At 54.6% G+C, this 124,283-nt stretch overlaps 8 protein-coding genes across 18 annotated transcripts; 5 read left to right on the top strand and 3 right to left on the bottom strand.

Annotated features, from left to right (window-relative positions):
* Positions 1 to 647: 647 nt before the first annotated feature.
* TYK2 (tyrosine kinase 2) lies at positions 648 to 29,018 on the top strand. 5 transcript variants are annotated; one of them, XM_055238204.2, is made up of 24 exons: positions 744 to 909; positions 2,894 to 3,106; positions 11,568 to 11,691; positions 11,786 to 11,933; positions 13,106 to 13,269; positions 13,786 to 14,167; positions 14,636 to 14,833; positions 14,913 to 15,070; positions 17,014 to 17,122; positions 17,215 to 17,407; positions 17,490 to 17,593; positions 17,716 to 17,901; positions 18,042 to 18,129; positions 20,280 to 20,407; positions 21,457 to 21,592; positions 21,677 to 21,831; positions 22,876 to 23,026; positions 24,963 to 25,060; positions 25,338 to 25,530; positions 25,924 to 26,042; positions 26,472 to 26,644; positions 27,023 to 27,140; positions 28,384 to 28,494; positions 28,578 to 29,018. In XM_055238204.2, the coding sequence occupies exons 1-24, from the start codon at positions 903 to 905 to the stop codon at positions 28,710 to 28,712; spliced, it is 3,591 nt and encodes a 1,196-aa protein (XP_055094179.1). In that variant the 5' UTR covers positions 744 to 902; the 3' UTR covers positions 28,713 to 29,018. The 5 variants fall into 5 exon arrangements, with proteins under 5 accessions (XP_063472055.1, XP_055094179.1, XP_055094178.1 ...); XM_055238203.2 differs by having other exon boundaries at positions 752 to 909; positions 13,786 to 14,176; positions 24,954 to 25,060; XM_063615983.1 differs by having other exon boundaries at positions 753 to 909; positions 24,954 to 25,060.
* Positions 29,019 to 40,236: 11,218 nt separating this feature from the next.
* Positions 40,237 to 50,270, top strand: ICAM3 (intercellular adhesion molecule 3). Of its 2 annotated transcripts, XM_055238210.2 has the most exons (7): positions 40,237 to 42,186; positions 42,782 to 43,048; positions 48,067 to 48,372; positions 48,693 to 48,980; positions 49,265 to 49,519; positions 49,639 to 49,887; positions 49,987 to 50,270. In XM_055238210.2, the coding sequence occupies exons 1-7, from the start codon at positions 42,111 to 42,113 to the stop codon at positions 50,187 to 50,189; spliced, it is 1,644 nt and encodes a 547-aa protein (XP_055094185.1). In that variant the 5' UTR covers positions 40,237 to 42,110; the 3' UTR covers positions 50,190 to 50,270. The 2 variants fall into 2 exon arrangements, with proteins under 2 accessions (XP_055094185.1, XP_055094186.1); XM_055238211.2 differs by lacking the exon at positions 48,693 to 48,980.
* Positions 50,271 to 50,470: 200 nt separating this feature from the next.
* On the top strand, positions 50,471 to 68,543 carry RAVER1 (ribonucleoprotein, PTB binding 1). Of its 4 annotated transcripts, XM_055238209.2 has the most exons (14): positions 50,491 to 50,757; positions 53,163 to 53,229; positions 54,888 to 55,357; positions 61,047 to 61,238; positions 61,339 to 61,468; positions 61,870 to 61,964; positions 63,009 to 63,096; positions 63,368 to 63,579; positions 63,676 to 63,769; positions 63,845 to 63,972; positions 65,385 to 65,459; positions 66,389 to 66,532; positions 66,986 to 67,069; positions 67,159 to 68,543. In XM_055238209.2, the coding sequence occupies exons 1-14, from the start codon at positions 50,539 to 50,541 to the stop codon at positions 67,303 to 67,305; spliced, it is 2,145 nt and encodes a 714-aa protein (XP_055094184.1). In that variant the 5' UTR covers positions 50,491 to 50,538; the 3' UTR covers positions 67,306 to 68,543. The 4 variants fall into 4 exon arrangements, with proteins under 4 accessions (XP_055094183.2, XP_063472081.1, XP_063472080.1 ...); XM_055238208.2 differs by having other exon boundaries at positions 50,471 to 50,757; positions 63,676 to 63,972; XM_063616011.1 differs by having other exon boundaries at positions 50,475 to 50,757; positions 66,986 to 68,543.
* Positions 68,544 to 68,641: 98 nt separating this feature from the next.
* On the top strand, positions 68,642 to 76,945 carry FDX2 (ferredoxin 2). The gene is made up of 5 exons (XM_055238226.2): positions 68,642 to 68,903; positions 68,994 to 69,048; positions 69,261 to 69,367; positions 76,222 to 76,309; positions 76,520 to 76,945. The coding sequence occupies exons 1-5, from the start codon at positions 68,750 to 68,752 to the stop codon at positions 76,674 to 76,676; spliced, it is 561 nt and encodes a 186-aa protein (XP_055094201.1). The 5' UTR covers positions 68,642 to 68,749; the 3' UTR covers positions 76,677 to 76,945.
* A 134-nt stretch (positions 76,946 to 77,079) lies between these two features.
* Positions 77,080 to 82,649, top strand: ZGLP1 (zinc finger GATA like protein 1). The gene is made up of 5 exons (XM_055238224.2): positions 77,080 to 77,797; positions 78,598 to 78,966; positions 81,498 to 81,604; positions 81,967 to 82,060; positions 82,244 to 82,649. Exons 1-5 carry the CDS (start codon positions 77,661 to 77,663, stop codon positions 82,359 to 82,361), a joined length of 825 nt encoding a protein of 274 aa, XP_055094199.1. The 5' UTR covers positions 77,080 to 77,660; the 3' UTR covers positions 82,362 to 82,649.
* Positions 82,650 to 91,558: 8,909 nt separating this feature from the next.
* ICAM5 (intercellular adhesion molecule 5) lies at positions 91,559 to 98,643 on the bottom strand. Its single transcript, XM_055238207.2, has 11 exons — positions 98,219 to 98,643; positions 97,003 to 97,272; positions 96,536 to 96,856; positions 96,022 to 96,309; positions 95,468 to 95,722; positions 95,088 to 95,336; positions 94,393 to 94,638; positions 94,018 to 94,296; positions 93,696 to 93,935; positions 92,725 to 92,991; positions 91,559 to 91,998 (listed from the first exon to the last, which is right to left on the bottom strand). The coding sequence occupies exons 1-11, from the start codon at positions 98,298 to 98,300 to the stop codon at positions 91,721 to 91,723; spliced, it is 2,775 nt and encodes a 924-aa protein (XP_055094182.1). The 5' UTR covers positions 98,301 to 98,643; the 3' UTR covers positions 91,559 to 91,720.
* A 1,183-nt stretch (positions 98,644 to 99,826) lies between these two features.
* ICAM4 (intercellular adhesion molecule 4 (Landsteiner-Wiener blood group)) lies at positions 99,827 to 101,601 on the bottom strand. Of its 2 annotated transcripts, none has more exons than XM_055238225.2 (3): positions 100,940 to 101,601; positions 100,509 to 100,811; positions 99,827 to 100,361 (listed from the first exon to the last, which is right to left on the bottom strand). In XM_055238225.2, exons 1-3 carry the CDS (start codon positions 101,331 to 101,333, stop codon positions 100,243 to 100,245), a joined length of 816 nt encoding a protein of 271 aa, XP_055094200.1. In that variant the 5' UTR covers positions 101,334 to 101,601; the 3' UTR covers positions 99,827 to 100,242. The 2 variants fall into 2 exon arrangements, with proteins under 2 accessions (XP_055094200.1, XP_063472145.1); XM_063616075.1 differs by having other exon boundaries at positions 100,509 to 100,734.
* Positions 101,602 to 101,731: 130 nt separating this feature from the next.
* On the bottom strand, positions 101,732 to 117,478 carry ICAM1 (intercellular adhesion molecule 1). Of its 2 annotated transcripts, none has more exons than XM_055238212.2 (7): positions 116,357 to 117,478; positions 112,553 to 112,816; positions 104,572 to 104,874; positions 104,040 to 104,327; positions 103,703 to 103,957; positions 103,332 to 103,577; positions 101,732 to 103,245 (listed from the first exon to the last, which is right to left on the bottom strand). In XM_055238212.2, the coding sequence occupies exons 1-7, from the start codon at positions 116,421 to 116,423 to the stop codon at positions 103,073 to 103,075; spliced, it is 1,596 nt and encodes a 531-aa protein (XP_055094187.1). In that variant the 5' UTR covers positions 116,424 to 117,478; the 3' UTR covers positions 101,732 to 103,072. The 2 variants fall into 2 exon arrangements, with proteins under 2 accessions (XP_055094187.1, XP_063472103.1); XM_063616033.1 differs by having other exon boundaries at positions 103,351 to 103,577; positions 116,357 to 116,533.
* Positions 117,479 to 124,283: the final 6,805 nt, after the last annotated feature.

The raw sequence follows: 124,283 nt of genomic DNA, 5'->3' as shown, positions 1-124,283 counted from the left end.
TCAAATGAGATAATGTATGTGAAACGCTCTGGCTGTAGGCTTCTCAGCAAATGGGCACGACTTGCGGAGTGGAGATTTGAATTCACGTCTGGTGGGTTGTCCAAGCTGCTACCCTGACCGCTAGGGAGCTTCAGAGGACAGGGCTGCAGGTGATGAGGAAGAGGACAGGAGCAGGTGGGCGAGGAATGCCTCCCAGGAGTGAAAGAGGGGGAATTTCAGTCAGCAGGGTGGAGTCGGCCAGGTAGAAACGAGGGAAAGGAGACAGGACCAGATGGAACGGGGAAGCCACAGGGCAGAGCGTCGGAGGGTTGAATGGTGGCCGGTGCAGCTTTGAACACCGAGGTGAGGACATGCAGCTGTGTCCTAGGGTCAGGACCGTACACGCCTGACCCAATTCCACAGCACACAGGGGAACTCCAGGATCCGGCCGCGTTGCCCACATACTTCGCTCTCCAGCCCGCCTCTCGCAAGCCCCTCCCACGTCTCCGTCTACCGTCTGCTAGCCAATAGCAGAAGCGACAGCGCATCTGGGTGCCGACTCAGCCAATTGCGGCTGAGCGACGAGTGAGCCCCAGGACCAATCAGGGTGCCGCCACCATGGCAGGAAAAAAAAACAAAAAAACTTCCAATGGTGACGTGCGAGGAGAACAGAGCAGCTGCCAATGGGCGTGCGCGTTTCAGGCGGCCAATGGGAGGAGGCGTCTCGGCGGGGGACAAGTAGCAGCTGCCCGCGAGGCGGGGGGCGGGGTCCGGGTTCGAGCTTGTGTTCCCCCGGAAGGGTGAGTCTGGATGCGGGCGCGGAAGGGGCGCGGCCGGAGGTCCTCAGGAAGGAGGCTCGGGGACTGGCTGCGCTTGACAGGCTGCACTTGGATGGGAGCACCTGGTGCTTCGGGACTGCTCCGATGCCTGGTGGGTGCTCATCCCAGTTCCCGCCCTTGCCGGCCGGGTTTAGAGGTTTTGGGGGGAGGACATGGGGGCGTGCAGCCTTCCCAGTTGCAAACCTCACTCCGACCCCGTCTTCAAAGCTGGGTCCAGGTCCAGTGGGGACGAGAAAGGAGGAAGGAGGAAGTAGGCTCCGCGAAAGCCCCATCCCCAGGATCTCATCTATAACATGATTAGGTATTAATGGCAAACGCTAATTAAGCGCTTACCGTATACCAGGCACTTTCTCTGCCTCGCGTTGAATCCTCCCAGCAGCCCTTTGAGGTAGACACTGTTACATGCCCATTTTCCAGATGAGGAAACCAGCAACATGGGTGGAACTTACAGCCCCTCCACTTCCATACTGGCGCCCTCAGGAGGCTCAGGCCCTGGACTGGGGGGATGGAGCTGGACATAAACTCTCCTAGGCTTTGGAGAGTCAACAGGGACTGAGGTCACTCATGGGGGTACATGTGGGAGAGGAGAATTGTGGCCTGAAAGAGGCCATCACCACGATGAAACTAATAACAATTATGTTATTCTTGTTTTAGTCATATTTGTTCTTTTTGTGTGTGCCTGAATCAGGGTCTGTGCTGAATGTGTAATATACGGAACTATATTGAAACATTACAACCATCTTTTGATGGCAACACTCTGAGGACCTCCCTTTTCCAGATGGGGAAACTGAGGCCCAGAACTGCTAAGTGGCTTGCTTGAGTTGACACAGGGAGCTCCAGGACTCGCCCTCAGGTCTGTTTGACCACACCGGCCTGTCTGGTTATTTTGGGGAGGTGGGTTAAGAGCAGATTTTTTATTTTACTTTTTATTTATTTATTGTATTTTAGTAGAGATGGGGTTTCACCATGTTGGTCAAGATGGTCTCAATCTCCAGACCTCGTGATCTGCCCGCCTTGGCCTCCCAAAGTGCTGGGATTACAGGCATGAGCCACCGCGCCTGGCCCTTTTTATATATTTTATTTATTTATTTATTTATTTATTTATTTATTTATTTATTTATATTTTTAGAGTCAGGGTCGCACTCTGTCACCCAGGCTGGAATGCAGTGGTGCGATCACTGCTCACTGCAGCCTCCAACTCCTGGGCTCAGGAGATCCTCCTACTTCGGCCTCCTGAGTAGCTTGGACTACAGTTGTGCACCGCCACGCCTGGCTAAATTTTAAAAATTTCTTGTAGAGGCCGGGCACAGTGGCTCACGCCTGTAATCCCAGCACTTTGGGAGGCCAAGGCGGGTGGATCACCTGAGGTCAGAGGTTCAAGACCAGCCTGGCCAACATGGCAAAACCCCGTCTCTACTAAAAATACAAAAATTAGCCCGGTGTGGTGGCAAGCGCCAGCTACTCAGGAGGCTGAGGCAGGAGAATCACTTAAACCCAGGAGGCGGAGGTTGTGGTGAGCCGAGATCGCACCATTGCACTCCAGCCTGGGCAGCAAGAGTCAAACTCCGTCAATAAGATAAGATAAGATAAGATATAAGATAAGATAAGATAAAATAAAATAAAATATAAAATAAAATAAAATAAAACGTCTTGTAGAAACAGGGTCTTGTTCTATGGCCTAGGCTGGTCTCGAGCTCCTGGGCTCAAGAGATCCTCTTGCCTCAACATCCCAAAGTTTTGGGATTAGAGGCATAAGCCACTGTACCTGGCCAGAGCAGATTTTTATGTCTGTGTCAATTTGTGGAAAGAGAGGAGGGTTCAGTGGTATCGTTGATGACAGATCTAGGTGGGGATGCATACCCCAACCCTGTCCAACAAATGTGGAAAACGAGACTCAGAGAGGGAATCGGGTCTCTAATGTCATGTCAAGATGGGAGCCTAGGATCTTCCCCTCACACCAAGATGGGAGCCTAGAATCTTCCCCTTGGACCTCAGCTGGGGTGGGTGGAAGGTTGAGGAGCTAACAGGGGTCTCTGGGCTGGGACTTGGGAGCTGACAGATTGTCCCCTTTCCAGCTGAGCCGCCTGCCGGGAGCATGCCTCTGCGCCACTGGGGGACGGCCAGGGGCAGCAAGCCTGTTGGGGATGGAGCCCAGCCCATGGCTGCCATGGGGGGCCTGAAGGTGCTTCTGCACTGGGCTGGTCCAGGCGGTGGGGAGCCCTGGGTCACTTTCAGTGAGTCATCGCTGACAGCTGAGGAAGTCTGCATCCACATTGCACATAAAGTTGGTGAGTCTGGGGCGTTGGCACCATGGGGACTGGGGTGGGTGTGCAAGCAGCAACTGGGCCCCATCTATGTGTCCACCCACCCATCCACCCACCCATCCACCCATGCATCCACCCACCCACCCATCCACCCTCCTAATCACCCACCCATCCATCCACCCACCCACCCATTCAACCACCCACCCATTCATCCACCCACCCATTCATCCACCCACCCATTCATCCATCCACTCATCCACCCATCCATCCATCCATCCATCCATCCACACACCCACCCATCCATCCATCCATCTACCCATCCACCTACCCACCCATCCATCCACCCACCCACCCATCCATCCACCCACCCACCCATTCATCCACCCACCCATTCATCCATCTACCCATCCACCCACCCACCCATCCACCCACCCACCCATCCATCCACCCACCCACCCACCCATCCATCCACCCACCCACCCATCCATCCACCCACCCATTGATCCATCTATCCATCCATCCATCCCTCCATCTATCCATCCATCAATCCATCCATCTACCCGTTCATTCGGCGAACATTTTGTAAGCATCTACTGTGTGGCAGCTGCAAATCACTGCCTTTGTAGAGCTGAAATTTTAGTAGGGAAGACAGCAAGAAATATAATAAATCAGAAAACTTGGCCAGGTGCAGTAGCTGACACATGTAATCCCTGTATTTGAGGAGGCCCAGGCAGGAGGATTGCTTGAGGCCAGTAGCTGGAGACCAGCCTGGGCAACATAGGGAGACCTTGTCTCAACAAAATAATTTTTAGAAATTAGCCAGGCATGGGGTGCATGCCTGTAGTCCCAGCAACTTGAGAGCCTGAGGCAAGAGGATCGCTTGAGCCCAGGAGTTCAAGCCTGCAATGAGGTATGGTTGCATCACTGCACTCCAGCCTGGGTGACAGAGTGAGACCCAGTGTCATTAAAAAAGGAGTCAGGCCTGGGCACGGTGGCTCATGCCTGTAATCCCAGCACTTTGGGAGGCTGAGGCTGGTGGATCACTTGAGGTCAGAAGTTTGAGACCAGCCTGGCCAACATGGCAAAACTCCAGCTCTACTAAAAATACAAAAACTAGCCGGGCGTGGTGGTACGCACCTGTAATCCCAGCTACTCAGGCAGCTGAGGCAGGAGAATGGCTTGAACCTGGGACATGGAGGTTGCAGTGAGCTGAGATCACACCACTGCACTCCAGCCTGGGTGACCGAGTGAGACCCTGTGTCATTAAAAAAAGAAAATTGGGCCGGGCACGGTGGCTCACACCTGTAATCCCAGCAGTTTGGAAGGCCAGGGTGGGCAGATCACGAGGTCAGGAGATCGAGACCATCCTGGCTAACACGGTGAAACCCCGCCTCTACTAAAAATACAAAAAAAAAAAAAAAAAAAAAAATAGCCAGGCATGGTGGCACACGCCTGTAGTCCCAGCTACTCGGGAGGCTGAGACCGGAGAATCACTTGAACCTGGGAGGCGGAGGTTGCAGTGAGCTGAGATTGCGCCACTGCACTTCAGCCTGGGACAGAGCGAGACTCCATCTCAAAAAAAAGAAAAAAAGAAAGTCTGTAGTAGATATATCTGGAAGTGCAATTTCCTCTGCTGGAGAAGGGAAAGCCTTTCTTTTTTTTTTTTCTTTGAGATGGAGTTTCACTCTTGTTGCCCAGGCTGGAGTACAATGGCGCGATCTCAGCTCACTGCAGCCTCCACCTCCCAGGTTCAAGCAATTCTCCTGCCTCAGCCTCCTGAGTAGCTGGGATTGCAGGCACCTGCCACTATGCCTGGCTACATTTTGTATTTTTAGTAGAGACGGGGTTTCACTATGTTGGCCAGGCTGGTCTTGAACTCCTGACCTCAGGTGATCTGCCCACCTCAGCCTCTGAAAGTGTTGGGATTACAGGCATGAGCCACTGCACCTGGCCTTTTTTAATTTTTGAAACAGAGTCTCGCTCTGTCACCCAGCCTGGAGTGCAGGGTGTGATCTCGGCTCACTGCAACCTCCATGTCCCAGGTTCAAGCCATTCTCCTGCCTCAGCCGCCTGAGTAGCTGGGATTACAGGCATGCACCACCACTCCCAGCTAGTTTTTGTATTTTTAATAGAGCTGGACTTTTGCCATGTTGGCCAGGCTGGTCTCGAACTTCTGACCTCAAGTGATCCACCTGCCTCAGCCTCCTAAGTAGTTGGATTACAGGCGTGAGCCACCATGCCCAGCCAAGGGAAGGCCTTTCTAAGGCGGCTTTGGTTACATATACCTTCCTCCAGAAACTCCTCTTACCTCCTCCATTCCCAGCTTTCCATGACTGGATGGGGGCATTGTAAACAATTTTTATAACACTTCCTACTTCCCCATTGATGGCTGAGTCTTTTTTTTTTCTTTTGTGGAGACAAAGTCTCTCTCTGTTGCCCAGGCTGAAATGCAGTGGTGCAATCATGACGCATTGCAGCCTCTACCTGCCAGGCTCAAGTGATTCTCCTGCCTCAGTCTCCCAAATAGCTGGGGCTACAGGCACACGTCACCACACCCAGATCGTTTTTGTATTTTTTGTAGAGATGGGGCCTCACCATGTTGCCCCATGCTGGTCTCAAACTCCTGGGCTCAAGCCATCTGCCCGCCTTGGCTTCCCAAAGTGTTGGGAGGCACAAGCCATCGCCCCTGGCCATGACTGATTTTTTCTTTTTTTGAGACAAAGTCTCGCTCTGTCCCCCAAGCTGGAGCGCAATGGCGCAAACTCGGCTCACTGCAACCTCCACCTCCCGGGTTCTAGCGATCCTCCTGCCTCAGCCTCCTGAGTAGCTGGGATTACAGGCACCCGCCACCACGCCTGGCTAATTTTTGTATTTTTAGTAGAGACGGGGTTTCACCATGTTGGTCAGGCTGGTCTTGAACATGCATGCTGTTCCCCTGCCTCGGCCTCTCAAAGTGCTGGCATTACAGGTGTGAGCCACAGTGCCCGGCTCTTTTTTTTATTGAGATGGATTCTCGCTGTGTCACCCAGGCTGAAGTGCAGTGGTGCGATCTCGGCTCACTGCAACCTCCGCCTCCCAGGTTCAAGCGATTCTCCTGCCTCAGCCTCCTGAGTAGCTGGGATTACAGGTGCCCACCACCACACCTGGCTAATTTTTGTATTTTCAGTAGAGACGGGGGTTTCACCATGTTGGCCAGGCTGGTCTTGAACTCCTGACCTCAAGTGATCCGCCTGCCTCGGACTCCCAAAGTGTTGGGATTACAGGTGTGTGCCCTCGAGCCTGGCCGTGGCTGATTCTTTGTTTTGTTTTGTTTGAGACAGAGTCTCGCTCTGTTGCCCAGGCAGGAGTGCAGTGGTGTGATCTCAGCTCACCGCAAGCTCCGCTTCCCGGGTTCACGCCATTCTCCTGCCTCAGCCTCCCAAGCAGCTGGGACTATAGGCGCCTGCCACCATGCCTGGCTACTTTTTTGTATTTTTAGTAGAGACAGGGTTTCACTGTGCTAGCCAGGATGGTCTCGATCTCCTGACCTCGTGATCCACCCGCCTCAGCCTCCCAAAGTGCTGGGATTACAGGTGTGAGCCACTGTGCCTGCCCCCATGACTGTTCTTAAAGGACTCAGACAGGTGTGCGGGGTGATGTGAAACACGCTCAGCAGAGGGAACAGCATGCATGGAGGCCTGGAGAGCTTGATCTGTTTGAGGAAGCGAAAGACCTTCAGGGTGACTGGGGTATCAATTTTGAGAGTTTGGAAGGGGAAGTAACAATTGAAATTGGGGCATAGCAGGCAAAAGCCAGGGTGGGGGTACTCAGAATCAAGGGTCAAGGGGTTGGGCATTCTCTGGGAGCATGGGGAGCCATGAAAGGTTTAAGCCAGAGAGTGAAGCAGTCTAACTAGTTATTTTATTTTTTATTTTATTTTTATCTTTTATTTTTGATTCGTTCTTTAAGAAGTTGTCTCAGGCCAGGCACAGTGGGTCACGCCTGTAATCCCAGCACTTTGGGAGGCTGAGGCGGGCAGATCACTTGAGGTTAGGAGTTTGAAACCAGCCTGGCCAACATGGTGAAACCCTGTCTCTACTAAAAATACAAAAATTAGCTGGGCATGGTGACACACATCTGTAATCCCAGCTACTCAGGAGGCTGAGGCAGGAGAATCGCTTGAACCTGGGAGACGGAGGTTGCAGTGAGCCGAGATCGCACCACTACACTCCAGCCTGGGCGACAGAGTGAGACTCAGTCTCAAAAAACAAAAATACGAAACATTGGCCAGGTGTCGTAGCTCACACCTGTAATCCTTGCAACTGCCTAAGTAAACTGCACTCTGGTTGAATACTGGACTACTGTGCAGCCAGGAAAAGGAATTTAACCACAATTACTCATATCATTCTGTATGAAGCTTTATAACCTCTTGTAGCCTGAAAAGCACATTGCAGAGGGACATCTGCAGTATAATACCACACATTTACAGTTCATAACATTTTTTTTTTTTGAGACAGAGTTTCGCTCCTGTTGCCCGGGCTGGAGTGCAATAGCACGATCTCGGCTCACTGCAACCTCCACCTCCCAGGTTCAATTCTCCTGCCTCAGCCTTCCGAGTAGCTGGGATTACAGGCATGCGCCACCACGCCCGGCTAATTTTGTATTTTTAGTAGAGATGGGGTTTCTCCATGTTGGTCAGGCTGGTCTCGAACTCCCGACCTCAGGTGATCCACCTCCCTTGGCCTCCCAAAGTGCTGGGATTACAGGCATGAGCCACCACGCCCAGCCACATTTCATAACATTTAAGACTAGATTGTAGAGGATATGAAAATTATAAACACTACTTCAGGGCAGGGCACAGTGGCTTATGTCTGTAATCCCAGCACTTTGGAGGCTGAGCTACTCAGCCTCCCAGCTACTCAGGAGGCTGAGGTGGGAGGATCGCTTGAGCCCAGGAGTTTGAGACCAGCCTGGACAACAATGGTGAGAAACCCCTTCTCTACAAAAACTACAAAAATCAGCTGGGCATGGTGGCGTGCGCCTGTAGTCCCAGCTCCTTGGGAGGCTGAGGCAGGAGGATTGCTTTAGCCCAGTAAGTCGAGGGTGCAGTGAGCCATGATCGCACCACTGCACTCCAGCCACACCCGGCTAATTTATTTTATTTTTAGTTTTTTTAGAGATGAGGGGTCTCACTATGTTGCCTAGGCTGGTCTTGAACTCCTAGGTTCAAGTGATTCTCCCGCCTTAGCCTCCCAAAGTGCTGGGATTACAGATGTGAGCCACCATACCCAGCGTTAGATAAAATTATTTATATTATTTTATTTTATTTTATTATTTTTTTTTAGACAGAGCCTCACTCTTTCACCTGGGCTGGAGCGCAGTGGCGTGATCTTGGCTCACTGCAACCTCTGCCTCCGGGTTCAAGCAATTCTCTTGCCTCAGCCTCCTGAGTAGCTGCGATTACAGGTGCGCACCCGCACACCCAGCTAATTTTTGTATTTTTAGTAGAGACGAGGTTTTGCCATGGTGGCCAGGCTGGTCTCAAACTCCTGACCTCAAGTGCTTCACCTGCCTCAGCTTCCGAAAGCGCTGGGATTATAGGCATGGGCCACTGCACCCAGCCAGATATAATTTGTTTTTTGTTTTTTTTTTTTGAGACAGTCTTGCTGTGTCGCCAGGCTGGAGTGCAGTGGCACAATCTCGGCTCACTGCACCCTCCGCCTCCTGGGTTCAAGCGATTGTCCTACGTCAACCTCCGGAGTAGCTGGGACTAAAGGCGCACCCCACCATGGCCAGCCAATTTTTTTTTTTTAGATCTCACTCTGCCGCCCAGGCTGGAGCTCAGTGGCACTATCTTGGCTCACTGCAACCTCCGCCTCCCGGGTTCAAGCAATTCTCCTGCCTCAGCCTCCCCAGTAGCTGGGATTATAGGCGCATGCCACCAGGTCCAGCTATTTTTTTTTTTTTTTTAATAGAGACGGGATTTCACCATGCTGGCCAAACTGGTCTCGAACTCCTGACCTCAGATGATCTGTCCACCTCAGCCTCCCAAAGTGCTGGAATTACAGGCATGAGCCACTGCACTTGGCCTAATTTTTGTATTTTTAGTAGAGACGGGGGTTTCACCATATTGGCCAGGCTGTTCTTGAACTCCTGACCTCGGGTGATCTGTCCACCTCAGCCTCCCAAAGTGCTGGGATTACAGGCATGAGCCACCATGCCTGCCCTACAGATACAATTTTTTTTTCTTTTCTTTTTTTTTTTTTTGAGATGGAGTCTTACTCTGTTGCCCAGGCTGGAATGCAGTGGCATGATCTCAGCTCACTGCAACCTCTGCCTCCTGCGTTCAAGCGATTCTCCTGCCTCAGCCTCCTGAGTAGCTGGGACTACACGTGCGCGCCACCACGCTTGGCTAATTTTTGTATTTTTTAGTAGAGATGTGGTTTCACCATATTGGCCAGGCTGGTCTTTAAGTCCTGATCTCGTGATCCGCCTGCCTCAGCTTCCCAAAGTACTGGGATTACAGGCGTGAGCCACTGCACCCAGCTGACAGATACAATTTTTTTTTTTTTGAAACAGAGTCTCCCTCTGTCGCCCAGGCTGGACTGCAGTGGCGCAGTCTCCGCTCACTGCAAGCTCCACCTCCTGGATTCACGCCATTCTGTTGCCTCAGCCTCCCGAGTAGCTGGGACTACAGGCATCCGCCACCACGCCTGGCTAATTTTTTGTATTTCTTTTTTTTTTTTTTTTTTTTTTGAGACGGAGTCTTGCTCTGTCTCCCAGGTGGGAGTGCAATGGCACGATCTCGGCTCACTGCAAGCTCCGCCTCCCGGGTTCATGCCATTCTCCTGCCTCAGCCTCCCGAGTAGCTGGGACTACAGGCGCCCGCCAACACGTCCGGCTAATTTTTTGTATTTTTAGTAGAGATGGGGTTTCACTGTGTTAGCCAGGATGGTCTCGATCTCCTGACCTCGTGATCCACCCGCCTCGGCCTCCCAAAGTGCTGGGATTACAGGCTTGAGCCACTGCGCCCGGCCAATTTTTTGTATTTCTTAGTAGAGACGGGGTTTCACCGTGTTAGCCAAGATGGTCTCTATCTCCTGACCTCGTGGTCCGCCCACCTCAGCTTCCCAAAGTGCTGGGATTATAGGCATGAGACACTGCGCCCGGCCGACAGATACAATTTTTAAATGACATCAATAGAAAGAAAGATGCCCTGGGTAGCTGGTGTGGGAAATTACAGCAAGTCTGGAGACTGGATTGGGGTTGAGGTTTGCATTTGACAGTGGTGGATGGATCCCCAGGACATGGAGTGTGCAGGAAGAGCAGGTCTTGGTGACCGATCTGTTTTGGAGCGGGTGGGAGAGGTTGAAGATAAGGACCAAGTTCCTGGTTTGAAGAACTGGGCAGAAGCCACACACCCTGGCTCATACCCATAATCCCATCAACTCCAGAGACTGAGGTGGGAGGATCGCTTGAGCCCTGGAGGTTGAGGCTGCAGTGAGCTAGGATTGCAGCACTGCACTGCAACCTGGGTGGCAAAGAAAGACCCTGACCCTTAAAAAAAAAACGGGCAGAGGAAGGGAAGGTTGGAGTTTGCCGACCACAGATAAGATGTGTTGTTTGGAACAAGGCATATCTAAGGAGGGGGCTGTGATGTCCAGGGGGAGACAGCCAGGAGGTGACTGGATGTTTCTTTGGGGCTGGAGTTCAGGGAGATGCCGGACAATTGCAGCAGTTTGTAGAGTTATGTGGGTCAGGCTAGGATTAGTTTTGCTGCAGGAATAAGCAATCCCCCCAAATCTTAAGACAATCAAGGTTTACCTAAAATCGGCCGAGCACAGTGGCTCATGCCTGTTCCTAGCACTTTGGGAGGCCAAGGTGGGCGGATCACCTGAGGTCAGGAGTTTGAGACCAGCCTGGCCAACATGGCAAAATCTCGTCTTTTCTAAAAATACAAAAACTAGCCGGGGTGATGGCACACACCTATAATCCCAGCAACTCAGGAGGCTGAGACGGGAGAATCACTTGAACCCAGGAGGCGGAGGTTGCAGCGAGCCGAGATCGCGTCACTGCTCTCCAGCCTGGGCGACAGCAAGACTCCATCTCAAAAAACAAAAAAAAAAGGCTTACCTAAAATCAAGTACAGGTTGGATGGTTCACCTCTGTCTTATAGCTTCACCATCTGGCACAAGAAGCCTTCAACATACCTCGGATGGTGAAGGTGGCAAGAGGATTTATTTCCAGTCTTGGAAATGTGCCCAGCCCTTTGGCCAGAAACCAGTGCAATTGACCCCATCCTAGCTGCAAGGGAGGCTGGGAAATGTAGTCCTGTGAGGCCACAGCATGGGCAACATATACACTGTCCTCTGCCCAGGGGCAATGTGAGACTGAAGCTACAGGTCAGGGAGGGGGCCTCAGAGGGAGTGTAAAGGCAGACATGGGGTCTTTGGGGCTGACGGTAGCACATGATGTGACCCCTGACCTCGTTTCTCCCCTGATCCAGGTATCACTCCTCCTTGTTTCAATCTCTTCGCCCTCTTCGATGCTCAAGCCCAAGTCTGGTTGCCCCCAAACCACATCCTGGAGATCCCCAGAGACGCAAGTCTGATGCTATATTTCCGCATAAGGTGGGTGGAGACCCCTTTGCAAAGCTCGTCCCCTCCTGTGCTGAAGCTGGTCTGACTCTGTGCTAAGCCCCAGCTGCGTCCCTCCTTCCTGCAGGTTTTATTTCCGGAACTGGCATGGCATGAATCCTCAGGAACCGGCTGTGTACCGTTGTGGGCCCCCAGGAACCGAGGCATCTTCAGATCACACAGCACAGGGGATGCAACTCCTGGACCCAGCCTCATTTGAGTACCTCTTTGAGCAGGTATGAGCAGGGCTTGGGGGGCAAGACTATTTGTGGGAGACTTAGGGGCAGTTGAGGAGCCCCCATTTCCCTCCCTGATTCAATATAGCTAATAGGTTTCAACTCATGCCATCTGGGGATGTTTTTTGTTTGAAGTGGAGTCTTGCTCTGTGGCCCAGGCTGGAGTGCAGTGGCGTGATCTCAGCTCACTGCAACCTCCACCTCCCAGGTTGAAGCAATTCTCCCACCTCAGCCTCCCAAGTAGCTGAGATTACAGAAGCCCACCACCACCCCTGGCTAATTTTTCTATTTTTACTAAAGACAGCGTTTCACCATGTTGGCCACGCTGGTCTCAAACTCCTGACCTCAAGTGATTCACCTGCCTCAGCCTCCCAAAGTGTGGGATTACAGGTGTGGGCCACCATGCCCAGCCAAGAGTTCAGGTTGAAGGGGAAAGAGTGCTGTGATTGATTAGTAATATCTGCCACAGGCACAAGATTGACAAGAGGAGGGGTGTATGCTGTGTATTTGGCCTTTCCAGTAAATGGTGGTCTCTCCCCTCCTCAAGGTGGTGAGACGCAGGAAATTAGAGTTCTCTGGCTAGAGCAAGCTTGTCCAACCCCTGGCCTGCAGACTGCATGCTGCCCAGGACAGCTTTGAATGAAGCCCAACACAAATTCCTAAACTGTCTTAAAATATTCTGAGATTTTGCTGCGATTTTTTTTTTTTTTTTTTTTTTTGAGATGGAGTTTCATTCTTGTTGCTCAGGCTGGAGTGCAATGTCACGATCTCAGCTCACTGCAACCTCTGCCTCCCGGGTTCAAGTGATTCTCCTGCCTCAGCCTCCTGAGTAGCTGGGATTACAGGCATGCGCCACCACACCGGCTAATTTTGTATTTTTAGTATAGGCGAGTTTTCTCCATGTTGGTCAGGCTGGTCTCAAACTCCTGACCTCAGGTGACCCGCCCGCCTTGGCCTCCCAAAGTGCTGGGATTATAGGCGTGAGCTACCATGCCCGGCCTGCGATATTTTTTTTTTTTAGCTCATCAGCTATCATTAGTGTTAGTGTATTTTATGTAGGGCCCAAGACACTTCTTCCATTGTGGTCCAGGGTAGCCAGAAGATTGGATACCTCTGGGCTAGAGAGGAATGCATTCTCACACCTCCCTTGCTGCTCAATTTCCTGTTCCCAGGGCAAGCATGAGTTTGTGAATGACGTGGCATCACTGTGGGAGCTGTCGAGCGAGGAGGAGATCCACCACTTTAAGAATGAGAGCCTGGGCATGGCCTTTCTGCACCTCTGTCACCTCGCTCTCCGCCATGGCATCCCCCTGGAGGAGGTGGCCAAGAAGACCAGGTGTCTGGGAATGGGGTGGGGATGCTGTGTAGGCAGGGGGAAGTGTCCTGAGCATCTGGGAGCCAGGGTGGACTTCGCATATTGCCGTGCCTCTACTTTTTTTTTTTTTCTGAGCCGGAGTCTCTCTGTCACCTGGGCTAGAGTACAGTGGCGCAATCTCGGCTCACTGCAACCTCTGCGTCCCAGGTTCAAGAGATTCTTCTTCCTCAGCCTCCCGAATAGCTGGGATTACAGGTGCCCGCCATCACGCCCAGCTAATTTTTGTATTTTTAGTAGAGACGGACTAAGTTTCATCATGTTGGCCAGGCTGGTTTCGAACTCCTGACCTCAAGCGATCCTTCCGCCTTGGCCTCCCAAGTAGCTGAGACTACAGGCTCAAGTCACCACACCTGGCTAGTGTGCTTGTTTTCCAGATGAGGCAGCTGAGGCTCAAAGAGGTTAAGCCACTTGCCCTGTGTCACCCAGTTGGGCCTACAACCCAGGTCCCTGACCAGCCCCTCCCTGTGTTCCCCCCAGCTTCAAGGACTGCATCCCGCGCTCCTTCCGTCGGCATATCCGGCAGCACAGCGCCCTGACCCGGCTGCGCCTTCGGAACGTCTTCCGCAGGTTCCTGCGGGACTTCCAGCCGGGCCGACTCTCCCAGCAGATGGTCATGGTCAAATACCTAGCCACACTCGAGCGGCTGGCACCCCGCTTTGGCACAGAGCGTGTGCCCGTGTGCCACCTGAGGCTGCTGGCCCAGGCTGAGGGGGAGCCCTGCTACATCAGGGACAGTGGGGAGGCCCCTACAGACCCTGGCCCTGAGTCTGCTGCTGGGCCCCCAACCCACGAGGTGCTGGTGACAGGCACTGGTGGCATCCAGTGGTGGCCAGTACAGGAGGAGGTGAACAAGGAGGAGGTGAGTAAGGTACCTCTTCCACCCCGGGGGTTCAGGTTGGGCTGGGGTAGGGGTCTCTGTTCATCCTTGGCCCTAGCCTCTGAGGGTGGCTGACCTGAGCCCTCTCCCCACATGGCTCTGGGGCACCTGTCCGCTAGGGCCAGTTTCTTGGAGAAGGTCCTCCATCTGCTTACCCCCTGGGGACCTTATTTCTGGGGTCTGCACCTCCAAGGAACCCCTTCATCTGGGGACTGGCACCTGGGTGTGAGGGGGTCAGGATTCTGCTCTCTGCCCTCCCTAAGGGTACGGCTTCCAGCATGTGTATGTTTTTGGGGTGGGTCTCCATCCCACCTGTGACACTGGGACTTGGGAGGTCAACCCAGGTTGGTGCCTGGCCCTTCTGGCTCCAGTCTCTCCCCAGGGGAAAGTGCAGGAGGTATAAACGGGCATTGCCCTCTCCATCCTCTGCCCCACTTGCTGGGTGTTCAGGCTTCTAGTGGTAGCAGTGGCAGGAACCTCCAAGCCAGCCTGTCTGGGAGGAAGGCCAAGGCTCACAAGGCAGTTGGCCAGCCGGCGGACAGGCCCCAGGAGCCACTGTGGGCCTACTTCTGCGACTTCCGGGACATCACCCACGTGGTGCTGAAAGAGCGCAGTGTCAGCATCCACCGGCAGGACAACAAGTGCCTGGTGAGGCCCAGGGTGGGGACTGGGCTAGGGGCCGTCATGGGCTGGGAGGACACCCACCTGATGCGCCCCTGGCTGGCAGGAGCTGAGTCTGCCTTCCCGGGCTGCGGCGCTGTCCTTCGTGTCGCTGGTGGACGGCTATTTCCGCCTGACGGCCGACTCCAGCCACTACCTGTGCCATGAGGTGGCTCCCCCACGGCTGGTGATGAGCATCCGGGATGGGATCCACGGACCTCTGCTGTGAGTGCTGGGTTGGGGGCTCTGGGGGCCACCGCCAAGGGTGCCAACTAGACTGTGAGCCCTAGGGGCTGTGCAGGGTGTGTGTGTAGGTGGACGTCTTATTTTTTTTTTATTTTTTGTCGCCCAAACTGGAGTGCAGTGGCGTGATCTCAGCTCACTGCAGACTCCGCCTCCCAGGTTCAAGCGATTCTCCTGCCTCAGCCTCCCGACTGACTACCTGGGACTACAGGTGCTCGCCACCATGCCAGGCTAATTTTTGTATTTTTGTAGAGATGGGGTTTCATCAGATTGGCCAGGCTAGTCTCGAACTCCTGACCTCAGGTGATCCACCTGCCTCCGCCTCCCAAAGTGCTAGTATTACAGGCATGAGCCACCATGCCAGGCCATGACTGTCATTGTGTGTTGAGGTTGTCACTGCACAGAACTGGTGATTTTCATGGGACTGTGTGTTACCCTGACGCTGGTGACCATTCAGGGGTATGTTGGATGCTTCCACCTCTGCAGGCGGCTGCCTGTGCTGGTAACTTGTGGGTCACTGTCTCAGCAGTCCTGTGTGTGACTTGTGGGCCTGAGGGTGTGAAGTTGTCGGTACTTATGTCATCATCAGGTGCAGGGGTGTGTGTGGCTGTCCTGTGTGCTGCCAAGTCATGATTCGTGACTGTCTCCTTGTCTGGTCACTGCCCCTGTGACTCTCTGTCCCTTGTCCTACTTGTGATGCCAGGGGAGGGGGAAGTGGCCATTTCACCTTGTGAGGCCTGTGGCCGTGCCTGCTGTCAAGGCTATATGTGTGCTGCCCCCATACAGACAGGTGTTTGGGGACCATGTGTGTCAGCCACTGCACATGTAGGTGTCTGGACCTATGTGGCCATGACACCTTATAGTGCATGTTTGTGTCACCTCTGTGTCTGGGATGCCCCGGCCCCTATGTTACCCTGTCACACTGGGTGATTAGTTGTGTCTGGGATTGTTGTCCTTTGCTTGTGTGATTGGCCATCCACCGTGTGTCACCCTTGTGAGTGGCGGTGGCCGTGGCTGGGTGTGCGCCCATCCGGCTCCTGATGGCTGTTTCCTATCTTGGAGTGTGTGTCACCTTGTCAGGTCGTATCTGGCATCAAGTACAGGAGCAGGAGTAGGCTGGGTGTGGTGGCTCACGCCTGTAATCCCAGCGCTTTAGGAGGCCGAGGTGGGAGAATCACTTGAGCCCAGGAGTTCAAGAGCAGCCTGGGCAACGTAGCAAGGTCTCTTAACTACTGAAAACACAAAAATTAGCTGGACACACCTGTAATCCTGGCTCCTCAGGAGGCTGAGGTGGGAGAATCTCTTGAGCCTGGGAGGTCCAAGCTGAAGTGAGCCAAGATTGCACCACTGCACTCCAGCCTGGGCAACAGAGCAAGACCCTGTCTCAAAAAAAAAAAAAAAAGAGAGAGCAGGTAGCCGGGCACAGTGACTCATGCCTGTAATCCCAGCACTTTGGGAGGCTGAGGCTGGCAGATCAGCTGAGGTCAGGAGTTTGAGACCAGGCTGGCTAACATGGTGAAACCTCCTTTCTACTAAAAATATAAAAATTAGCTGGGCATAGTGGCAGGGACCTGTAATCGCAGCTACTCGGGAGGTTGAGGCAAGAGAATTGCTTGAACCCGGGTGGGCGGAGGTTGCAATAAGCTGAGATAGCGCCACTGCATTCCAGCCTGGGTGACGAGGGAAACTCCGTCTCAAAAAAACAAACAAATAAACAAAAAAGCAGGTGTGTGCCTGCTGCTGCATTGTGTCTCCATGTAAGTGGCTGTGTGTCCAGAATTAGTGTCCCCACAAGAGTGGCTGTGTCTGACACTTGTCCTAGCTGTGCGTGTGCCCTCTAAGCAGGTAATGAGTGTCATTGTTCCCGGGTATGGGTCCAGCAGGGGCCCCAGGTGGCCTGATAGTCCCCCTGGACCCCCTTCCAGGGAGCCATTTGTGCAGGCCAAGCTGCGGCCCGAGGACGGCCTGTATCTCATTCACTGGAGCACCAGCCACCCCTACCGCCTGATCCTCACAGTGGCCCAGCGTAGCCAGGTGAGCCCAGGGCTGGGGGCTGGGGCTAGGGCTGGATACGTTCCCTGCCTGGTCCCCTGCTCACTGCTCCCACCTCTGCCACCTCCTGCCAGGCACCAGACGGCATGCAGAGCTTGCGGCTCCGGAAGTTCCCCATAGAGCAGCAGAACGGGGCCTTCGTGCTGGAGGGCTGGGGCCGGTCCTTCCCCAGCGTTCGGGAACTTGGGGCTGCCTTGCAGGGCTGCTTGCTGAGGGCCGGGGATGACTGCTTCTCTCTGCGTCGCTGTTGCCTGCCCCAACCAGGAGGTTCGACGATAGGGGGACCTCTGGGTGGGATGTGGCATCTCTCCCCAAGGCCCGCCCTCCATGACTTGATGCCTGCCCCCAGAAACCTCCAATCTCATCATCATGCGGGGGGCTCGGGCCAGCAGCGGGACATTCAACCTCAGCCAGCTCAGCTTCCACCGGGTTGACCAGAAGGAGATCACCCAGGTGGGTGCAGGGAAGGGGCCCGGGGCAAGGGCAGGGCCCCTGGGGATGTGGGTGCTGGGGGCCTTGGGAGATCAGCTGCTAACTTTCACCATGGCGGTATTCTGTGCCACATGATCCCGCAGCTGTCCCACTTGGGCCAGGGCACAAGGACCAATGTGTATGAGGGCCGCCTGCGAGTGGAGGGCAGCGGGGACCCTGAGGAGGGCAAGATGGATGACGAGGACCCCCTCGTGCCTGGCAGGGACCGTGGGCAGGAGCTACGAGTGGTGCTCAAAGTGCTGGACCCTAGTCACCATGACATTGCCCTGGTGAGTGGGCAGGGCCAGGCCTGGGGGTGTGTCTGTGGAGGAGGTGGCCGGAGGAGGTGGGATGGGAGGGGTGTGTCTGTGGAGGAGGTGGGATGGGAGGAGTCGGCTTTGCAGCCACCTGACCTGCCCGGTCCCCACAGGCCTTCTACGAGACAGCCAGCCTCATGAGCCAGGTCTCCCACGCGCACCTGGCCTTCGTGCATGGCGTCTGTGTGCGTGGTCCTGAAAGTGAGTGGGTCCCGCCATACCCATCCCCCTTTGGCAGGCCATCCCAACTTATACCTACTCCCTGATCTGTACCCCAGCCCTCGACCTGCACCCCAACCTATGCCTATTTCTCGACTCTCACCTGTACTCTGATCCCGGGCTACAACTTGACCTTCAACCGAGACCCCAACCCCTAATAATATTCCAGCCCATAACTGACATCCCAACACCTCGACCCTCACCTGCCCTCAGTCTCAACCCCCACCCTGATTCCCAACTACATCCCCATTTCCATCAACCTCCCAAACAACCTGTACAGTCCAGCCCCCATCTGCCCCTGGCCCCATCAGCACTATGGCCTCAGGCAGACTCCAGCGCTGATGTGTGCTGATCGTCCTAGACCCCTGCACATCCAACCCTGCCTAACCCCACCTCTTCCTTTCCTCTGCAGGTAGCTCAAAACTCCTTGTATAGACTAGGTGTGGTGGCTCACACCTATCCCAGCACTTTGGGATTTAGAGGTGGGAGGATTGCTTAAACCCAGGAGTTCAAGACCAGCCTGGGTAACATGGCCAGACCTTATCTTTACAAAAAATTTAAAAATCAGGGCCAGGCATGGTGACCTGTGTCTGTAGTCCTAGCTACTTGGGAGGCTGAAATGGGAGGATCACTTGAGCCCAGGAGTTCAAGGCTGCAGTGAGCATTGTACCACTGCACTCCAGCCTGGGCGACAGGGCGAGACTCTGTCTCAAAAAAAATAAAAAATAAATAAAAAATAAAGCCCTTGTATGGAACAACCCTAGACCCACCCATCCCTCAACCCCCCTGTGTGTGTGTGCATCTCCCCCACTTTCCCCTGGACGCTGGCCAACACCCTGACCCACATCCCTCTGACTACTCTGGTACCCAAACATCACTTCTACCCCAACCTCAAGCCCTTAGCCTCTGCTTATCCATGCCCATCCCCCCCCATCCCTAGTTGCCTACTTTGTAGGCTCACCTTTATCTCTCTTTTTGTGAGACTAGGGTCTCCCTCTGTTGCCCCGGCTGCAATGCAGTGGTGCCGTCATGGCTCACTGAAGCCTTGACCTCCCGGGCTCAAGCGATCCTTCTGCCTCAGCCTCTTGTGCACCTGGGATGACAGGCGTGTGCTATCACACCCGGCTGATTTTTAAAAATTTTTTGTAGAGATAGGGTCTCACTATGTTGCCTAGGCTGGTCTCAAACTCCTGGGCTCAAGGGATCTTCCCGCCTCAGCCTCCCAAAGTGACGGGATACAGGCATGAGCCACTGTACCCTGCCACCTTTATCTTTTTTTTTTTTTTTAACTTTTTTGAGACAGAGTCTCACTCTGTCACCCAGGCTGGAGTACAGTGGCGTGATCTCGGCTCACTGCAACCTCCGCCTCCCGGGTTCAAGCAATTCTCCTGCCTCAGCCTCCTGAATAGCTGGGATTACAGGCATGTGCCACCACGCCCAGCTAATTTTTTTTTTTTTTTTTTTCTGAGACGAAATCTTGCTCTATTGCCCAGGCTGGAGTGCAGTGACGTGATCTCGGCTCACTGCAAGCTCCATCTCCCACCATTCTGCCTCAGCCTCCCAAGTAGCTGGGAATATAGGCGCTCACTACCAAGCCTGGCTAATTTTTTTGTATTTTTAGTAGAGTTGGGGTTTCACCATATTGACCAGGCTGGTCTCGAACTCCTGAAGTTGTGATCCACCCGCCTCAGCCTCCCAAAGTGCTGGGATTACAGGCGTGAGCCACTGTGCCCGGCTGTATTTTTTCTTTTTAGTAGTGATGGAGTTTCATCATGTTGGGCAGGCTGCCCTTGAACTCGTGACCTCAGGTGATCCACCCGCCTCAGCCTCCCAAAGTGCTGGGATTACAGGCGTGAACCACTACGCCCAGCCCACCTTTCTCTCTTGAACTGCAACTTCTTCCATGCCCCACCCCACCTGGACCCCAATGCCCTCATCCACTGCTGCCTCTGCTGCATTCCGCATTTCTTCTCTCCCCAAACTCACTTTCAACCCAGACCAAACTCCACCCACACCTCTGCCCTGACACCTCCCCAGCCACATGCCAAGTCCCTCCCTGGCGTCTCCCCCCATTCCCCGCCATCCAGAGGGCAGAGCAGGCAGGTCGCCCCAGAGCAGCTGTGTCTTTACAGATATCATGGTGACAGAGTACGTGGAGCACGGACCCCTGGATGTGTGGTTGCGGAGGGAGCGGGGCCATGTGCCCATGGCTTGGAAGATGATGGTGGCCCAGCAGCTGGCCAGTGCCCTCAGCTACCTGGTGTGTGGCCTGTGTGTGAGGCCTGGGTCTGTCAGGGAGGGCCAGGAGCCCTGGAGTTCGAGACCAGCCTGGGCAACAGGGCGAGACCCCATCTTTTTTTTTTTCTTTTTTCTTTTTTTTTTTTTTTTAGATGGAGTTTCGCCCTGTCACCCAGGCTGGAGTGCAATGGCATGATCTCGGCTCACTGCAACCTTCGCCTCCCGGGTTCAAATGATTCTCCCGCCTCAGCCTCCCAAATAGCTGGTATTATAGGCTCCTGCCATCATGCCCAGCTAATTTTTGTATTTTTAGTAGAGACGGGGTTTCACCATGTTGGTCAGGCTGGTCTGGAACTTCTGACCTCGTGATCCACCTGCCTCAGCCTCCCAAAGTGCTGGGATTCCAGGCGTGAGCCACCATGCCCAGCTGGCCCCTTCTTTAAAAAATAAACAAATAGCCAGTCGTGGTGGCTCACACCTGTAATCTCAGCAGTTTGGGAGGCCAAGGCAGGTGGATCACCTGAGATCAGGAGTTTGAGACCAGCCTGGCCAATATGGCAAAACCTTGCCTCTATGAAAAATACAAAAAAAATTAGCCAATGTGGTAACTTGCACCTGTAGGCCCAGGTACTCAGGAAGCTGAGGTGGGAGGATCGCCTGAGCCCAGGAATTTGAGGCCGTAGTAAGCTATGATCATACCACTGCACCCCAGCCTGGGCAGCAGCATAGCTAGACCCCATCTCTACCAAAAATTTAAGAATTAGCCAGGCCATGGTGATGTGCGCCTGTAATTCTAGCTACTTGGAAGGCTTGAGCCTAGGAGTTTGAAGCTGCAGTGAGCCATGTTTGTGCCACTATACTCCAACCTGAGAGACAGAGTGAGACCCTGTCTCAAAAAAAAAAAAAAAAAAAGAAAAAGAAAAAAATAACCCCCCAAAAAACAGAACAGAAAGAAACCCAGTGATGGTCACAGTTGTTCTTTTCACATTGGCTGTCCCTATGGGGACCAGGTTTGGGGTTGGCATCTGTGCCCCTCCTGAGTGGCCACACCCTCTCTCCTGCCCACCTCAGGAGAACAAGAACCTTGTTCATGGTAATGTGTGTGGCCGGAACATCCTGCTGGCCCGGCTGGGGCTGGCAGAGGGCACCAGCCCCTTCATCAAGCTGAGTGATCCCGGCGTGGGCCTGGGCGCCCTCTCCAGGGAGGGTGAGTACCCAAGGGACCGTGGCACAGTGGGGGAGTTTCCCCTGCTCCTTTCACATTTGGTGACCTCTGACCTTGGCCTCCCAGAGCGGGTGGACAGGATCCCCTGGATGGCCCCCGAATGCCTACCAGGTGGGCCCAACAGCCTAAGCACCGCCATGGACAAGTGGGGGTTTGGTGCCACCCTCCTGGAGATCTGCTTTGACGGAGAGGCCCCTCTGCAGAGCCGCAACCCCTCCGAGGTATGTCTAGGAAACCCTTGGGCCCTCCCCACAGTGGGGGCCCCTCCAAGAAATCCAGAGGACAGAATCGGAGCTCAAAGCTGCCTCCCCTCTGGCCTCATGACTTCAAGTCTCTCTGGGCTACCAGCAGGTGGGCCACTCGCCAGGGCTCAATGTAGTCCCAGCCTTTTTAGGTCTTTGTGGAAGTCACTTGTGCCTGGCACACAGAAGGCAAGTAAGAGACTTGATTTCAGTTTTAGGCAGAGTGACCAGGGCAGCGATGGGAGACGCCCAGGCTGCAGAGTCGGGAAGAGGGGCTGAGGATGCGCCTCACCCAGCAGTGGGGTCAGACAAGGCTTCCCAGAGGAGGTTCGTGAGTGTGGTGTTTTTATTTGGAGACGAAGTTCCACTCTTGTTGCCCAGGCTGGAATGCAATGGCGTGATCTCAGCTCACTGCAACCTCCGCCTCCTGGGTTCAAGCGATTCTCCTGCCTCAGCCTCCCAAGTAGGGGGGATTACAGGCGCATGCCACCACACCCGGCTAATTTTTGTATTTTTTGTAGAGACGGGGTTTCATAATATTGGTCAGGCTGGTCTCAAACTCCTGACCTTAGGTGATCCGCCCACCTTGGCCTCCCAAAGTGCTGGGATTACAGGCATGAGCCACAGTGCCCAGCCCCAGAAGAGGTTTTATCTAAGTGTAGAATTATGCCAATGAGCCTGGCTAGGAAGGGCAGCCTAGGCAGAGTGCATGGCCCGTGCAAAGGCTGAGGCTTCAGTGTATTGAGGAGCTGTGGTCTACAGGAGGGGCGGGAGGGGACCTCAGGGCAGGAGGCTGACTGTGACACTCCAGCTCTGCATAATCACTGGACCTGGGTCCCAGTCCTGGCTCTGCAGCTGTGAGCACATCCTCCCACTTTGTGGAGCCTCAGTTGCCTCATCTGTATAATGGGACTGATAAGAGCGGGCACCTGGCGGTCCACTCCGAGGACTTGACTCTGCCTCTTGGGGAAGGGGTGGGGGCGAAGGGAGGATGTTGACTTCTCTGGGTCCCTTTCCCAACAGAAGGAGCATTTCTACCAGAGGCAGCACCGGCTGCCTGAGCCCTCCTGCCCAGAGCTGGCCACACTCACCAGCCAGTGTCTGACCTATGAGCCAACCCAGAGGCCATCATTCCGCACCATCCTGCGTGACCTCACCCGGCTGCAGCCCCACAGTGAGCTCCGTCCCAGTGCTGGGACCCTGGGGAAGTGGGAGGGGGCTGGGATCCCTGCTGTATGCCTACAGCGCACGAGAGGTCTGCACAGTGGTTTGTGGTGTGTGCCAATTTCTTGCAGTGGCGTTCATAAGCATGCCCTGCCTGGCTGCCCTGAGCTCTCATTAATGTATTTATTTATTTATTTATTTGCGATGGAATCTTGCTCTGTCGCCCAGCCTGGAGTGCAGTGACGTGATCTTGGCTCACTGCAACCTCCACCTCCCAGGTTCAAGCAATCCTCCTACCTCAGCCTCCCAAGTAGCTGGGATTACAAGCGTGTGTCACCATGCCCGGCTAATTTTTGTATTTTTAGTAGAGGTGGGGTTTTGCCATGTTGGCCAGGCTGGTCTCAAACTCTAGACCTCAAATGATCTATCTGCTTCAGCCTCCCAAATTGTTGGGATTACAGGCGTGAGCCACTGCACCTGGCCTCCTTAATGTTTTGTCTGGGGAGAGACACAACTTCTTTGGATTGGAGAATTAGACCATTGCAGTTTTTTTTTTCTTTTAAAAAAATTTTTGTATTGTTTTCTTAAAAAAATTAATATGCTCTTTTTTCTTTTTTTTGAGACGGAGTCTCACTCTGTCGCCAGGCTGGAGTGCAGTGGTGCAATCTTGGCTCACTGCAACCTCCGTCTCCCGGGTTCAAGTAATTCTTCTGCCTCAGCCTCCCGAGTAGCTGGGACTATAGGCGCCCACCACCACGCCGGGCTAATTTTTGTATTTTTAGTAGAGACGGGAATTCACCATGTTGGCCAGGACGGTCTCGATCTCTTGACCTCGTGATCCACCCGCCTCGGCCTCCCAAAGTGCTGGGATTACAGGCGTGAGCCACTGCGCCTGACCTATTTTCTTTTTCTTTTTTGAGATGGAGTTTTGCTCTTGTTGCACAGGCTGGAGTGCAATGGCGCGATCTCGGCCCACTGCAACCTCTGCCTCCTGGGTTCAAGCAATTCTCCTGCCTCAGCCTCCCGAGTAGCTGGGATTACAGGTGTCCACCACCACACCCAGCTAATTTTTGTATTTTTAGTAGAGACGGGGTTTCACTATGTTGGCTAGGCTGGTCTGAAACTCTTGACCTCAGGTGATCCACCCTCCTCAGCCTCCCAAAGTGCTGGGATTACAGGTGTGAGCCACCACACCTGGCCTAATATGCCATTTTCAACTGGTCATATCACATTTTTCTTTCTCCTTTTTGTTTTAAAGACTAGGTCTTGCTGTGTTGCCCAGGCAGGAGTGTAGTGGCTATTCACAGGCTCACTGCAGCCCGAGACTCCTGGGCTCTAGGGATCCTCCTGCCTTGGCCTCCCAAAGTGCTGGGATTACAGGTGTGAGCCACCACACCTGGCCATTTTTTCTCTTTTCTCTATGAAGTATCTGTGCCCTCTACCCAATCTCAGAACTTCCAGATGTCAGGTTTTTCTGTTTTTTCTTTTTCTTTTTTTCTTTCTTTTTTTTTCTTTTTTTTTTAAGAAACAGTCTCTCTCTGTGGCCCAGACTCACTGCAGCCTCAAAACTCCTGGGCTCAAACGATCCTCCTACCTCAGCCTCCTGAGTAGCTGGGACCACAGGCATGCGCCACCACACCTGGCTAATTTTTTTTTTTTTAAACTTTTTTGTAGAGAGGGGTTTCACCGTGTTGTCCAGGCTGGTCTTGAACTCCTGGGCTCAAGTGATCCTCCCGCCTCGGCCTCCCAAACAGGTGTCAGTTTTGATGCAGCCAACTCTGCATCATTTTGTACAGTAAGTGGACTCTTTCAGCTGTTGCAGGAAAAAGTTTTCTTACCTCTGGAATCGGATCCTGGGGTAGCTGTGGCTGGCTTTGTGACTCCCAAGTGTGGGCCTACTGGGGAAAGGATCGGGGTCAGGCCTTTACCCACCGCAGCTCTTCCAGATCTTGCTGACATCTTGACTGTGAACCCGGACTCACTGGCGTCAGACCCTACGGTTTTCCACAAGCGCTATTTGAAAAAGATCCGAGATCTGGGCGAGGTGAGGGAGGGGCCTGGACTGCTAAAAGGCCCACCTGGTCGGGGAGGAGTTTGGGGGTTGAGGATAAATTCCTACCTAAGGTGATTCTCAGGAGATGTGGGTGGGACCCTCTGCTTTGAGGGAGGCCTAGGTGCCAAGGAGTCTTAATAGCGCGGAGTAGGCGGGGCCTGGGGTATTCCGAAAGGATCTGCCTGGAGGAGTGGCACGGGAAATTGGGGGATGGGGAGTGGTGCAGGGATTGGGGAGGTGGAGCTGACCCTCGTGCGCGCCCGACCAGGGTCACTTCGGCAAGGTCAGCTTGTACTGCTACGATCCGACCAACGACGGCACTGGCGAGATGGTGGCGGTGAAAGCCCTCAAGGCAGACTGCGGCCCCCAGCACCGCTTGGGCTGGAAGCAGGAGATTGACATTCTGCGCAAGCTCTATCACGAGCACATCGTCAAGTACAAGGGCTGCTGCGAGGACCAAGGTGGGCGGGACCCGGCGAGTCCTAGAGACTCGAGGGGGCATGGTTAGAGCATGGGTGTGGCCTTGTGGGCGGGGCCAGTCTGGCCTAGCCAATTAGAGACTCAACCCCAGGCTGCCATATGCGGTTCTTGGAAGTTGGGTGAGCGTGGCCGGGCTGCCTCCTTCCCATCTAGGGGGTGCTACCTGCTGGGGCCAGGATGGACGGGAGCCACCAGCAGCTCCCTCAAGTGAGAATGGGGTTCTGGATGGGTCCATCCCACCTGAGGACTGGGTCTAGTGTGCGCGGGTCTTGGCCTTCCCTTCCGACCTTGGAGGGGCTCTGCTGGGCTCACGGTAGGCGGTCCCCGGCCCGCCCTTTATCGTCCCCCACCGGGGCCGCCCCTCTCCGCGGCAGGCGAGAAGTCGCTGCAGCTGGTCATGGAGTACGTGCCCCTGGGCAGCCTCCGAGACTACCTGCCCCGGCACAGCGTCGGGCTGGCCCAGCTGCTGCTCTTCGCCCAGCAGATCTGCGAGGTTGGTCGGCCCCGCCCCTGCTTACAGAGCTTGCCCCTTCCTCTTCAGCTTGCGCTGGCCTGAGCGATCCGGTGCAGTCGGCTCTCACGCTCCGCCCCTGCTCATTTGCCCAGGCCCTCGTGTCCTTGCACTGACCTCCGAATTGTTCGGCTCGCTTGGCCACACCCCCTCCTCCCAAGGGACCACGCACAGCAGGCTCGGCCCCTCCCAACTCGCCCTCCTGCCCAGCTTTGCTCATCTAGCTCCGTCCCTAATTTCTGGCTCAGCCTCCTTTTGCTTGGTGCCACGTGCCATCCGGCCCTCTCCAGCGGCCGGGTAGCCACCGGCCTGACCTGACTGTCCCCTAGCCCTCCTGGCTGCTCAGGTCCTGCCGCCGCCCCCGGCCGAACCCCGCCCCATTGAAACTCACAAGCCCTGCCCTGCCCCCAGGGCATGGCCTATCTGCACGCGCAGCACTACATCCACCGAGACCTAGCCGCGCGCAACGTGCTTCTGGACAACGACAGGCTGGTCAAGATCGGGGACTTTGGCCTAGCCAAAGCCGTGCCCGAAGGCCACGAGTACTACCGCGTGCGCGAGGATGGGGACAGCCCCGTGTTCTGGTGACCAGGCGGGGTGCAGTCTGAGGGGGTGCTGGGGTCACTTGGAACAGGCGGGGTGGAGTAGACGGATGCTGGGTATCATGACAGGGCATGATCCCAGTGAAGCGCGGCGGGGCCTAGCCGTGCGGGGGTGGGGCCTATGGAGGCAAGAGGCGGTGTATAGAGTGCGGCTTGGCCTGGTGGGCGGGGTTAACCCGGCCTAGCCAATGAGCGGCCTAGCCAATGAGCACATCACCCCGCTCAGGCTGCGCTCTTAAGGGTGGGTCCCAACTGAGCCCAAAGGGTCCTTAAGTCTCCGGTGAGAGCTTCAGCCTGGTCTGATCCCCAAACCCTCAGTGCAGCCCTCCCCCCGAGGCCTGAGTGCCCCCCTCCCCCTAGGTATGCCCCAGAGTGCCTGAAGGAGTATAAGTTCTACTATGCGTCCGATGTCTGGTCGTTCGGGGTGACCCTGTATGAGCTGCTGACGCACTGTGACTCCAGCCAGAGCCCCCCTACGGTGAGAGCCAGGCCCGCAGCCCCACCTGGAGTTTGCTAGAGCAATTAGAAAGGCATACGCCCGGCTGGGCGCGGTGGCGCATACCTGTAATCCCAGCACTTTGGGAGGCCGAGGCGGGCGGATCACGAGGTCAGGAGATCGAGACCAACCTGGCTAACATGGTGAAACCCCGTCTGTACTAAAAATACAAAAAAAAATTAGCCGAGCGTGGTGGCCAGCGCCTGTAGTCCCAGCTACTCAGGAGGCTGAGGCAGGAGAATGGCGTGAACCCGGGAGGCGGAGCTTGCAGTGAGCGATCTCCCCACTGCACTCCAGCTGAGTGACAGAGCGAGACTCCGTCTCAAAAAAAAAAAAAAAAAAAGGCATAGGCCGGGCGCGATGGCTCACGCCTGTAATCCCAGCACTTTGGGAGGCCAAGGCGGGCAGATCACGAGGTCAGGAGATCGAGACCAGCCTGGCCAACATGGAAACCCTGTCTCTACTAAAAATACAAAAATTAGCCTGGCGTGGTGGCACGTGCCTGTAATCCCAGCTACTCAGGCGGCTGAGGCAGGGAGAATTTCTTGAACCCGGTAGGCAGAGGTTGCAGTGAGCTGAGATTGTGCCACCGCACTCCAGCCTGGGTGAAAGAGCGAGAGACTGTCTCAAAAAAAATTCTGGACAGTAAGAATAATCTGCTGTGAGGCTTAATAATAACGGCAAACACCTGACTCAGGCTTACTCTATGAATATTAGTTTAACGTTCACAGTAATCCCAGGTGGCAGATGTTATTACCCTATTTTATGAATGAGAAAACTGAGGCCCAGAGAAGTGAACTCAAATTCAAAGTCACACAGCTGAGAGGTGTAAGAGGTGGGATTAGAACCCATGCAGTCAATTTCACGAAGTTGCAGGGTGATTTCTTTTTTTTCTTTTTTGAGACGGAGTTTCACACTTGTAGCCCAGGCTGGAGTGCAATGGCACAATCTTGGCTCACTGCAGCCTCCGCCTCCCAGGTTCAAACGATCCTCCTGCCTCAGCCTCCCAAGTAGCTGGGATTACAGGCGCCCGCCATCATGCCCAGCTAATTTTTGTATTTTTAGTAGAGATGGGGTTTCACCATGTTGGCCAGGCTGGTCTCAAACTCCTGACCTCAGGTGATCCACCTGCCTCAGCCTCCAAAAGTGCTGGGATTACAGGCATGAGCCACTGTGCCTGGCTTTCATTGCCTCTTGAAAAGAGCTTGTCTTGTTTATACGGTAGAAATTCCTTGAGCTCATAGGCGTTGCTCAGGGTCAGATGACAGTTCTGAGACTCACCGAGTTGCTGGAACGAGGGGAGAGGCTGCCACGGCCCAACAAATGTCCCTGTGAGGTGAGACTTCCTTTGTCTTTCCCTGACCCCACCATCCTGCCGTGGAGAGGGCAGCCCTCACCAGCCCTGGTTTTTCCTTCTAGGTCTATCATCTCATGAAGAACTGCTGGGAGACAGAGGCGTCCTTCCGCCCAACCTTTGAGAACCTCATACCCATCCTGAAGACAGTCCATGAGAAGTACCAAGGCCAGGCTCCTTCAGTGTTCAGCGTGTGCTGAGGCACAATGACAGCCCTGCCTGGGAGGATTGGACCAGGCAGTGGCTGCAGAGGGAGCCTCCTGCTCCCTGCCCCAGGATGAAACCAAGAGGGGGATGTCAGCCACACCCACACCGTGTGCCTTACTCCTGTCTGGAGACCCCACCTCTGTGAACTTACTTTTCTTCCATGGCCGTGAGCCTAACCATGATCTTGAGGGACCCAACATTTGTAGGGGCACTAATCCGGCCCTTAAATCCCCCAGCTTCCAGACTTGAGGCCCACCATCTCCACTATCTGGTAATAAACTCCTGTTTTCTCTGCTGGAGCCTGTGATTTTTGGAGCCCTCTTTCAGAAAGGTGGGTTGGCTGGGAGTCTGGTCTCCTGTGGACAGCAGCTAGCATGAGACACTGCAGAGGTAGCTGGATTCAACTGTTTTAACTTTTTTTTTTTGAGACAGTCTTGCTGTGTCGCCCAGACTGAAGTGCAGTGGCGTGATCTAGGCTCACTGCAAGCTCCACCTCCTGGGTTCACGCCATTCTCCTGCCTCAGCCTCCCGAGTAGCTGGGACTACAGGCGCCTGCCACCACGCCTGGCTAATTTTTTGTATTTTTAGTAGAGTTGAGGTTTCACCTTATTGGCCAGGCTGGTCTTGAACTACTGACCTCAGGTGATCCACCTGCCTCCGCCTCCCAAAGTGCTGGGATTACAGGTGTGAGCCATTGCTCCTGGCCAATAACTACTTGTTGAATGCACAAAGTATTTGGTCGGGGCGGTCACATGCCACATAGATTAGACTGCCAGTTTCACCCTTTCACATTTGTGTGACCTCAGGCAAATGGCTTCACCTCTCTGGGCCTTAGTCCTCCATTACGGGAGCTTCACACTTGCTATCTCATAGGACTCATGTAAAGAGCTCATGAGGTGGTGTCTGTGAAATGCTTAGCAGAAAGACATGCAAACAAGTGCTTAATAAATACACAATATTGGCCGGGCACGGCGGCTCACGCCTGTAATCCCAGCACTTTGGGAGGCCACGAGGATCACGAGGTCAGGAGATCAAGACCATCCTGCTTAACACGGTGAAACCCCATCTACTAAAAATACAAAAAAATTAGCTGGGTGTGGTGGCAGGTGCCTGTAGTCCCAGCTACTCGGGAGGCTGAGGCAGGAGAATGGCATGAACCCAGGACGTGGAGCTTGCAGTGAGCCGAGATTGCACTGCTGCACTCCAGCTGAGCAACAGAGCAAGACTCCGTCTCAAAAAACAAATGATAAATAAATATACAATATTATTGTGGGCTGGATGCAGTGGCTCATTGCCTGTAACCCCAGCACTTTGGGAGGCTGAGGCAGGAGGATCCCTTGAGTCCAGGAGTTCGAGACCAGCCTGGGCAACATAGGGAGATCCTGTCCGTATTATTTATTTATTTATTTATTTATTTATTTATTTATTTATTTATTTTTGAGACAGTTTCACTGTTGTTCTCCAGGCTGGAGTGCATTGGTGCTATCTCGTCTCACTGCAACCTCCCCCTCCTGGGTATAAACAATTCTCCTGCCTCAGCCTCCCGAGTAGCTGGGATTACAGGGGCACGCCACCACACCCGGCTAATTTTGTATTTTTAGTAGAGACGGGGTTTCAACTTGTTGGTCAGGCTGCTATCAAACTCCTGACCTCAGGTGATCTGCCTGCCTTGGCCTCCCAAAGTGTTGGGATTACAGACATGAGCCACTACGCCTGGCCTATATTATTTATTTATTTATTTATTTTGAGACGGAGTCTCGCTCTGTCGCCCAGGCTGGAGTGCAGTGGCGCAATCTCGGCTCACTGCAAGCTCCGCCTTCCGGGTTCATGCCATTCTCCTGCCTCAGCCTCTCGGAGTAGCTGGGACTACAGGCGCCCGCCACCACGCCCGGCTAATTTTTTGTATTTTTAGTAGAGACGAGGTTTCACTGTGATTTCGATCTCCTGACCTCGTGATCCGCCCGCCTCGGCCTCCCAAAGTGCTGGGATTACAAGCGTGAGCCACCACGCCCGGCTGGCCTATATTATTTTTAAGTAAAAATTTAAAAAATGAAGTTGGCTGGGTACAGTGGCTCACGCCTGTAATCCCAGCACAGCACTTCGAAAGGCTGAGGCGGGCGGATCAGTTGAGGTCAGGAGTTTGAGACCAGCCTGCCCAACATGGCAAAACCCTTCTCTACTACAAATACAAAAATTAGCTGGGCATTGTGGCAGGCGCCTGTAGTCCCAGCTACTTGGGAGGCTGAGGCAGGAGAATCACTTGAACCCAGGAGGCGGAGGTTGCCATGAGCCGAGATCGAGCCATTGCACTCCAGCCTGGGTGACAAGAGCAAAACTGTCTCAAAAATAAATAAAGACACGTGTACACGTATGTTTATTGTGGCACTATTCACAATAGCAAAGACTTGGAACCAACCCAAATGTCCATCAATGATAGACTGGATTAAGAAAATGTGGCACATATACACCATGGAATACTATGCAGCCATAAAATAGGATGAGTTCATATCCTTTGCAGGGACACAGATGAAGCTGGAAACCATCATTCTCAGCAAACTATCACAAGGACAGAAAACCAAACACCGCATGTTCTCATTCATAGGTGGGAACTGAACAATGAGAACAACTGGACACAGGGCAGGGAACAACACACACCCACACTGGGGCCTGTTGTGGGGTAGGGGCCCGAGGGAGGGATAGCATTAAGAGAAATACCTAATGTAAATGGCAAGTTACTGGGTGCAGCAAACCAGCATGGCACATGTATACCTATGTAACAAACCACATTGTGCACATGTACCCTAGAACTTAAAAAAAAAAAAAAAAGGAGTCTGAAACCATGAACAATCTTGGTTATTTACAAGTTTGTTCTTGTTGAGGAAAAAAATAAAATTAAGATTTGAGAGGAAAAAAATACAAAAATTAGCCAGGTGTGGTGGCACACGCCTGTAATCTCAGCTACTGTAGAAGCTGAGGCAGGAGAATTGCTTGAACTGGAAGGCAGAGTGCATTGAGCTGAGATTGCACCACTGCACTCCAGCCTGGGCGATAGAGCAAGATTGTCTGAAAAAAGAAAAGAAAAAAGTATTATTGTTATTCTGGTGTTTGGCAAAGTGTTTCTACTTAGCCTGTGTGACTTGAGATGGTGAGACAGATTATGAGTCAGACACATTTGTGAAAGGCAGTTAAATATCCCCAAAAGGACTTCTTTTGTGGGGGTGGGGACTGGGTCTCGCTGTGTCACCCACACTGGAGTGTAGTGGTGCTATTACAGCTCACGGCAACCTTGACCTCCCGGGCTCAAGTGATCCTCCCACCTCAGCCTCTGTAGAAGCTGGGACTATAGGCTTCTGCCACGTCACCTGGCTATTTTTTTTTTTTTTTTTTTTTGTAGAAGGAGTCTCACTATGTCACCCAGGCTGGAGTGCAATGGTACAATCTTGGCTCAGTGCAAACTCCACCTCCAGGGTTCAAGCAATTCTCCTGCTTCAGCCTCCCCAGTAGCTGGGATTACAGGCGCCCGCCACCACGCCCGGCTAATTTTTGTATTTTTAGTAGAGACAGGGTTTCACCACGTTGGCCAGGCTGCTCTCGAACTCCTGACCTCAGGTGATCCACCCACCTCAGCCTCCGAAAGTGCTGGGATTACAGGTGTGAGCCACCACGCCTGGCCATCTGGCTAATTTTAAAATTTTTTGTAGACACAGCGTCTTACTCCGCTGCCCAGCCTGGTCTCAAACTCCTGGGCTCAAGTGATCCTCCCCTTAGCCTCTTGAGTAGTAGGATAACAGCTCAATTTGTTTAGAGCAGTTTTAGGTTTACAGCAAAGTTGAGTGGAAAATACAGAGTTCTCCTATATCCCCCTCCCTCCCACCCCCCTGCACAACCTCCCTTGCTGACCACATCCTGTACCACAGTGATACATGTGTTAGAATCTATGAACCTCGGTAACTCATGCCTGTAATCCCAGCACTTTGGGAGGTCAGGAGTTCGAGACCAGCCTGGGCAACATGGTGAAACCCCATCTCTACTAAAAATACAAAAACTAGCCAGGCATGGTGGCAGGCACCTGTACTCCCAGCTACTCAGGAGGCTGAGGCAAGAGAATTGCTTGAACCCAGGAGGTGGTGGTGGAGGTTGCACTGAGCCAAGATCGTGCCACTGCACTCCAGACTGGGCGGCAGAGCAAGACTCTATCTGAAAAAAAAAAAAAAATCTATGAACCTCTACTGACATATCATTTTCTCCTGAAGTCTGTACTTTACATGAGGGTTCACTCTTGCTGTTGTACGTTCTGTGGGGTTGGACAAACATGTAAGGCATGAACCCACCAATATAGTATCACATGGAGTAGTTTCTTTTTTTTTTGGAAACGGAGTCTTGCTCTGTCGCCCAGGCTGGAGTGCAGTGGCGCAGTCTCGGCTCACTGCAAGCTCCACCTCCCGGGTTCACGCCATTCTCCTGCCTCAGCCTCTCGGAGTAGCTGGGACTACAGGCGCCCGCCACCACGCCCGGCTAATTTTTTGTATTTTTAGTAGAGACGGGGTTTCACCGTGGTCTCGATCTCCTGACCTCGTGATCCGCCCGCCTCAGCCTCCCAAAGTGCTGGGATTACAAGCGTGAGCCACCGCGCCCGGCCAGTCACATGGAGTAGTTTCACTGCGCTAAAAGTCATTCATGCACTGCCTATTCATCCCTCTCTTCTCACTAACCCCTGGCAACTGCTGATCTGTTATTTACTGTCCCCATAGTTTTGAGACAGAGTCTTGCTCTGTCATCCAGGCTGGAGTGCAGTGACGCAATCTCTGCTCACTACAACCTCCGCCTCCCACGCTCAAGCTAATTTCTGTATTTTTTGTAGAGGCGAAGTTTCTCCATGTTACCCAGGTTGGTGAAATCCCGGGCTTAAATGATCCCCCTACCTCAGCCTCCCAAAATGCTAGGCTTTCAGGTATGAGCCACCACACCCGCCCAATAGATCATTTATTTTTAGTTCTGAATAAAAAAATAAATAAAAATACAAACAAGGTCCCTAATTGCATTTGGTTGAGGCCAGTTTTCTGTAAGTCTCTTTTAGTTCTAAAAAAAAATAAATAAAAATACAGGGCCGGGCACAGTGGCTCACGCCTCTAATCCCAGCAGTTTGGGAGGCCAAGGCAGGCGGATCACCTGAGGTCAGGAGTTCGAGACCAACATGGCCAACATGGCAAAACCCCGTCTCTACTAAAAATACAAAAATTAGCCGGGTACGGTGGCGTGCGCCTGTAATCCCAGCTACTCAGGAGGCTGAGGCAGGAGAATCACTTGAACCCAGGAGGCGGAGGTTGCAGTGAGCCGAGATTACGCCACTGCACTCCAGCCTGGGCAACAAGTGTGAAACTCCATCTCAAAAAATAAAATAAAATAAAAAATAAATAAAAATACAAACAAGGTCCCCAATTGCATTTGCTCAAGGCCAGTTTTCTTAAGTCTCTTTTGGTCTGTGAGTTCCTCTTTCTGTCTTTTGCCCCATTGCAACATATTTGTGGATGAAACTAGGTTGTCTTGTTGACTTTTTTTTTTTTGAGATGGAGCCTTGCCCTGTCGCCCAGACAGGAGTGCAGTGGCACGATGTCGGCTCACTGCAACGTCTGCCTCCCAGGTCCAAGTGATTCTCCTGCCTCAGCCTCCCAAGTAGCTGGGATTACAGGCGTGGGGCCAGTACACCTAATTTTTGTATTTTTAGTAGAGATGGGGGTTACGCCATGTTGGCCAGGCTGGTCTCGAACTCCTAACCTCAGGTGATCTGCTCGCCTCGGACTCCCAAAGTGCTGGAATTCAGTCATGAGCCACCACACCTGTCATGTTTTTTTCTTTTTCTACATTGCTATTAAAAATTTTGGCTGGGGCCGGGCACAGTAGTTCATACCTGTAATCCCAACTCTTTGGGAGGCCAAGGCAGGTGAATCACCTGAGGTCAGGAGTTCAAGACCAGCCTGGCCAACATGGTGAAACCCCGTCTCTACTAAAAATACAAAAGTTAGCTGGGTGTGGTGGCAGGTGCCTGTTATCTCAGCTACTTGGGTGGCTGAGGCAGGAGAATCACTTGAACCTGGGAGGTGGAGGTTGTAGTGAGCCGAGATCATGCCACTGCACTCCAGCCTGGGCGACAGAGCAAGACTTCATCTCAAAAAAAAAAAAAAAAAGAATTGTTTCCTCATAATCGTAAAGCTGTTATACTCACTGCAGGCACAGCTGGTACATTTTGCTCAACCCCACAGGCTTCGTTCCCTTTACGAGGTATTTATTTATTTATTTATTTATTTATTTTTATTTTTGCGACAGAGTCTCTCTCTGTCATCCTGGCTGGAGTGCAGTGGCACAATCTCAGCTCACTGCAACCTCTGCCTCCAGGGCTCAGTCGGTTCTTGTGCCTCAGTCTTCCAAGTAGCTGGGAGTAGAGGCATGCGCCACCACGTCCGGTGAATTTTTTGTATTTTTAGTAGCCATGTTGGCCAGGCTTTTACTAGCTATTTATAATATGCTTGAGTCACTCACAGGAATGAAATACTGTCAGCATCAATAGTTAGCAGCTCTTTCAAAATACATTTTATTGCCTCTATAGAAACCTTAGCTATTCTATTAGTCCAGTAATTCCAAATGGTCTTATTATTTCTTGGGTTTTGTTTGGTTGGTTGGTTTATTTATTTATTTTTTTTGAGACGTTGTTTCTCTCTTGTTGCCCAAGCTGGGGTGCAATGGTGCGACCTCAGCTCACTACAAACTCCTCCAAGGTTCAAGTGATTCTCCTGCCTCAGCCTCCCGAGTTGCTGGGATTACAGGCACGAGCCACCAGGTCTGGCTAATTTTTTGTATTTTTAGTAGAGACTGGGTTTCCTCATGTCAGTCAGGCTGGTCTTGAACTCCTGACCCCAGGTGATCCATCTGCTTCAGCCTCCCAAAGTCCTGGGATTATAGGCATGAGCCACCGCACCTGGCTGGTCTTATTATTTCTATACATAATATATGATCTTTTGGCTGGGCACGGTAGCTCACGCCTGTAATCACAGCACTTTGGGAGGCCGAGGTAGGTGGATCACCTGAGGTCAGCATATCGAGACCAGCTTGGCCAACATGGCAAAACCCCGTTTCTACTAAAAATACAAAAATTAGTCAGGTGTGGTGGCACACACCTATAATCCCAGCTACTTGGGAGGCTGAGGCAGGAGAATCGCTTGAACCTGGAAGGTGGAGGTTGCAGTGAGCTGAGGTCACGGCACTGCACTCCAACCTAGGAGACAGGGTGAGACTCCACCTCGGAAAAAAAAAGGCTGGGCACGGTGGCTCACGCCTGTAATCCCAGCACTTTGAGAGGCCAGGCAGGCAGATCACAAGGTCAAGATATCGAGACTATCCTGGCCAACATGGTGAAACCTTGACTTTACTAAAAATACAAAAATTAGCTGGGTGCGGTGGCCCACACCTGTAGGCCCAGCTACTTGGGAGTCTGATGCAGAAGAATTGCTTGAACTCAGGAGGCAGAGGTTGCAGTGAGCCAAGGTCGCACCACTGCACTCCAGCCTGGTGACAGAGTGAGACTGAGTCTCAAAGAAAAAAAAAAAAACTTTAAACATTTATGTAGCTGAATAGGTCCCATGTTTTTACTGAAGATTCCCAAAAGGCTTTTAGAGGGTTTTTTATTTTTTCTTTAATTTTTTTTTTTTTTAATGATAGGGATGGGGGGTCTCCCTTTGTTGCCCAGGCTGGTCTCAAACTCCTGGGCTCAAGTGATCCTCCCACCTCAGCCTCCCAAAGTGCTGGGATTACAGATGTGAGCCACCATGCCCAGCCAAGTTTAACTTTTTCACAATAAAGGAAAGGAACAGTGTCAATCCATGATTGTTAGAAGAGCAATTTTTTTTTTTTTTGAGACGGAGTCTCGCTCTTTCACCCAGGCTGGAGTGCAGTGGCGCGATCTCGGCTCACTGCAGGCTCCGCCCCCCGGGGTTCACACCATTCTCCTACCTCAGCCTCCCGAGTAGCTGGGACTACAGGCGCCTGCCACCTCGCTCGGCTAATTTTTTGTATTTTTAGTAGAGACGGGGTTTCACCGTGTTAGCCAGGATGGTCTCGATCTCCTGACCTCGTGATCCGCCCGCCTCGGCCTCCCAAAGTGCTGGGATTACAGGCGTGAGCCACCGCGCCCGGCAGAAGAGCAATTTAATAAGATCATCTTCAGCTGGGTGTGGTGCCTCACGCCTGTAATCCCAGCACTTTGGGAGGCCGAGGCGGGCGGATCACCTGAGGTCAGGAGTTCGAGACCAGCCTGGCCAACATGGTGAAACCCTGTCTCTACTAAAAACAGAAAAATTAGCCAGATGTGGTGGCAGGTGCCTGTAATCCCAGCTACTTGGGAGGCTGGGGTAGAAGAATCGCTTGAACCTGGAAGGCAGAGGTTGCAGTGAGCCAAGACTGAACCACCTCATTCCAGCCTGGGCAACAGAGTGAGAACCCATCTCAAAAAATACTGATAATAATAAGATCATCTGGCCGGGTGCGGTGGCTCACGCTTGTAATCCCAGCACTTTGGGAGGCCGAGGCGGGCGGATCACGAGGTCAGGAGATCGAGACCACGGTGAAACCCTGTTTCTACTAAAAATACAAAAAATTAGCTGGGCGTGGTGGCAGGCGCCTGTAGTCCCAGCTACTCGGAGAGGCTGAGGCAGGAGAATGGCGTGAACCTGGGAGGCGGAGCTTGCAGTGAGCCGAGATTGCGCCACTGCACTCCAGCCTGGGCAACACAGCGAGACTCCGTCTCAAAAAATAATAATAATAATAATAAGATCATCTTCAGAACTCAGTTCCTGGTGCATGAAGAGATTCAATACAGCCTCCTTGCTCTCAGTTCTTAGAAAGAAGAATATGCCAGCCTGACCAACATGGTGAAACCCCCATCTCTAATAAGAATACAAAAATTAGCCGGGTGTGGTGGCGGGCGCCTGTAATCCCAGCTACTCAGGAGGCTGAGGCAGGAGAATCGCTTGAACCCGGGAGGTGGAGGTTGCAGTGAGCCCAGCCTGGGCGACAGAGCGAGACTCATTCTCAAAAAAAAAAAAAAAAAAGGAAGAAGAATACGAAAGAGTTAGGATCAATAACTACCTTCATTGTTTAATAGACTAAGAGTGAAAGCCCAGCACAGTGGCTCACCCCTGTAATCCCAGCACTTTGGGAGGTTGAGGTGAGAGGATCGCTTGAGCCCAGGGGTTCGAGACCAGCCTGGGCAATATGTCAAATGCTCCTCTCTAGAAAGAATACAAAAATTAGCCGAGTGTAGTGGCATCCACCTATAGTCCCAGCTACTAGGGAGGCTGAGGTGGGAGGATCACCTGAGCCTGGGAGGTCAAGGTTGCAGTGAGCCATGATTATGCCACTGCATTCCAGCCTGGGAGACACAGCCAGACCTTGCCTCAGGAAAAAAAAAAAAAAAATCCAAATCTTTTTATCCCAGAATGTCTGAAAAGGACAGAGTCCATGGAGCATGGATGCAGAAAAAAATGAAATGTGGACACAGCCACTCAAGATCACAGACTCAACCAGTGAAAGAAATTAGCTTAAATTTCATTGTCACCAGGAGGGCACACACCAGAGAACCTGGGAGAAAACCTGGGCTAGAGCCCTTAGCATTCTCAGTGTTACTGGTGCTGTGGTTCAACCTTTGTGGGAATGAGGAGAACCAGAGACCATCACCATCACACGTAAAAAGGATCCTATAGCAACGATGTGGCTGTCAAAAATCAGCTGGAGGCCAGGTGTGGTGACTCATGCCTGTAATCCTAGCACTTTGGGAGGCCGAGGCAGGCGGATCACCTGAAGTCAGGAGTTCGAGACTAGCCTGGTCAACACGGTGAAACCCTGTCTCTACTAAAAATACAAAAAATTAGCCGGGTGTGGTGGTGCATGCCTGTAATCCCAGCTACTCGGGAAGTTGAGGTGGGAGAATCACTTGAACCTGGGAGGCAGAGGTTGCAGTGAGCCCAGACTATGCCACTGCACTCCAGCCTGGGTGACAGACTGAGGCCCTGTCTCAAAAAAAAAAAAAAAAAAATCAACTAGAGCTTAAATTATCCACTGTTTGCAATCCAGACTGTACTTGGTTTCTTGTCAACGGCTTGAGATATGTGCAGAGGCCCCTTAAACGTGTAGGTGACCTTTCTCTGTCGCCCAGGCTGGAGTGCAGGGGCACAATCTCAGCTAACTGCAACCTCCACTTCCCGGGCTCAAGCAATCCTCCCGCTGCAGCCTCCTGAGTAGCTGGGACTACAGGTGAGTGCCATCAAGCTTGGCTGATTTTTTGTACTTTTTTTTTTTTTTTGAGACGGAGTCTCACTCTGTCACCCAGGCTGGAGTGCAGTGGCACGATCTCAGCTCACTGCAAGCTCCGCCTCCCGGGTTCACACCATTCTCCTGCCTCAGCCTCCCAAGTAGCTGGTACTACAGGCGCCTGCCACCATGCACAGCTAATTTTTGTATGTTTTTTAGTAGAGACGGGGCTTCACCGTGTTAGCCAGGATGGTCTTGATCTCCTGACCTCGTGATCCGCCCGCCTCGGCCTCCCAAAGTGCTGGGATTACAGGCATGAGCCACTGCGCCTGGCCAATTTTTTGTATTTTTAGTAGAGACAGGGTTTTGGCATGCTGCCCAGGCTGGTCTGGAACTCCCGACCGCAAGGGATCCTCCTGTCTCGGCCTCCCAAAGTGTTAAGATTACAGGCGTGAGCCACCACGCCTGGCCCAGAAATACTCTTTTTTTTGTTGAGATGGAGTCTCACTCTGTCGCCCAGCCTGGATGGAGTGCAGTGGCGCAATCTTGGCTCACTGCAAGCTCTGCCTCCTGGGTTCACGCCATTCTCCTGCCTCAGCCTCCCAAGTAGCTGGGACTACAGGCACCTGCCACCATGCCCAGATCATTTATTTTGTATTTTTAGTAGAGACGGGGTTTCACCGTGTTAACCAGGATGGTCTCGATCTCCTTACCTCGTGGTCTGCCCACCTCGGCCTCCCAAAGTGCTAGGATTACAGGCGTGAGCCACCACACCTGGTGCAGACATACTTCTTTATCAGAAATATTACTGGTGGGTGTAGCAGGGCACGCCTATAATCCCAGCACTTTGGGAGGTCGAGGCAGGCAGATCCCTTAAGCTTAGGAGTTCAAGACCAACCTGGGCAATATGGTGAAAGCGGTCTCTACAAAAAATTAGCCAGGTACGGTGGTGTGCACCTGTGGTCCCAGCTCCTAGGGAGGCTGAGGTGGGAGGATCACTTGAACCCAGGAGGCTGAGATTGCAGTTAGCTGAGATTGCGCCCCTGCACTCTAGCCTGGGTGACACAGTGAGACTCTGTTTCAAAAAACGAAATATGACTTATTTACAAATATTTCGTTCTTTTTTATTTTTAGAGACAAGGTCTCACTATTACATAAGTATTATAAATTATATACATATATATATATATTTTTTTTTTTTTTTTTTTTTTTTGAGATGGAGTCTTGCTCCGTCACCCAGGCTGGAGTGCAGCGGCACAATCTCTGCTCACTGCAACCTCTGCCTCCTGGGTTCAAGTGATTCTCCTGCCTCAGCCTCCCGAGTAGTTGGGACTACAGGCGCCCGCCACAACGCCCAGCTAATTTTATATTTTTGATGGAGACGGGGTTTCACTGTGTTAGCCAGGATGGTCTCGATTTCCTGACCTCGTGATCCACCTACCTCAGCCTCCCAAAGTGCTGCTAGGATTACAGATGTGAGCCAATAAGTCCGGCATCTTTTTTTTTTTTTTTTTGTGGAAACAGGGTCTCACTGTGTCTCCCAGGCTGGAGTGCAGGGGCACAATCTCGACTCACTTCAGCTTTGACCTCCCAGGCTCAAGCGATCCTCTCACCTCAGCCTTCCAAGGAGCTGGGATTACAGGCACCAGGTCCATACTACTGGGCCCTGCTATTTACAAATACACTAGACGGGTTTTAGCTGCTCTCTGAACACCAGGTGGGAAATGGATTGTTCGGAAGGCAGACGAATAGAGGAGGGACCTGATTAGGAAGGCGGGGGTGCTCCAGATGAGAGAGGAGGTGGGGTGACCTCAAGGTCTGGGGAAAGTGGGTGAATGCAGGGCTCCATCAAGGCTCTCAACAAGGTCTCTCACCGGAGCTCAGATGTGAAGCCCAGAAGGCAGATCAGAGGCCTGAGGTCAGAGGCAGGTCAAAGGTGGGGGTCCCACCTGGTCCCCTTGGTGCCTTCCCTTAGAATGAAGTGACCAGCTGCCTGGAAGGGTGGGCAAGGGGGCAACAGGATGGGGTAAAGGCCAGTTACAAGTAGAATCCTGGAAGGCCAGGCGCAGTGGCTCACGCCTGTAATCCCAACACTTTGGGAGGCCAAGGCGGGCGGCTCACTTGAAGTCAGAAGTTTGAGACCAGCTTGGCCAACATGGTGAAACCCCATCTCTACCAAAAAGTACAAAAATTAGCCGGGCGTGGTGGCACACACCTGTAATCCCAGCTACTCGGGAGGCTGAGGCAGGAAAATCATTTGAACCCCCGGGATGCAGAGGCTGTAGTAAGCCGAGATCCCGCCACTGTACTCCAGCCTGGGTGACAGAGTGAGACCCTGTCTCAAAACAAACAAAAACCAAGTAGAATCCTGGATAGACAGTGGCTCAGGGACTCAGCTGTCCCCAAATCACCTACCTTAGCTCTTCGTGCAGGGGATGGGGGATCTCCAAGATCTTCAAAGATAGGGAGGTGTCCTCAAGATCTTCAAAGGTGGCCAGGCGTGGTGGCTCACGCCTGTAATCGCAACACTTTGGGAGGTCAAGATGAGAGGAGGCCATCTTAAGGCCAGGAGTTCAAGACCAGTCGGGGCAACATAGCAAGATTCTGCTTCTGTTTCTGTTTTTTGGTTTTTTTTAATGTTTCCTCGAAATCCCACCTTAACATCTACACAATGGTGCCTACAGTTTTCCCCATTAACCTCCTCTCTGTGGACAGAATATTCCCCTCCCCACCTAAGTTCAACCGGAAGGAGATGCCTCAACGCCCCCACCCAGGCTTCCCAGAGCTGAGAACAAAGGAAACCAGTTTAGTTCGAATTTCCTGTGAATTCAACTGGGGGCCAGCAGTGCAACTGAGACCAGCCCCTTCCCTGGGGCATACTCAGCAGTGCTGGCCACTTTGCAGAGCCCCGTCTGGGTCCCCCACCCTGGCCTCCAAGGGCCACAGCATCCCCTTCCACCCACAGGCCTGGGCAAGGTACAGTCCCCAGACTTCTGCAATCTTAACCGCTGTGCTTCCGTCGCAGTGGGAGGCCCCGCCTTTCCCCCTGCCTGCCCTTCGGGCACCTCAGGAAGGCACCTTCCTCTGTCAGAATGGCCACCATGGTACCATCCGTGTCGTGGCCCAGGGCCTGCTGGACTCTGCTGGTCTGCTATCTGCTGACCCCAGGTGAGGCCAGTCAAGCTGGGGAGGGCTGGGGAGGGCTGGGTGTTGGGGATCAGTAGAGGGTAGAGGAAGAGAACGCAACGCTGTTTGCATCCTGCCACACTGCGACCTGGCTGCTGACTCTATCCTCGGGAGAAAGTTCTGGTTCCTTAGTTCAGCCTTCAGGTGGTAGGCCCCAGCATACGGCTTGTACGCCATCCCTCTCCCCTAACACACACACACACACACACACCCCTCATGCTTCCTGCTCCATCTGAACTCCTGAAATTTGCCCTTTGTGTATGTGGTTCCCTCTGCCAGGATCACCTGTCCCTTTCACTTGCTAACTCCTACTTAGCCTTCAGTTTCGGCCTGCAACGGTCCCCGCCTCCAGGAAGCCTTCCCTGACTCACCTCCTCCTATGCTGGATCAAGATCCTCTTCTGGCCTCCTTCTGAGTTCTCCCTGGTCCCTGATGGATTATACCTTTCCCACTGGACCATGCGGGTGGGAACCCTTCTGTCTCGGCACAAGGAAAGAGGTGTTAAATGGTGGGGCATGTTGATGCGTGGGTTGGGGGGCAAGGAAACAAACACCAGGACTTCTTTATGTTCCTGAAGGTGCCCAGGGGCAGGAGTTCCTGCTGCGGGTGGAGCCCCAGAACCCTGTGCTTCCTGCTGGAGGGTCCCTGTTGGTGAACTGCAGTACTGATTGTCCCAGCTCTAAGAATATCGTCTTGGAGACGTCCCTATCAAAGGAGCTGGTGGACAATGGCATGGGCTGGGCAGCCTTCCACCTCAGCAACGTGACTGGCAACAGTCGGATCCTCTGCTCAGCGTACTGCAGTGGCTCTCAGATAACAGGCTCCTCAAACATCACCGTGTACAGTGAGTCGATGTGTCCGGAGGTGGGACTGGTCTTGGGTAGTGGTGTGGGCAAGTGGCCAATGGCTCAGGAGAGTGGGGACCCTCTGTTTGCAAAGAATGGACCAGGGTTCTGACCCAGAGCTCAGACCTGGACATTTGTGTGTGAGATACAAAGATAGACAGAGACAGAGACACAGAGACATAGAGACATAGAGACGCATCTCAATCTCATGCCAAGGCAGCAGTTGTGAAGTCAATTCACTTGGGCCCCAACAAGCATTTTTTTTTTTTGAGACAGAGTTTCGCTCTTTTTGCCCATGCTGGAGTGCAGTGGCGCAATCTCGGCTCACTGCAACCTTTGCCTCCTGGGTTCAAGTAATTCTCCTGCTTCAGCCTCCCAAGTAGCTGGGATTACACATGCACGCCACCACACCCAGCTAATTTTGTATTTTTAGTAGAGACAGGGTTCAACCATGTTGGCCAGGCTGGTCTTGAACTCCTGGCCTCGTGTTCCGCCCACCTCAGCCTCTCAAAGTGCTGGAATTACAGGCGTGAGCCACTACGCCTGGCCCCAACAATAATCCCAACACTTTGGGAGGCCGAGGCAGGAGGATTACTTGAGTCCGGAAATTTAAGACCAGGCCGAGCAATATAGTGACACCCCATCTCTACAAAAATAAATAAAAAATATTAGCTGGGCATGGTGGCACATGCCTGAAGTCCCCTGGGGGGACTGAGGTGGGAGAATCGCTTGAGCCCGGGAGTTCAAGGCTGTAGTGAGCTATAATTGCACCACTGCACTCCAGCCTGTGCAAAAAAGCAAGACCCTGTCTCATTTTTTTTTCTTTTTTTTTTTTTTTTTTTTTTGAGACAGAGTCTCGCTCTTTCACCCAGGCTGGAGTGCAGTGGCGCGATCTTGGCTCACTGCAGGCTCCGCCCCCCGGGGTTCACGCCATTCTCCTGCCTCAGCCTCCCGTGTAGCTGGGACTACAGGCGCCTGCCACCTCGCCCGGCTAATTTTTTGTATTTTTAGTAGAGACAGGGTTTCACCGTGTTAGCCAGGATGGTCTCGATCTCCTGACTTCGTGATCCGCCTGCCTCGGCCTCCCAAAGTGCTGGGATTACAGGCGTGAGCCACCGCGCCCGGCAGAAGACCCTGTCTCTTAAGCAAAAAAAGGGGGTACCCCTTTCAGTCAGCAGTAGGCGAATGGAGGTTTTACATTTACACTTTTTTATACTTTTGTTTTAGAGACAGGATCTCCCTATGTTGCCCAGGTTGGTCTCAAACTCCTGGGCTCAGGCAATCCTCCCACTTCAGTCTCTCCAGTAGCTGGGATTGCAGGCCTGAGCCACTGTACCTGGCTACTTTTTTTTTTCTTTTCTTTTCCTTTTTTTTTTGAGACAGAGTCTCGCTCTGTCCCCCAGGGTAGAGTGCAGTGGCGCAATCTGGGCTCACTGCAACCTCTGCCTCCCGGGTTCAAGCGATTCTCCTGCCTCAGCCTCCTGAGTAGCTGGGATTACAGGCGCACGCCAACACGCTCGGCTAATTTTTGTATTTTTAGTAGAGACAGGGTTTCACCATGTTGGTCAAGCTGGTCTCGAACTTCTGACCTCATGATCTGCCTGCCTCGGCCTCCTAAAGTGTTGGGATTACAGGCGTGAGCCACCGCGCCTGGCCTTTTCTTCTTCTTTTTTTTTTTTTTTTTTTTTTTTTGAGACGGAGTCTTGCTCTGTCACCCAAGCTGGAGTGCAGTGGCGCAATCTCGGCTCACTGCAAGCTCCGCCTCCCGGGTTCACGCCATTCTCCTGCCTCAGCCTCTCTGAGTAGCTGGGACTACAGGCGCCCGCCACCACGCCTGGCTAATTTTTTGTATTTTTAGTAGAGACGGGGTTTCACCGTGGTCTCGATCTCCTGACCTCGTGATCCGCCCGCCTGGGCCTCCCAAAGTGCTGGGATTACAAGCGTGAGCCACCGCGCCCGGCTTTTTTTTTTTTTTTTTTTGGAGATGGAGTCTCACTCTGTTGCCCAGGCTAGAGTGCAGCGGCACGATCTCGGCTCACTGCAACCTCCACCTCCCAAGTTCAAGAGATTCTCCTGCCTCAGCCTGCTGAGTAGCTGGGACTACTGGTGTGCACCACCATGCCCAGCTAATTTTTGTATTATTAGTAGGGACAGGATTTCACCATGTTGCCCAGGCTAGTCTCAAACTCCTGGCCTCAAATGATCTGCCCGCCTTGGCCTCCCAAAGTGCTGGGATTATAAGCGTGAGCCACCAGGCCTGGCCTACTTTTTGATTTTTTTTTTTTTTCTTTGAGACGGAGTCTTGCTCTTGTGCCCCATGCTGGAGTGCAATGGCGCGATGTCAGCTCACTGCAACCTCCGCCTCCCGGGTTCAAGTGATTCTCCTGTCTTAGCCTCCTTAGTAGCTGGGATTACAGGCATGTGCCACCACGCCCGGCTAATTTTTGTATTTTTAGTAGAGACAGGGTTTTGCCATATGGGCCAGGTTGGTCTCAAACTCCAGACCTCAAGTGATCCGCCTCCCTCGGCCTCCCAAAGTGGTGGGATTACAGGCATGAGTCACCTTGCCCAGCCTTTTTTTTTTTTTTTTTTTTTGACATAGAGTCTCTCTCTGTCACCAGGCTGGAGTGCAGTGGCACTATCTCTGCTCACTGCAACCTTCGCCTCCTGGGTTCAAGCGATTCTTGTGCATCAGCATCCTGAGTAGCTGGGATTACAGGCACGTGCTACCATGCCTGGCTAATTTTTGTATTTTTAGTAGAGATGGGGTTTCACCATGTTGGCAAGGCTGGTCTTGAACTCCCGGTCTCAGGTGATCCGTCCACATTGGCCTCCCAAAGTGCTGGGATTACAGGCATGAGCCACAGTGCCCGGCCTGAGGCCCAGGGTTTTGTAGGTGTACTTGGGAGGGCACCCAGCCTGGGAGTGTCAAGTCTCCTGTGACTGTGCCAGAGTATCTTGAGAGGCTGCTGCAGGGCTGGTGAACCAGGAAAGCCCTGAGTGTCTGAACCTGATTGGAGAGAACTGAACTAACCTCTGGTAGAGGCCAATGCAGGTGTTCAGGCCAGAAGCTAGGAGAAGGAGCCAACAGAGTCCCTAGACATGATATCCAGGAGGCATGTCTGTGGTTTGGGAGACCCACATTCTAGCTTGGGCTCTGCTACTTACTCTCTGTGTGTCCTTAAGTAATTCACCTCCCCTCTCTGAGCTATATATTTCTCTAACCATAAAAGAGAAAAAGGCCAGGTGCGGTGGCTCATGCCTGTAATCCCAGCACTTTGGGAGGTTGAGGTGGGTGAATCACTTGAGGCCAGGAGTTCGAGACCAGCCTGGCCAACATGGTGAAACCCCATCTACTAAAAATACAAAAACAGGCCGGGCGTAGTGGTTCACGCCTATAATTCCAGTACTTTGGGAGGCCAAGGCAGGTGGATCACCTGAGGTCAGGAGTTTGAGACCAGCCTGACCAACATGGTCAAACCCCGTCTCTACTAAAAAAAAAAAAAAATACAGGCCAGGCGTGGTGGCTCACGCCTGTAATCCCAGCACTTTGGGAGACCGAGGCGGGTAGATCACGAGGTCAGGAGATCAAGACCATCCTGGCTAACACGGTGAAACCCCATCTCTACTAAAAATACAAAAACAAAATTAGCCAGGCATGGTGGCAGGCGCCTGTAGTCCCAGCTACTTGGGAGGCTGAGGCAGGAGAATGGTGTGAACCCAGAAGGTGGAGCTTGCAGTGAGCCGAGATTGTGCCACTGCACTCCAGCCTAGGCGACAGAGTGAGACTCCGTCACACACACACACACACACACACACACACACACTAGCCGGGCATGGTGGTGGGCACCTGTAATCCTAGCTACTTGGGAGGCTGAGGTGGGAGAATCACTTGAACCCAGGAGGCGGAGGTTGCAGTGAGTCGAGATCCTGTCACTGCACTCCAGCCTGGGCGACAAGAGCGAGATTCTGTCTCAAAACAAAAACAAACAAAAAACAAACCAAAAAAGAGACAAAGAGCCAGAAGCGGTGGCTCACGCCTGTAATTTCAGCACTTTGGGAGGCTGAGGCGGGCAGATCACCTGAGCTCAGGGGTTCAAGAGCAGCCTGGGCAACATGGCGAAACTCTGTCTCTACTAAAAATACAAAAAATTAGCCGGGCGTGGTGGCATGTGCCTGTAGTCCCAGCTACTCGGGAGGCTGAGACAGGAGAATCGCTTGAACCCGGGAGACGGAGGTTGCAGTGAGCCGAGACTGCACCACTGCATTCCAGCCTGGGAGACAGAGCAAGACTCCATCTCGGGGGAAAAAAAAACAGTTACTGTTTATTAATATCTTTCCTTAGACCTTCAAGAGGTCATCCACCTTCATGCACACAACAACCTGGTGAAATCTTCTCTATTCTTCTCTTTTTTTCCTTTTTTTGAGACAGAGTCTTGTCACCCAGGCTGGAGTGCCGTGGCGCGATCTCGGCTCACTGCCACCTCTGCCTCCCAGGTTCAAGTGATTCTCCTGCCTCAGCCTCTCGAGTAGCTGGGATTACAGGCACACATCACCACACCAAGCTAATTTTTGTATTTTTAGTAGAGACAGGGTTTCACCATGTTGGCCAGGCTGGTCTCAAACTCCCGACCTCGTGATCCACCCACCTCGGCCTCCCAAAGCTCTGGGATTACAGGCGTGAGCCACCGCGTCTGGCCATAAACAGGAATTTTTAATATTCATATCATAGTCATAAACGTTCATCCCTTGCATCCTCATTTTTTTTTATTGTGCCATCTTTGAGAACAGAAAATTTTGTTCAGCGCCTTGCAAGGTGTCTGACAACACAGGAAATGATAATCACTGTGCTAATGATAATAGCAAACGCTTCGACTGGCCCAGTTCTAAGCCCTCTAAGTTTATTAACTCAAAGCTCACAGTTCTCGGCAGGACTGCCCTGTCTCCTCCCCAGTGCCTGGGGTGGGTGGGTGGGTTTGCAGGACCCGCTAAGTGCCATCCTCCCCTCCTCTCTCAGGGCTCCCGGAGCGTGTGGAGCTGGCACCCCTGCCTCCTTGGCAGCCGGTGGGCCAGAACTTCACCCTGCGCTGCCAAGTGGAGGGTGGGTCGCCCCGGACCAGCCTCACGGTGGTGCTGCTTCGCCAGGAGGAGGAGCTGAGCCGGCAGCCCGCAGTGGAGGAGCCAGCGGAGGTCACTGCCACTGTGCTGGCCAGCAGAGGCCACCACGGAGCCCATTTCTCATGCCGCACAGAACTGGACATGCAGCCCCAGGGGCTGGGACTGTTCGTGAACACCTCAGCCCCCCGCCAGCTCCGAACCTTTGGTGAGAGAAGGGACTTCAGACGGTGGGTGACGAGCTGAGCCAGGGTAGATGGTGCCCTGACCTTGGGGTTCCTGAGAGTGGGGTACCCTGGACCTCACAGGCTTCTGGGAAGGAAAGCCCCCGGCCACTGGGCAGGGTGGCCCCGGAAGGAAGGCCCGAGCCGTGGGATCTTCGGAGAAGGCCGTTTTCATGGCCCTGTGTGTGTGTCCTGCGAAGAAGGGTGACCCAGTCAGCAAGATATCCTGATTGGGGGGGGGATGAGGGTGTTCTGGGGAAGGCACAGTCCTGGGGGTTGTACTCATGCCCACCTTTCTCCTCAGTCCTGCCCGTGACCCCCCCGCGCCTCGTGGCCCCCCGGTTCTTGGAGGTGGAAACGTCGTGTCCCGTGGACTGCACCCTAGACGGGCTTTTTCCGGCCTCAGAGGCCCAGGTCTACCTGGCGCTGGGGGACCAGATGCTTAATGCGACAGTCATGAACCACGGGGACACGCTAACGGCCACAGCCACAGCCACGGCACGTGCAGATCAGGAGGGTGCCCAGGAGATCGTCTGCAACGTGACCCTAGGGGGCGAGAGACGGGAGGCCTGGGAGAACTTGACGGTCTTTAGTAAGAGGAGGCGTGGGAAGGGGGAGCGGCATCAGCAGCCTGGGGGCGTGGCAGAGGGGGCGGAGACTAGCCGAAAAGGTGGGGCCTGGCTTGCCCCAATAGCAGTTGCAACGTGGGCTGGGCCTGAGTGCCCGAAAGTTGGACACAGCCCGGAAAGAGGGCGAGGCTGGAACGGCCGAAACCGTGGCCCGGATATCCCGAGAGAAAAGGGGAGGGCGGAGGGAGCGGCTTGACCCACAGGAAGGTCCTGTTCATTAAGCTCCTGGGCAATGCCCCGCGTTTAGGCTTCCTAGGACCCATTCTGGACCTCAGCGAGCCCAGCGTCCCTGAGGGGGCCACAGTGACCGTGAGTTGCATGGCTGGGGCTCGAGTCCAGGTCACGCTGGACGGAGTTCCGGCCGCGGCCCCGGGGCAGCCAGCTCAACTTCAGCTAAATGCTACCGAGAGTGACGACGGACGCAGCTTCCTCTGCAGTGCTACTCTCGAGGTGGACGGCGAGTTCTTGCACAGGAACAGTAGCGTCCAGCTGCGTGTCCTGTGTGAGTCGGTCACCCTGACCTTTAATCCCTCCACCCCTGCCCTGGAAAGATTAGACGCTCCTCTGCACCACTGTGCCTCGGGTGTGTTGGGTGTCTGATCACACATGGTGGTTCCACAGATGGTCCCAAAATTGACCGAGCCACATGCCCCCAGTACTTGAAGTGGAAAGATAAAACGAGACACGTCCTGCAGTGCCAAGCCAGGGGCAACCCGTACCCCGAGCTGCGGTGTTTGAAGGAAGGCTCCAGCAGGGAGGTGCCGGTGGGGATCCCGTTCTTCGTCAATGTAACACATAATGGTACTTATCAGTGCCAAGCGTCCAGCTCACGAGGCAAATACACCCTGGTCGTGGTGATGGACATTGAGGGTGAGCTAACACCGGGCTGCGGGTCTGGACCGGTAAGCTGGGGGGCGGGGGGTTGGAGACAGGGGGGACGCATATTGACTTAGCGCTTTCTCTGCACAGCTGGGAACTCCCACTTTGTCCCCGTCTTCTTGGCGGTGTTAACGACCCTGGGCGTGGTGACTGTCGTAGTGGCCTTAATGTACGTCTTCAGAGCGCAGAAACGGAGCGGCAGGTACCATGTTAGGCAGGAGAGCACCTCTCTGCCCCTCACGTCTATGCAGCCGACAGAGGCAATGGGGGAAGAACCGTCCAGAGCTGAGTGACGCTGGGATCCGGGGTCAAAGTTGGTGGGGGCTAGGCTGTGCCCTCAGATTCCGCACCAATAAAGCCTTCAAACTCCCTAATCTGTGGTTTGATTCCACCCGCGCTGCAAGGCTCTCCCACCCAGGTGCACAACCACTGAGTAGCACCGCTGCGACGGAAGGGGGCGGGGTCTGTAGCGCGCAGACGCAGCATGAACTCTTGAGAGGCGGGCTGGGACTCAGCCAATGGGGTGAGGGGGAAGGGAAGTAGGTGGGGTTTCTCCCAGCCAATCGACGGGCGCGCCCTCGTTGCCGCTCTATGCTGCTCCGCCCCGGCTCGCTGGTCCCAGAAGGCGCCGGGTTTCCCAAGATGGCGGCGGACGTGTCCGTTACTCACCGGCCCCCGCTGAGCCCTAAGGCTGGGGCCGAAGTTGAAGCCGGCGATGCCGCGGAGCGCCGGGCACCAGAAGAAGAGCTGCCGCCTCTAGATCCAGAAGAGATCCGGAAACGCCTGAAACACACCGAGCGCCAGTTCCGTAACCGCCGCAAGATACTGATCCGGGGCCTCCCGGGGGACGTGACCAACCAGGTATTGGGGGGGCGGTGTAGGAGCGTGGCGGGAAATACCACGGTGCGCGTGCGCGGGGGGAACCGGGCGACACCAACGCTGAGGTGCGCGGGGGTCGTTGGCGGGGGCGTCCAAGCGCCGGATCCACGCGGGATCGGGAGAGACCAAGAGCAGGATGTCGGGGGGCGATGATGAAAGGGGAAACCGACTGTGAAGTGAGGAAGGGCGTTGCTAGGGGCGACCACAGGCTTGGCGACACCAAATGATGGAAGCGGGCGGGGAATGGAAGAGGGCGGACAGCTTTGGTCCTGTTGGGGAATTGTGAATGGGCTGGTACATTGGACCACCAGTTGCCCCCTGCTTGGATGATGCTTTTCTCCACCCACTCTACCACAGGGTGGCGGGACCTCAAATCCAGAAGTTTCAGGACTGCAGAGAGTACGCTCCTCCATATCACGCGTTTATTCACTGCTCTCAGAGATAAATCCGGAAGTTACAGCAGCCCCTGGGTCTCAGCCCCCAAAACCTCAGGATTAATTTGGGAAAATGGGGTCTCCTGCCACCAGCCTACAGACCTACAGGAAGGAAGCGAGGCCTGTGTTCTATGGAGCCCCTCGTGGCTAATCTTCCTGCTAGGAGTGCCCTTCTCATGGGGCCAGAATGGGGCAGCGCTTCCCAATGCTCTTTGGACCCAGGGAAATGGCATCTATACTGCCCTGCCCTATGGTGGTGAAATAGGTTCTCGCTTTCTGCTGCTGAGATTCCCTGCTCTCCGGCCCACCAGCACACTTGCCACTGGCCCTCCCTGCCCATGGGTGGGCACGTGGCTAGTGGGACCCTAGGGATGTTGGGAGGGGCTGAATTTGGGGACAGATCGGGACAGGGATCATTAAGGATGGTCAGGTTTCTTTCTGGGTCTTCCTCTCAGTGTCTGCAGTCTCTCAGCTGGGAACACATTGTTTCTCCTGCAAGATGCACAGTGTGTCTGGCCCCAGCAGGCCCCAGCACTTTGCCTTCAAAGCTGGCTTGAGAGGCTGGGCACGGTGGCTCATCCCTTTAATCCCAGCACTTTGAGAGTCTGAGGCAAGAGGAGGCTGTATTGAACCTAAGGGTTCGAGACTAGCCTGGGCGGTATAGTGAAACCCCCATCTCTACAAAAAATTTTAAAAAATTAGCCAGGCATGGTGGTGCATGCCTGTAGTCCCAGCTACTCAGGAGGCTGAGGTGGGAGGATCACTTGAGCCTAAGAGGTTGAGGCTGCAGTGAGCTATGATTGTGCTACTGCACTCTAGCCTAGGTGACAGAACAAGACACTATCTCTAAAAAAAAGAAAAATAAACGATCTGGCTTGTAAGAGGGCAGCCTTATCAGCAGGAGGAAATTGGGAGGCATGTGAACCCACACAATGTGGGGCTTACTTGTAGGTGGGCTCCCCAGTCAGGTACCCATGGGTGGCCACGCTGCCCAACTGCATGGCCTCCAGCAGATCTCTTCACTTCTCCTAGCCTAAGTTTTCTCATATACAACATGAGTTTGTTAATAGTTCACTTACAGAGTTGTTGGAAACAGTGAATCTTGCAAAAGGAGGTTCATGCAGGTTAAATGACTTCCCTAAAGGCATACTCTTTTTTTTTCTTTTTTTTTGAGACGGAGTCTCACTCTGTTGCCAGGCTAGAGTGCAGTGGCTTGATTTCTGCTCACTGCAACCTTCACCTCCCGGGTTCAAGCAATTGTCCTGCCTCAGTCTCCCGAGTAGCTAGGACTACAGGCACACGCCACCACAGCCAGCTGATTTTTGTATTTTTAGTAGAGACGGGGTTTCACCTTGTTGGCCACGATGGTCTCAATCTCTTGATCTCGTGATCCGCCCGCCTCGGCCTCCAAAGTGCTGGAATTACAGGCGTGAGCCCGGCCTCTCTTTTTTTTTTTTTTTTTTTTTTTTTTTGAGACAGTGTCTCCCTTTGTCGCCCAGGCTGGAGTGCAATGGCACAGTGCAACCTCTGCCTCCTGGGTTCAAGCAATTCTTGTACCTCAGCCTCCCGAGTAGCTAGGATTATAGGTGTGACCACCACTTCTGGCTAATTTTTATATTTTTAGTAGAGACAAGGTTTCACCATGTTGGCCAGGCTGGTCTTGAACTCCTGACCTCAGGTGAGCCACCCCGTCCAGCCAGCTAAAGGTATACCCTCTAAGAGCATGTTGCCTGGGTAATAGCACAGTCTGCAGCCAGGTTCTGAATCCCAGCTCTGCCAGGTATGAGCAGAATGACCTTGGCCAAATTACTGCATCGAGCCTCAGTTTCCTCATTGGTAAAATGGGGAGTGGTAATTGACCTGCCTTCATAGCTGGTGGCAGCTATGAAGCGGCACCGGGTTGCCCTCTTCAATCTCCAGTAACTCCCTGTCTTTTGTCTTGTATCTCCACAGGAAGTACATGACCTGCTCAGTGACTATGAGCTCAAATACTGTTTTGTGGACAAATACAAAGGGACAGGTTTGTGGGGCCATGGGGCGGGCCAGGGCAGGGAGTGACCATCCCTGAAGATGGGAGGGCCTGGCTCACTGTCTGCTGCTTGGAGCTTCAGGCCCAGTATTGCCCCCCAGGCCAACATGGCAGGTTGCCCCAATCTGCCTGTCATCCTGTCATCTTGGGACAGCCTTCATGTTCTCCTTGGAGAACACTGGGCATAGGGCTGATTCTCTTCCTACTCCACTCACTTGGCATTGAGCTAATTCATTTTTTTTTTTTTTTTTTTTGAGACGGAGTCTCGCTCTGTCACCCAGGCTGGAGTGCAGTGGTGCAATCTTGGCTCACTGCAGGCTCCGCCTCCCGGGTTCATGCCATTCTCCTGCCTCAGCCTCTCCAAGTAGCTGGGACTACAGGCGCCCGCCACCACGCCCGACTGATTTTTTTTTGTATTTTTAGTAGAGACGGGGTTTCACCGTGGTCTCGATCTCCTGACCTCGTGATCCACCTGCCTCGGCCTCGCAAAGTGCTGGGATTACAAGCGTGAGCCACCGTGCCGGCTACATTGAGCTAATTCTTGACAATGTTTGGCCGTGGGTTCATTCTCTTCCTACCCCTCTTGCCTCACTCAGCCAGTCACCCCTGCTTGTGTGGTTTTTTTTTTTTTTTTTTGAGATGGAGTCTTGCTCTGTCGCCAGGCTGGAGTGCAGTGGCGCGATCTCGGCTTGCTGCAACCTCCGCCTCCGGGGTTCAGCCCATTCCCCAGCTTCAGCCTCCCGAGTAGCTGGGATTACAGGCATGTGCCACCACGCCTGGCTAATTTTTGTATTTTTAGTAGAGACAGGGTTTCTACCTGGGTGGGTCCAGGTTAACCAGGTGAGGATGTGGGGCTCAATGTTCCACACTCAGGGAACAGCAGCTGCAAAGGCCCCTCTGGAGTGTGCCTGGCGTGGTCCAGGTAGTGGTGAGATGGGAGGGGAGGTCAGCGAACCCACGCAGGCTGCACTGCACCCTGCAGCTAGAAGCCACCAGATGGATGTGGCGTGATCTGGTTATCATTTTGAACAAAGCTTCCTGCGGCCGCTGGGTGGATCGCAAATCTGGGGCAGCACGTGGCAGCAGGGTTCGGGGCACTGGTGGCCTGGAAAGGTGGCAGGGGTGGGTGGTGTGTAGAGTGGGGCTCTGGAGTCCGGCTGCCTGGGTTCAAGTCCAGGCTCCCCTACTCGGGCACAGGGGTGCTGCTCTGGGCCCGTTTCCTCTCTGGCAAAATGGTGATTGTGACGATTAAGTTATATCCATTTGACAGATGAGGAAACTGATACCCCCAAAGCCACCTGGGGCTTGGGGCTTAAATCTGGGCCCCAGTGAGCATGGGCTTAACCACTGCCCTTGGTATCACCCGAGTGACCCACGGCGTTCTTAGGACAGAGCCAGGCCCACAGTTGGTGAGCGCTGCTGTGGGTGCAGGTGGATGCCGGGCTGGGAGAGGGAGTGGGCTTCGTGGAGCCTGGAGTCAATGGCAGGCGCTCTCGCCTGTGTCAGTCACCAAGGCTGGCAACTGCTCAGATCGGCAGGCACCTGAGATGCCCAGCATTTGGAGGTCCCACCTGGTTTGCAGGGTGGCAGGGTGGAGGGGCAGGCCCTCTGGGCCCGGTTGACCTCGCGCTGCCCTCCTCCCACCTCAGCCTTCGTGACCCTGCTGAATGGGGAGCAGGCCGAGGCCGCAATCAACGCTTTCCACCAGAGCCGCCTGCGGGAGCGCGAGCTGTCGGTGCAGCTGCAGCCCACGGATGCCCTGCTGTGCGTGGCCAACCTGCCCCCCAGCCTCACACAGCAGCAGTTCGAGGAGCTGGTGCGGCCCTTCGGCAGCCTGGAGCGCTGCTTCCTGGTCTACAGTGAGCGCACTGGCCACTCCAAGGGCTATGGCTTTGCCGAGTACATGAAGAAGGACTCGGCCGCCCGTGCCAAGTCGGACCTGCTGGGCAAGCCGCTGGGACCACGCACCCTCTACGTGCACTGGACAGATGCCGGGCAACTGACGCCTGCCCTTCTCCACTCCCGCTGCCTCTGTGTGGACCGCCTGCCACCTGGCTTCAACGATGTGGACGCTCTGTGCCGGGCGCTGTCAGCTGTCCACAGCCCCACCTTCTGCCAGGTGAGCCCTGTGGAGAGCACTGGGGAGCAGGTGCCAGGCCCAGAGAACCTGAGGGAGTCTTTGGAGTCATCTGCCTTTTTTTTTTTTTTTTTTTTTTGAGAGAGTCTCACTTTGTCACCCATGCTGGGGTGCGGTGATACAATCTCAGTTCACTGCAACCTCCACCTCTTTGGTTCAAGCGATTCTCCTGCCTTAACCTCCAGAGTAGCTGGGATTATAGGCGCCCTGCCACCATGCCTGGATAATTTTTATATTTTTAGTAGAGATGGGGTTTTGCCATGTTGGCCAGGATGGTCTTGAACTCCTGGCCTCAGGTAATCCACCCACACTGGCCTCCCAAAGTGCTGGGATTACAGGCGTGAGCCACTGCGCCCGGCCAGGGGATTTGAATCCCTCTGCAGCCTCAGGCCTCACTGTCCCTCTATCAGATGCAGGCGAGGCCACTCTTGTAACTGTGGATCTCAAGGCTTGCTCACCACTCACCTCCTCATTCGCTGGTTCCCTCATCAAACCTCCCATGGGGTTCCAGACCTGGGCCAGGCATTGAGGAGGCTGCAGAAGAGCCCACAGTCTATTTGAGCCTTGAGGTCAGAGACTGAGGCTTCGCCGGATCCCAGCCCCGCCCTGGAGCTCGGGCCAGTCACTGGCTCTCTGATCTGCAGTTTCCCTCCTCCATAAGCAGGGACTCAATACTTGCACAATGGGTTGGCAAAACAGTCCCTTGTTTATTCAAGCCACACATGCCAGGCACTTCTGTGTGTGTGCCTCGCCCTGTGACAGGCGCAGTGGGGCGAGAATAGGCCAGACTCACTCTCTAAGAGCCCCCAGAAGGTCTTGATCCCCAGAGATCCCAAAGGGAACATTCCACCAGCACTTGCTGTGGACTCTGAGTACGTAATCTTCAGTTGCTTCATCCTGTAGCAACCCTGAGAGGCAGGTATCACTCCCATTTTCAGGTGAGGATACCAAGGCACAGAGGGGTCAAGTAACTTGCCTAGAGTTAAACAGCCAGGGTCTGGCAGAGTTGGGATCAGAACACCGCAGCCTAGCTCCAGAGCTTGGGCCAGTGAGAGGAGGCCAGTGCAGAGGCTTAGAAGGGGTAGACCTGGCCAGGCACAGTGACTCACACCTGTAACCCTAACACTTTGGGAGGCTGAGGTGGGCGGATCCCTCGACCCCAGGAGTTCGAGACCAGCCTGGACAATATGGTGAAATCCTCTCTATACAAAAATTAGATAGGTATGATGGTGTGCCTGTAGTCCCAGCTACTCAGGAGGCTGAGGTGGGAGGATTGCTTGATTCTGGGAGTCCGAGGCTGCAGTGAGCCACGATCGCACCACAGCACCATGACACTACAGCCTGAGCAACAGAGCTAGACCCTCATCTCAAAAACAGAGAGACAGTCCTGGGCTTGGACCCCCAGCTCTGTGGGTTTGAGTGGGTCCCTATTGTGTAAGTGGGGTATTGGTGCCCCATTTAAACTAGGTGTCTGTTGGGGGGCAGAGGCAGGAGGATCACTTGAGACCAGGAGTTCAAGACTAGCCTGGGCAAGATAGTGGGACACCATCTCTATATTTAAAACAAGAAACAGGCTGGGTGAGATGGCTCATGCATGTAATCCCAGCACTTTGAGAGGCCGAGGCAGGTGGATCACTTGAGGTCAAGAGTTCGAGACCAGCCTGGTCAACATGGTGAAACCCTGTCTCTACTAAAAATACAAAAAAAGGCCGGGCGCAGTGGCTCACGCCTGTAATCCCAGCACTTTGGGAGGCCGAGGCGGGCGTATCACGAGGTCAGGAGATTGAGACCATCCTGGCTAACATGGTGAAACCCTGTCTCTACTAAAAATACAAAAAATTAGCCGGGCGTGGTGGTGGGCACCTGTAGTCCCAGCTGCTCGGGAGGCCGAGGCAGGAGAATAGCGTGAACCCGGGAGGCGGAGCTTGCAGTGAGCCGAGATTGCGCCACTGCACTACAGTCTGGGCGACAGAGCGAGACTCCGTCTCAAAAAAAAACAAAACAAACAAACAAACAAAAAAAATTAGCCAGGTGTGGTGGTGCAGGCCTGTAATCCCAGCTACTCAGGAGGCTGAGGCAGGAGAATCACTTGTACCTGGGAGGCGGAGGTTGCGGTGAGTGGAGACTGCACCACTGCACTCCAGCCTGGGTGACAGAGCGAGACTCTGTCTCAAAGAAACAAAAAAACCAAAAACTGAGTATCCATGGCCGGGCGCGGTGGCTCACGCTTGTAATCCCAGCACTTTGGGAGGCCGAGGCGGGTGGATCACGAGGTCAGGAGATCGAGACCACGGTGAAACCCCGTCTCTGCTAAAAATACAAAAAAAATTAGCCGGGCGTGGTGGCGGGCACCTGTAGTCCCAGCTACTCAGAGAGGCTGAGGCAGGAGAATGGCGTGAACCTGGGAGGTAGAGCTTGCAGTGAGCCAAGATCGCGCCACTGCACTCCAGCCTGGGCGACAGAGCGAGACTCCGCCTCAAAAAACAAAAACAAAAACTGAGTATCCATGAGCCATGGGAACTCCCTCTCTGTTTATTCATCATTCATTCATTCTGCTGCCTTCTCTTGGACACCTGCTACGTACCAGGCCTGCTACGTACCAGGCCGCCTGTGCGGGCTCAGGACAGAAGATGAGTTAGTACAATGGCCTCACCTTTTTTTAATTTTTTGTTTTTATTTTTTTTAAGACAGAGTCTCGCTCTGTCACCCAGTCTGGAGTGCAGAGGCGCAATCTTGGCTCGCTGCATCCTCCGCCTCCTGGGTTCAAGTGATTTTCCAGCTTCAGCCTCCCGAGTAGCTGGGATTACAGGCGCCTGCCACCACACCCAGCTAATTTTTGTGTTTTTAGTAGAGATGGGGCTTCGCCGTGTTGGCCAGGCTGGTCTTGAACTCCTAACTTCAGATGATCCACCTGCCTCGGCCTCCCAAAGTGCTGAGATTACAGGCATGAGCCACCGCACCGGCCTGACCTTACCTTCTTATGTGGAGATCAAAGGTCACAGGGCCATGACCAGCTACAGGTACTCTCCTAGCCTGTATCCACATCTCAAAACGGGGCTGGCAGTGCTTCATGATCAGGTTATTGTGAACAGCTGCCCATTCATTCCTCCACTCGAACATTCACTAAACTTAATTTTTTTTTTTTTTTTTGAGACAGGTTCTCACTCTGTACACTCCAGCCTCAACCTCCTGGGTTCAAGAAATCCTCCTACCTTGGCCTCCCATGTAGCTAGGGAACTACAGGAATGCGTCACTATGCCCAGCTGATTTTTATTTTTTTTTATTTTTTATTTTTATTTATTTATTTATTTTTTTGAGACGGAGTCTTTCTCTGTCGCCCAGGCTGGAGTGCAGTGGCGCAATCTCGGCTCACTGCAAGCTCCGCCTCCCAGGTTCACGCCATTCTCCAGCCTCAGCCTCCCAAGTAGCTGGGACTACAGGCGCCCACCAGCACGCCCGGCTAATTTTTTGTATTTTTAGTAGAGACGGGGTTTCACCGTGGTCTCGATCTCCTGACCTCGTGATCCTCCCGCCTTGGCCTCCCAAAGTGCTGGGATTACAAGCATGAGCCACCGCGCCCGGCCAACCCCCGCTGATTTTTAAAATTTTATGTAGAGGCCGGGCACAGTGACTCATGCCTGTAATCCCAGCACTTTGGGAGGCTGAGGCCGGCAGATCACTTGAGGTCAGGAGTTCGAAACCAGCCTGGCCAACATGGTAAAACCCTGTCTCATGGCCGGGCATGGTGGCTCACGCCTGTAATCCCAGCACTTTGGGAGGCTGAGGTGGGCGGATCACGAGGTCCGGAGATCGAGACCATCCTGGCTAACATGGTGAAACCCTATCTCTATTAAAAATACAAAAAAAAAAAAAAATTAGCTGGGTGTGGTGGCATGTGCCTGTGGTCCCAGCTACTTGGGAGGCTGAGGCAGAAGAATCACCTGAACCTGGGAGACAGAGGTTGTGGTGAGCCAAGATCCCACTACTGCAGTCCAGTCTGGGTGGCAGAGCGAGACTCCGTCTCAAAAAACAAAAAACAAAAACCCTGTCTCTACTAAAAATAGAAAAAAATTAGCCAGGCGTGGTGGTGGGTGCCTTTAATCCCAGCTACTCAGGAAGCTGAGGCAGGAGAATTGATTGAACCAGGGAGGTGGAGGTTGCAGTGAGCCAAGATCATGCCACCACACTCCAGCCTGGGCAACAGAGCAAGACTCCATCTCAAAAAAAAAAAAAAATTATGTGAAGATGGGGTCTCCCTATGTTGCCCAGGCTGGTCTGAAACTCCTGTGCTCAAACAGTCCTCCTGCCTTGGCCTCCCAAAGTGCTGGGATTATAGATTCGAGCCACTGGGCCCGGTCTCACCACACATTTGTTGAGCATCTGATGAGTACCAGGCATTGAGGTGACGTCCTCCGAGGAGCTCACCTTTAACGTTAGGTGACCCGGTTGAATGGAGGATGGGCTTGACAGTGAAGCAGCTTGAGATTCACACATCAGTCCCTCTACTTAGGAATTGTGTGGCCTTGATCACTCTGTGACCCCTCTGAGTCTCTCTCTGTTCATCCCTAAGATGGGTGTGTTTATGGCCGGGCACAGTGGCTCACGCCTATAATCCAGCACTTTGGGAGGCCAAGGCAGGCAGATCGCTGGAGGTTAGGAGTTCGAGACCAGCCTTGCCAACATGGTGAAACCTCATCTCTACTAAAAATACAAAAATTAGCTGGGCATGGTGGTGCACGCCTGTAATCCCAGCTACCGGGAGGCTGAGGCATTAGAATCACTTGAACCTAGGAGGTAGAGGTTACAGTAAGCTGAGTTCACATCACTACACTCCAGGGTGAGAGAGCGAGACTCTGTCTAAAAAAAACAAAACCGATGGGTGTGGTTATGGGAGATCTGTGCCCAGACCTTGGCACAGGGTGTGGGCAGAGGTGAAGGGCTGCTACCTGCACCTTCGCTGCCTGGGCATTCAGCAAGTGCCGGGGCCCAGGCCCAACCACTTGCCTTAGCATTGCTACCTGGCTTGGCCACTGTCTGGAACGAGAGCCCTTCCTTCCCCACCCATTGCTGATTATCTCTTTTTTTTTTTGAGACGGAGTTTCTCTCTTGTTGCCCAGGCTGGAGTGCAATGGCGCGATCTCGGCTCACCGCAATCTCTGCCTCCCAGGTTCAAGTGACTCTCCTGCCTCAGCCTCCCAAGTGGCTGGGAATACAGGCATGTGCCACCATGCCTGGCTAATTTTGTATTTTTAGTAGAGACGGGGTTTCTCCATGTTGGTCAGGCTGGTCTCGAACTCCCGACCTCAGGTGATCTGCCTGCCTCGGCCTCCCAAAGTGCAGGGATTACAGGTGTGAGCCACCGCATACGCCCGTGGTCTTGGCTTTGGTGGCAAGGTGGCTCCCAGCTCCACCCTCCCTCCAGCTGCATGGCCTTGGGTGCGCTGACCTCTCCGTGCCTCAGTTGCCTTCTCTGAGAAATGGGTATGATGCAGCCTCCCAGGGTCATTGGGAAAATCAGATGAGCTGATGCAGGGATGAGGCACAGGGCAGTGGAGGCCCGGCGTGGAGTTCACCCTTACGGGGCAGCTGAGTCTGGTTATGGTTGTCACTTCCCGGGGTGGTGCAGTCACTGCTGCCCAGATGCTCACGACTGTCTGCCTTCCTCCGGCAGCTGGCATGCGGCCAGGATGGGCAGCTGAAGGGCTTTGCGGTGCTGGAGTATGAGACGGCTGAGATGGCGGAGGAGGCACAGCAGCGGGCGGACGGCCTATCCCTGGGGGGCAGCCACCTGCGAGTCTCCTTCTGCGCCCCTGGGCCCCCCGGCCGCAGTATGCTGGCTGCTCTCATCGCTGCCCAGGCCACGGTGAGCCTGTGCGGGCAGGGGTGGTGGGGTGGGGATGGGAGCCCCATGGGGATGTCAGGGCCCTGGCGGCGCTCTGAGCTGCTTCTGTTCCTTCCTGCAGGCCCTCAATCGGGGGAAGGGACTCCTCCCCGAGCCCAACATCCTGCAGCTGCTCAACAACCTGGGCCCATCCGCCTCCCTCCAGCTGCTGCTCAACCCCCTGCTCCATGGCAGTGCGGCGGGGAAGCAGGGTAAGGTGGGGCTGGGCGGGGGCACCACTGTGCAGAACAAGGGCTGCAGCGCTGTCCTTGGCATTCCCCGAAACTGCTCCTCTTGGCTGCAGTGACAGGAGCCCCAGGAGTAGGGCTGAGGGGGAGTATGGAGTCATAGGGGGAGCTGCTGCTGTCCACAACTGGGGGCCGGGACCAGGGCCACACAGCAGCCTGCAGTGAGGTGGGATGCTGACAAGAGGGGGCTGGCCTTCACTGGAGTAGCCTCTGCCCCTTCTAGGCCCTTTGGGCAAGTCCACTGCCCACCCCTCGGCCCCAGAGCGTCAGTTTCCTGCCCCATCAACGGGTTCAGGGCTGTGTTTCGTGAGGCGGGGCAGGGGGGACGCAGGGACCCCCATACATCCTCCTATGTCTCCCTCCAGGCCTCCTGGGTGCCCCCCCAGCCATGCCGCTGCTCAATGGGCCAGCCCTGTCCACGGCGCTGTTGCAGCTCGCCCTGCAGACCCAGGGCCAGAAGGTAACACACGCATCCCCCTCACCCACTGCTCTACAGCCCCTACATGCTCTTTTTAACACAGCTGGCGCGATCAGTGGGGTGGGGGGACCTCTGGCTGTGCCCTGGGGGCCCAGAACCAGGGTGAGGCTGACTCCCCCCAACCCCTGCCTTTCCCACCCACATCCCCATCCCCCTCCAGCAATTGCTCATGACAGTTTGCCGTCTTTCCCTCCATTCTGGAGAGCGCCCCTGGACTTGGTGCCTGGGGTGGGGTCAGGGGACCTGGACATGCCCATTTACAGCCTGAAACTGGGTGTGGGCTGGGAGCGCCGCTGCTGGGCACCAGTTTGTGAATAGACTCTGCTCGGAAGCTCCCCCGAAGAGCTACCTGGGGAAGAAACTCCAGGTCTATCCCCTCAGTGCGTGCACACACACACACACGCACACACACAGCTCACACCTAGAAATGCAGGTATACATATAGACTCACACAAAGATGCAAATATACACACACAGAGACATAGACACACAAAGACGTAAGACAAAGACACACACATAGACACAGACACACACACAGACACAAGACAGACTCATGCACACAGAAACAAAGACACAGATATACACGCACATACACACACAGACACACACACACATAGACATACACCTATGCTCTGCCCTGTCTGGTGTGGTTCCCTGGATTCTAAGTCAGGTGTGTCTGTCTGGTTGTAACTGACAGAGTATGTGAGCTTGTGGGTGTGGCCTTCTGTGACTAAAAGTGGCTGAAACACTGTGTGGCTGTCCCATTCCATGTGGCTGCAGTTGATACTGTGCTGTAATCATTGGCCAGGGAACTGGTGCCTGGCGCTTAGGAGACCCTCGGTCACCATGGCTGATGGGACCATGATAGAGTTGGAGTGTGGCGGGCACTGGGGAGCCCTATGCCTGTCTGCCCAGGAACGGCCGTGCCCTGGGGTTGGGGTGTGTCTGCCAAGACTCTGGGCCGCACCTGTCTGCTTCCCTGGGCCACCCTGCCCCCATCTGCAACTGTCTGTGCTCTGTCCCTAGAAGCCTGGCATCCTGGGAGACTCACCCCTGGGTGCCCTCCAGCCTGGGGCCCAGCCAGCCAACCCCCTCCTCGGGGAGCTGCCTGCAGGTAACGCAGACCCTGCCCACACAGTGTCCCCCAGCCACTTCCCCTTCCTTCCCTGCTACGTTGCCTTGGGCGAGTGACCCAACCTCTGGGTCCCAGCGCCCTGGTCCATCAGTTGGGTGCCCCCACCTCAGGGCCCAGGGATGAGCTCTGCTCAGTGGCCAGCATGGATTTGTCTCTTGACCACTGGGCCCTGGTCCAGGTGGGAGCTAGAGGGCCCTGGGGAGAGGGGTCCTGTGAGCCTGGGCCCCTGAAATCCTCCTTCCCTCCCTAGGAGGGGGCCTGCCCCCGGAGCTGCCGCCCCGGCGAGGGAAGCCACCACCCCTGCTGCCATCCGTGCTTGGCCCTGCTGGGGGTGACCGGGAGGCCCTGGGCTTGGGTACCCCAGCGGCCCAGCTCACTCCTCCCCCTGCCCCTGTGGGGCTCCGAGGCTCTGGCCTCAGAGGCCTCCAGAAAGACAGTGGGCCTCTGCTGACGCCCCCTGGGGTAAGGCCCTGCCCTGCGCGCGGCACCACACCAGCCTCCTGTTCCACAGGGTCCCCTCTCCCGGGGGCCCTCTCGAATCCAGCCTTCTCGCCGCAGGTCTCACTGCTGGGGGAGCCCCCCAAGGACTACCGGATTCCCTTGAATCCCTACCTGAACCTACACAGCCTGCTCCCGGCCAGCAACCTGGCGGGTAAGGAGGCCCGGGGCTGGGGAGGTGCTGGGAGAAGCCGCCGCCCAGCTGAGGGCCCCCCACCTAACCCCCCAGCCCCTGGAGGTGGCAGCAGCAGCAGCAAAGCCTTCCAGCTCAAGTCCCGCCTGCTCAGCCCCCTCAGCAGCGCCCGCCTGCCCTCTGAACCAGGGCTGCCTGACAGCTACAGCTTCGACTACCCCTCGGTGAGTGCCTGACTGCAGCTCTCTGTCCCCTAAGGCCAAATCATTCTCCAAACTGATATTTCTCTAGGATTGACTATGCCAGGCCATGTGCTAGGGAGGCGGCAGGGAACGTGCCAGATATGGTGTCTGCTTTTTTTTTTTTAGAGACAGGGTCTCTGTTGCCCTGGCTGGAGTGCAGTGGTGCGATCATAACTCACTGCAGCCTCAACCTCTTGGGCTCAAGCGATCCTCACACCTCAGTCTCCTGAGGAGCTGGGACCACAGGCATGCACCTCCATGCCCGGCTAATTTTTAAATTTGTGGTAGAGATGGAGTCTCATTGTGTTGTCCAGGCTGGTCTCAAACTCCTGACCTCAAGTGAGCCACCCACCTCAGCCTCCCAAAGTGCTGGGATTACAGGCAAGAGCCACCGCACCCAGCCTCATGCCCTTAAAGTTTCCCGTCTGTCTGCACATCACCCCCTGCTTCCAGTCCACCTGCCTGTTTGTCCATTCCCAAGACCTGGAGGATCTTGCGTCTCAGTCTGTCTGTCATCCTGTGTCTGTCTGTCTTTCTCTCCCAAGAGGACTTAGGCCACACTGTCTCTCCCCAGAGACAGGGCTTGCCCTCTCTGTCCCTCTCTCCCACCTTTGATTCCTGTCTGTGCCCCTGGAGATTTGGTCCTTCTATGATGCCAACCTCCTTGGCAGGTCAGAAATTGCAAACTGGGCCAGGCGCGGTGGCTCATGCCTATTATCCCAGCACTTTGGGAGGCCGAGGCAGGCAGATCACCTGAGGTCGAGAGTTCAAGACCAGCCTGACCAACATGGAAAAATTATATATTATAAAATATATAATAAAATATATATTTATATATAATATAAAATATAATTTGTGTTTTATACTAAAAATATAAAATTAGCCGGGCGTGGTGGCACATGCCTGTAATCCCAGTTACTAGGGAGGCTGAGGCAGGAGAATCACTTGAACCTGGGAGGCGGAGGTTGTGGTGAGCCGAGATTGTGCCATTGCACTCCAGCCTGGGCAACAAGAGCAAAACTCCGTCTAAAAAAAAAAAGAAAGAAAGAAATTGCAAACTGGCCGCCCACAGGTCACCTGGGTGATGTTTGGCCCCCTCTGGGTTTCAAACAAATAACAACAGGAATTAACGCCAACACAGGAAAACTGCAAGAGTCCGCCCAGCTCGAATTCCCAGCTTGCCTGGGAAACTCCAAACACTTAGGCCCATGTGGGGCACCCCCCTTCACAGCAGCCATCCCTGGGGCCGAGCTGCATCCAGCCCCAAATTTGCCTCTTCCTGGTCCCAGAGTAGTGGGGACTGTCTTCCCTGATGACAGCTCTGCCACGGAGTTCAGCCAGGGGTGAGGCTGGGACAGACTCCAACCCAATGTGCTTCTCCCGCTTTCATTCAGGACGTGGGACCTCGGCGGCTCTTCTCCCACCCACGGGAACCAGCCCTTGGGCCTCACGGACCCAGCCGACACAAGGTAAGAGCCACCTGGTATGGCAGGTGTAGCAATCAGCTTTTACTACATGACAGGCTGTGCCATGACTTAGTAGCCTAGAATAGCAGACCTTGTATTTTGTGTGTTCTTTGTGGGTTTTTTTGAGACAGGATCTCACTGTGTTGCCCAGGCTGGAGTGCAGTGGCTCTGTCATAGCTCACTATGGCCTCAAACTCCTGGGCTCAAGCAATCCTCCTACCTCAGTCTGCTTGGTAGCTGGGACCATAGGCACTCACCACCATGATGGTTAATTTTTGTACTTTTTGTGGAGATGAAGTCTCCCTATGTTGCCCAGGCTGGTCTGGACCTCCTAGGGGCTCAAGCAATCCTCCCATCTTGGCCTCCCAAAGTGCTAGGATCACAGGCATGAGCCACCATACCATGCCAGGCATTGTATTACTTCTTGCCACTCTGCGGGGCAGTGGGTGGTCCCCGGCACTCACCTGGGTCTCAGTGAGCTATGTGGCTTCACATATTTGGCGTCCATAGGCTGGAACAGTTTCTCTGTGCCCATTCGTGCAGTGATGATCCCTGGGTTCCTGGAGGAGGAAGAGGAGGTGGGTACCCACGTGCCAGCTCTCCTCAGTCCTATTAGCCAAAGCTAGTCTTTGCAAAGCCCAGAATTGCCAGGCGTGGTGGCTCACGCCTGTAATCCCAGCACTTTGAGAGGCCAAGGCGGGCAGATCACCTGAGGTCGTGAGTATGAGACCAGTCTGACCAACATGGAGAAACCCCGTCTCTACTAAAAATACAAAAAATTAGCTGGGCATGGTGGCACATGCCTGTAATCCCAGCTACTCGGGAGGCTGAGGCAGGAGAATGGCTTGAACCTGGGAGGCGGAGGGAGGATTGTATACAAAGGGCTGGGTACTACAATTGTCTGCTTCACTCCACCGGCCCTTCTTCTACAGATGTCCCCTCCGCCCAGTGGCTTCGGCGAACGGAGCAGCGGTGGGAGTGGTGGGGGCCCCCTGTCTCACTTCTATTCAGGCTCGCCCACTTCCTACTTCACCAGCGGCCTGCAGGCTGGCCTCAAGCAGAGCCACCTCAGTAAGGTGAGGAACCTCTGGCCGAGCACAGGCCCCCTGGGACAGCTAGGATTCGGGAGTGCCTGCCACCGGGGCTCTGTAACCCTCAGTGTCCAGGCCAAAGCTGGGGTGGTGGCAGGGGTCGGTCTTGCTCAGGATGGAGTAGCAACAGCCTATTGTCCTCTATCCACTCTGCATCAAGCACCTAGCACTGCCAGCCTTCCAGGCTTTCTGTCACTTCCTCCCTCTACAGCCCAGGCTGTTGGTGCTACTGGCCCCATTTGACAGATGAGAAAACCGAGGCTCAAATAAAATGGAGCAATTGGCCCCAGGTCTCATAGCTAGAAAGTAGCAGAAGCAAGATTTGAACCTGAAACCGTTCACTTTCCCTCAGGGCGGGGGGGCAGTGGCGGGGAGGCGGGGTGGGTGCTTCCTCTGGCCCCCAGGGAGTGACCTGTTCCACCTCTCCATTTCTCCCAGGCGATCGGCTCTTCCCCGCTGGGCTCCGGAGAAGGGCTCCTGGGTCTCAGCCCTGGGCCTAATGGTCACAGCCATCTGCTGAAGGTACGGGCGGGGGGTGGGGACATGCAGGGCTGGGGAGCCCCGGCCCCCCAGCGGCCCCTGACCCGCCCCGCCCTGCCCTCTGTCTCCAGACCCCACTGGGCGGCCAGAAACGCAGCTTTGCCCACCTGCTGCCCTCGCCCGAGCCCAGCCCAGAAGGCAGCTATGTGGGCCAGCACTCCCAGGGCCTCGGCGGCCACTACGCGGACTCCTACCTGAAGCGGAAGAGGATTTTCTAAGTGGCTGGCACCAGAGATAACTCAAGGGCCTGCACCAAATCGCTTTTGGGTTTTCTGGTGTTTTGTTTTGTGTTTTTTTAAACCATTTTCTCTCTTTCGGTAATAGAAAAATCTCTGAAAGACTTTACTGACCAATCAGCCGGAGCCCCAGGAGCCCAAGGGGTGTGGGGGAGTCTGGAGGCCTCATTACGTCTCTGGCTTGCTCCCCACGCTGAAACCCTGCAGCCTTAAGAGAGAGGTGCCCTGGCCTGCTCTCCCTCCCTCCCCCCATCTCCTCCTCCGCTGTGCCCGTCTCTCCGGAGCCCTCCTGCCTCATTGCTCCTGTAATTTTGGCCTTTTGAGTGCCTTGGAGGTTTCCCTGACCTCCCGTGAAGATACAGAGACTGTCTCCTTTTTTTTAACTTTGACAACTGACTTGTTTCCTTTTCTAATTTTTATTTTTCAAACCATCCCGGACAGCCCCCAGCTCTAATTCCTTCAAGGTCCGGCCTGTCCGGGCCACCATTCCACAGTTTGCGGTTTGAAACAGCTGTTTTTCCCTCATTTGCTGCAGGCATGGCTGTCTCCTGCCCCTGCCTGCCCATCTGGCCTATACCCCAGCCCCAGGGCCCGGGGTCCCTGCCGCAGCCCCCTCCCATTCTGATGCCTTAAAAGCTGGGCCCCAGGCCCTGCTGGCCAGAGCCACAGATGCTGAGCTCTGGGAGCTTGACTATGGACCAAACAGCTCTGGCCTAGGGATTGGGCCACCCTACCCAGGATCTCCACCCTGGGGACAGTAGAAGGGCAAAGCCTTCATCTTGGCGAACCGGCCCCACCACCCCCTCCTGCCCGGGCCTCGGTGCAGAGATGGGCTTTCTCTGCCAGTCCCCTGCTGTCTGTCTGTGGGAGTCGGACATTGTGCCCATCTCCCGGAGCCTCTGCTGTCACTCCCTTGTTGAAGATGAATTCTTGAATTCTGCCTGCCCACCCCTGGCCAGATCCCTGGAGCTGGCCTCCTTTCAGCCCAGTGCCAGAAACCAGCACTCCATGAAGATAAGCTCTGGGCCGGCCCACCAGCAGGACCTGTCGACCTGAGGTGACCCTGGGCCTTGCCCCCAGCCAACTGGGCCACCAGCTTCCCTCCCTTGACTCTGGGGGTCCACATCCACTCCAAGGGGACTATTCCCCCGACCCCACCCCAGTCTCCCCACTCGGACCTTTGCTGAATTAAAGTTTGTAAGTAAATGGTTTTAAAGAAATCAGAGTTGGCTGGTTCTTGGGACAAACAGTGGGCTTGAGTGGGAGGTCTGGGGTGGCCCCTCAGGTTTACCTGAGGTGGATCCCGCCCTACTCTTCCCACCTGGTCACCGCATGCCCTAAGCAAACATCTGCGCTTATGTTCCATTAGTTATGGACTTTCCCTCGCCTCCGTGGCGCGGCGCATGCTCAGTCGGCGAGTCACGTGATGCATGTCATGGCCGCCTCCATGGCCTGGGGAGGCGTGAGTGCCAGGGTTCTGCTGCAGGCTGCCAGGGGCACCTGGTGGAACAGACCTGGGGGCACTTCGGGGTCGGGGGAGGGGGTGGCGCCGGGGACAACCAGAAAGTTTCAAGCGACAGGTACCTGGGGCGCCCGGGGCGGGCAGCGTTAATCCGTCAGATGCCGGCGGGGCGGGGCTCGGCGCAGCCGCTCACCCAACTGTTTTCCAGGCTCGCGCCCGGCGGGAGAGGAGGACGCCCGCGGCCCGGAGCGGCCCGGGGACGTGTGAGTGCAGGGGCCCAAGTCCCCCATTCCTCATCCCACGGAATTCCTCTGGTCCCCATCTTGCCCTGTAGCTTCATCTCGAGGTTCCCCTTCTGCTTTGCCCTATTCAGTACCTGTGCGTCAAGCCTCAATTCCTACTTCCTAACCGTAGATTATACCCGAGCCCTGAGCCCATCATCCAGTTCGGCATTCGCACCTCCATCTGTCCCCAGGGTGAACGTGGTGTTCGTAGACCGCTCAGGCCAGCGGATCCCAGTGAGCGGCAGAGTCGGGGACAATGTTCTCCACCTGGCCCAGCGCCACGGGGTGGACCTGGAAGGTAGGAACCGGGCAGAGGGAATTAAGGAGGTCCTTTTCCATTTGTCCAAAAAAAAAAAAAAAAACCCACAAATCAGGTGTGTCTCTTCACGTCTTTTTCCCACCAAATATGGACTAAAATCTAAACCCCTCACCATGGCCTCATCTGTTGCCAAGCTCTTATTAAGCATTTATTAGAGATCACTAGGACTCCTGGCTCCCAGGATTTTGTGTTGTCTTCCCCCTTCCTCCCTGTATTCTAGCCGCATTGGCTTTCTTTTTGTTGTTGTTTTGAGATGGAGTTTCACTCTTGTTGCCCAGGCTGGAGTGCAATGGCTTACTGCACCTAAGCTCACTGCAAGCTCCACCTCCCGGGTTCAAGCGTTTCTCCTGCCCCAGCCTCCAGACTAGCTGGGATTACAGGCGCCCACCACCAAGCCCAGCTAATTTTTGTATTTTTTTTTCTTTTTTTTTTTTATTAATTTTTTTTGCATACAAAAACAATAAACATTTTCTAAAAATACATACAAACAAAAAGATGCGTATCAAACATATTAGGAAGGTTGCACATGGGAAGTCGGGGAATAGAAATGGGGGTGGGAGTTAAAATAAATGAGAGAGGGACTTTATATGGATCAGTGATAATAACTCAATCCTCTATTTGACAAAGAAGAGGGAGAAGGAAGAGGAAGAAAAAGAAAGTGGGATAAAGGATCAGAAAGGGAGGAAAATAGAAAAAATTAGAGTATGACTCCAGGGTAGACCTGTTTTGTTGTCATTGAGTTGGTTGGTTGGTTTGTCTGTTGTATTCTTCATGTTTCGCCAACTTGGCCAGACTGGTCTCGAACTCCTAGCCCGAAGTGATCAACCCGCCTCGCCCCCCAGAGTGCCGGGACCACAGGCGTGAGCCACCACGTCCAGCCCCCACATTGCTTCTGGCCTCCGTGGTAGACCTCCCAGACGGAGCGGCCAGGCAGAGGAGCTCCTCACTTCTACCCAGACACGGGGCGGCCGGGCAGAGGGGCTCCTCACTTCCCAGACGGGGCGGCCAGGCAGAGACGCTCCTCACTTCTTCCCAGACGATAGGTGGCCGGGCAGAGGCGCTCCTCACTTCCCAGACAATGGGTGGTCGGGCAGAGGCGCTCCCCACTTCCCAGACGATGGGTGGCCGGGCAGAGGCGCTCCTCACTTCCCAGACGATGGGTGGCCGGGCAGAGGCGCTCCTCACTTCCCAGATGGGGCAGCCGGGCAGAGGCGCTCCTCACTTTCCAGACGATGGGTGGCCGGGCAGAGGCGCTCCTCACCTCCCAGATGATGGGTGGCCGGGCAGAGGCGCTCCTCACCTCCCAGACGATGGGTGGCCGGGCAGAGGCGCTCCTCACCTCCCAGACGGGGCGGCCGGGCAGAGGCGCTCCTCACTTCTTCCCGGACGGGGCGGCCGGGCAGAGGCGCTCCTCACTTCCCGGACGGGGCGGCCGGGCAGAGGCGCTCCTCACTTCCTCCCAGACGATGGGAGGCCGGGCAGAGGCGCTCCTCACCTCCCAGATGATGGGAGGCCGGGCAGAGGCGCTCCTCACTTCCCAGACGATGGGTGGCCGGGCAGAGGCGCTCCTCACTTCCCAGACGATGGGTGGCCGGGCAGAGGCGCTCCTCACTTGCCAGACGGTGGGTGGCCGGGCAGAGGCGCTCCTCGCTTCCCAGACGGTGGGTGGCCGGGCAGAGGCGCTCCTCACTTCCCAGACGGGGCGGCCGGGCAGAGGCGCTCCTCACTTCCCAGACGGTGGATGGCCGGGCAGAGGCGCTCCTCACTTCCCAGACGGTGGGTGGCCGGGCAGAGGCGCTCCTCACTTCCCAGACGGTGGGTGGCCGGGCAGAGGCGCTCCTCACTTCCCAGACGGTGGGTGGCCGGGCAGAGGCGCTCCTCACTTCCCAGACGGTGGGTGGCCGGGCAGAGGTGCTCCTCACTTCCCAGACGGGGCGGCCGGGCAGAGGCGCTCCTCACTTCCCAGACGATGGGTGGCCGGGCAGAGGCGCTTCTCACTTCTTCCCGGATGGGGCGCCCGGGCAGAGGCTCTCCTCATTTCTTCCCGGACGGGGCGGCCGGGCAGAGGTGCTCCTCACTTCCCAGACGGGACGGCCGGGCAGAGGCGCTCCTCACTTCTGCCCGGACGGGGCGGCCGGGCAGAGGCGCTCCTCACTTCTTCCCGGATGGGGCGGCCGGGCAGAGGCGCTCCTCACTTCCTCCCGGACGGGGCGGCCGGGCAGAGGCGCTCCTCACTTCCTCCCGGACGGGGCGGCCGGGCAGAGGCGCTCCTCACTTCCTCTCGGACGGGACGGCCGGGCAGAGGCGCTCCTCACCTCCCAGACGATGGGAGGCCGGGCAGAGGCGCTCCTCACTTCCCAGACGATGGGTGGCCGGGCAGAGGCGCTCCTCACTTCCCAGACGGGGCGGCCGGGCAGAGGGGCTCCTCACTTCCCAGACAGGGTGGCCGGGCAGAGGCGCTCCTCACTTCCCAGACGGTGGGTGGCCGGGCAGAGGCGCTCCTCACTTCCCCAGACGATGGGTGGCCGGGTAATTTTTGTATTTTTAGTAGAGACAGAGTTTCACCACATTGGCTAGGGTTGTCTCAAACTCCTGAAAGGCTATCCACCCGCCTCAGCCTCCCAAAATGATGGGATTACAGGCGTGAGCCACTGCGCCCAGCCCACACTGGCTTTCTTGTGGTTCCTCAAACAACCAAGCTCATTCCTGCCTCAGGGCGTTTGCATTTGCTGTTCCCTCTGTCTGAAGTGCTTTCCCAGCAAACATTCTGGCTCTTTCTTCAGACCTCAATGTAAATGTCACGTCCCTAACAATCCCATTCCCCTCAGCCCATCTGAAGTACCCATGCCCTAGTTACTCTGTCTCATCAGTGTGATATGATATATAGCACTTCTCACTTTTTTTTTTTTTTTTTCAAGAGACAGAGCCTTGCTGTGTCACCAGTGCTGGAGTGCCATGATGCAATAATACCTCACTGCAGCCTTGAACTCCTGGGTTCAAGTGATCCTCCCACCTCAGCCTCCCAAGTGGCTGGGATTATAGGCACAAGCCACAATGCCAGGCTGTTTTGTTTCCTACTTTGTCATCTGTCCCCCAGTGAGATTGGAGACCCATGTTCTTATTCGTGCTTATCTGTTGCCTGTCAGGATGTAACAGATGTTTGATAATTTGTCGATAGAAAAATAATAATAGAAATTTCTTGTCCAGGCGCAGTGGCTCACGCCTGTAATCCCAACACTTTGGGAGGCCGAGGCGGGTGAATCACTTGAGGACAGGAGTTTGAGACTAGTCTGGCCAACATGGCAAAACCCTGTCTCTACAAGAAACACAAACATTAGCTGGGCGTGGTGGCACATGCATATAATCCCAGCTACTTGGGAGGCTGAGGCACAAGAATCACTTGAACTTGGGAGGCAGAGGTTGCAGTGAGCTAAGATGGCACCACTGCACTCCAGGCTGCATGACAGAGCGAGACTCTGTCTCAAAAAAAAAAAAAAGGCCAGGCGCGGTGGCTCACACCTGTAATCCCAGCACTTTGGGAGGCCGAGGCGGGCGGATCACGAGATCAGGAGATTGAGACCATCCTGGCTAAAATGGTGAAACCCCGTCTCTACTAAAAATACAAAAAATTAGGTGGGCGTGGTGGCGGGCGCCTGTAGTCCCAGCTACGCGAGAGGCTGAGGCAGGAGAATGGCATGAACCCGGGAGGCGGAGCTTGCAGTGAGCCGAGATCGCACCACTGCACTCCAGCCTGGGCGACAGAGCGAGACTCCATCTCGAAAAAATATATATATATATATGTATGTATATATATATATATGTGTGTGTGTGTGTGTGTGTGTGTGTGTCTTTAACCATGTTAATACATATTCACTGACTGAATCTTCATGACAACTTGAGTAGTAGAGACTGTTATTCCCTATTATAGATGAGGAAACTAAATCCCAGGTTAAGTAGACCTGGTCTAAGGGCACGTGAGTGACAATACTAGACTCACCAGTCCATTTTAGCCACTAATCTGTGCTGCCTTTCTATGAATACCTACTGTGCATCAGGCAGCAATATACAAAACAAATAAGGCCTCTGTCACCTCACACCCATTTCGGCCTAATAGGGACAATAATCTCACAGGTAAATACATAATTATGAGCAACTTGGGAAGGGTTGTCTGGAAGAAAATATACATGGTTTGCTTCTGGGATGAATATATCAGGGATCCTGATTTTATCATTAAAGGGGAAGATATGTTGGGAGGGTTATGAAAGGCCTACCTAAAGTTCTGTTCTGGAATCCAGCAGCCAATAGTCTAGGACAGAGATTGGAATGTGAGATAGATTTATTTATTCATTTATTTATTTGAGACAGAGTCTCGCTCTATCATCCAGGCTGCAGTGCAATGGCATGATCTTGGCTTACTGCAGCCTCCACCTCCCCGGTTCAAGTGATTCTGCTGCCTTAGCCTCCCGAGTAGCTGGGATTACAGGCACCCACCACATGCCTGGCTAAGTTTTTGTATTTTTAATAGAGGTGGGGTTTCGCCATGTTGGCCAGGGTGGTCTCAAACTCCTGACCACAGTTGATCTGCCTGCCTTGGCCTCCCAAAGTGCTGGGATTACAGACATGAGCCACTGTGCCGGGCCAGTAGAGGTTAAGTGGCCTGGCAAGGTGGGGTGTCTCACACCTGTAATCCCAGCACTTTGGGAGGCCGAGGCGAGCAGATCACGAGGTCAGGAGATCAAGACCATCCTGGCTAACACAGTGAAACCCCGTCTCTACTAAAAATACAAAAACAAAATTAGCCAGGCGTGGTGGCAGGCGCCTGTAGTCCCAGCTACTCTGGGAGGCTGAGGCAGGAGAATGGCGTGAATCCGGGAAGCAGAGCTTGTAATCAGCCGAGATCGCGCCACGACAGTCCAGCCTGGGCAACAGAGCGGGACTCCATCTCTAAAAAAAATTGCAAAGGAAAACAAAAGAATGAATGAGGGGGATGGGGGAACTGCAGGACTAAGTGAAGGAGTTTGGATTTTATTCTGAGTGTGAAAACCCTTTGGAAAGTTTTAGGCCAGGAGGGACATGATCCCCAAGCACCGGCCTCTGTGATAGAGGATGTGGGGTGTGACCAAGGGCAGGTGGTCAGCAGAAAACCTCAGGTTCTGTCTCTTTCAACCCTAATTCCTGGTCTGGTGCAGTGGCATATGCCTACAGTCCCAGCATTTTGGGAAGCCAAGGCAGGCAGATTGCTTGAGCTTATGAGTTTGAGACCAGCCTGGGCCACGTGGTGAACCTCGTCTCTACAAAAAAAACCAAAAAACAAAAAACGGCCAGCTGCGGTGGCTCACACCTATAATCCCAGCACTTAGGGAGGCCGAGATGGGTGGATCGCCTGAGGTCAGGAGTTCAAGACCAGCCTGGCCAACATGGCAAAACCCCGTCTCTACTAAAAATACAAAATTAGCTGGGCGTGATGGCGGGCGCCTGTAATCCCAGCTACTTGGGAGGCTGAGGCAGGAGAATCGCTTGAACCTGAGGGGCAGAGGTTGCATTGAGCCGAGATCACACTATTGCACTCCAGCCTGGGCAAAGATCGAAACTCCACCTCAAAAAAAAAAAAAAAATTAGCCAGGTGTGGTGGTGCGCACGTGTAGTCCCAGCTACTCGGGAGGCTGGGGTGGGAGGATTGCTTGAGCCGGCAGGTTGAGGCAGTAAGCTATGACTGAGCCACAGCACTCCAGGCTGGGCAACAGAGTGAGACTCCGTCTCAAAAAAAAGAAAAATCCTGGCCGGGTCCGGTGGCTCACGCCTGTAATCCCAGCACTTTGGGAGGCTGAGGCAGGTGGATCATGAGGTCAGGAGATCAAGACCATCCTGGCTAACATGGTGAAACCCCATCTCTACTAAAAAAATATAAAAAAATTAGCCGGGAGTGGCCGGGCGCGGTGGCTCACGCTTGTAATCCCAGCACTTTGGGAGGCCGAGGCGGGTGAATCACAAGGTCAGGAGATCGAGACCATGGTGAAACCCCGTCTCTACTAAAAATACAAAAAATTAGCCGGGCCTGGTGGCGGGCGCCTGTAGTCCCAGCTACTCGGAGAGGCTGAGGCAGGAGAATGGCGTGAACCCGGGAGGCGGAGCTTGCAGTGAGCCGAGATTGCGCCACTGCACTCCAGCCTGGGCGACAGAGCGAGACTCCGTCTCGGAAAAAAAAAAAAAAAAATTAGCCGGGAGTGGTGGTGGGCACCTGTAGTCCCAGCTACTTGGGAGGCTGAGGCAGGAGAATGGCGTGAACCCGGGAGGCAGAGCTTGCAGTGAGCCGAGATCGTGCCACTGCACTCCAGCCTGGGCAACAGAGCAAGACTCCATCTCAAAAAAAAAAAAAAAATCCTAATACCTGATTCCTTCCCCCACCACACTGACTGCTGAGTCAGCCAGTCCATCCTCCAAGAGCAGCGGAGAGGTGGGGACACATTAGCCCAGCACAGTGATAGGGTCACAGCAAGGGCTCACAGGCTGCGGGGAGCCTGCCTGGCCTTTCCCCTCTCAGCTACCTGGCAGCCAAGTCCATGCTCCTTAATGGTTCTGCATCTCAGCCTGCTAGGGAGTCCCTGGGAAATGGGGCCTCCCAGATGTCCCTTTGTAAACCCTACACACTGGGGAACAGCTAACTGAGGACATTGAGGACATGACACAGTACCTGGTACACAGTGGAGCTGCAGGCCCAGGAGGGAGACGTGAGGCACATGGTGGAAGAGGAGTCTACTCCTCCACGCCCTTCGCATAGCAGCCCATTCCTGACTCTGCCACTCACCTGCGCCCCCTTCACTTCCTGCCCCTAGGGGCCTGTGAAGCCTCCCTGGCCTGCTCCACCTGCCATGTGTACGTGAGTGAAGACCACCTGGATCTCCTGCCTCCTCCCGAGGAGAGGTGAGTGGATCAGCCTTGCCTAGCTGGCAGCTTCACCCTGGAGCACTCAACAGCCCCCACCGTCCTCCCCACTTCCAGTTCCTGGAAGGGGAGCTGCCTCCCCCACCACTACCCCCTGCGCGCAGTCAGCTTCCTCCCTCCCCCGCCTCTGGCCCCCCACCCACCCAGCTAGCTTGCCCTTGGCTAACACTGCCCATGTCACCACCCCAGGGAAGACGACATGCTAGACATGGCCCCCCTCCTCCAGGAGAACTCGCGGCTGGGCTGCCAGATTGTGCTGACGCCAGAGCTGGAAGGAGCGGAATTCACCCTGCCCAAGATCACCAGGAACTTCTACGTGGATGGCTACGTCCCCAAGCCCCACTGACATGAACACCTGGACCATTCCACATTGCCATGGCCCCAGGGCCCAGATTGAGGGAATAGCCAGGTGCCAGCCCTGCCCAGAGCACGGAGAGGCCCGGGAGAGACGTGGAAGCCCCTATGAAGGACAACACCCCTGCTTGGGAGAGAGTCCCATGTCCAGGCTCTGACGGGGACAGGGCCCCTAGTGGGGTGGCCTTCCCCAAGCCCCTGAGAATCAGGGTGTGAGTAGGAGTGGACTCATATTGGAGCTGCAATAAATCGATAACACAGGCCCCAGCATGTTGAGTGTCCTTGGGGGACAGATCTGGGGTCTACAGGTGGCTAACACCTGTAATCCCAGCACTTTGGGAGGCCAAGATGGGAGGATCACTTGAGGCCAGGAGCTTAAGACCATCCTGGGCAACATGGCGAGACCTTGTCCCTATAAAAACAGTAAAAATTAGCGTGGAGTGGTAGTAAGGGCCTGTGGTCCCAGCTACTTGGGAGACTGAGGTGGGAGGATCACTTGAGCCCAGGAGATTTAGGCTGCAGTGGAGCAGTGATCAGGCCATTCCACTCCAGCCTGGGTGACAGAGTGAGGCCCTGTCTCAAAAAAAAAAAAAAACACACCTGCATCTGCTGTGCTGGGCCCCCGGCTGTCTTTTCCCTCTGGGATCTAAGATCCCGCTGGGGATCCGAGGCAGAGGCCTGGGAGCCCCCATTTCCGAGGGGGAGGGCCAGCGTGGAAGGCCCCGCCCCGGCAGCTGCGGAGGGATTTGGTGGGGTCCAGGCCGCCCTTGCCACGCAGGGGCGCGCGGATAACCTGAAAAAAGCCAGAAAGAGGAAAGGCGCCGCCGAGGTTGGTCGCTCTCAGCTGGGGCTCATCGCATCCTCTGCCAGGAGCGCTCCCACCCCACAGGTCCCGCTCCTCCCAGGTGGGTTTCATCGGGTGGGCCCAGCGAGACAGGGCCGGGTGTAATTAGGGAGGGGGCTGGGCTGGGGCGCAATGGAGGCCGAGCCAGCCCCGGACTCCTTAATGCCAGCAAAGCTGCTGGCGCCGCCCTGTCTGGACCTGGAGCCACTGGGAGGATCCCCCTCCCAGGAGAAGCCGAGGACCCCAGGATGCTGCAGAATCAGTGAGAGGTGTGTAAGGCCAAACCCCATTCCCCGGACCCCGCTAGCACTTCACCATCTGGCTCAGTGATCAAGGGGTCATGACCTCTCTTTCCTGGGGTTATCGAGAAGTGACAATTTTATAATAGTTACTGAAACTTACAAAGAAGTTCTGGTGCCCATAGACACTTGGGGTCATCTAGGGACCAGAGGCCATGCAATTCCGTGTCTCTGGGGCTGATGTAGGCACTCCCCAGGGATCATCCAGGGGTTATGGAGGGCAACTCAATAATAATGAAAATGATAAAAATCATAATGATATTATGGCAAGCCAGCGGCGTGGTGGCGCATGCCTGTAAGTCCCAGCTACTCGGGAGGCTGAGGCGGAAGGATCACTCGAGCCCAGGAGTTCTAGGCTGCACTGAGTCCTGATCACGCCCCTGCACTCCAGGCGGGGGTACAGAGTGAGGCTTGGTCTCTAAAAGAAACACAAAGAAAAAAAGTAACCTTTTTCTCGATCCTGCAGCCAGAGGCTTGAAATCCTGCCTGGGTCACCTAGGGCGGTCCCTGCCTGGGTGATCTACGGGTGCCGTAAGGGGTTGATTGATGTGGAGGGCTGAGAGTGTGCCTGGGAGGCCCACAGTGGGCGAGGTGAGTTGCAATTACTGCAACTCTTAAACCTTCCACCCAGAGTTAGAAATTACTGAACCTCAGGTGGGGTGTGTAGCCTGTCCAAGGGTACACAAAGAGCCGGCCCAAGTTGGAACCCCCTGGCCGGCTAAACCCAGGAGTCACCCAAGAAAAAGTGACCCCACTGCCCTTCTCCCCAGGTCCCTCTGGCCTGCATGCCAGGACTCGGTCACCGCCCTGTGCTTCCTCCAAGAGACAGTGGAGAGGCTGGGTCAGTCCCCTGCCCAGGACACCCCGGTCCTGGGGCCTTGCTGGGACCCGATGGCTCTGGGGTCTCAGGGCCGCCTGCTGCTGGACAGGGATTCCAAGGACACACAGACCAGGATCAGCCAAAAGGGCCGCCGCCTGCAGTCCCCGGGGACTCCCTCGGTCCCACCACCCCAGAGAAGGCCCCGGAAGCAGCTGAACCCCTGCCGGGGCACTGAGAAAGTGGACCCCGGGTTCGAGGGGGTGACTCTGAAGTTTCAGATAAAGCCGGACTCCAGCCTGCAGATCATCCCCACGTACAGGTAGGGGCCGGCTGGAGCCAGGGCGCCCTTTCTCCCAGTTACAACACAAACACCAGTGTGGGAGGTAGGGGTGCTCCCTGGCATCGGTGTGGACCCTCACCTGTGCTCTACGTCACACGTGGCCCAGTCTCTGGTTGACAACTTGAGCTGGTGCCAGATCCAGTCCTGCTGCTCCTGACTCAGTGGCTCCCCACTCCCAGTGTGAGACCTGGTCTCTTTAGGAATCAGGCCTGGCCTTGCTTAGGCTGCAGCTGCAGCTGCAGTGATTTTTCCCAGTAATGCTAACAGCTACTATTTGTTGGTAGTGACAACAATACAAGGTTAACAGGCAGTATTTTATGTGTATGGGCTCATTCAAAAGCCTGGGGAAGCGGGGCACAGTGGCTCATGCCTATAATCCCATCACTTTGGGAGGCCAAGGCGAGCGGATCACCTGAAGTCAGGAGTTTGAGATCAGCCTGGCCAACATAGTGAAACCCCATCTCTACTAAAAATACAAAAAATTAGCTGGGCGTTGTAGTGGGTGCCTGTAATCCCAGCTACTCGGGAGGCTGAGGCAGGAGAATCGCGTGAACTCAGGTGAAGTCTTCAGTAAGCCAAGAGAGCGCCACTGTGCTCCAGCCTGAGCCACAGAGCAGGACTCGGTCTCAAAAAAAAAAAAAAAAAAAAAAAAACTAGGCCGGGCGCGGTGGCTCACGCTTGTAATCCCAGCACTTTGGGAGGCCGAGGCGGGCGGATCACGAGGTCAGGAGATCGAGACCACGGTGAAACCCTGTCTCTACTAAAAATATATAAAAAAAAAAATCAGCCGGGCGTGGTGGCGGGCGCCTGTAGTCCCAGCTACTCGGAGAGGCTGAGGCAGGAGAATGGCGTGAACCCGGGAGGCGGAGCTTGCAGTGAGCCGAGATTGCGCCACTGCACTCCAGCCTGGGCGGCAGAGCAGGACTCCGCCTCAAAAAAAAAAAAAAAAAAAAACTAGCCGGGAATGGTAATGGGCGCCTGTAATCCCAGGTACTTGGGAGGCTGAGGTAGGAGAATCGCTCAAACCCAGGAGATGGAGGTTGCACTGAGCAGAGATGGCACCACTGCACTCCAGCCTGGGCGACAGAGCAAGATTCCATCCTCTTTAAAAAAAAAAAAAAAAAGCTTTGGGAAGCTGGGCCTGGTGGCTCACACTTGTAATCCCAGCACTTTGGGAGGCCAAGGTAGGAGGATTGCATGAACCCAGGAGTTTGAGACCAGCCTGGGCAACATAGTATGACCCCCATCTCTAATTTTTACTTATTTATTGTTATTATAAAAATTATAATGATGACTTTTTTAATCATGCCGCCAAAACAATATTTTTTTTTTTTTTTTTGAGATGGAGTCGCACTGTGTCTTTCAGGCTGGAGTGCAGTGACACAATCTCGGCTCACTGCAACCTCTGCTTCCCGGATTCCAACGATTCTCCTGCCTCAGCCTCTGGAGTAGCTGGGATTACAGGCACCCGCTACCATGCCTGGCTAATTTTTGTATTTTTGGTAGAGACAGGGTTTCGCCATGTTGGCCAGGATGGTCTCGATCACTTGACCTCAGGTGATCCATCTGCTTTGCCCTCCCAAAGTGTTGGGATTACAGGAGTGAGCCGCCACCATGCCTGGTCACTTTTTTTTTTGCTTTTTTGTTTGTTTGTTTGTTTTTGAGACAGGGTCTTGCTCTGTCACCCAGGCTGGAGTGCAGTGGCGCAATCATGGCTCACTGCAGCCTGGACCTCCCAGGCCCAAGCCATCCTCCCTCCTCAGCCTCCCAACTAGCTGGGAGTGTAGGCCTGCACCACCACTCCTGGCTATTTTTTTTATGTTTGTAGAGACGGGGTCTCCCTATATTGCCCAGACTCCCATCTCTTTTTAAAAATCAGTCAAATTTTCAAAGAAAAAAAAAAACTGTTGGGAAGCCCATTTCACAGATGAGGAAACTGAGGCACAGAGTAGGAGATAATGTGTCCAGGCTCACACAGCAAGGACATGGAGAACTGGGATTGGAAACTGGCAGGCTGTCCCTGTGCTTACTATTTTTCAAAAAATAATAATAATAATTAGGTTGGGCATGGTAGCTCATGCCTGTAATCCCTGCACTTTGGGAGGCCGAGGCGGGTGGATCACTTGAGGTCAGGAGTTCGAGACCAGCCTGGCCAACATGGTGAAACCCTGTCTGTACTAAAAATATAAAAATTAGCTGGGCGTGGTGTCACGCGCCTGTAGTCCCAGCTGCTTGGGAGGCTGAGGCACAAGAATTGCTTGAACCCGGGAGGTGGAGGTTGTAGTGAGCTGAGATAACACCACTACACTCCAGCCTGGGCGACAGAGCGAGACTCCATCTGCAAAAATAATAATGATAATATTACTAATGAGAGGCAAAGCCAGGCCATTCAGATATCAGTTGCCTCCTCAGGGGATGGCTGATACCTTGATACTAAATCTTTATTTTGGGGGGCTACTGGGGACAAGCTACGGATCCCCCCCAATGCTAATACCTTGTCTGCCCCGCAGCCTGCCCTGCAGTAGCCGCTCTCAGGAATCCCCTGCAGATGCTGTTGGGGGCCCTGCAGCCCACCCAGGAGGCACCGAGGCCCACTCAGCAGGCAGCGAGGCCCTGGGTGAGTCCTGAAAACCCGAGAGCTATAAATATTTTGGGGGCCAATTTCCTGTCTTCCCTGCCTTTCTCCCTGCCCCCCCCTTCTCCATCTTGCTTCCCCATTTAGAGCCCTCCGGGAGGAGTCGCAGCACCCCCCTCCACTTGGGCTGAGTCACCCCCACCCCCAGCTTCCTCCTCTGCGGAACGCTGCCATCTGTCTCCCTTCCTGGCTTTGCTGTGGCTTAGAGCTGGCAACTCCCAGGGCTGATCCAGAGCCAGGTGGGGCCTTTACTGAGACCCCCACAAAACGCCCGACTCCGCACAGGCATCCTGAGCTCACATGCATGGCCTCTGACCCCTGCCCTTTGACCTCTGACCCTTCAGAGCCCCGGCGCTGTGCTTCCTGTCGGACCCAGAGAACCCCGCTCTGGAGAGACGCTGAAGATGGGACCCCTCTCTGCAACGCCTGTGGGATCAGGTCCTTAGAATGGAGGAGGGAGTTGGGGCGGGGGTCCCCAAATCAGTCCACGTGTATGACCAGGATGGCATATGGGGAAAGCAAAAAGCAAAACACCTACCTCTTGGGAAAAGTGGTTTCCTTGTGGCGGTTTCCGGGCCCCCACTGCATCCTAAGTGGCAGTTTCTTGTCCCCCAACCCTAGGTACAAGAAATATGGCACTCGCTGCTCCAGCTGCTGGCTGGTGCCCAGGAAAAATGTCCAGCCCAAGAGGCTATGTGGCAGATGTGGAGTGTCCCTGGACCCCATTCAGGAAGGTTAAACCCAGCTTCACCCTGCTGAGCTGCTGCTTCTGCCTCCGTTTCATCAGCGGGAGAATGGGCAGAAGCAGCTCTCCTAGGAGGACTGGGGAAAGAGCTGGCCTGCCGCCTCTCTGCCATCTCCAGATTCAAGGATCCTGGGGGAAGACCCAGGCCTCAGGTGGCAGAGCCTGCTAGGGTTCACCGGCCCCTTCTCCAGTCAGCCTTGGCCGAGGCCCCCTCAGGAGACACTCTCAGGAAGGATGAGCGTTGTTACAGCAGGGACAATAAAGTACAGAGATACTCAGAGAGAAAAAGCCTGTGATTTGGGATCCCACCTCCTGTGCCCCTGTGCCAGCCCAGGAAGGTGGACAGGTGTTTTCTCGTTGGGGTTGTGAGGGACGTGCACACACGTGTGCATGCACAGAGACACAGTCTTATCCATAGGCAGCAGCCCCCACACAGGGAATTAGCCACATTTACCACAATGTCCCATGCAGGGAAACAGCCACTACCCACAGACACACACAACAGACACAGAAAGACACACACAAGCCGGGTGCAGTGGCTCACGCCTGTAATCCCAACACTTTGGGAGGCTGAGGCAGGAGGATTGCTTGAGGCCACAAGTTTGAGACCAGCCTGGGCAACATAGTGAGACCCTGTTACCTACAGAAGGGAAAAAAAAAAGACACATGTCCGGCCAGGCGCAGTGGCTCATTTCTGTAATCTCAGCACTTTGGGAGGCTGATGCAGGTGGATCACCTGAGGTCAGGAGTTCGAGACCAGCCTGGCCAACATGGTGAAACCCCGTCTCTACTAAATATGCAAAAATTAGCCAGGCGTGGTAGCATGTGCCTGTAATCCAAGCTACTTGGGAGGCTGAGGCAGGAGAATCGCTTGAACCTGGGAGGTAGAGGTTGCAATAAGCCAAGATCGTGCCACTGCACTCCAGCCTGGGTGACAGAGCGAGACTCCATCTCAAAAAAGACACATGCGGCCGGGCGTGGTGGCTCACGCCTGTAATCCCGGCACTTTGGGAGGCCGAGGTGGGCGGATCACGAGGTCAGGAGATCGAGACCATCCTGGCTAACACAGTGAAACCCCGTCTCTACTAAAAATACAAAAAAAATTAGCCGGGCGAGGTGGCGGGCACCTGTAGTCCCAGCTACTCGGGAGGCTGAGGCAGGAGAATGGCGTGAACCCCCGGGGGGCGGAGCCTGCAGTGAGCCGAGATCGCGCCACTGCACTCCAGCCTGGGTGACAGCGAGACTGTCTCAAAAAAAAAAAAAAAAGACACATGCAGGACAGCTGTGCGTGCTGACAGACACATCAGCAGAGACACACATCGACAGGGATGTGCTGACACGTAGCTGAGTCGTACACAGATACAGCCCACACAGGACACATGCACAAGACACACGTAAAACACACAAGTAGATGGCACACACTGGCAGCATATACCAGTGGATCCTTCATCTGTCACCCAACCCCTGCCTGCAGTGTGTCACTCTCCTTAGCCCCTGCCATGTCCCCTACCCTCTTTTAAGATCTCCCTAACCCAGCCAAAATGTGTCTCCCAGGCCTGAAGTCAAAATCCCCAAGTCAGAGGCATCCTTCAGCAGGCGGGACACACAGGCCACCAGCACTCACAGGGAGGGAAGGAGGAGGGAGAGTCAAGACTGGTGGCGGGCTGGGCATGGTGGCTCATGCCTATAATCCCAACACTTCAGAAGACAGAGGTGGGAGGATCGCTTGAGCCCAGGAGTTTGAGACCAGCCTGGGTAACACAGTGAGACCCCGTCTTTACCAAAAAAAATCAAAAAATGAGCCAGGGGTGGTGGTGCACGCCTGTAGTGCCAGCTACTCGGGACACTGAGGTGGGAGGATCACTTGAGCCCTGGAGGTCAAGACTGCAGTGAACCGTGATCGTACCACTGTACTCCAGCCTGGGTAATAGAGGGAGACTCGGAGGGAAAAAAAAAAGGTGGGTAGGGTGGGCATGGTCCTTGCTGTGGGCATGAGTGAGCCACAAAGCCACACACCCTTATGAGATCCTCTTTGTCTCTCCTGGGCAGCCCTGAATGGGAGAACTGGAGTCCAGATTCCTCCGCCCTCAGATCCCTGAATTATTTGATCTTACCCTTCCTTGGCCTGGAACACCCTCCCCCACATCTCCCCATGGCTGACACCTTCTAATCGCTTGAGGAGGCCTGGCCCCAACATCAGCTCTTCAGAGAAGCCTTCCTTGACCACTCAGACTAAAATAGACACCTCCCCCCACTCAGGCCGGTTGTGGTGGCTCACATCTGTAATCCCAGCACTCAGGGAGGCTGAGGTGTGAGGATCACTTAAACTCAGGAGTTTGAGGCTGGGCGTGGTGGCTCACACCTGTAATTCCAGCACTTTGGGAGGCCAAGGCAGGAGGATCACCTGAGGTCAGGAGTTAGAGACTGGTTAACATGGTGAAACCCCACCTCTGCTAAGACTACACAAAATAGCCGGGCGTAGTGGCAGGCGCCTCTAGTACCAGCTACTTGGGAGGCTGAGGGAGGAGAATTGCTTGTTATCTACAGAATGAAAAAAACAAGACACATGCCCAGCCAGGCACAGTGGCTCATTCCTGTAATCTCAGCACTTTGGGAAACTGAGGCAGGTGGCTCACCGGAGGTCAGGAGTTCGAGACCAGCCTGGCCAAATGAGGAAACCCTGTCTCTACTAAAGATACAAAAATTAGCCAGGTGTGGTGGCATGTGCCTGTAATCCCAGCTACTTGGGAGGTGGAGGTTACAGTGAGCCGAGATTGTGCCACTGCACTCCAGCCTTGGAGACAGAGACTCGATCTCAAAAGAAAAACAAAAACAAAAAATTAATTAAAAAATAAAATAGGCCACGTGTGGCTCACAGGCTCACACCTGTAATCCAAGCACTTTGGGAGCCCAAGGCAGCAAGATCACTTGAACCCAGGAATTCAAGATCAGCCTGGGCAACATGGTGAAACCCCGTTTCTACCAAAAATACAAAAATTAGCCGGGTGTGGTGGCATGCACCTATATTCCCAGCTGCTTGGGAGGCTGAGGTGGGAGGATCACTTGAGTCTGGGAAGTTCAGGCTGCAGTGAGCCATGATCGCGCCACCGCACTGCAGCCTAAGCAACAGAGTGAGACCCTGTCTCCAAAAAAAAAAAAAAATAGACATTCCCACTCTCACCCTGTGTCAGCCTCTGGTTCAGCTCCTTGCTGGTCTCCCTCTTAGAACCTATCAGAATTTCCATTCTCTCTCTGGCTTATGGTTACATTATTCACATCCATCTCCCCTATTGCCCCAGGAGTTCTCAAGTCTGAGGTCGCCACATCTATGTCCTTGCCCAGGACAGGCCTCTCCAGTGCCAAGCATAGAGAAGCTCTTTGCAAGGACACACCTTGAACACATATCTGCAAGCTAGTGGCTGTCTTTACCCACTTATTCAACATTTATTGAGCAACTGTGTGTGCTAGGACCCAATGAGGACCCTCAGTGGTGAACAGAACAAAGATCCCTGCTCTACTGGGGCTGATGTTCTAGGAGACAGGAAAAAAAAAAAATACTCAGAGGCAGGACACGGTGCCTCATGCCTGTAATCCCAGCACTTTGGGAGGCTAAGGTGGGCGGATTGCCTGAGCTCAGGAGTTTGAGACCAGCCTGGGCAACACGGTGAAACCCTGTTTCTACTAAAAAACAAAAAATTAGCCAGGTGTGGCGGCATGTGCCTGTAGTCCCAGCTACTAGGGAGGCCGAGGCAGGAGAATTGCTTGAACCTGGGAGGCAGAGTTTGCAAGGTTGCAGTGAGCCGAGAGCACACCACTGCACTCCATCCTGGGTGACAGAGAGAGAGAAAAAAAAAAAGTCAGGTATATGTCTAATAGCATGTTAAGTTGTGAGCTGGGCTACAGAGAAAAAGTGTGCAAGGAAATAAAAGAGTTAAGGAGGTCGGGCGCGGTGGCTCATGCCTGTAATCCCAGCACTTTGGGAGGCTGAGGTGGGCAAATCCCTTGAGGTCAGGAGTTCGAGACCAGCGTGGCCAACATGGTGAAACCCGCCCCCCCATTAAAAATACAAAAATTAGGCAGGTGTGGTGGCACGTGCCTGTAATCCCACCTACTCAGGGGGCTAAGGTGGAGGAATCGCTTGAACCCAGGAGGCAGAGGCTGCAGTGAGATCTTGCCTTTGCACTCCAGCCTGGGTGACAAAGTGAGACTCTGTCTCAAAAAAAAAAAAAAAAAAAAAAAGTCGGGCACCGTGGTTCACGCCAGCCTGTAATCCCAGCACTTTGGGAAGCCGAGGTGGGTGGATCAGGAGTTCGACACCAACCTGGGAAACATGGTGAAACCCCATCTCTAGGCCGGGCGCGGTGGCTCACGCCTGTAATCCCAGCACTTTGGGAGGCCGAGGCGGGTGGATCACGAGGTCAGGAGATCGAGACCATCCTGGCTAACACGGTGAAACCCCGTCTCTACTAAAAATACAAAAAATTAGCCGGGTGAGGTGGCGGGCGCCTGTAGTCCCAGCTACTCGGGAGGCTGAGGCAGGAGAATGGCGTGAATCCCGGGAGGCGGAGCTTGCAGTGAGCTGAGATTGCGTCACTGCACTCCAGCCTGGGCGACAGCGAGACTCTGTCTCAAAAAAAAAAAAAAGAAACCCCATCTCTGCTAAAGATACAAAAATTAGCCGAGCATAGTGGTGGATGCCTGTAATCCCATTGGGAGGCTGAGGCAAAAGAGAATCGCTTGAACCTGGGAGGCGGAGGCTGCAGTAAACCAGTAAGCCCAGATTGCACCACTGCACTCCAGCCTGGGCCATACAGTGAGACTGCATCTCAAAACAAAAAAAAAACAACAACAAAAAAAACAGAAAGAAAGAAAAAGAAAAAGTAATTGCACTTTTTGCCATTACTTTTTTTTTTTTTTTCTTGGAGACAGTCTCATTCTGTGGCCCAGGCTGGAGTGCAGTGGCGTGATTTCAGCTCACTGCAGCCTCCGCTTCAGGGTTCAAGCAATTCTCCTGCCTCAGCCTCCCGAGTAGCTGAGACTGCAGGGGTGTGCCACCATGTCCGGGTAATTTTTTCTGTATTGTTAGTAGAGACAGGGTTTCACCATGTTAGTCAGGCTGGTCTTGAACTCCTGACCTCGTGATCCACCCACCTCAGCCTCCCAAAGTGCTGGGATTAGGGGCGTGAGCCACCATGCCCTGCCTGTCATTACTTTCAATGGCAAAAACAGCAATTACTTTTGCACCAACCTACTAAAATAAATATCTCTTTTTTTTTTTTTTTTTTTTTTTTTGAGACAGAGTCTCGCTGTCGCCCAGGCTGGAGTGCAGTGGTGCAATCTCGGCTCACTGCAGGCTCCGCCTCCCAGGTTCACGCCATTCTCCTGCCTCAGCCTCTCCGAGTAGCTGGGACTACAGGCACCTGCCACCACGCCCGGCTAATTTTTTGTATTTTTAGTAGAGACGGGGTTTCACCGTGGTCTCGATCTCCTGACCTCGTGATCCGCCCGCCTCGACCTCCCAAAGTGCTGGGATTACAAGCGTGAGCCACCGCGCCTGGCCTAAAATAAATATCTCATCTGAAGGCCCTGAAAGAGACCTTGAGGTCAGTAGGAGCGGAGAGAAATCATTAAGCAGGGAGAGCACAGACAGAAAAGGTGAGGTGGTGTGAGTGGCAGGGGCTGCCCCTGGCTGGTGCCTTTTTGGGTGTTATACCTGGCCCCTGGCTCCAGCACCGAGCACTGGCCTGCCCTCTTGTGCCATTTCCCCGTCTCATCTTTGCTCATTACATGTTTGCATGGGACTGGCTTTCTTCTCTAGGGCTCTGTGTTCCTGCTTTTGAGGGAGGAGGGGCAGAGAGGAGGCTGTGGGGAGGAGGCCCAGCTGCTGTGCCTTATGCTGTTGGGGATGAGGGGGGAAGGTGCCGTGTAGTGGGGGTTGCAGCGGATACCCTGTGTGTGTCTGTTCTGAATCATGATGGGCTGAGTGGAAAGGCAGGGTGGGGGTAAACTGAAGCACTGTAGGTGGACACAGGACAAAGTAGGCATTGAGGGTGTGGCAGGGGTGCACCCTTTAACAGGGGGGACATGCTAAGGGCTGACACCCATAGCATCAGCCAGTGCCTGCCCAGGAAGGTCTCACCGAAGTCTCAGGGCAGAGGCGCAATGGAGAGGGCCTCTACCCACCCTGGCAAGGCAGCCTCAGCTCTGCCGGTAACCAGGCCTGGGGGAAGCACCTAGCTGCCACCTCCAAGAGTGACCCGGGTCAGAGGGCAGTGCTGGGCGGAAGAGATAAGTTGGAGGAAGGAGTGAGGCCTCCACCCCTGCCCAAGGGTGTGAAGAGAGCAGAAAACAGGCACTGAGAGGACGAGCTCTAGGTCACACTGAGAAAAGACAGCCAGCCAGGCCGGGCACAGTGGCTCAGGCCTGTAATTCCAGCACTTTGGGAGACCGAGGCAGGTGAATCACGAGGTCAGGAGTTCAAGACTAGCCTGACCAACATGGTGAAACCCTGTCTCTACTAAAAATACAAAAATCAGCCGGGCGTAGTGGTGCGCACCTGTAATCCCAGCTACTCAGGAGGCTGAGGCAGGAAAATCGCTTGAACCTGGGAGGCGGAGCTTGCAGTGAGCTGAGATTACACCACTGCACTGCAGCCTGGGCGACAGAGAGACTTCGTCTCAAAAAAAAAAAAAAAAAAAAAAGAAAAAGAAAAAGACAGCTTAGATTGTGCCTGACACATAGTAGGTGTTCAAAAAAAGCTTTTGGATTTTTTTGTTGTTTGTTTTTGGAGACAGGGTCTTGTTCTGTCACCTGGGCTGGAGCACAATGATGATATCATAGCTGGAAGTGGCTTTGACCTCCTAGGCTCAAAGGATCCTCCTGCCTCAGCCTCCCAAGTAGCTGGGACTACAGGCATGCACCACCATGTCTGGCTAATTTTTGAAAAATACACCAGGCATGGTGGCTTACAGCTGTAATCCCAGCGCTTTGGGAGACCGAGGCAGGTGGATCACCTTAGGTCAGGAGTTCGAGACCAGCCTGGCCAACATGGTGAAACCCTGTCTCTACTAAAAATACAAAAATTAGCTGGGCGTGGTGGTGCATGCCTATAGTCCCAGCTATTTGGGAGGCCAAGGCAGGGGAATTGCTTGAACCCAGGAGGCAGAGGTTGCAGTGAGCCGAGATCACACCACAGCACTCCAGCCTGGGTGACAGAGCAAGACTCCATCTCAAAAAAAAAAAAAATTTTTTTTTTGAGGCCGGGCGCGGTGGCTCACGCCTGTAATCCCAGCACTTTGGGAGGCTGAGGCGGGCGGATCTCCAGGTCAGGAGATGGAGACCATCCTGGCGAACACGGTGAAACCCCGTCTCTACTAAAAATACAAAAAAAAATTAGCTGGGTGTGGTGACAGGCATCTGTAATCCCAGCTACTCAGGAGGCTGAGGCAGGAGAATGGCATGAACCTGGGAGATGGAGCTTGCAGTGAGCAGAGATCGCTCCACTGCTGTCCAGCCTGGGTGACAGAGCGAGACTCCATCTCAAAAAAAAAAAAAAAAAAAATTTTTTTTGAAACATATTTTTTGTAGGGTCTCGCTATGTTGCCCAGGCTGGTCTGAAATTCATGGGCGCAAGGGATCCTCCCACCTGGGCTTCCCAAAAGTCCTGGGATTACAGGCGTGAGCCACTGTGCCCAGCCCCCTCAAAAAACACTTTTTTTTTTTTTTTTTTTGAGACAGAGTCTAGTTCTGTTGCCCAGGCTGGAATGCAATGGCAAGATCTCCACCTCCTGAGTTCTAGCAATTCTCCTGCCTCAGCCTCACGAGTAGCTGGGATTACAGAGCGTGTGCCACTACAGCCCAGCTAAATTTTTGTATTTTTTTGTTTTTGTTTTTGTTTGTTTTGAGACAGAATCTTGCTCTGTTGCCCAGGCTGGAGTGCAGTGGTGCGATCTTGGCTCACTGCAACCTCTGCCTCCAGGGTTAAAGCGATTCTCCTGCCTCAGCCTCCTGACTAGCTGGGACTACAAGCATGTGCCACCACGCCTGGCTAATTTTTTGTATTTTTAGTAGAGACGGGGTTTCACCATGTTAGCCAGGATAGTCTCGATCTTCTGACCCCATGATCCGCCCGCCTCAGCCTCGCAAAGTGTTGGAATTACAGACGTGAGCCACTGCGCCCGGCCTTAATTTTTTGTATTTTTAGTAGGGAAGGGGTTTCACCACGTTGGCCAGGGTGGTCTCAAACTCCTGACCTCAAGTGACCCACCTGCCTTAGCTTCTCAAAGTTCTAGGATTCAAGTGAGAGCCACCGTGCCCGGCCCTGGCTAATTTTTTTTTTTTTTTTTTGAGACGGAGTCTTGCTGTCTCCCAGGCCGGAGTGCAGTGGAGCGATCTGGGGTCACTGAAAGCTCTGCCCCCCCGGGTTCATGCCATTCTCCTGCCTCAGCCTCCTGAGTAGCTGGGACTACAGGCGCCCGCCACCACGCCCCTCTAATTTTTTTTTTTTTTTTTTTGTATTTTTAGTAAAGACAGGGTTTCACCGTGTTCGCCAGGATGGTCTCGATCTCCTGACCTCGTGATCTGCCCGCCTCGGCCTCCCAAAGTGCTGGGATTACAGGCGTGAGCCACCGCGCCTGGCTTTTTTTTTTTTTTTTTTTTTTTTTTTTTTTTGACGGAATCTCGCTCTGTCACCAGGCTGGAGTTCAATGTTCAGTGGCACGATCTCGGCTCACTGCAACCTCTGCCTCCGGGATTAAAGCGGTTCTCCTGCCTCAGCCTCCCGAATAGCTGGGACTACAGGCGCGCCCCAACATGCCCAGCTAATTTTTCTATTTTTAGTAGAGACAGGGTTTCACCATATTGGCCAGGATGGTCTCGACCTCATGACCTCGTCATCTGCCTGCCTCGGCCTCCCAAAGTCCTGGGATTACACGCGTGAGCCTCTGCAACCGGCCCTGGCTAATTTTTGAAAAATATTTTTTGTAGGGTCTCCCTATGTTGCCCAGGCTGGTCTGAAACTCTTGGGTGCAAGGGATCCTCCCACCTGGGCCTCCCACAAGTCCTGGGATTACAGGCGTGAGCCACCACCCCCGGCCCTCTCAAAAATCGCTTTTTGAATGAATAACTCGGGAGGTCACGATTGGAACCCTGGGCTTGTTCCTCCTTGCAGAAACAGAAGCGGAGACAGGGAGTTCCTTTATAAAAACTTTATTGAGGGGATGGGTAGAAAATGGGGGTGACGCCCTTGGAGTTGAATACATAAATAAATGAATAAGTAAATAAATAAAGCAATAAATAAGCCCCCGTGTGCGTCTGGGGGGCGTCCCCCGGCCCGCGGGGAGAGGGGAGCGGGCTCACGCCGATGTCAGCTGTATGGCGAAGACCTCGCCCTCCGCCGGCGACTCGGCCGCGCCCCCCGCCGCGTCGGGTCCGCCCTCCGCGCCTGCCGCCCCGCCAGCGCCGCCGCCCGCGCCGTTGAGACACACGGCCTCGCCTGAGCTCTCGGCCTCCTGCACGTTGTACTCGCCCTTCTTGCAGGCGGTGGACTGCACGTAGAAGGCCAGGCCGGCCCCCGCGGCCAGCAGCGCCGCGCCCCCCGCCGCGCCGCCCACGGCGACCCACAGCCACGGACCTGCGGGGTGGAGACCCTCGCAGAGGGTGGCCAAGCTCCGGGGGGCTTCTCCCACCGCCCCCCGCACTCCCACAGGCACGAAGTCAGTCCTCATGCCCCGGGGTGCTCACTGTCTGGCCTTAGGAGAAGGGAGAGACCCCATGCAGTAAGGCCACTCCCAGTGCCAGGGCGACCCGAGACCCGATTTACATCGCACTTCAGCCCATGGGGACATAAACCCGTGACCACACTTAGCCCCCTAGCGACAAGTCAACTCTCCCCATCCCCCCAAAAATGAGGATTGGCAGGACCAGGTCAGGTTCTCCCGACCCCAGAGAGAACCCAGCCTCAGGAGCTTCAGGAAGTGAGAGAAGGCGATCTTGACCCCTCTCTCCCTCCATCATCCAATGACTTTGGTCCCTCCCCAATCTTCTCTACAGTGGATTGTGAATTGGGTCAAGTATCCACCACGCAGAATCCACCCCAAGTTTTTAAGTCCTTTCCTGCAGCAGTGACAGCCCTGGAGAGTCCCTCCCCTTGAATTCAGTCCCGCTGCCACCTCCATCTCCCACCCCTCAACGTGCGATCAACAGCCCCACCCGCCCAGGCACCCTTGACTTCTACTCTGTCCCACTTCCGTCTGGTCTACCGGGACTGAGAGGGAGGCAGGCGGGGCCGGCCGCCCCAAGACCCAGGTCACGCCCCCTCTCAGATACCTCGCCCCGCCTCTCCCCAGCTGCCACTTACCAGCCACGCGCACCGTGATGCGCCGCGCGTGGCGCCCGTGCGCGTTGGTGGCTGCGCACTCGTACTCGCCGCCGTGGCTTCCCATGGCGCCTGCCACGCTCAGTGTGCTGTTGTTGCTCGACAGGCCGATGTTGAGGGCCCCCGGGGGCGCGCGCCAGCTGATCTGGGCTGGAGGCCAGGCCTCCGCGCGGCAGGTCAACGTGAAGTTTCCGCCTGGGCGCACGCCTCCAGGGGGCGAGGCAGCAAGTTCGGCCACCACCGGCCGGTCTGAAGGGCACAGAAGGTGAAGTGGGGCTTAGCGCCGGCCCAGCCACTGATCAAATGCCCTGCTCCGGCCCACCACGATCGATGTGAGACCACCGCGCCTCTGATGGGCAGAAGAGGATCCTGCCTCCTATCAGAGCCTCCTTCCCCGACAATCAGGCTGCTGTTGCGGCTAAAATTCCTCGCCCTTCTTCACTGAATGCAAGGAGGTGAAGCCCAGGTCAGTGTTCTAATCCAGGATTTGAGGAGGGCCGTGCTCCTATTCCCTAGAATTTTCTTTTCTTTTTTTCTAAGAAAGAGTCTCACTCTGTCGCCCAGGCTGGAGTGCAGCGGCGGGATCTCGGCTCCCTGCAACCTCCGCCTCCCAGGCTCAAGCGATTCTCCTGCCTCAGCCTCCCAAGTAGCTGGGACCACAGGCGCCCACCACCACGACAGGCTAATTTTTGTAGAGACGGGTTTTCGCCATGTTGGCCGGGCTGGTCTTGAACTCCTGGCCTCAAGTGATTCATCCGCCTCAACCTTCCAAAGTGTTGGGATTACAGACCTGAGCCACTGCGCCTGGCTAGAATTTTCATTACCCCCTGGTTTAGGCTGGAATTCCCTGTCCCCAAGAATGGGATTGGGAGAGGTGCCCTTGAATGCTCCCACCGCTGCGAGTCATTCTTCCGAGGACCGTGTCCCCTCCATCCGGTGCTGCCCCCACTCACATTCCACGCCCACAGTGACGGTCCGGGAGTCCGTGCCATGCGCATTGGTAGCCACACAGTGGTAGGTGCCCGCGTCCTCTCGGGACACGCGCTGCTGCTCAGGCCATGGGATGCCTTCCCGAGAGCAGCGCACTCCTGGGGAAGGGCGACCCCGGGCGGCGCAGGCCAGCGCGGAAGCCTCAGCCCCTTCCAGCCACGTCTGGTGACTTGGGCAGGTAGATTCATCCATCTCCGGTGGCGCTGCAAAGCAGCCATGGGGGATGTCAGGGAGCGCCTGGACCGTGGGGCACCCCTGCTCCCTACCCGCCTGGGCCTCGCTCACACTCCGCGCTCACGACGACTGTTTTGGCCACGGAGCCGTGGCGGTTGGTGGCGTTGCAGACGTAGATACCGGGTGCCAGGACTCTAGGGATTCTGGGAGCTCTGGGACTAGGGTCTGGGGGTGCCAGCGGCAGCAGCACCCCCTCAGTGGCGCCCCCGGAGCCCACGCACTTCACGCTTGGCTGTGGCTTCCCATCGACCTCACAGGAAAACAGACGCCCAGATCCTTCCACCCATGTCCAATTGCTGGGGCAGCTCGGCTCCTCAAACCTGGGGCCATCTGGGAAACAGGATTGCAGGGGCTCACACGGGGGCCAGGAAGTCCAGCTGGGGTTGTCCCACAGATCCTGCCTAACTCCGCGGTGCCCCTACTCACATTCCACCGTAATGGCCACATTTTTGGCCGCAGAGCCCCGAGGGTTGGTGGCTTCGCAGCGGTAAGTGCCCGCATGCTCCCGGGCCACACGCAACAGCCCCTCGATGACGGCCCCGAGCTCTCCAGAGCGCACGCAGATCACATCAGGCGGCGGTACCCCGTGCGCCACACAGCTCAGCGAGGCTTCTGTTCCCTCCAGCCAAGTAATGCGTTCTGGGCAGCCCACGCTGTCCAGCGCTGGTGCGTCTGGGGGAGGGAGTGTATTGTTGGCTTTGGGGTTTGGGGGCAAGTCTGACGTCCCTAGACCCTCCTTGGCGTTGCAAGGCTTCCAGTGTTGTCCCTGCATAACCCTTGGACGCCGATCCAAGGAAGTGTCACGCTAGTCGAGCCATGCACTTTGTCTGGGAGCTTCCTGAGCCACCAGGGGCGCCTTTTTCAGTCTAAAAACTTAAACACTCTGGACCCGCCCGCCTTTGCACGACTCCGCCCAAATACCACGCCCTAGGCTAGGGGCACGCCCACCCGGTCCCGTCCATCCTCCAAGATCTTTCTCCAACCCCACTAACCAGCCTCTTTCCTTTCCCAAAACCCCACCCAAAGGGACACCTCATACCCTACTCCTACTCTTCCCTGGAGGCTGGCCACCCTCCAGACCCTGAACCAGATAGAAATTCACCCTGCGCACCCCCACTCACACTCCACCGTTAGCGTCACGTCCTTGACCGCCTCGCCTTGATCATTGGCCGCCTTGCAGCGGTAAGTGCCTGAGAGCGCCCGAGTGACTGGACCCAGCAGGCCCAGAGCCAGCACGGCCCCGCCGTCGGAGCGCGCACAGTGCACTGAGGGTTCTGGGTTCCCGCGGGCCTCGCAGCGCAGCGTCTGCTCTGGGCCCTCGGGCCACGTCCAACTCCTGGGGCAGTCCGAATCGTCCAGCCGGGGAGCGTCTGCGGGCAGGGCGTGGGGTTACATAGGCTTAGACGTGAGAAATGGCTCCGCCTCCACGACACGGCCAGGGAGCAGGCGGGTCCTTGGAAGTCACCAGGAGGTGGGGGGCGAGGGGTTATCACCAACTCACATAGGACACGAAGCTCTGCGCTCCTGTTCTTGATCAGGGTCTCCCCGTCCACGTCGAGGGTGGCGTCGCAGAAGAAGCTGCGTCTGTCGTCGTTCTCGGTGGCATTTAGCTTAAGCTGGGCGGGCTGCCCCGGGACCGCGGCTGGAACTCCCTCCAATGTGACCAGGGCTTGGGCCCCGGCTGCGCAGGTTACTGTCACCATCTGCCCCTCGGAGACGCTGGGTTCGCTCAGGGTCAGGAGTGGTGCCGGGAAGCCTGGGGGCGGAGCATTTGGTCGGAGTATACTGACCATACCCCTCCCGCCAGTCAAGGCCCGCCCCTTATCTGTCTGAATCCCCGGGGTGCTGAGACCGAACTAGGGTACCGCGCCCCGCCTCTCAGGCTGTACAGGCTTCTCCTCCCCAGCGATTGCGTCTCCGCCCCCACCTGCCCCGCCCCCTCGGGACACTCGGGCCACGCCTGTTCCGGTACTGAGGTCCTGCCAACTCTTCGCCCCGCCTACGTATTCCTCTGGTCCCACCTCCGAGCCGCGGAGACCCCGCCTCCTTCCTTACTGTAGATGGTCACGTTCTCCCGGGTCTCCCGGTTTTCGCCCCCCAGGGTGACGTTGCAGACCAGCTGCCTGGCACCCTCCTGCTCTGCTCTAGCTGTGGCTGTGGCAGTGGCCACGAATGCGTCCCCTTCGAGGGTGACATCAGGACTCAGATTCTGGTCCCCCAGTGCGAGGTAGACCCTGGCCTCTGAGGCTGGAAACAGTCCGTCCAGAGCGCAGCTCACGGGCCTTTCCGAGCCAACTTCCAAGAGCCGGGGAGCAGCGAGGCGCGGGGGATCCGGAGACAGGGCTAGGGGTCGAAGAACCAAGTTTGAACGAACTCCGAGCGCTCAATATGTCCTAAGCACTTGACATGCACTATCTTATCCTATTATCACCCTCAAGGCACGGAAGGGGAAACAGCTCAGCCGGTGAGGGTTGAAGTCAGGATCAGCATTCAGATGTATCTACCTCTAAACCTCCTAAATACCGACCCGACCTGACTTGGTCCCCATCTCCTCCCCACACCCACTCACAGAAGGTTCGGAGCTGTCTGGGGGCCGAGCTGTTTTCAAATAGTCCCAGGCCGTGCGGCCGCAGGTCCAGCTCCGCGCGACACGAGAAATTGGCTCCATGGTCCTCCCTCCGAGCCAGTACCGTGGCTGTGAGCACCGCGCCCCGCGCTCGGGGTGGTTCGCCGGCGAAGCTGCGGCCGATCAGCTCCTGGGCGCCCCGCAGCAGGGTCAGCGTGAGGCTCGCACGGGGCCCGGCGCCGGGGACCCTACAGCTCAGGGTGAAGTTCTCGCCCACTGGCTGCCAGGGAGGCAGCGGCATCAGCTCTACGCGATCTGGTCGCTCTGCAAGGGGGAAGAGTCCGCAGCTCTTGGAACGCCGGGACTTGGAACAGAGGTGGGGCCTGAAGGGGAGGACCCTGGGACCCAGGGGGCGGGGCCTGGGAGGGAGGGAGAGTAGTGGAGTACGCGCGTGGCCACCCAGAACTCACGGAAAGTGCGAATGAGCCCACGCGCCTGTAGTGTGCGCCGCGCGCAGCGGAAGAAGCAGACGGGCTGGGTCTCCGGCTCGCGAATGTCCACCAGCTGCCGCGCCAACCAACGCAAACCCCTCTGGGTCCCGTTTCGGCGCAGCGAGGTCTCCAGGCCACCGCGCTCCGGCCGAGGGCAATTGGTGCTGCAATTCAGCCACAGCGAGCCCCCGCGCTCCACGAACGCCACGCGAGGCTGCAGGTCCGCCCAGAAGGGCTCCTGCGAGACCGCTGCCCAGGGAAACGCGGGCTGAGCCTGGGGAGCCAACTCCCTGACATCTTAGCGCCCCTATGTCGAGTCAAGGGTTCTCGGAGGGCGGGGAGGAGGAGGAGAGGCTGCGGCCAGGGAAAGAACCCAGGCGTCCCGCGTCCTGCCCAGGCCTCCGGTTTAAAGGAGCGCTCCCAGAGTCTAAACCTCGAGGGTGTCTCTGGGACGTGGTAGCAGAGAGCCATGGTCTCCAAAGCGCCGATGAAGCGGCGGGAAAGCATGGGGGGAGGGGGTAGAGGAGAGGAAAGGTGGGCTCTTGGATGAACATAGCAAGGCTGAGAGAAGGGGACCCGGGATAGGGGATGGGGGATGAACCAGTTCTCAGGGTCCTGGCAGAATGCTGGGATACGAGGAGAGTGCGTTTGCGGCAAGGGCAAAGGAGAGACGAGGCTGGGTCAAGGGTCAGGAAGGACCCTACACCCGTTGAAGAACACGGAGCCGGGACGCAAGGCTGGGCTCATGGAAGGAACCGCGGGAACAGCTGAGGGACCCGGTTGCCAGGGCTCTGGGTGGAGCGGGAACAGCGCCTCTGAGTCAGGGTAGTTGGAGAGATGGAGTCTTCGCGGACCGCGAGTGGGGAAGATGCCAGTCCGTGGACCAAGGTGCACAGCAGAGCGTGAGGAGGTACCCGGGGAGGGGACAGGAGAGACACTGGGTCTCCAGGGCGAAGGGTTGGGTGCGGAAGAACACCTAGGATCTCGAAGCGGGTAGGGGCTATCGAGGAGTCAGGAAGCTGGGGCTCGGGTGTGTGTTGGGGAGGAGGGGGAAGGGGAGAAGACTCAGGCTCGAGGTGGGGGCAGAGGCGTGGGAGTGAGGCGAGGGCGGAGCTGGGAGGGACAGGAGGCCGTTTCTCAGGTCCAGGGACTCCGCCCCCGCGCTGTCCACCCCGAGCCAGAGCGGGGCTCTTACCTGAGAGGCCGAAGAGCCCCAGGCCCAGAGCAGCCCAGAGGCCGAGTAGCGCCCGGCGCAGCCCTGGCGAAGGCCCTGGCATCGCCGCGGCGGGGAAAGCACAGGAGGCGAGGGGAGCGCGAGCCGAGGAGCTGGGCTAGAGGACGGCTCCGCGCGGCGCGGCGGGTGGGGTGTGGGGGAGGCAGAGTTGCGCTCGGGGATTGGTTTAACGTTGGTAACTTGGTTTCCAAGGAGGGGGCGGCGGCAGAGGCGGCGGGGGGGAGGGAGGCGAGCGTGCGCTAAGCTCCTGGCCTTGGTGAAGCCGAGCTGGCAGGAGCGAGCGACCCCCGGGGTCTACGTGGAGGCCGGCACGATGGCCCGGGGCCTTCTGGGGGCGACCACGCTCTCCCGCGTCATCCCCGGCCGCGACTCTGGGATCGGGGGATGCTGGGTTGCCCTTCCCAAACCCCTACCCCAGCCCTGGCTGAGATGCCATGATAATAAGCTGGACTCCGAGCTCCGCCCCCACATGTAGCTCCTCCCACCAGCGCCCCTTAGGGCGGGGATACATTTGGGGACTAAGACAGATTTGGGAGGCACTGGATGGGAAAAGGACAGTTCTAGGGGAGGGTGTGGGAATGCCTGTCTCACTGATCCTTCTCCTTTTGACCCCGCGGAGCCACACCTCTAAGCACCCCTCCCGGTCAGCTCCGGCACGCGACGGAGGAGGCGGGACGAAAGTGCCAGCGAGCCGAGGACACGTGTGCGTGCGCGCAGCGTTCGCGGGCGTCTAAATTAGAATCTGCTCGGCTCCGGGTCTGTATTTACCCAGGGTGCAGCGGGCACGTGTCTACTCAGCGTGTGTGAGCTCGAGATACCCTGGAGCGCCCCTGAGTCTGCCTTCTGCTCGGTGGGCGGGGGCCCTGGACCTCCACGCGAGAACGAGGGACCGAGGGTGATGCTTTTGACTCTGCATCCGGGCCCCAAGCTTTGACACCCCCCACGCCCAACTCCATGCGCTCATCTGGCTGGGTGACTACCAGGACATCGTCAGAATTCGAGTTTGTGATATTCCCTGTGGACCATCTGATCACCCCCTTCCCGGCTGCTACCACATGGATACCTCTTCTGCGTATCCATGTCCCTCAATATGTCCATGGGACCCTCCCCTCCCCACCATTCGTGGTCTCACCCCAGCGTGGTAAGATATTTTGGAGATGAGTTCTCGCTCCACAGTCTTTTGGCCTCCAGGAAAGCACAGGGTCTGAAGGTGGGGCTGGGATAGGAAACTTAACATCCAGTCAGAGCTGCCGCGTGGTGGCGGCGGCGCCAATCAGGAAAGCCATACCATGAACCCCACCCCGCCCCTGCCCTTGGCCCTCCCCGGCCCGCGCTGATCCCACTCGATAAGGCCCACAGAAGGAGAGGTTTCTGTTACACCCGCTGGGGATACACAGAGTCTGGGGCTTCGGGACCCCAGGTGGGCCCTGAGTGAGGAAAGCTCAGGTGCCCTCAGGGAGACAAGGAACTTGGAGAAAGTGATGGCAAAAACAACAACAACAACAAAAACAAACCAGTTCCTCCGAAGAAGGGCAGTAATGGGGACCCTTAGGTCACAGGACAGAGGCTGGTTAAGGAAGCCTTTATTGATTCGGGAGGGTTCCCCCGCCAATATTTATTTTTATTTTTATTTTATTTTTGGAGACAGGGTCGTGCTCTGTCCCCCAGGCTGGAGTGCAGTGGCACGATCAAGGCTCACTGCAGCCTCGACTTTCAGGGCTCAAGCGATCCTCCCAACTCAGCCTCCCGGGTAGCTGGGACCACAGGTGTGGGTCACCACACCCGGCTAATTTTTGTATTTTTTGTATAGACGGGGTCTCACTATGTTGTCCAGGCTGGTCTCGAACTCCTGGGCTCAAGCGATTCTCCTGCCTCTGCCTCCCAAAGTGCTGGGATTCCAGGCATCAGCCACCATGTCTGGCCAGTTCCTCAGATTGTTCCATATTCCTCTTTTGTCTCGCTCAGCCGGCATAGAACACCCCCCTTTACGCCTGGGACTTCATAGCTGGGCACTTGTACAGGTACACAGCTCCCACAGTGAGGAGGATCCCCGCAAGGGCAGCGATGGAACTGGAGGCCAAAGCTGTGGGCGCGCGGCTCCAAGCTGGGAGCAGGAGGCGAGAATTAGGAACGGAACACAGGGAGGTCTGTCGACCCGCGTGGAGCTCACGCTTGGTCTGTGCGCCCTCTTGGGGTCATAACTCTCTCTGCCCCCTTCCTCCTAGTCCCCAGGGTTACAGGGGTGCCTCACCGCGCATCAGTGTAATGGGTGCCGAGCTGTTGCGGACCACCAGGCCTTCGAGATTGAGGCGCGTGTGGCAGATCACGGGCTGCCAGAAGTCGCGGGGTCCAGCAGGAAACTCGTAGGTCAAGGTCACGTTGGCCAGATCCAGGCCGGTGAAGCGTTCCAGGCTTTCGGAATAGATGACCCGGCCTCCATGCCTCAGGGTCACCACCAAGTAGCCCACCGGGAACACGTGCGTCACGTGGCAGCGCAAAGTGTATTTCCTGCCCTTTAAGACCGGAGGCTCCAAAATCACGCTGTGGGGCGGTTCTAAGGCAAGGGGGAGCCTCTGAGTGAGGTCCGCGGGCGCTCCCTATAAAGCGACTGTCAACTACCTTCCCCCCACCTCTTCCAGCCCCCTTCCCTCACCCCAGCCGGACCGAGCCACTGTCCCTCACTGTAGGCGGTGATCCTGGCGGTGGCCCAGCGTGTTTTTCCTGCGCAGGTCACGAGGCAGTGCGCGAGGGAGCTCCAGGCCCTCACGTCGAGCAGCTGGTAAGACACCCAACCCGGCCCTCTGTGCGTCTTGCCCCGCAGCAGCCGGGTGCGAAGGCTGGAATTCTGCGGCTGGGGACAGTTGTTGCTGCAATTGAGCCACACTGACTTCCCCGGCGGCACAGCCACGAACTCCGGGCTCATGCGCACCCAGAAGGGCACTAAGGTCCCAGAGGGCGCGAGAGGGCTACCCTTGGGGCCTTGCGCCCGCTTAGTCCGGCGTCCCAGCTCGCTCCCAACTCCCGGGTAGGCGGCCGCCAAAAAAAACAGCAGCCACAGGGGGAACAGAGACCCCATGGCAAAAAGCCCGGACTGAGGGGCCCGGCGCCAGAGAGCCAGGGCCGGCTCTAGAGATAAGGAGGCCCGCAGCCCCGCCTCCTCGACTCCACCCTGGAGAGGGAGGGGAGGCCCCAACAGAGGGCCCGGGAGTACTGCAAAAAGGGATTCTGCTCCCCAGCTCAAGAATGAGATCCAGGCCTCATTGGAAACCAAATGTTTTTTTCTGGAGAGGAGTATTTAGTTTTCACTAGAGACCCAGAAGGTCATAGAAAGTCCCAGATTTGGACCAGAACCTCAGGGTATGGCCATCAACCCACAATGTTTTCTTGGGGGAGGAAGTAGGAGGATCAGGCTTTGGCTGCTTAGAAAGGACTCCAGCTGGATATGACACCTCCCCTCAACTCACACAAGGCTGAGGCAGTTGAGAAAGCTTTATTAACACAAAGGAAGTCTGGGCAATGTTGCGAGACCCCGTCTCTTAAAAAAAAAAAAAATCAAATTTGCCAGGTGTGGTGGTGTGAGCCTATAGTCCCTGCTACTCAGGAGGCTGAGATGGGAGGATCACTTGAGCCCAGGAGGTTAAGGCTGCAGTGAACTATGATTGCACCACTGCACTCCAGCCTGGGTGACAGAGTGAGACCTTGTCTACACACACACACACACACACACACACACACACACACACACACACACGGATGAGGCTTCCAAAGCTGGGAGGGAGTCCTCCAATACCTTGGCCCCCTTCCCACTGCTTGCAGGACCCTGATCACTGCAGGAAACTGGAGCTGCATAGTGCAAGCTCCCAGTGAAATGCAAACAGGACAAGAGGACAAGGCATAGGTTGGGCATATTCCCTGGGCACTCATGTCCAGACATGACCGCTGAGTGTCATTGTGAACACTGGCAGAAATGTGGGTGGGGAGGTGGCTAACAAAGGTGTTAGTTTTGGGGGGAAGGGAGGAATAAGGCCTCACTGGGTAATCTCTGAACCTGTAACCATTACTAGTCCATATAGTGCTTTTGTGCCGATAGAAAAATCACTCCTTCTGGGGAAAGGCAGGTTGGCCAATGAGAAGTCCCAGCCCCATTTGATCTTTTTGCCAGGCACTCTCCTGCAGTGTACAACCTGTACAACTGTACCTGGTGACCTTGAATGTGATTAGGACTGGGAGCTCCGTGAGGCCAGAGACCTATGTTCATTTAGCCTACATAAAAGACACTCAATAAATAGCTGGTAAAATAACAAATGAATAAATACGTATCATCAAGGGTTGGGGTCAGTAGACAGCAGTGCCCAAGCTGGCATCCATCAGGGAGTGTGGGCCTTTGTGTTTTGATGCTACACATGTCTGCGGAGGGCCACTTCTTCTGTAAGTCTGTGGGGCCTCAGCATACCCAATAGGCAGCGAGTTTCAGTATTTCCCAGCTGTATGTCCTCATGGTGGGGCTATGTCTCCCCCACCACTTCCCCTTTCGTCAGGCTAGATTTTAACATCCATCAGTCATGTCTTGAGTCTTGCTCCTTCCTCTTAGCTTAGTCATGTGACTACAGATCAGATGCGTGGCCTAGTGTTTTAGGTGTGCAGGTACCATGGCCCCAAATGCTGTCTGTATCTGACTGAGGACAATGCCCTGTCCTCCGGCATCCCAGGGCCGGTGGGTGTAGCTGCATGGCATATGTCTTCCACTCTGTTCCGTGTGGCACCACTGCCACCAATACGGGAAGGCCGAGGAAAAGGCCCTGTCCCGGGATAGGTTCAGGGAGGCGTGGCTTGTGTGTTCGGTTTCATGGGGGTCCCTTTTTGAGCCTGTTGTAGTCTGTATTTCCTGATCTTCCGCTGGCGGTTATAGAGGTACGTCGTGAGGCCTGCAGTGCCCAGTATGGCTGCGGCTGCTACCACAATGATGATGACAATCCCATACCGGGGGGCTGTGGGGAGGATACAATGGGTAGTGAGGATTGCATTGGGTCCATGGCCCCTGCCCCAACCCAGCTCTGCCCGCCGGCTCACTCACAGAGCACATTCACGGTCACCTCGCGGGTGACCTCCCCTCGAGTGCTCCTAGCCCGACAGAGGTAGGTGCCCTCAAGATCCCGAGTGACAGTCACTGATTCCCCGATGGGCAGTGGGAAAGTGCCATCCTTTAGACACTTGAGCTCGGGCAAGGGGTTCCCCCAAGCCTGGCACACTGGAGACTGCTGGGAATTTTCTGGCCATGTCCAGTTTCCCGGACAATCTCTCTCGTCCAGTCGGGGGCCATCTGGAAAAACACAACAAGATGACATGAAGGTGGGTGGGGGCAGGACTTGGAGGGCAAGACCTTATGGCACTTCAGGGAGATTGGGCCTTCGGGGATAGGGGTCATTGATCAGCAGCCCCACTCACACAGGACACGAAGCTCCTGGGTCTGGTTCTTGTGTACAAGCTGGCCGGCCACCTCCAGGGTTGCAGAGCAGGAGAAGCTGCGCCCGTTGTCCTCTGGGGTGGCCTTCAGCAGGAACTGGGCCGTCGGGCCCAGTGGCTGGGCTGGAACCCCATTCAGCGTCACCTTGGCTCTAGGGTGGGCCTCACACTTCACTATCACCTCGGTCCCTTCTGAGACCTCTGGCTCCGTCAGAGTCACGTTGGGTGCCGGAAAGCCTGGGATAGGCACATAGTGAGCCCCGCCCCAGGTTCAGGTCACACCCCTGAGAAGCCCCGCTCCGCCCCTGCCACTTCTTACTGTAGATGGTCACGGTCTGCCGTGTCTCCTGGCTCTGGTTCCCCAGTATTACCGCACACAACAGCTGCTGGGTGCCCTCCTCCCCTGCGGTCACACTGACTGAGGCCTCGGCCGAGAGGGACTCGACGCCATAGGTGACTGTGGGGTCCAACCTCTGGTCCCCCAGTGCCAGGTGGACCTGGGCCTCCGAGACTGGGAATAGCCCGTCCAGGGAACAGACCACGGTCCCCTGCGTGTCCACCTCTAGGACCCGGGGGCTGACAAGTTGTGGTGGAGTCGCTGGCAGGACTAGGGAGAGAGGAAAGGTGTGAGCAGACGGATGGACATCCCGAAGCCGTTCTCTGGGGCATTTCATTCCCCCTCCTGCGAGATCCTCTTCCAGGGCTACTCAGCAGCCTAGGCCACATACGCCTAGAACACATGCACCCCTTAGCCGGGGCCACACCCATCTCAAAAAATCCTATGGCCACAGGCACCGCATTGCAGGATACCCCACGCCCACCTTCTCCCTGCTGGCTTCTTCAATCCTCACCAAAGGTTTGGAGCTGGTGGGGGGCTGAGGTGTTCTCAAACAGCTTGGCTTGGGGCCGCAGGTCCAGTTCAGTGCGGCACGAGAAATTGGCTCCGTGGTCATCTCTGCTCACCAGCACCGTGGCCGTGACCTCGGTGGCCTCCCCCACCGCTGGCTGCCGGCTCAGCTCCTCCTCCCCACGGAGCAGCACCACAGTGAGGTTGGCCCGGGGTGCCCCACCCTCCACCTGGCAGCGTAGGGTAAGGTTCTTGCCCACTGGCTGCCAAGAGGGGAGGGGTGCCAGTTCCACCCGTTCTGGAGTCCCTGCAGGAAAACAGAGGTGGGGGTGTCTGGTGAACTGGACCTTGCTGCCTGCCTAACAGACGAACTGCACCTGCCTGGGAGCCCTACCTCTTCAGTATCTCCCCCAAACACGCCCAGACACCTAAGCAGATAGGAATGTCAAGATCTTCAGTGAAAACTGGTAAGAGGGCCCCGAGTGTTTGTGAAGGGGATCAAAAAATTCCTTATTCATGACAGCAGCATCTTAGAGTGAAAAGTGGAAAAGAACTTCAAAGTCTATTGCTAGGCGTCTGGTCAAATAAATTCAGCAGCTCAGTGCACTAGACTGGGCAACCAGTGGCTCGATCTCGGCTCACTGCAACCTCTGCCTCTGGGATTCAGGGGATTCTCCTGCCTCAGCCTCCTGAGTAGCTTAGATTACAGGCACCCACCACCACACCCAGTTAATTTTTGTATTTTTATTTTTAATTAATTAATTTTGTATTTTTATTTTTAATTAATTAATTAATTTTTTAGACTGAGTCTCCTTCTGTAGCCCAGGCTGGAGGGCGATGGCGCAATCTTGGCTCACTGCAACCTCTGCCTCCTGGGTTCAAGCAATTCTCCTGCCTCAGCCCCTTGAGTAGCTGGGATTACAGGCACACGCCACCACACCCAGCTAATTTTTGTACTTTTAGTAGAAACGGGGTTTCAGCATGTTGCCCAGGCTGGTCTCGAATTCCTGACCTCAAGTGATCTGCCCACCCCAGCCTCCCAAAGTGCTGGGATTACAGGTGAAAGCAAATGCGCCTGGCCTAGACATTCTTTAAAAACAAAAAACAAAAAACAAAAAACCTGTTGGCCAGGTGTGATGGCTCAGGCTGTAATCCTAGCATTTTGTGAGGCCAAGGCAAGAGGGTCACTTGAGGCCAGGAGTTCAAGACAAGCCTGGGCAACATAGGGAGACCCCCATCTCTAAGAAAAATTTAAAAAAGGTTGGCAGGGCGCAGTGGCTCACATCTTTAATCCCAGCACTTTGGGAGGCCAAGGAGGGTGGATCACGAGGTCAGGAGTTCGAGATAAGCCTGACCAACAGAGTGAAACCCCATCTCTATTAAAAATACAAAAATTAGTCCAGCATGGTGGTGCACGCCTGTAGTCTCAGCTACTCCAGAGGATGAGGCAGGAGAATCTCTTGAACCTGGGAGGTGGAGGTTGCAGTGAGCTGAGATCGTGCCACTGCAATCCAGCCTAGGTGACAGAGCGAGACTCCATCTCAAAATGAATGAATGAATGAATGAATGAATGGTTAACTGGGTGTGGTGGTACACACCTGTAGTCCCTGCTACTTGGGAGGCTGAGGCAGGAGGATCACTTGAGCCCAGGAGTTTAAGGCTATAATGAGCTGTGATCATGCCACTGTACTTTAGCCTGGGAAAGAAAGACCCCGTTTCTATTTAAAAAAAAAAAAAAAAAAAAAAAAAAAAGTCATTAATGACAGAGTCTAATAACAACAAAAAGGCTGCGCACGGTGGCTCACGCCTGTAATCCCAACACTTTGGGAGGCCGAGGCAGGTGGATCACCTGAGGTCAGGAGTTCGAGACCAGCTTGGCCAACATGGTGAAACCCCGTCTCTACTAAAAATACAAAAGTTAGCCAGGTGTGGTGTTGTGTGCCTGTAGTCCCAGCTACTTGAGAGGCTGAGGTGAAAGGATTACTTCAGCCCAGAAGGCAGAGATTGCAGTGAACTGAGATCGCGCCACTGTACTCTCGACTGGGTGACAGAGTGAGAGTCTCTCTCAGAAAAAAACAAACAAACAAAAAAAAAAAACAACCAACCAAACAAAAAACACCAAAAAAACAAAAAAACCAAGCTGGGCTTCTTGGTGGCTCACACCTGTAGTCCCAGCTACTCAGGAGGCTAAAGGTGGGAGGAGGATTTCTTGAGCCTGGGAGTTTGAGGCTGCAGTCATAGCTATGATTGTACCACTGCACTCCAGCCTGGGTGACAAAGTGAGACCCTGTCTCTAAAAATAAAACAGAAAGCTGTTAAGCTGTTAAAAATATATATATATGGCCGGGCGCGGTGGCTCACGCTTGTAATCCCAGCACTTTGGGAGGCCGAGGCGGGCGGATCACGAGGTCAGGAGATCGAGACCACGGTGAAACCCCGTCTCTACTAAAAATACAAAAAATTAGCCGGGCGTGGTGGCGGGCGCCTGTAGTCCCAGCTACTCGGAGAGGCTGAGGCAGGAGAATGGCGTGAACCCGGGAGGCGGAGCTTGCAGTGAGCCGAGATCGCGCCACTGCACTCCAGCCTGGGCGACAGAGCGAGACTCTGTCTCAAAAAAAAAAAAAAAAAAATATATATGTATATATATATACATATATATATATATAGTCAAGAAAACTCTGACCTCCAGCTCTTCTCTCTTACCACCTCCTACAGACTCTTGCAGAACTTGAGGTACCCTCAAACCTCAGCCCCTAGAGGAAACCCAGCTCAGCTGCCTGGTGCAGCGGGGAGGAAGTCTGTCCTGCTCTCACCTCTTCTTGACCCTGACCTGCAGTCCTTTACCAAATCCTGGTCACTGAAGTATTCAAATACTTGTCTGTCCCTCCCTTCTTGGACACGGTCACTGCCCACAACATGGGCCGCGTGGACAAGGACCATAGCCAACTGCTCGTTGGCTTCTGGTAAATCCAGCCTTCAGCTATCTAATCCCTGGCCTGCTCACAAACCCTTCATGATTCCCTATCACCCCAAGAAGGAAAATCCCAGCTCCTCCACCTGGCATTCAAGGCACCGCCAACCTCACCCCTCCTCCCATCAATCAATTTTTTTTTTTTTTAGGGGCAGGGTCTCTCTGTCAGCTGGGCTGGAATGCAGTGGTGCAATCATAGCTGACTCATAGCTGACTGTGACCTCAAATTCCTGGGCTTGACCATGCTCAGTGGCCCACACCTGTAATCCCAGCACTTTGGGAAGCCGAGGCGGGAGGATCTCTTGAGGTCAGGCATTCAAGACCAGCCTGGCTAACATGGTAAAACCCTATCTCTACTAAAAATACAAAAAAATTAACTGGGCATGATGGTGGGTACCTGTAATCCCAGCAACTCGGGAGGCTGAGGCAGGAGAATTGGTTGAACCCAGGAGGCGGAGGCTGCAGTGAGCCAAGATGGCACCATTGCACTCCAGCCTGGGCCACAGAGCGAGACTCCATCTCAAAAAAACAAACAAAAACAAAAAAATTCCTGGGCTCAAGTGATCCTCCCACTTGAGCCTCAAGAGTAGTTGAGAGTACAAGCATATGCCACTGTACCCTGCTAACTGTTTAATTTTTTCTTAGAGACAGGGTCTCGCTATGTTGCCCAGGCTGGTCTCGAACTCCTGGGCTCAAACAATCCTCTTGCTTTGGCCTCCCAAAGCGCTGGGATTACAGGTGTGAGCCACTGCACCTGGCCTACACCAACCTACCTCCTCCTCCTCCTGCCTCCATCAAGATTTCTCCCTGCTCCGAACTTTTGCCCAGGCTGTTCCCCCTGCCCAGAATGCCTGTCTTTACGAACTCCTACACATCCTTCAAAGCCCAGCTAGTGGTCACCTCCTCTAGGAACTACACCTCTAACCTTCTTGGAGAAGACTGAGTCATCCAGGGAGGCTTCTTTATGTTTACACCAGGGGTGGGGCAAGACCAAGCTAGAGTCTCTCTTAGGTAACACCCTCTCACACACCTTTTACTCCTTTGCTACCTGTGCCAGCCATCTGTTCCATTTTACAGAGGTAAAAACTAAGGCAAAGTGGGGCACCCACAGTCATAGAGGGAGAAATGTGGCAGAGTCAGGTCTCAAACCTGGAGTTCTACGCTCTCAGCTATCAGGCACAGCTGGGCGCGGTGGCTCAAGCCTGTAATCCCAGCACTTTGGGAGGCTGAGGTGGGTGAATCACCAGAGGTCTGGAGTTCGAGACCAGCCTGGCCAACTTGGCAAAACCCTGTCTCTACTAAAAATACAAAAATTAGCCAGGCGTGGTGGCGGGTGCCTGTAATCCCAGCTACTGGAGAGGATGAGGCAGGAGAAGTGCTTGAACCTGGGAGATGGAGGTTGCAGTGATCCAGCCTGGGCGACAGAGCAAGACTGTGTCTCAAAAAAACAAAACAAACAAAAAAAAAACGACCTATCAGGCAGAGATGCAGAAAAGACCTTCAAAGAGGTTTCCCTGGGGTTTTCAGAAGCTGCTGGGAATGTTCGGGAACTTCCCTCATCCGGGAAGGTCAGCATCTGCTCACCCACCCTCCAAATCAGAAGCAAGGCTGATCATTTACCCAGAGGCTTCCTTGCCCTGACACAATGATAGGAGAACATCCTTTGTCCCTCACCATGTCATTTTCCCCATCAGAGGAGGTCTCACCTGATTGCAAAGTAAATGTAGAAGCCATGTCCCCCAAGCTATTAAAAGCCTTGCTGGGACTGGAACCCAAGGCTAATCCCAAAGCTACTTGGCTAGTTTTTATTTTTTAGAGACAGGGTCTCTTTCTGTCACCCAGGCTGGAGTGCAGTGGTATCATCACGGCTCACTGCAGCCTGGACCTCCCGGGCTCAGGCGATCCTCCCACCTCAGCCTCCTGAGTAGCTGGGACTACTAGTATGCCACCACGCTTGGTTAGGTTTTTATTTTTTGTAGATATGGGGTCTTGCTATGTTGCCCAGGCTGGTGTCCAACTCCTGGCCTCCAAGCGATCCTCCTACTTCGGCCTCCTAAATTGCTGGGATTATAGGCATGAGCCACTGTGCCTAGCCTGCCTAGTGCTCTTCTGTTTTTTCTTCTTTGATTTTGTTTTGTTTTCATTTGAATTCCTTATTTTGGCCTTGATAACTCATTCCCACCATTCAAAGTCCCCAAAGTAGGAAGGATGCAAAGAGAAATTCTCGGCTGGGGGCGGTGGCTCACGCCTGTAATCTCAGCACTTTGGGAGGCCGAGGCGGGCAGATCACAAGGTCAGGAGATCAAGACCAGCCTGGCCAACATGATGAAATCCCGTCTCTACTAAAAATACAAAAATTAGCCGGGTGTGGTGCTGGGCGCCTGTAATTCCAGCTACTTGGGAGGCTGAGGCAGGAGAATCGCTTGAACCGGGGAGGGAGAGGTTGCAGTGAGCTGAGATCACACTATTGCACTCCAGGCTGGAGACACAGCAAAACTCCATCTCAAAAAGACAGCAACAAAAAAAGAATTCTCAGCCAGGCAAAGTAGGTCACGTTGTAATCCCAGCACTTTGGGAGGCCGAGGCGGGCAGATCACCTGAGGTTGGAGTTCGAGACCAGCCTGACTAACATGGAGAAACCCTGTTTCTACTAAAAATCCAAAATTTGCCAGGCGTAGTGGCCCATGCCTGTAATCCCAGCTACTCGGGAGGCTGAGGCAGGAGAATCACTTAAACTCAGGAGGTGGAGGTTGCGGTGAGCCGAGATCGTGCCATTGCACTCCAGCCTGGGCAACAACAGTGAAACTCTGTCTCAAAAAAAGAAAAAAAAAAAAAAAAAGAATTCTCCACACCCAAGCCCTCTCCCACAGCCTCCCAGCCTCTCTTCTCATAGCCAACTAATATTGCCATTTCTCCCACTTCCTTTTAGGGCTATTTTATACATAAATACAGCCTCCCCGAAACTGCCCTTCCCTAATGTGAGGGTGGCATACCACTCATATTCAACATACCTTCTTTCATTTCTTTTCTTTTTTTTTTTTTTTTTGAGATGGAATTTTGCTCTTGTTGCCCAGGCTGGAGTGCAGTGGTGCAATCTCGGCTCACCGCAACCTCTGCCTCCCAGGTTCAAGAGATTCTCCTGCCTCAGCCTCCCGAGTAGCTGGGATTACAGGTATGCACCGCTATGCCTGGCTAGTTTTTTTTGTATTTTTAATAGAGACGGGGTTTCTCCATGTTGGTCAGGCTGATCTCGAACTCCTGACCTCAGGTGATCCGCCCATCTCAGCCTCCCAAAGTGCTGGGATTACAGGTGTGAGCCACCACACCAAGCCCATGACATTTTGAGAACTGATGCCCAATTTCCCACCACAGGGTTGGGCTTATTTACGCTCCCAATAGCACTGTCCTAGGATCGCCTATGTTCTGATAGCCTTGGCAGCACTGCTGTTATCAATTCTTTTGTTTGTTGCCAATATGTGAAAAATGCCATCCCAGGGCTAGTTTTAACTCGTTTTTTTTTTTTTTTTTTTTTTTTTTTAGAGACGGAGTCTCGCTCTGTCGCCCAGGCTGGAGTGCAGTGGTGCAATCTCGGCTCACTGCAAGCTCCGCCTCCCGGGTTCACGCCATTCTCCTGCCTCAGCCTGTCTGAGTAGCTGGGACTACAGGCGCCCGCCACCACGCCCGGCTAATTTTTTTGTATTTTTAGTAGAGACAGGGTTTCACTGTGGTCTCGATCTTCTGACCTCGTGATCCGCCCGCCTCGGCCTCCCAAAGTGCTGGGATTACAAGCGTGAGCCACCGCGCCCGGCTTTTTTTTTTTTTTTAATAAAAATGGGGTTTGCTATGTTGCCTAGGATGGATTCGAACTCCTAGGATTTGAACCCCTTAGTTAAAGCAATCCTCCCATCACAGTCTCAGGAGCAGCTGGGATTACAGGTGCACATCATGATGCCCAGCTAAATTATTTACTTTTTCTTTTTTTTTTCTGGTAGAAACAGGGTCTTGGATGGGCACGGTGGCTCACGCCTGTAATCTCAGCACTTTGGGAGGCCGAGGCAGGCGGATCACCAGGTCAGGAGATTGAGAAGATCCTGGCTAACATGGTGAAACCCTGTCTCTACTAAAAATACAAAAAAATTAGCCGGGCATGGTGGCAGGCACCTGTAGTCCCAGCTACTCCGGAGGCTGAGGCAGGAGAATGGCGTGAACCCGGGAGGGGGAGCTTGCAGTGGTCCAAGATCACACCACTGCACTCCAGCCTGGGCGACAGAGTGAGACTCCGTCTCAAAAAAAAAAAAAAGAAACAGGTTCTCACTCTGTTGCCCAGGTTGGTCTCAAACTCCCGGGCTCAAACCATCCTTCTGCCTCAGCCTCTGGAGTAGTTGGGATTATAGGTGCAAGCCACCACACTTGGCTTAATTTGCATCTTTTATTAAAGTGTCCGAAGCAGGACCTTGTCATATGTTCAAAGAGTGAGGCGTAGACAGATGGCATTCTCTAATGCTCGAATGTGCCGAATTCCTGTTGATACCTTTTTTTTTTTCTTGAGATGGAATCTTGCTCTGTTATCCAGACTGCAGCGCACTGGCGCAATCACGGCTTACTGCAATCTCTGCCTCTCAGGTTTAAGCAATTCTCCTGCCTCAGCCTCCCGAGTAGCTGGGATTACAGGCGCATGCCACCATGCCCGGCTGATTTTTGTATTTTTAGTAGAGACAGGGTTTCACCATGTTGGCGAAACTTAAACTCCTGATCTCAGGTGATCCGACAGCCTCAGCCTCCCAAAGTTCTGGGATTACAGGCGTGAGCCACCATGCCCAGCCTGTAGATACTTTAATTGTACCCAAAGAAATTCACAAAGGGACTTTCCAAGGATGTCCCCACCTGCCCTTCAAGGAGCCCCTCCTTGACCTTATCAGCAAGTGGCAAAGTTTCCCCCAGGCCACTGCAGGCGCCCCTGTACGTCTCTCCCACCCGGTCTGCCTAGTCCAGCCCTTCAGGCTCAGTTACTCACAGTACACGGTGAGGAAGGTTTTAGCTGTTGACTGCCGATCAGCACAGTTTGAATAGCACATTGGTTGGCTATCTTCTTGCACATTGCTCAGTTCATACGTCTTCCAGTTGTTCCCACCCGGGAGCAACTCCTTTTTAGGCAACGGAGTCTCTATGCCCAACAAGGTGTGCTGGTCACAGGAGGTGCTGCATGTCACTCGCACGGAGCCTCCCCGGGACAGGATGACTTTTGTGGGGGACACAGATGTCTCAGCATTGCCAAGTACTAGAAGAAACGAGGGAAGAGGCGACAGGCATTACAAATCAGGTTCATCATGGGAATGTGCGCCCAGCCTGTGCTGGGTGCTGGAGGCACAGCCTTAACAAGACAATACTTTGCCTTCGATGTGGAAGTTAAAGAGAAAATTCATGAGCAGGCAGGGCGCGGTGGCTCATGCCTGTAATCCCAGCACTTTGGGAGGCCAAGGCGGGCAGATCACTTGAGGTCAGGAATTTGAGATTAGCCCGGCCAACATGACAAAACCCCGTCTCCACTAAAAATACAAAAATTAGCCAGGCATGGTGGGACGTGCCTGTAGTCCTAGCTATTTGGGAGGCTGAGGCACAAGAATCACTTGAACCTGGGAGGTGGAGGTTACAGTGAGCCAAGATTGTGCCATTGTACTCCAGCCTGAGCAACAGAACGAGACTCTGTCTCCAAAAAAAAAAAAAAAAAAAAAAAAATTATGAGCAAACAAGATAATTAATAACTGATGTTAACATGAGCTTTGACAAAAACAACACAGGGTGATAGAATAGACAGTGCCTTGGTGTCAGGGTAATGATTCAGCAGAGATCTAAATGACGAGAAAGGGCTGGGTGTCCGGAGAAAAGGGAAATAAGTTCCAGGCAAGTACAGAAGTCCTGGGGCAGGGTGGCTGGAGCTGAGTGAGCAAGGATGAAGAGGGGGAGATTAATTCAGGAAGATCCCGTGAGCACTGAAGGCCATGCTAAAGATGTGTTCTTTTATTTATTTTTTTGAGACGGAGTCTCGCTTTGTCACTCAGACTGGAGTGCAGTGGCGCGATCTCAGCTCACTGCAACCTCCGCCTCCCGGGTTCACGCCATTCTCCTGCCTCACCCTCCAGAGTATCTGGGACTACAGGCAAGCACCACCACGCCCGGCTAATTTTTGTATTTTTAATAGAGACGGGGTTTCGCCACGTTGGCCAGCCTGCTCTCAAACTCCTGGCCTCAAGTGATCCGCCTGCCTCAGCCTCCCAAAGTGCTGGGATTACAGGCGTGAGCCACTACGCCCAGCCACATGTGTTCTTTATACTGAGGGCAGCAGGGAGCCATGGAAGGATTTTAGCCATCACTGTTTTTTTTTTTTTAACAGGTCTCCCTCTGTCACCCAGGCTGGAATACAGTGGTACAATCATAGCTCACTGTAACCTTGAACTCCTGGGCTCAAGTGATCCTCCCATCTTAGCCTCCCAAGTAGCTGGGACTACAGGACACCACCATACCCGGCTAATATTTGAAAAACATTTTTTTTTTTTTTTTGAGACGGAATTTAGCTCTTGTTGCCCAGGCTAGAGTGCAATGGCACGATCTCAGCTCACCGCAACCTCCGCCCCCCAGGTTCAAGCGATTCTCCTGCCTCAGCCTCCCAAGTAGCTGGGATTACAGGCATGTGCCACCACACCCGGGTAATTTTGTATTTTTAGTAGAGACGGGGTTTCTCCATGTTGGTCAGGCTGGTCTCAAACTCCTGACCTCAGGTAATCCGCCCGCCTCAGCCTCCCAAAGTGCTGGGATTATAGGTGTGAGCCACTGCGCCTGGCCCTGAAAAACATTTTTCTAGAGATGGGGTCTCACTATGTTGCTAAGGCTGGTCTCAAACTCCTGGCCTCAAGTGATCCTCCCACCTAAGCCTCCCAAAATGCCAGGATTACAGGTGTGAGCCACTGTGTCCAACCAGATTTTAATGTGAAGTTGGTGCCCTCCTCCCTCCCAAGAAGTCAGGTGGAGAGAGTCAGCCCTCCAGGAATCAGACTGGCTCCTCACTCCCTAAGACACGTAGTTTCCCCCTCTTTGGGCCTCAATTTCCCCATCTGTAAGGTGGGTGAGTATAGCCACCCCATCCCTTGCTAATATAAGTAACTCAGCACAGGATGGGTAGCAACTGGCTACCTTGCAAGTAAGTGCAGGTAAGAAAGAAGGGGCTTACGGGGTGGGCACTGTGGCTCACGCATGTAATCCCAGCACTTTGGGAGACTGGGGTGGGCAGATCACGAGTTCAGGAGATCAAGACCATCCTGGCTAACACAGTGATTAGCCGGGAGTGATGGCACATGCCTGTAGTCCCAGCTACTCAAGGAGGCTGAGGCAGGAGAATCGCTTGAACCTGGGAGGCAGAGGTTGCAGTGAGCCGAGATCACGCCACTGCACTCCAGCCTGGGCGACAGAGTGAGACTCCGTCTCAAAAAAAAAAAAAGAAAGAAGGGGCTTATTTGGATTAAGTCCCTCAGATTCTGCTGCCTCCGAAGGTGGGAAAAAATGTCTGAGCCCAGCACTGCCCACTTCAAAGATTGCTGTCTCAGATTTGTTCTGTCTTGGATGGGGGTGTGAGGACACTGGCTCCATACATTTTCCAAGGGAGATTCTGGGACCATTCCCATTTCATAGAGGGAAATGGTTGCTCAGCTAGAAAGCAGTGCAGTCTGGGTCTGAGTCCGGATCAGAATGCTTTGTTTTTTGAGACAGAATCTCGCTATGTCTCCCAGGCTGGAGTGCAGTGGCACAATCTTTGTTCACTGCAACCTCCGCCTCGTGGGCTTAAGGGATTTTCCTGCCTCAGCCTCCCGAGTAGCTGGGATCATGGGCGCCCGCCACCACGCCTGCTAATTTTTGTATTTTTAGTACAGATGGGCTTCTGCCATGTTGGCCAGGCTGGTCTCAAACTCCTGACCTTAAGTGATTCACCCGCCTGGGCCTCCTAAAGTGTTGGGATTACAGGCATGAACCACCCTGCTGGCCTGGATCTGAGGCTTTGTTGAGCTGTTAACCAAGCTGTCCATCTCCCACTCTCCTGGTTGCCCAAACTTACACCACCATGAAAGACCCTCTGACCCCTTCCCTCTTCCCTAGCTGGGCTGGATCTGGGGGAGGGTGTGCTGGGGCGTCCCACTTCTCAGCTTTGGGCCACGGATAAGTCAGCTCTGGAATTCCCCTGAGTAGAAGCAGCCCTGGACTTCCCCAGGGGCAGAGAGGATGAGGAACAGAATATACATCTTGAGGGGGGTGGGTGTCCCTTAAGCCTTGTTGGGTTGGCGCAGAGCCAAGTTCCCAAACCATCATGATCCAGTCCTGGGGCCAGGTGCTGTGCTGGGCCAAGATACCCTGCCAGGTGGCAGCTATAACGTTTCCCGTTTTACAGCTGAGAAACTCAAGTTTAAGAGACCCAATCTAGCCAAGCAAGGCGATGGCTCACACCTCTCATCCCAGCTACTCGGGAGGCTGAGGCAGGAGGTAAGGCTAGACCCCAGGAGTTCCAGACCGGCCTGGGCAACAAAACGAGGCCCGCCCCTCCCCTCCATCTCCAACCCCCTACCCTTTTTTAAAGCTGCAATCTATAGCCCGAGGCCACACGTGGAGGTGATGCAGGGTCTGGATTCGAACCTACTGGCTGTTGCCTTTCAATCGCTGCCTCTAGCCCCGCCTTCCCATAAACAGCTACCTAAGCATGCATGACCTGACCTGGGAGCCGGTCCTCCCGGGGCTTAGGGGAGCTGGCCCGACGGCAATCCCTACCCCGACTCACCTGGGAATAGAGCCCCGAGCAGGACCAGGAGTGCGAGCAGTGCGGGCCGGGGGCCGCTGGGAGCCATAGCGAGGCTGAGGTTGCAGCTCTGAGTAGCAGAGGAGCTCAGCGTCGACTGGGACGCGGTGGGGCGCGTGGTCCTTTATAGCCCTAGCCACCTGGGGGCCAAGGGGCGGCGCTGCTTTCCCGGAAACCTCGCGCCTTCCCCTCCGGAACAAATGCTGCACTATTTCCGGACTGAGAGGGTGCCAGGGCCGAGCAGGGTCACCCTCCCTCGCTGGCCGCTCCAGCTCCGGAATTTCCAAGCTAAAGCAATCGGGCGGCGGTGGCGGGGCGATGACCCCGGGGGCTGCTCCCGGCCCCCACGCCTCCCGTTCCCGGCCAGGCTAAGCTTGAATCACGGTCTACACCACGCTAAGCGGTTTATTAAGTACTATTAAATACTGCCAACTTCCCCGGAGAGTGGGGACTGTTATTGTGTCTATTTCACAAAGCGCTAAACTGAGACTCCAGGCTGCGAAGGGATCCGAACTCAAGTCCTCCCTCTCCAGCTAACGCAGGCCTCTTTAATCGAGTGGATGAGCCCCTTGCCTGGGTGGGGCCCCAGGAATCCTCCCCGGGCTACCTCCACTGAGAGGTGCCCCTCCCTGTAGGTCACGTCCACACCTAGCTGACACGAGCGTTTCTCGAGAAGCTGCCGGGACAGAGCCAGGCACCTCCCGGCGACCGCTAACCGTGGGAGTGACGATGCGCGGTCTCACCACTTCCGGGGAAATCATCGTCCTCTCTCTACACCCGAGGGCACTCACACCCCCGCGGCCTCCTCGCTTCCCCTTTCGGCCTTGGCCGCGGGGGCGTCTTTACAGCTCCCAGAAAAAGGAAGGAAGCTGCGTGATCCCTACGCGCCGAGCCCCTCCGCTGGCGTCCCAGGCTCCGCGGGGAAACTGAGACAGCTAGCTTGGATCTTGACGAGGGAGGGGAGGGGGGCGCTCGAAACCCCTGCCTGTCGCTGGGAAACTGAGACAGCAGCCCCCAGGCGCCAAGGCGAGGCAGGGAGAAGGGGCGCTCGAACCCCTGCCCTTCGCGCGAGGCTCCGGCAACTCGAACCCAGGCGCGTGCACTAAATATGAGCGGGTGTTTGCTTGGCCACTGCCTGTGCGTGTGACCCCAAGACTCGACATCCACCACGTCGAGGCTGGGTACTCTTAAGTCTCCGAGCGCCGAGCCGCGCCGCCTAAGGCTTTCCTGTTGTGGGGGACGCGCGGCGTCGCCATGGAGATCTCAGAGGGGCCAGGGAGGTCGCGCAGCAGAAAGGGAAGCGAAAGGTCCCGGGACGCGCAGGCCCTTCCTATCGCGGAAGGGGGCTGCGAATCACTGGCCATCCAGAGACGCATATTTCCCCCGCCTCGGTCATTCCCAAGGAATTTCCACGGGGATATTTTTTTCTTGGGGGGCTGAGGGGTACTGAATTTCCGCCCCGGAACGGCCTGGGCAAAATCACAGGGTGGGAGGGGGGACGCCCCTGGTCCTCAGACGGCCTGGGAAAATCCTGTGCCACGGGTTCTTCCTCGGGCGGGTTCCACCGAGCTCGCGCCCCGGCCCGAGGTGCGCGGGCGGCGAGCTCCCCCGCGCGGCCCAAGTCCCACTTGCAGCCACAAAAGCGCCGTTCTTTTCTCAACATGTGGCGCAGTGTTTACTAAGCGCCTACTGTGTGCTTGGCATCCTTCCAGATACTGGGGACACAGGAATGAACAGAGTCAGACAAAAATCCAGCTGGGCTCGGTGGTTCCCGCCTGTAATCCCAGCATTTTGGGAGGCCGAGGTGGGAGGATCACTTGAGCCCAGGAGTTCAAGACTAGCCTGGGCAACATAGGGAGACCCCATCTCTACACAAAATACAAAAATTAGCCGAGTGTGGTGGTGCACACCTGTAATTCCACCTACTTGGGAGGCTGATGCAGGAGAATCTCTTGAACCCGGCAGGCGGAGGTTGCAGTGAGCCAAGATCCAGGCACTGCACTCCAGCCTGGGTGAGAGTGAGACTCTGTCTCAAAAAAAAAAAACAAAAAACAAGGAACAGCCAGGAGATCAGTGTGGCTGGAGCAGGCTTAGCAAGGAGAGATTGGAGGAGAGGAGCGGGCAGGGAGATGACAGGGCAGATAGGTGCAGGTTCCTGTCACCTGGGGAGGACTTTGTTGTTTTGTTTGTTTGTTTCTGAACCCCAGTCTCGTTCTGTCACCCAGGCTGGAGCGCAGTGGTGTGATCTCAGCTCACTGCAACCTCTGCCTCCCAGGTTCAAGCGATTCTCCCACCTCAGCCTACCGAGTAGCTGATACTACAGGGGTGTGTCACCACACCTAGCTAATTTTTGTATTTTTAGTAGAGACGGGGTTTCACCATGTTGGTCTCTAACTCCTGACCTCTAGTGATCCGCCCACCTTGGCCTCCCAAAGTTCTGGGATAACAGATATGAGCCACCGTGCCTGGCCAGGACTTTGGTTTTTATGCCCAGTGAGGTGGGAGCTATGGAGGGTTCTGAGCAGAGGAAGGACCTTGCCCTGACTCAAGTGTTCACAGGGGCCCAGTTGAGGCTTCAAGAGCTGCAGCCAGGAGATGGGAGAGGAGGTGACTGTTCTAGTCCAGAAGAATGATAATGGGGCCCGGACTGGGCAGTGTCCTTGAAGAAAGGGCTGAATTTGACATCCGTTTTGGAGGCTGGGCCAACTGGAGGTGCTGGGACAAGGGGGATGACTCCTTGATCAGGATCCAAGCCTTCTGGAGGATGGCGGGCCACTTTCTGAGATGGGAGTGGGATGGCCATGGTAGGGGGCAGGCTGGCAGAGGGAGACGGCACCTCCCAGTCCTCCGCTCCCTTAAGCGTTTTCTCAAGGAAAAGGGAAGCAGATATTTCCCAGACCTTCGCTTCTATCTCCAGGAAGGGCAAGGCTTCCTCCCGGGTGCCAGGCAGTCAGGCAGGCCAAAGAATGGCCTCAGATCAGAGGCTGCCCACCAAGGGCAGAAGCCATCCCATAGTGTCCCATGCAACCACCTTGCAGTTCCCCCAGCCTGGAATGCTCATCCCTTCATCCCCAACAAGGCTGGCTCTTCCTGTCTTGTGGCCTGAGCTTTCTCCTAAATGAATGTCCCCCCTACTCCATCCTGGGCCACATCCTGGGCGTTCCTTGTCACTCGCCTTAATATTCGAGTTCCTTAACTCATCACTTGCTGAATTTCTTTTGTATTTTTTTGAGACAGAGTCTCACTCTGTCACCCTGGCTAGAGTGCAGTGGCACGATCTCGGCTCACCACAACCCCTGCCTCCCAGGTTTAAGTGATTCTCCTGCCTCAGCCTCCCAAGTAGCTTGGATTACAGGCATATGCCACCAGACCTGGCTAATTTTTGTGTTTTTTGTAGAGACGGGGTTACACCGTGTTGGCCAGCCTGGTCTCAAACTCCTGACCTCAAGTGATCCACCCGCCTTGGCCTCCCAAAGGGCTGGGATTACAGGCATGAGCCACTGCTCCCTGCCTATTTAGTTTTTTGTTTTGTTTTGTTTTGTTTTTTGAGACAAAGTCTCACTTTGTTGCCCAGGCTGGAGTACAGAGGTGTGATCTCGGCTCACTGCAACCTCCATTTCCTAGGTTCAAGAAATTCTTCTGCCTCAGCCTCCCAAGTAGCTGGGATTACAGGCGCCCACCACCACGCCTGGCCAACTTTTGTATTTTTTTTTTCAAGACGGAGTCTCACTCTGTGGCCCAGGCTGGAGTGCAGTGGCACAATCTCGGCTCACTGCAACCTCCACCTCCCAGGTTCAAGCGATTCTCCTGCCTCAGCCTCCCAAGTAGCTGGGACTACAGGTGCGTGTCACCACGCACAGCTAATTTTTTGTATTTTTAGTAGAGACAGGGTTTCACCGTGTTAGCCAGGGTGATCTCGATCTTCTGACCTCATTATCTGCCCACCTCAGCCTCCCAAAGTGCTGGGATTACAGGTGTGAGTCAACGCGCCCGGCCAACTTTTGTATTTTTATTTTACTTTTTATTTTATTTATGTAAATTTTTGTGATGTAGTCTCACTCTGTCCAGCCCAGGCTGGAGTGCAGTGGTGCAATCTTGGCTCACTGCAACCTCCACTTCCCACATCTTTGCTGAAGCAGAGTTTTGAAAAACAAAATACAAACTAAGCTATTCCTCAGAAGAAATCTGTAATCAAAGATAAGCTCTGCCGGGCACAGTGGCTCACACCTTTTGGAGGCCAAGGTGGGCGGATCACCTGAGGATTACAGGCGTGAGCCACCGCACCTGGCCATGCCTGGCTAATTTTTATATTTTTAGTAGAGACAGGGCTTCACCATACTGGCCAGGCTGGTCTCGAGCTCCTGACCTTGTGATCCACCTGCCTCGGCCTCCCAAAGTGCTGGGATTACAGGCGTGAGCCACTGCTCCCAGCCACAAAAAAGATTTTAAAAATAAAAAGGAGAAGGCCGGGCTCGGTGGCTCGTGCCCATAATCTCAGTATTTTGGGAGGCTGAGGTGGGTGGATCACCTGAGGTCGGGAGTTCGAGACCAGCCTGACAAACGTGGTGAAACCCCGTCTCTGCTAACGATACAAAATTAGCCAGGCATTGTGGTACATGCCTGTAATCCCAGCTACTCGGGAGGCTGAGGCAGGAGAATCGCCTGAACCCGGGAGGCAGAGGTTGAGATTAGCTGAGATTGTGCCATTGCTCTCTAGCCTGGGCAAGAAGAGCAAAACTCCGTCTAAAAATAAATGAAAAAATAAGCCAGGTTCGGTGGCTCACGCTTGTAATCCCAGTACTTTGGGAGGCCAAAGCAGGTAGATCACCTGAGGTCACCAGCCTGGCCAATATGGCGAAACCCCGTCTCTACTAAAAACACAAAAATTAGCTAGGCATGGTGGCGGGTGCCTGTAATCCCAGCTACTTGGGAGGCTGAGGCAGGAGAATCGCTTGAACCCAGGAGGCGGAAGTTGCAGTGAGCCCAGATCGAGCCACTGCACTCCAGCCTGGGCAACAGAGCGAGACTCCATCTAAAAAAAAAGATAAAGAAAAAAGAAAAAAATAAAAAGGAGAAATTTAGACACAAAAACAGACACATACCCACAGAGACAACATCATGTAAAGATGAAGGTGGAGACTGAAGCAGTGTGGCTACAAGCCAAGGAATGTCAAAGATTGTCGGCAAAGCAAACTGCCAGACGCTAGGAGAGGGATCTGGAACAGACTTTCCCTTAGAAGGAGCTAACCCTGTTCTTCATTTGGAGTTCCAGCCTCCAGAAACAGGAGAGAATAAATTTCTGTTGACTAACCCCCCAAATCCCTACAGTTTGTGGCACCCCTACGGCAGCCCTAACAAACTCATATACCCCACCTATTTAATTAATGAATTAATTTATTCATTCATTCATTATTTGTTTTTTTTCGAGACCGAGTCTTGCTCTGTCACCCAGGTTTGAGGGCAGTGGTGTGACCTCGGCTCACTGCAACCTCTGCCTCCCAGGTTCAAGTGATTCTCCTGCCTCAGCCTCCCAAGTAGCTGGGATTATAGGCATCCGCCACCATGTCCCGCCAATTTTTGTATTTTTAGTAGAGATGGGGTTTCACCATGTTGGCCAGGCCGGTCTTGAACTCCTGTCCTCTAGTGATCCGCCTGCCTTGGCCTCCCAAAGTGCTGGGATTACAGGTGTGAGCCACTGCTCCTGGCCTATTTTTTATAGAGATGAGGTCTTGCTGTGTTGCCCAGGCTGGTCTCAAACTCCTGGCCACAGCCTTCCAAGTAGGTGAGACTGCAGGTGCATGCCACCATGCCCAACTATGCCAACTATTTTAAAGCACATTCTAGCCAGTGTATCATATTTTTCTTTTCTTTTCTTTTCCTTTTTTTTTTTGAGACAGGGTCTTGATCTGTTGCCCAGGCTGGATTGCAGTGGGGCAATCTCAGCTCACTGCAGCCTCCACCCCCAGGGCTCAAGTGTTCCTCCCACCTCAGCCTCCAGAGTAGCTGGGACCACAGGCACACCACCATGCCTGGCTAATTGTTCTATTTTTAGTAGAGATAGGGTCTCACTATATTGCCCAGGCTGGTCTCAAACTCCTGTGCTCAAGCGATTCTCCGGCCTCAGCCTCCCAAAGTGCTGGGATTATAGGCATGAGCCACCAGGCCCGTCTTTATCATTTTTTTCTGATGCCTGTTTTTATCCTCAGTCTGGCTGAGGGATTCCAGTGTGGGGGAATACGTTCTGACCCATTTCTTTTGAAAATCTGTCTGGGCAGCAGTTGGTCTCACCATGTTTCCTGACAGGTATGACGCAGACTGAACCACATTTATACTCCTGGCTGCAACTATCTAGGCTGGGCCAGGCACTGTCAGGCCAACAGCTGGGTGTTACTCTAGGCCTTGGTGCCCCCACAAGACTGGCAAGAGGAACAGTGGTGAGGCGGCATTTTCTGCTGAGCTTTGGCACGCCTCTGTTTTTTTTTGTTGTTTTTTTTTTTGTTTTTTTGTGTTTTTTTTTTGAGACAGTCTAGCTCTGTCGCCAGGCTGGAGTGCAGTGGCATGATCTTGGCTCACTGCAAGCTCCACCTCCTGGTTTCACGCCATTCTTCTGCCTCAGTCTCCCGAGTAGCTGGGACTACAGGTCCCCGCCACCATGCCTGGCTAATTTTTTGTATTTTTAGTAGAGACGGGGTTTTACTGTGTTAGCCAGGATGGTCTCGATCTCCTGACCTCGTGATCCGCCCGCCTCAGCCTCCCAAAGTGCTGGGATTACAGGCATGAGCCAACGCGCCCGGCCAACTGGTTTTAATAGCTTTTTCTTTTTTACTTAGTCAAATCTGCTGCTTCAAGGATCAAAGTCTATGTCCACTGAGGGTGTTTGGAGAATGTGTTGCAATCTCTGAAGGCAATCCCAAGAGAGGCATTCCAGAGATGTTTTCAGCCAGGGGTGGCCCAGCAGGTAGAGAGGGTTGTGTGGCTGCTTAGCCTGGCCAGGCCCACACAGGCAGAAGGCAGTCCTGATGGACTTTATTTATTTATTTATAGATGGAGTCTTGCTCTGTCACCCAGGCTGGAGCGTAGTGGCGCTATCTTGGCTCACTGCAACCTCTGCCTCCTGGGTTCAAGCGATTCTCCTGCCTCAGCCGCCCGAGTAGCTGGGATTACAGGCGCCCACCACCACTCCCGGCTTGGCCAGGTTGGTCTCCAACTTCTGACATCCTGTGATCCACCTGGCTGAGCCTCCCAAAGTTCTGGGATTATAGTCATGAGCCACCACGCCCAGCTGGCTGACTTTAAATAAATCAATCACATTGTCTATATTATAGGCTGTTAAGAAAAATTAACTTGGCTGGCAAACAACCTCAGCAAACTCAAAAATTGGGATACTGGGGTTTTTTTAAAGACAGTGTTTTGTCTGTCACCCAGGCTGGAGTGTGGTGGCTCAATCTCAGCTCACTGCAACGTCTGCTTCCTGGGCTCAGGTGATCCTCCCACCTCAGCCTCCCAAGTAGCTGGGACCACAGGTGGATGCCACCACGCCCACTTAATTTTTGTATTTTTTGCAGAGATGGGGTTTCAGGATGTTGCCCAGGCTGGTCTGGAAGCTCTGGGCTCAAGCAATCCTCCCACCTTGACCTCCCAAAGTGCTAGAGTTACAGGTGCGAGTCACCACGCCCAGCTGGTGTTTTTAAACATGTGCTTATCTGCTCACTTACAGAGAGACATTTACTTTTCTGACTGTGCTTACAGGAAGTCACCCTGAAAACTCAGGTTTACACATGACATCTACTTGTACAATCAAGCACACACTCTCAGGCTGCATGAAGTACTGTCGCAGACAGGACTGCAAACCCTCTCAGGGGTGGGAATGGCTGGCAGCACTGCTCAGGAGAGGGATGAGGCAGGAGTC

Source organism: Symphalangus syndactylus, chromosome 13 (assembly GCF_028878055.3).
Source record: "Symphalangus syndactylus isolate Jambi chromosome 13, NHGRI_mSymSyn1-v2.1_pri, whole genome shotgun sequence".
Classification (NCBI taxonomy): Eukaryota; Metazoa; Chordata; class Mammalia; order Primates; family Hylobatidae; genus Symphalangus; species Symphalangus syndactylus.
This window is presented reverse-complemented; position numbering and strand designations above follow the sequence as displayed.

Bases quoted from the DNA above. Each gene is read 5' to 3' on its own strand.
- TYK2 (XM_063615985.1), top strand. From the start codon at position 663: ATGGGCGTGCGCGTTTCAGGCGGCCAATGGGAGGAGGCGTCTCGGCGG. The intron at 21,593-21,676 runs GTGAGTACCCAA...TTGGCCTCCCAG, and splicing joins GGGCGCCCTCTCCAGGGAGG to AGCGGGTGGACAGGATCCCC. The intron at 21,832-22,875 runs GTATGTCTAGGA...CTTTCCCAACAG, and splicing joins AGAGCCGCAACCCCTCCGAG to AAGGAGCATTTCTACCAGAG.
- ICAM3 (XM_055238210.2), top strand. From the start codon at position 42,111: ATGGCCACCATGGTACCATCCGTGTCGTGGCCCAGGGCCTGCTGGACT. The intron at 43,049-48,066 runs GTGAGTCGATGT...CTCCTCTCTCAG, and splicing joins CTCAAACATCACCGTGTACA to GGCTCCCGGAGCGTGTGGAG. The intron at 48,373-48,692 runs GTGAGAGAAGGG...CTTTCTCCTCAG, and splicing joins CCGCCAGCTCCGAACCTTTG to TCCTGCCCGTGACCCCCCCG.
- RAVER1 (XM_063616010.1), top strand. From the start codon at position 50,488: ATGCTGCTCCGCCCCGGCTCGCTGGTCCCAGAAGGCGCCGGGTTTCCC. The intron at 61,965-63,008 runs GTAACACACGCA...CTCTGTCCCTAG, and splicing joins TGCAGACCCAGGGCCAGAAG to AAGCCTGGCATCCTGGGAGA. The intron at 63,580-63,675 runs GTAAGGCCCTGC...TTCTCGCCGCAG, and splicing joins CTCTGCTGACGCCCCCTGGG to GTCTCACTGCTGGGGGAGCC.
- FDX2 (XM_055238226.2), top strand. From the start codon at position 68,750: ATGCATGTCATGGCCGCCTCCATGGCCTGGGGAGGCGTGAGTGCCAGG. The intron at 68,904-68,993 runs GTACCTGGGGCG...ACTGTTTTCCAG, and splicing joins CAGAAAGTTTCAAGCGACAG to GCTCGCGCCCGGCGGGAGAG. The intron at 69,049-69,260 runs GTGAGTGCAGGG...ATCTGTCCCCAG, and splicing joins CCGGAGCGGCCCGGGGACGT to GGTGAACGTGGTGTTCGTAG.
- ZGLP1 (XM_055238224.2), top strand. From the start codon at position 77,661: ATGGAGGCCGAGCCAGCCCCGGACTCCTTAATGCCAGCAAAGCTGCTG. The intron at 78,967-81,497 runs GTAGGGGCCGGC...TCTGCCCCGCAG, and splicing joins CAGATCATCCCCACGTACAG to CCTGCCCTGCAGTAGCCGCT. The intron at 81,605-81,966 runs GTGAGTCCTGAA...CTGACCCTTCAG, and splicing joins AGCAGGCAGCGAGGCCCTGG to AGCCCCGGCGCTGTGCTTCC.
- ICAM5 (XM_055238207.2), bottom strand. From the start codon at position 98,300: ATGCCAGGGCCTTCGCCAGGGCTGCGCCGGGCGCTACTCGGCCTCTGG. The intron at 96,857-97,002 runs GTGAGTTCTGGG...TCCCCCTTGCAG, and splicing joins TGGGCTCATTCGCACTTTCC to AGCGACCAGATCGCGTAGAG. The intron at 91,999-92,724 runs GTAAGTGGCAGC...TCCACCCCGCAG, and splicing joins CATCACGGTGCGCGTGGCTG to GTCCGTGGCTGTGGGTCGCC.
- ICAM4 (XM_055238225.2), bottom strand. From the start codon at position 101,333: ATGGGGTCTCTGTTCCCCCTGTGGCTGCTGTTTTTTTTGGCGGCCGCC. The intron at 100,812-100,939 runs GTGAGGGACAGT...CCCTTGCCTTAG, and splicing joins CGCCAGGATCACCGCCTACA to AACCGCCCCACAGCGTGATT. The intron at 100,362-100,508 runs GTGAGGCACCCC...TCCTGCTCCCAG, and splicing joins ACCCATTACACTGATGCGCG to CTTGGAGCCGCGCGCCCACA.
- ICAM1 (XM_055238212.2), bottom strand. From the start codon at position 116,423: ATGGCTCCCAGCGGCCCCCGGCCCGCACTGCTCGCACTCCTGGTCCTG. The intron at 112,817-116,356 runs GTGAGTCGGGGT...CGTTTCTTCTAG, and splicing joins GCTCGGGGCTCTATTCCCAG to TACTTGGCAATGCTGAGACA. The intron at 103,578-103,702 runs GTGAGTGGGGCT...GTGTTTTTCCAG, and splicing joins CCAGGAGCTTCGTGTCCTGT to ATGGCCCCCGACTGGACGAG.